General features: G+C 46.7%; 2 protein-coding genes across 5 annotated transcripts; both read left to right on the top strand.

Moving 5' to 3' along the window:
• The first annotated feature begins 9,248 nt into the window (after window positions 1-9,248).
• On the top strand, window positions 9,249-26,964 carry ddhd1b (DDHD domain containing 1b). The gene is made up of 13 exons (XM_023843169.2): window positions 9,249-10,710; window positions 12,055-12,231; window positions 17,230-17,358; window positions 17,698-17,845; window positions 18,403-18,512; window positions 18,686-18,792; window positions 20,760-21,016; window positions 21,292-21,367; window positions 21,810-21,959; window positions 22,065-22,129; window positions 22,671-22,843; window positions 23,782-23,955; window positions 24,146-26,964. The coding sequence occupies exons 1-13, from the start codon at window positions 9,918-9,920 to the stop codon at window positions 24,328-24,330; spliced, it is 2,544 nt and encodes an 847-aa protein (XP_023698937.2). The 5' UTR covers window positions 9,249-9,917; the 3' UTR covers window positions 24,331-26,964.
• Window positions 26,965-42,026: 15,062 nt separating this feature from the next.
• Window positions 42,027-88,319, top strand: LOC111859963 (syntaxin-binding protein 6). Of its 4 annotated transcripts, none has more exons than XM_023843174.2 (7): window positions 42,027-42,239; window positions 47,875-48,061; window positions 73,208-73,338; window positions 73,809-73,974; window positions 76,738-76,836; window positions 80,844-81,001; window positions 84,658-88,319. In XM_023843174.2, the coding sequence occupies exons 2-7, from the start codon at window positions 47,908-47,910 to the stop codon at window positions 84,676-84,678; spliced, it is 729 nt and encodes a 242-aa protein (XP_023698942.1). In that variant the 5' UTR covers window positions 42,027-42,239; window positions 47,875-47,907; the 3' UTR covers window positions 84,679-88,319. The 4 variants fall into 4 exon arrangements, with proteins under 4 accessions (XP_023698942.1, XP_023698943.1, XP_023698940.1 ...); XM_023843175.2 differs by lacking the exon at window positions 42,027-42,239 and adding an exon at window positions 42,270-42,520 and having other exon boundaries at window positions 76,741-76,836; XM_023843172.2 differs by lacking the exon at window positions 42,027-42,239 and adding an exon at window positions 42,270-42,520.
• Window positions 88,320-112,684: the final 24,365 nt, after the last annotated feature.

Here is a 112,684-nt window from a genome sequence, read left to right as displayed (position 1 = left end):
CCTCTAAAGCGACTCCTGCACGGTGGGAGTGAGAATAACCCTCTAAAGCGACTCCTGCACGGTGGGAGTGAGAATGACTCTCTAAAGCGACTCCTGCACGGTGGGAGTGAGAATAACCCTCTAAAGTGACTACTGCATGGTGGAGGTGAGAATAACCCTCTAAAGCGACTCCTGCACGGTGGGAGTGAGAATGACTCTCTAAAGCGACTCCTGCACGGTGGGGGTGAGAATAACCCTCTAAAGCGACTCCTGCACGGTGGGAGTGAGAATGACTCTCTAAAGCGACTCCTGCACGATGGGAGTGAGAATAACCCTCTAAAGCGACTCCTGCACGGTGGGAGTGAGAATAACCATCTAAAGCGACTCCTGCACGGTGGGACTGGGAATGACTCTCTAAAGCGACTCCTGCATGGTGGGAGTGAGAATAACCCTCTAAAGCGACTCCTGCACGGTGGGAGTGAGAATGACTCTCTAAAGCGACTCCTGCACGGTGGGACTGGGAATGACTCTCTAAAGCGACTCCTGCACGGTAGGAGTGAGAATAACCCTCTAAAGCGACTCCTGCACGGTGGGAGTGAGAATAACCCTCTAAAGCGACTCCTGCACGGTGGGAGTGAGAATAACCCTCTAAAGCGACTCCTGCACGGAGGGACTGGGAATGACTCTCTAAAGCGACTCCTGCATGGTGGGGCCCAGAATAGCCCTTCTGCAGGAAGTGACTCGCAGCTGGAACGTGGGCTGAAGGACGGGGGCCTGGATTCCTCATCTGCCCTACAGCTCTGCGGCCTGCCACTTCCCCACACTTCAAACGCAGCAGAAATAACAGCCTGGATCCAGCAGGGACCTGGCAGGGACCAGCCGCTGTTCCACGCTCCACCCTCCTCTCTCTCTCTCTTTCCCTCCTTCCCCCCTACCCCCCTACTTTCCACCTCAGTCTCCTCAAGCTTCTGGAGAGAGGGGAGCCGCACTGGGTCTCCTTGTGCCGAACAGGCTCATGCCGTTCTGGTACCGGGCTGTTCCTCGCTCGCCCCACCGGGGGCCCCTGTGCACCTCCTGACCCCCATCCCCCCCCATACCCAGTGAGATCTGATTGTTGACGATCACCTTAAAAGCACTTAGATTGACGAGCGTGGCGTGCCAGAAGCATCGACAGGAAACGAGGCTGTTTCTCTTGCTTCTTGTGAGGCACAAAGACCTTCATTCAAATTAGGGCAAAGCCCCAACCCGCTAAGAAGGGGTGTAATTCATGTCGCATCAAGAGACTCTATGTTTGGTCATTATTTATACACCCCTCTAAAACATCCTGTGGAAAGGTTATCGTGGGAAGAGCTCTACAGGCTCCCCAATGAGTGCTTTGCACCTAACCGTTGAGATCTTTCAGTGCCTCTGGAGGTTGAGGTTGGTAAAAAATCTCCACCATCTCCCACACGAACATTACCTGCTGCTGATGCGATTTACAACAAAAGTGAATGGCAAGGGAGGTAAACATCACCGCAAACTATTTGTCTGAAATTAATACCTGAAAATACAACCCCCGAAATAGCAGTGCCGTGTAGACCTGCTGTGTCATCGTGTGTTACTCAACACGCTTCCCATGCTGGAGTTCAACGACTCACCATAATTAGGAGCAGACAGATCAGACACCTCTTTACGAGAGGCTCGGTAATAACTCCCTGAAAGTCTCCTTCCAAAGAACGAGTCATTCTTCAGAGTCATCTTTCCTAGCCTCAAATTTAGCAGTCATTCTTTAGTCAGCTTTCATAGTGATTCTTCACAGTAATCAATGCAGCCATTGTTCCTCATTGAAAATGATGATACTCTACAGAATCATCATTGTCTGATTTATTCCTGGTGGAATCCTTTGCCCCTTAGAATGATCTCAGTTGCTTTTTTCTTGAATTATTTCAGCTACTAAAACTGTAACAAGTAAAATCTAAATATAACATGCTTGTTTTGGTTCAGTGCGTAGCCTTGTGTGACTGCTGCTTTACCAGGCCTTGAAGTTGGTGTGTCCATTTGTCTGCTTGTCCATTCGTCTTACAGGCAAAGGACATTTCCTGACCCACATCTAGTAGAGTTCCAGGCTCCATAGATTAGACTCTGAGATATTTGTTGGGCACCACTGTAGTTGTAAACCTGTCCTGTCATGGTCAAAACACAGAATCTTCAAGGACAGTGCATTCATCACCAGTTGACAGTGTGTTCTGGCGTTATCCCTTATTTGTCCACTTGGGGCAGAGTTTACAGCCCCAGCTGTGGCTACATTTACACCACGATGGAAAGCCAAGGCCTCATGAGGGATTACCAGGGTTTTGCACACCATATTTGGCGCCAGGATGAGGGGTGTGTGTTACTGCCAGGATGTGGACCTTCTTAAGATCTGGGGCCAATACTATGGCAGAGGGCCCTAGGACCCAGACCAGCAGGTGGCCTTCCAGTGCACTTGTGGGAGTTTTACTCACAATGATTGGTTCTGGGAGATAACCAATCAGATTAGAGAGGAGGTGGGTCCAAGTAACTAGGGGAGGCAGACCAAGCAATCAAACCAATCACTGTTCCTTCTGCCCTCAGAACTCCCACAAGCTTCCAGTGCTCAAAAGCTTTCAGCATATGAATCCTATTTATGTTTGTTTACAATTTACTACCAGCCTCAGAGGCATAACATGTAGTTTTTTTGTCCTTGCATACGATGACCTGGAAGTATCTGGTCTAGACATCAAGGGTCTTGTTGATTTAACATCCCCATTTTTTACACTAATAATGATAAAGCCAGATCAGCTGCTTATATGTGCTTCCTGCATCTAGCCCTGACAACCTTTTAAGTTGCTGGGAATAACAGTCTGCTAAATTAATAAATGTAAATATTCCCTGCCACTGGTGGTCTTATCGTGGCTTTTCTGAAAACTGGAGGCAGAAATGGGGAAAACTGCGAATGCAGCTGCACACAGTGTTCGTTTTCCAGTTCTGGAATGATTACTTCACTGATCGTTAGCTCAGTCAATTATCTGCTGACATTCATTCCCATGGGACCCCCCCCCCTTCCCCCCTGATAAATGGATTCCACTCCAAAACATCTCCCTGTGATAAGATGCCAAACATTTTGATGGCGAAACACTGCAGAGTGAAACATTTGAAAGTGAGCGTACCAGTTTGCATTCTAGAAGTTATGAAAAGTGTACTCAAACTTTAGAAAAATTCACACTGGTGTCTTGGTAGTTGTGTCGTACCAATGCCTGAAACAGACAATAAAACGAACATCAGGAAAAACGCGTTTGATTGGCTGTTAGTGTTCAGCCTGAATTGTACGGATATGATGTAGCATGCAGTGGGACACTTGAGAATCACCCTAAACGCATCGAGTAGCACCTGGAATACCTCTGTCCCGGTATCTGTGAAGCTCCTTGATGACGATGTCTTCCCGCCGCTTCTCCCGATGACATCATGTCTGACATCATTCCTGATGACACATTTCGGAAGGTTAATGCTATAGAGCTTACTGAGGGCACAGCAACAATTAATCACTTTGCAGGGGCTCTGGGGTCTCTCACTGCCAATCGAGCATATGATACACATCTCCGATATCTTTGCAGGACGGTCACATAAATTGTTTCTGGAAATAGTGGTATAAGTAAATAAAATATAAATCTATGATTAAATGCAACCACACGGCCGCTCCTCTCCTCTGAAGTTTGAGTGCTGCTAACAACCTACGCATCCCAAAGATTTCATATGGTTCAGAGTTTAACGTCACACATATGTTGTTCCTACTTATTTTTCCTATTTCTGGGTTTTAACTTTAATGTGCTGTAAAAAAACTGTCGTGGCGTGCCAAATTGTGGTTCTAATACGAAAAAAATCTTTCCTACAGCCTGTATGTGGCTGAACCCCATGGTATGTGCTGCCCTCTTGTGGTGATCCGTGGTCGTAATAAAGCTGTTTGTCCTTTATTCCGAGAACTTTCAGAAATTTGTTTTACAATCACGTTTAAAAAAGCACGCGGGCCAAACAGCTTTCATAAAGGTTTCTCAGACCACTACAAAAGCATGAGAATTTTTTTGGTCAGGATCCGGAGTTGTATTTTTTTTAATACATTGGGTTTATAAAAAGAACACTGAAAATGTCCAGGGCAAATCTTCACCGCCCAGCATGCTTTGCATTTGGTCCTGCTTAATATATTCATGTCGTACACACAGCTGGATCTCCCAGCATTCCTGGTGCAGCGTTAAGCCACAAACACAAACTGTCTTCCATATCTGCCTTCAAAAGACTTCAAACGACAGAATCACCTTCACATCTGCAGCCAGAAATTTTACATTTTTCTGTCAGTGTCTGTAAAATTGTCTCCATCCGCCTCAGATAAGCCATGACAGTTAACTTTCCTCTGTCCAGAATAACCCAGAAAGATGTCATGGTAAAACTGCATTTTGACCAGAAGGGTTACATTGATGTTAAGTACACTAATTTGTGGTACATAATAGAGATTCTTTGTGTATAAAACATCTTCATAAAAGCCAGTTCAGCCATTAACCATTTTGATTTTTGTTCCTCTTCCTTGTTCTTGATTGATATCCCCTCCCAAACATTAAATAGTGCTCTCAATGTTACCTAAAAACATCCCAAAGTATTTAAAAGTTCTGCAATTCCCCTGCGGTCCTTTTGAAGAAGAAAAGCACATTTCTGTAGCAGAACTCCCTGAAGAAGAGTGATACTGCCACAGCTATAACTACAGACGTATCCCTGCTGCTCTCATAGCAGCTGGGCAAAGATGCCGTGTTTTGACTACATCTTACAAACACGGATACATCATCACCATAAACACTGAATTTCAGAAGCCTCGTGCTGCCAACAGACACCCCTGTCAAAGGAGCATAGAAAAGTTCAAAGACAAGGAAACACAAGTGTGTGACAGCAGCCTTTGATGGATAGTCCTTTAGACAGCAATGGGGAACCCAGATTCCCATTTTCTTTCAATATACTCTAAATATTTTCTTTGTGCAGCAGCTGGATGTGTCTGTGAGCAGGACAATGCCAAAAGTCTTTTATAACATCAACAGATGTTATGTTAAAGATATAAGACGTTGTTTCTAGATCTGAAAAGACAAGACCAGGCTTATCTGTAGACAACACGCACTACAGCATGTTTAAAACTTTATGCTGTTTATTAAACACTGACCATTTCGAAACAGCTTTTTTGTGTTCCCACTATATAGGCAAAAGTATGAGGACATCCTATTGGTTAGAGGAATTGGCTAATTAAGCCACACCCATTGTCGACACGTGTATAATTAAGCACATAGCCATGTAATCTCCAGTGACAAACACTGGTAGTAGGATATGTCGTTGTACAGAAGAGGTTAGTGACTTTCCACTTGGTTCCATCATATGTTACCATCTTCCCAACAAGTCAGTTTGCCAAATTTCTGCCCTGCTAGAGCTGCCCTGGTCAATAGCATGTGACGTGATTGTGAGGCGGAAACGTCAGGGAGCAAATTCTGCTGTGGAGTGGAGGTCATACAAACTCACAGAGAGTGACCTGATCACCCAACATCAACACCCAACCTGAATGGTTGCAAATCCCACCAGAAATGTTCAACACCTAATGAAAAGCCATCCCAGAAGAGCAGAGGCTGTTATAGTAACAATGGGCAGGCTGGTGTCCACATGCCTTTGACCATATTCCGCTACGGTACACATTATGTTCTAACCATGGAATATTTTTTTCCCATTAGTTTGAATTATATTAAGCAACTTTAGTAAAACATATCAAAAGACATTTCAAAAAATGTTTTCTTAGAAATGATAAATTCTCCTATAATAAAATTAGTATTTCCTTAATAAATCAATATATTTCTACACCTGGAATGCCTAAAAGCCCTGCCTAAATTTATCCTTCAATTATCCAATCAAATCCATGTCATTGTCACTGTCATTGAAGCTTATCTCTTTTTCAAGCTTTTTCCATAGAACATAGCAGAAGAATCCTGTTTCTGTTATTCATACAAAAGTACAAAAAAATCACTGTAAAGTTTTCCAAATAAATAAATAGTTGCAATAAAATTATTGATGCCACTATCCATAAAAATCCCAATGGGAAATACATCACTGCTGATCCATTGTGTTCCATTGCAGAGTGTTGGCAACATTCACGTTTTCTCAATTTACTGTAAAAATATGTTAGATAAAGTTGATTTGTGAACAACAATGTCTATTTAACTTACCAAATATGTAGCAAAAAAATCCTCACGTACAGAAATCTGTTTAGTGGTGCAATTTTTGAGGCATACTGATGTATCTTTTGTCTGAGGGAGACCTCAGGAAAGAGAGTCAATGAGGGAAATACAGATGTCATGTGACTTAAAAGCACCACATAATTGGCTACCTTAAGGTTTCTCCTTTTAATCCCAACAGTTCAATATGTGGTAGTTTTTTTTAATGAAGAATAGAAGTGAAATATGCCGCCATACAGCAACACCACACCACAGAGGGATATAGTTTTCAATGCTTAGATGACTGATCAGTGCATCTTATACAAGCACCTAACATCATATACATGCAAATCCAGTTTCTTAAAAGATCAGACACAATGTCTATCTTAAGATGAAACATTTACTACTGTTAAATAAATGAGAATTTTATGTGCAAGGTGTGTGCGATTTGTGTGTGCTGTCCTTCACCTTCTAGTTTAACTAGAACAAGCATTAGGAAGCAAGTTAATCTCTGGGCTGTGACTGGCATCCCACTCACCATGGGCTTTGAGCTTATTTTATGACGTCACTAGCTTTCACAGGTGGCGTGGTAGTTCAGTGGCATCTCTCATGCCTACAGAGCTGGGGGTTTCAATCCCATCTTCACTCTCTGTGTTGAGCTTTCATGTTTATAACAGGTGTGTAAGTGCCCTGCAATGGGCTAGGAACCCACCCAGGGTCCAGGGTATGTCCCAACCTTGTGCTGCTTAGACTGGGCTCCAAGCCTTCTGACCAGGATCAGCTGTTATCAAATGGATGCATGGACTTGTATTTACCCTTTGGGTGGGGCTCTGCAGGTTAGGATGCGCTTGTGCTCAGAAGGTTGCTAGTTCAAATCCTGTGGCTGCAAGAGTGCAGCCTCTGTTGTGCCTCTGATCAAGGCCCTTAACGCTCTGCTCCATGGGTGCATCAGGCTGGCTGTACTCTGCGCCCCCCCCCCCCCCCCCAACTTGCTCTTACCTGTATGTGTTTCATGAACAGCAAAATGGGATAAGCGATAACAGAACTTCCCAACAGTGTATCTATTAAGGTATTATATTATTAATTGTCATAGAACTGCTGCACTAAAATGTTATGTATCTTCAGAAGTACACTGCGTTTTTGTTTTTGGACATTACTTCTAAAGATGATGAGGCAGACCTGCTATAGATACTAAACCCTTATTTGTAAGCCATTAGGTTGCAGTATTATTGTCATTCGTTGCCTGACAGTAACACAATTTTGGCTCCAGAGTAAAACACAAACACACCTGCAGCGACTTTACTCTTTACCAGATAGAATCCATTTATTCCCCCCTTTATCTAATAGGAAAACAAAATAATTTTGATATACACTGTTCTAAAAAACCTTATATTGTACTAAGCGGCTAGAAAACTCAGGATTATTTTCTTTTGGGAAAGTCAAATTTAAAGCGAGATTAAGTGTATAGAATTTGAGATTATGTCTGGAAGTACTAAGGACTTTGTTAATATATTTATTAAACGCTGTTTCCATCTATCAGTTTACAGTATCCACTTACTATCTACAGCAGGGAGCACGTTCACCATGACGCCAGTCCAACGCCTCCGGGTATTTGCCTGGCGAGGTTCTGAAACACCGACCAAGTGTTGGTTTTCATGTAAACATCTTATTTTAATGAGTTGTAAACATAAGTAAACATTCGGCACGTTATTTTGAGGGTAGAATAGCGATTTTAATTTATTAAGGTATTATATTATTAATTGTCATAGAACTGCTGCACTAAAATGTTATGTTTTTGTTTTTGGACATTACTTCTAAAGATGATGAGGCAGACCTGCTATAGATACTAAACCTTTACTTGTATTATATGTAGAAAGACTTTACATAGACTTTACATAGAGCACATAAGCCCGCAGTACAGAAGGAGAAGCATCCGCTTCATCGGCCGCGCGTCTCTTAAATCGTAATTTCATATATATCTTTAAAATGATATTCGTTTTCTTTACTGTAGTGGGAATCCGGGGCGAATGCTTATTGTTTCATCTTTGTAAGCAGCAACCTTTCCTGGTGCTTGGTTTATACAGCCTTATCAGCTGAGGCTTAGAAACAGGCGAGCCTAGGTTTAACAGAAATAATCGCAATAAAGAAAAGAGACTGAAAAGTATTAGACAAACAGAAAAATACGATAATCAGAACTTACCAAAAGAACTAAACTTTATTTGCTTAAGACTTCTAATACAAATGGGAGTAGAAATCTACCTCACCGAACATGCCTTACATATATACCAACGAACACAGCGAAATTCCATATAATAATAAAAGAAACAGGTTGCAAATAATAAATTTATATATATATATATATATATATATATATATATATATATAAAGATTATTTGAGCCAGGGCTATTCTAGTTTTTCCCTCATTCATACACCCTCCTAGCTGAACAGATTTTAAACCGCAGCGTTACAACCAGTAGGAGGCGCTGTGACTGGACTGCAGCACCTGCCAGGATATACAGCCCAGCAAACAGTGGCTGATAACTAACTGCAAAGTCTCAAAATACTGAGAGTTATTTTATGTTTGTACTCAATATAGGTATGCTGTATAGGTAGGAGTTGTTGCAAATCAGTCCATTTTAAAAACCGCTCTTTTCGACTGGGTTGTTAAAATCGCTTTATATCCTATTTGGGATCAACTAAACAACTATAGATTTGAAGCAATAGCAACATCACAGATAAACATGTTATTATCGATGTAAAATTGTAAAGATCGGTGTGGAAGACTGGCGTGGCTATAATAAAGGAAAGAGAAGGATGTCCAAGGTCAATGACTTAAGGGTCATCGTTTATATATATCTCTGTGTGTGTGTGTGTGTGTGTGTGTGTGTGGTACTACAGATAACACGAATATGAGAGAAACATGCATTACGATGAGTAAAATACTCGGACAAACAGCTTCGATAGCAGTGTTTTTAAGGGGAAGGAAGTAGCCCTTTTGCAAAGTGAAGCAGTTGGAGTGATTGTGGGTAATTTACATTTGTTGAATACAGAGGAAAAAGGCCGGCACATAGTGTGGGCCAGCACTGAAACTAAAGCTGTCTTGGTCTAAATTTAAAACCGGAGACAGACTAGTCTCCCTTATGGTCTGCATATCTCTTCTGAAGTTGCATTTGACAGTAATTGCTAGCAGTGGAATTGTAATTTGGTAGCACATTATTTAAAATCATGGCTTTGCACTGATCGAGTAGATTGTTCAAATGGGAGCATGTGATGTATATTTGCACGTCTCCGCAGTTTAGCTGGTTTTCAAAGGCAGGTATTCTTCCCGTGACGTTCCCGTCGCTCGCTCCCGTTCATTCCTGCCGACTCAGAACCACGTGACCAAAACGCGGAAGCGCCACGAGCGGCGGAGCTTCGCTTCGGAGCGACTCTCGGCCGGCCGTCCCCTCCTTCTCCGCGGCCGTTGGAAACCGGGCTCCTGCCGGCGAGTGACAGCCAGGAGGAAAGCGAGCGATACGACAAGCGGCGCGGGGAGCTACATGTCCCTCTAGGGGGGCCGGAGAGCGGCGCTGCTTGGCGGCATTGATGGTGGTGCGCGGACACTGGGAATGGGGCTCGCCGTCCGCGTACAGGAGCGGCAGCGTTACGGGTAGTTAACGTTAACTAACCACCGTGTCCGTGCGATACAGTCGGCGGCTGTGCGTGTGACGATGAGCAGTTACAGGGACGGGGCTGCCGAGTTCAGCCCGACGCGGAGCCCGGAGGATGCTTCGGACGCCACCAGCGGCTGGGACATGGGCAGCGACGCCTTTGAGTGCTGTTTCGAAGAGCCCGTGGGCGAGGCGATGCACCGCGGCATGAGAGCGCCGCAGCCCGGGCTGGACAGACACCTGCCGCTGCTGCACGACCGCCACGGGGCAGAACAGGACGGCATGGTGCTGGGCCTAGTGGGGGAGGATTATCCCGGCTGTCACGCTCACCACGGGCCGGACTCCGCCTGCCTGGAGCGCGCTGGCGACCGGGACTACAGTGAAAGCGACGGCAACGTCGCCCCGAGGAAGAGGAACCGCTCGACCAGTTGTCGGCACCGGTACGAAGTGGTCAGCGAGCTGGGAGCGGAAGAGGTCCGCTGGTTCTACAAGGAGGACCGCCGAACCTGGAAGCCGTTTGTCGGGTACGACTCGCTGAAGATCGAGCTCATGTACCGCAAATTCTGCGAGCTGAACCCAGGCAGGTCAAGCAAGGGGCCGTGCCCGGCGGATGCGGAGGATGAGGAGAATCCGCGAAAAGAGGCGGCGGCCGCGCCGTCCGAGGGGGTCAATGACGTGGCGACGAGACCGGCGGAGTCGGGGATCATCAGGGGGCTTGACGGCCGGAGGGCCGTCGAGAGATGCGATTCGGCGGACGGGGCGGCCGGCATCGATGTGGACCCGGTGTGTGTCCGGGGAGGTCTTTACGAGGTCGATGTCAAAGACCGGGAGTGCTACCCCGTCTACTGGAACCGTAAGCCATTCTATATAATATCACCGCACGCCCCCTCCCCTTATCTCAGGTGACTATTTTTCGATTCATGAAATATTACAAGCTTGGCGATTTCGGGGTGATTGATCAGTCGGGCAGTACATTGACTAGCTGTTAAAATTGTATAACTTAGAGAATAAGTAACTAGCAGTGTCTGTCCTACTCCTACTCGGGTAACTACACGGTGTAGGGACCACAGCGTTATTTTATACAATTATAACTTCCCTCCTAGACGCAAACATAATCGGTGTTTGCATTGCATTTATTTAGCAGCAGCTTTCAGAATCTTTTTTTTTATTCCGGCGCGGTGCCTTTAAATGCCTTTCCCCATGCAGTTTGTAGGTAAATGCATGGATGCCATTCAGATAACTAGAATATTCGTAGGTGGGGCCTCCCTCCCCCAGCATAATTTGGTATTTTGTTTTGCCGGTCGTTTGGCCGACTACACAGGATTACATGTGTAACACTGTAATCGTTACGCATGGATGAAAACTGTGGTAGGTAAACGAAACAGTCTTTTAAATTGCACACGCCGATGCTATCGGAGGGTTTGTAAAGCGATACCGTCGGCCAAACGGTCTTGCGGGCGACATGCTGCTTCTTGACCTTGATCACGGCTCCCCATTCGGAACATAATAGCATAATCAGATTCTACGGATTTCACCACGAAAAGGCGCGTGTACTGGCTGTTATCAGCGCTGGAAGAGCCGGATCATGTGCTGCGTTCAGCAGCAAGTGATTCGAAGCGCCAAAATTACCGATGCATCTTTTTTTTTTTTTTTTTTTTTTTTAAAACCCCCCATCCCCCCCCCCCCCCACACACACACACACACTGCGATGGTACACACGGGGACACTTTTAAGTCCTCATTAAACATTGCTGCTACCGGCATCTTTGGTGTTGCAGGACGAAACAGGCTGGAAAACGGAATATATAAGATTGATCAAACATTTTATTACTTGATCCGCTCCCAGAGTTATTCTGCGACAGTCTATTTCCCCGTCTGCGCTTCTAAGTCACATTTAATCATGCGATTAACGAAAAAGGACTTAAAAGGATTACCGTTACCATGGCGAGGGACGTCATGTAGTCCAAAGTACTTTTTTTTTTTTTAGCATCTTTGCCAGAATTTTTTTATTTATTATTATTTTTTTTGAAAATTGAAGTTCTGATCATACAGAAATCGAGTTGTTCATTCTTAACTAATTCAATATTTTTCAATCATATAAATGCAGTTAATATGACAGTTAGGTTTATTTCTAATTCAATCGACATGAAATGTGTTTTCACTGCTTGCTGAATGCCTCGTGTGGTGTGACCGTGCAGAACAGGACCGCATCCCGGTGATGAGGGGGCAGTGGTTCACCGATGGCACGTGGCTGCCCCTAGAGGAGGAGGAGAGTGACCTCATCGAACTGGAGCACTTGGCGCGGTTCCGTGGGCAACAGATGCAAGATGCCTTCGACACTGACACTGTCTCTACGACGGTGGACAGCAAGGACGGTGAGAGGCGTGCTGGGGACCTGAGGGAGAAAAGAGGAAATGGAGAGAGTGGTCACATGGACCTGTGTCACATGACCGAGGTCGAGGTTCACCAGGGCCGTCCTGGAATGTTGCTAATGAATAGAAATGGACTGTTGTCCCAGCTCCATGATGGGATTATCCAGATTGTCATTGGATTGGTCATACTTATAATGAGATTTTGTTTCTTTTAAAGGTAGAGTATGCGATTTTAATCCGATACACTTTGTCAAATTCAGCAAATCTCTCCCCATAGTCTGCTAGTTGTCCGTTCTGTGTGTGCACTTAAAAAAAAAAAAAAAAAAACGTGTTTCTGATCTGTACACGGGGGACAAAAAAACCAAAGTGGCCACACAACATTATTCCAGACAGTCAGCAACAGGGGGTGTTCATGTTCACACACAGGACGGGGGGAGCGGGAAGGAGAAGGAAGGGTGCTTTCGTAGGGATGCCTGAAGCCTACTTTTAAGTTCTTGATGTCAAAAAAAAAAAGACAAAGCAGGTTTAATTTCACTGTCCTTCCCCAATATCCACCTTTTAATCGATCGCTTATGCAGTTCAGGGCTGTAGGGGGCAGAACAAGGCGGGAGAATCCCCATCGTCACAGAGCACATGCATACAGTTACATGATGTGAAAGACCTGTGGCAACCTATGCAATGCAGGGAGTGGGGGTTAGGAATTGAACCCTCAACCCTGTGGGTCACCTCTGCACACTATTATCATTATTTACTGAAAACTAGTAGTCAGGGACAGTGTTGGGGAAATTACTCACAAAAGTAATCCATTAAAGGCAGCGATGGAAAGTTCAGGTCCACAAAGTAAAAATCTAGACCAAGATTTTGTTTCAACCAACCAGTTCAGTATAAAAAGTCATAGTCACAAAGTACTCGGTTGGCTTGGTTGAAACAAAACCTTGGTCTGGATTTGTACTTTCTGATCCTTGGGAATGTTCATGTGCATCTCAAAGGTGCTTAGGGCACTGTATAGCTTACGCTGCGTTTCCCTAGTGCGTTTTGCATGGGAAGCTGGAGTGGGTGGCGGGTTGTGATCTCCGGTTTGGCCGGGGGCTACCCCTATCGCGGCTGCTGCCCTTGGCGCCGACGAAGCAGACTGATGCATCACACTTGGGTGTGAATTTCCTTCCCACGCGCTGTGAGCGGGGCGAGTGCCGGGACTCCCGTTTCCTCTGCGGAGCCCGATGCCAAGCTCCGGTGTTGCTATGCGGCGTGATGCTGAAAACCTGAAACATTAGACGGCAGCTCCCAGCTGTCCTGCCTCACTAGTGCCGTCATAGGATTTAAACATGGAAGGTCTGAATCACAGAAGTGAGATCACGTTCAAGGACTCTGTATGGGCTAGACTGCCAGGCTCTGACAGTCTGTCCTGCTTAGACAGCATCACAAGTTTAGCCGCTGACCCTAAGCGTGGGCGGCATGGTGACGCAGTGGTTAGTGGTGTTGCCTCACACTTCTGGGACCAGGTTTCCAGTCTTCACCCCAGCTCTATGTGTGCGGAGTCACATGTTCTCCCCGTGTCATCATGGGGTTTCCTCTGAATGCTTCAGTTCCTCCCCCCCCCCCTTTCTGGGGCAGAATACTGCTTTGAAAGGGAGTCTGTGGAGGCCCTAAGAAAAAAGCTGATTTTAGATTATTAATGCATGATGTGACTGTGCTTCTAGCATGAGGTTGCATTGTGGTACGGAGCTGCGCCCAGGGCTGTGGGCGTCGCTAATGCATTCATTTGCATTAATATGCACTCGTGGTAAAATGCCACAAATGGGACACGGTTTATAGTTCACACAAGCGTGTGAGTTGCTTTTTATCTGAGAGGGAAATGTGGATGAAACAGTTGGTCTTTGTGTCTGTTTCTGCTTTATATGTTCTTTAAAAGTAGGTACCGTGTTGGGGGATGTTTGGCCAACTGTTGGCAGTAAACGGAAGTTTCCAGATCTGCCCTAATAGGCCCATTCACAGGCCTGTCGCATTGTGAGAAACACAAACTCCCATTTCCGTGTTTCATTTTTGTCTCTGCTGGCATTACTGCTCTGGAACGGTCAGGAGTGCCCCCCCGCCCCCCCACTTCACATCAAAAACGCTGGGGGAGATGAACCTGAGGTGTCGTGCCACGCATGTACCTGGGCAGAGTGGAGTATTAGCAGAGAAGCACGTGTGTAAGCTGATACTCGCTGCCCTATTACACGGTGTGCGTGTAGCGTTTTTCTGACAGACCTGGTAATGTAATATAGGGAAGAGCTCAGCCGTCTGCAGCTGCGATAGCGCTTGCGGGGAAGCAGGCCTTCATCGCCTCTGTAATTACAGATGTATCCAGTGTGAGATACACCTCATCTTTGTAATTAGAGTTGCATTCAGCACTAGTGACCTTATTCCTTTGTAATTAGAGTTTTACTTAGCATGAGCGCGACCTTATTTCTTGGTAATTATTGTTGTCTTTAGCATGTAAGTGACCTTATTCCTCTGTAATTAGCGTTTTGCGTTTAGATTGAGGCCACATCCACTTGTAATTACGCTTTGATTGCGTTTGCGGGGGGCTACCTGCAAGCCGCCCGCTGTGAGGTGTCTCCCACCATCCCGGCTCTGTGGGGGCCTCCCCGCTCACCTCCGTTGGTTCCTATTACTGCTGAGACGGATGTGACTGTAAATGGCCGCCACGCTGCTGCGTGAGGGAGGACCCTGCCCGACCTGGGCGATCCGCCAGACCAGTACCGCGGGGTCGCAGTGTGGTACAGGCTGACGTCAGAAGACCTTCGGAGTTGAGCGTCGCGGGGTAGCGGCGATCGGGGTCCGCTGACTGAGATGGGCATCCTCCACGCGTGCCGTCAAACGGCATGACGGCGGCGGCCTTTGGTGTGTCCGGTGGTGGCGCGTGTTCACCATGACATTCACTCTCTCCTGGTCTCTGCCAGCCTTCTCCTCGCTGCTTCCCTTCTACCTCCCCTTTCTGTTCAAACGGAGGAGGTATCAGCCAATCGCTAGCGCTGCTGGCATCTGCCGAAGGCTCTGCCAAGGTACTGTATCCTGACATTCATATTCCTGCCCCGCTAGATGTACCCCCCCCTCCTGCCCCTGGTCCCAGGCATGCTGCCCCCTCTGGTCAGGCCGTAGATCCCACCCTCCTACTGTACCCCACCCTCTTCGGTGGTATGTCCCTGTCGAGCTGCCTGGCCTGGCTGCCTCCATCCCCCCTACGGACACCCCATTTCGGCTGTGCTGGAGGCGGCCCATGTGACTGTAGTGGGGTAGTTAGCCGGCTTCACCTGTGCTGGGGCATCAGAGTCGGCACGCACGGAGGGTTTCATGCAGGTGCCCCACACCCCCGTCCCGGTGGCCTCCACAGTCCTTCAGCTCTTGCCGAGTACTTAAGCTCTTGATTTGTCACGCTAATCTGGCCCGCTTTAGCCTCTCTGATGATGCTGGCAGTTTGACAAGAGCTGCATGCACAGAGGACGGCCGCGCGGCCTGGCACTCCGACCCCTGTCATCCCCTGCCCCCTTCCCCCCCCCAACTCTGTGCCCGTGTGAGTAATCCGCTCCTTAGAGCATAGAGTAAAATCTCTCCTTTATCTCGCATCACTCCATAATACGACAACGAACCGGAATGCTCAATAGTATCTACAAACTAGAACGAATTTCGATCCCTGATGAGGGCCACGTCCATCATAAAGGAGAGAGACCACAACACGTAGGCTTTCTGGTGCTTTGTGGCCCAGAGAGCGAGGCGTGATGAATGAGAATCATCGTTTGTGACTGACACGCAGTTACAAATGTCAGCTCTCGGCTCTGCGATTCAGCATGGCTTCCCTCGCTGGGAAGCCAGTCGGCTCCGTGTCAAAGTGGCGCCAAAACTCTAAGGCTGTCTGTTGACAGTATTTATCAACTATTAATGCTCCCTGGGTGCATTATTCACAAGCTGAGCATGCAGTAATTATTCTTGGATGACAATAAGTACAGTAATTTTCAGACAGGGATGAAAAATCATGACACTTGTGCTGTATATTTCCCAGCCTCTCGTGCAGCTCCCGCTTTCCCCGGCTGCCTCTCCCAACCGTCTCATAATCTCAAGCGGCAGCCTGATTTGTGCAGCTAGTCAGAGCTTGTGGAGACTGACGGACTATTAAACCAACAGATTAAAAGCTTTGTGTCTTATCTGGACCCCAAAATCCTGTCCTGTGATCTATTGATTATTATTATTATTATTATTTTTTTTTTTTACTATGTTTGGTCAGTAAAGTATGTTTTTTTTTAATCCATGTCCAGAGTGGAACAGGTTTCTTTGATAGCTGGTAGAGTCAATATTACGCCATTATTTGAACATGAAACATTGCTTACTTGTATTTCTTAAATTCTCCAGAAATTCTCAGTATTATATCCACCATATCATGAAATCTTTCTCTTTCATGCAGCAGTACTGAAATCACACTTATGACCGTATCTCTCATTTTGCACTAGATTTAATGTGCTGTAATAGTGCTGCGGTGTTCCTGCCGGCCATTTGCCAGCCTAAGGTATTTTTATTCCCTACGCTGCCCACTGTACCCCCCCGTTAATTAATGGTGGGCCTTTCAGAACAAACCTCTCTACAGCAGTAAGCTTTGGGCTGGGGTCTAACTTCACGAGGATTAGCGTGTCCTCATTCTATCATAGAGATGAGGCCGCAGCCATTAGACTCCTCTGCGTATTTGGGCAGAAGTTAATAGATATTAGGGAGACTGTGCTGTACGTAAGATCATCACTCTCACTCGCCTTGGAGCCATGGGCTCTGTCGAGGCTCTGCCTCATGTGACACTCTGATCTGTGTTAAAAACGGTTGGTGAATAATAAAAACCTGCAGAGACTGTTCTGCATTTGACAGGAAGGGTATGGCTCAGCGTGAAACCAGCGGGCTTTTCAGTCTAATCGACCCGTGTGTTTACGGGTCAGGGTCAGTCGTCCCCTAACGCGTCCCCTCCCCCCCCATGTGCAGCAATCCACAGCCTCAAGCTGAGCCGTTCCCATGTCGACTGGCACAGCGTGGATGAGGTCTACCTGTACAGCGACGCCACCACCTCCAAGATCGCTCGCACCGTCACGCAGAAGCTGGGCTTCTCCAAAGGTCTGTTTATCCATCTGTTTCTCTCTCACCTAGGCTCGCTTGTTTACCTTGCTTGTTAGCCCCGCCCCCTGTTTGGAGTGCCCCGCCCCCTTTTTGGAGTGCCACGCCCCTCATTCAGGCCTGCCCCTCTGACTCCTAACTCTCGTTTACCCCATTCTTCCCTACCTCCACTCCTCTTCCATATGTGTCACCGAGTTAGTGTCCCTAGCAATTTTGTCCCGTCTCCCTATGCTACCCTCCTGTGACGGTGTGGACATGACTGTGCTAATGAGCACCAGCCGTGTCCCCTGGGTGCCCCTGGGTCCCCCTCGCCTCACGCACCTGTCTCTGCACCCACAGTGTCCAGCAGCGGGACGCGCCTGCACCGGGGCTACGTGGAAGAGTCGTCCTTGGAGGACAGGCCCCCCCAGACCACGCACCTCGTCTTCGTTGTCCACGGCATCGGCCAGAAGATGGACCAGTTACGCATCATTAAAAACACCGGCATGTGAGTTGGCATGTGTGACTCCGCCCACCCGGCTCCTGTCACACTGGGCCGGCCGTGTCGTGGGAATGTTCACGGCTGTCAGTCACATGAGTAATGGGTACAGTCTCAGTGGTGAATCAGAATTGGCCGTTGAAATTCAGGACACATAAATAGTTCCTGGTAGTAGCATACCAATACCAATTTTTTATATATGCGTATATGTGCAGTGTGTGTATGTCATATAATATAATATAATATAATATAATACACGTAACCTTTTGATGGGCTGGCGTCCCCTTCAGGGTTTACCCCCTGACTTGTGTCCTTTGCTGCCTGGGATCCGCTCCAGCTCTCACACCACCACCTCGACCAGGATTAGTGGTTAGATGGATTAAATAAATTCACATTTTTTGTCAGATGGTAATGAATGGGCAAACAATTTCGTAATGCGCGTAAGCTGGAATGCGATGTGATCTGCAGGGCGGACCCTATCGGTGCATGATTAATCATCAAAGTGTGTGCGTGTGTGTGTGTGTGTGTGTGTGTGTGTGTGTGTGTGCGGTCATGTCCACATTCAGGATGAGGGATGCAGCCAGAAAGATGGAGGAGAAGCACTTTTCAGAGCGGGCCCCTGAGCACGTGGAGTTCCTCCCTGTGGAGTGGAGGTCCAAGCTGTCCTTGGATGGAGGTACGCTGGTGCAGCTCAGTGGAGCCGCTAGAGTGTGTGTTTACCACACAGACAATGTTCACACGGCCTCTGACCTGATCAGGACGGTGTGCAGGTCGGTCCGGCCTCTGCCCGCAGTTCTCATTTGTGTGGTGTAAACAGACATGCATAAGGGCTTGCTGTCACCTTTCCAGACACCGTGGACTCCATAACACCGGACAAGGTGCGTGGGCTGAGGGATATGCTGAACAGCAGTGCTATGGACATCATGTACTACACCAGTCCTCTGTACAGAGACGAGGTGAGGACCACATGCTCTTTCATATCTGCCGCTGTCACTTTCATGTGATTCCTAATCCCAGGCAAAAGCTGTGCATGTCAATCAAGAGGAATCCATCCTCATTGGATGAGCAGCAGCCTATCAGTCGCATGCACTGCTGTCACATTGCACATGGAGGCAGGAGATGAACAAGAGATTAATGTGCCCTGATTATTCCAGACTAATCTGTTAGGGTGTCGGATTAAAGCTGTTTCCCAATCGCAGAAGCTGCCCCCCAGAGGCCACTTTCAGGAAAAAAAAAAATGGATTGATTTTAATGTAGTATGTGTCAAGGAAGGCTGCATTTTGGATTTAATCCTAAAAATAGGTTAGGAAATGCTTGCAGCCTGTCACACAATGGAGTTTCTCAGTCAGGTCATGCGACTGTTTATGGCAAAGTGGAGCAAAAGATAGATGGGTGAAAACAGGCATTCTGGGGAGAAAGAAACAGGAGTATCAGTGTTGAGTTTGGGGTGATTTATGCAGCTTCCCCATAACCGCAGTGTGTATTCTGTTACCAGAAGCTTTTCTGCATCTTGAAGCAGTTTCTCTAAAGGGCCGCTTGGGATCACCATTCAGCAGGCAGGCTATAGCTCTGTGCACTAGTCTGGCCCCCATCCTGAGGGTTTTGCATTTGTTACATATCCCCATTCATCTTATTCTTTTAACCAAAGTAAGGACCAGTAGAGGAAAGGGTTATAATTTATGTCAGCTCCTTGGGATTTGAACCCATGACCTTTGTGTTGTTAGCACAGTGTGCTACTCGTTGAGCTATAGGCGCTGCTAGCTTTGCCTAGCATTCATGTTACTACCCCCAAGCGCTAGCTCTGAGCCCCTGACTTGTTTCGGCCTGCGGCGGCAAGCGGAGCAGTCACTATCGTGACCTGGCTCTGCACAAAGAGCTGAAATAGCAGGCTGAAAGAGTGCTTAGAGAACCACTGCATCTCAAACCAGCACCCCACTCCTCAGACTTTGTGTGTTTATAACCATTAATGGCTTAAAAATATCTGTTGTTGCTGCTGTGGAGGATGAGGATGACGATGAAGACGATTACTTTGTTGTTACTGTTAGGGGAGGCACTTTGGCTCTGTAAGTAGTTTCACATGTCCAAGGTTGGAGGTTTGAATTCTTGTCTCCTCATGTTGCTTAAGTTACATCCCACAGTCTACAAACATACTGTTACGTGAATTGATTTCCCTGTAGTGTGTGTGCCCTGTGATGGACTGGCATCCTGTCTATAGTCTCTGTCGGTCTGTCTCTGTCGGTCTGTCTCTGTCGGTCTGTCTCTGTCGGTCTGTCTCTGTCGGTCTGTCTCTGTCGGTCTGTCTCTGTCGGTCTGTCTCTGTCGGTCTGTCTCTGTCGGTCTGTCTCTGTCGGTCTGTCTCTGTCTGTGCGTGCCTGCGGAATTTATTTAAACATGCTTGATTAAAGTGCTCCTCAAGGCTGTCGATATAAAGCCCAAACCTCAACCCTTCATAACCGACTGTGCTGCCTGTTTACATGCTGAGGTGTTCCTTACTGCTGGAGCATCAAACGGGATGTACAACGACCTTTGTGTGATGTAGATACATATGCTTCAGATGCAAGGACCATATTCACTGCGTTATTTCAGTTTGTCAGTTTTGGTTAGTTAACAGTTGTTTAATCCATTAACTCAGCTGGGTATTGGAGATGATTAAGTACCTTTTGAAGAGGGCTGCAGAGCAGTCTTGAAGCAGCAGCATTTGGGTTAAAAGTCTGTCTTTAATCCCTGAGCCACCTGCTGACTCACCTTGACCTACTGACAGTGTTTACAGTCCCCAGCTGATTAGGTGATGTCACCTGTGTTTACTGTAAAGCCATACATGCTTAAAGTGATGTTACTGTGTGTGTTCAGAGACATGTTGTGTGTATGTTTGTGATCAGCACATGATCATCCTAGTTATTTGCCATTTCACCCCCACTTGTAGATCACCAAGGGTCTGACCCAGGAACTGAACAGACTGTACACACTCTTCTGCTCACGGAACCCAGAGTTTGAGGAGAAGGGGAAGGTCTCCATCGTGTCCCACTCCTTGGGCTGCGTCATCACCTTCGACATCATGACGGGGTGGGACCCCATGCGCTTCTACCTGCAGGAGGCGCTGGAAGCCGTGGAGACGGACGCCAGCAAGGCTGGCTTCAAGGAGCGTGACCTTCTGGAGCAGCTGTACCTGACGCGCCTGCGGTACGGAACCCCCATGTCACGTCGGAGACACTGGGATTTCCCGAATGCTGGTGATGCCCCCCATGTAACCCCCTAGGCATTCTACAACTGTTACCCCCTCCCAACATTCCAGCTCTTCATCCAGTATTCAGTACACAGGACCCGGCAGTGTAAATGTGCATTTACCATTGCCCTGCTAAGTCCAGTAGCTTCATTTCTCTTTGCCTGTCCCCCATGGTCTCCTTTGACTGCAAGCTGCCCCCATTTTTCATCAGTTTCTTTCCCCCCCCCCAAAGGCTACGAGAATTAGAAGATCAGCTGGATAGTCTGCACCCCTCTACCACCCTCGCTTCCCCAGCCTTGAAGTTCAAGGTGAGTTTGTCTAACTGCGTCAGTTTTTGACTGACATTGCCCAGAACATTCTTCAAAAATGTCTGTATATAAATCACTAAATGGCCTCTTGCCCCAACTTATCTCGCTGACCTTTTAGGACCACATGTCACATCAAGGGCACTTAGATCTGCTGATCTGATCATGCGTTTGCGGTTATAGCTTCAAAACTGTGGAATGAGCTGCCTCTGCATATTTGTCTGACCCCACGATTATCTACTTTTAAAGCCCATCTTAAAACACACTTTAATTCCTTGGCATTAACTCTGTATAGGAGCTGTTTTGTGTCTGTTGTTTATACAGTCCATGGGTTTATGTTATTTTGATTGTGCAGCACTTTTTGCCTCCTCCCCCTCCTGGGATACTCCTGTGCTCCCGCTTCCTTTACCTGACCTGGCTCATGGCTGTCTGTCTGGGGATTTAGGTGGAGAACTTCTTCTGCATGGGTTCTCCCCTTGCCGTGTTCCTGGCACTGAGAGGCATCCGGCCAGGAAACAGCGGCACGCAGGATCACATCCTGCCCAAATCCATCTGCCAGCGCCTGTTCAACATCTTCCACCCCACGGACCCAGTGGTGAGCTTCTCATATTCCGTCCGTCTGCCCACCCGTCCGTCTGTCCCCGTCTGCCTTCCTGCTGAGCGGTCACCAAGCACTGACTCTGCTTCCTCTGTCTCTCAGGCCTACAGGCTGGAGCCCCTCATCCTGAAGCATTACAGCAACATTGCACCTGTCCAAATACACTGGCAAGTACCCGGCCAGCTGCCTGTGTCAACACAGGTCTCCCACATGACCGTGGTCACATGACCACCCTCATTGAGGCGCTGAGACACAAACCCTGTGCTGGCAGTGAGCAGGTTTTTTAAAGCTGCTTTTACGTTCTGTATGAGAAGCTGGATAATTTCCCTGGTGCGTTCCTCATACGGTTACCCGTGGTGGAATTCTCATTTAACTTCGACACTTAATGTTTGCTAATTGTCTGGCACTGTACCTGGCATCAGAGTAGTGAGTTTCAATGGGGGGGGGGGTGTCGACTACACTCTGGGCTCCTTTTTATGGGTTCGACTGTGAAAAAATGGTGATGATGTTTCCATGATGGCAGTACAGTCTGACGCCAGCATTTGGTTTGCTGTCAATGTTTACGTGACTTGTGCAGTTGGATGGGGAATTATGTAATTCCATAAGTGGGGACGTTTGGAAAGGAGGCAGTTGTCCATTGTAGTGGGTTTGAATATAGTGCTTGATGCAGATTATGAAATGCATGCTGACAAGCCCTTTAAATCGAAGGTACAACACCACAAGCCCCACGCCGTACGACCAGATCCGGCCAACCCTGATAAACCCAGCGAAGGAGGCCACGTCGGACACGGAGAGCAATCCCAGCCCCAGCACGTCTCCCGTGATGACCCGCCGGCACTACGGGGAGTCCATCACCAACCTGGGCAAGGCCAGCATCCTGGGTACGAGCCAACACTGCCGTTCCATTCCTGCCACAGTCCCTGGGAATCGAGTTACTTTACGCGTAGATGAAAAGACGGTATTGTGTAAATGGAAATGAAGCCTGAATTATTACACTCAAAGGCTGACTGAGGCACCTTTTGGATATAATGACCCTGAAGCGCTAGTGACATGATTTAGTATGTAAGGGTGAAATTATGGCGATGGTGACCTTCTTCCGAACATCAGCCTTTTGTCATCAGAGAATGCTAGTCCACTTGAGTGCACTGATCCCAGATCAGTAATTTGGGCCACCGTATTCCAGGGGGATCAATGAAAGCTCTTCCTGCCTCTGGTATCCCGCTCACCTTGACCTACTGATAACATTTCTAGTCCACAGTCGCCCTGAGATCAGCGAATACAGGAGCTGTGCCTATTTCTGTATGTCTGATCAATGTACAGATCACTTTCCAGCTGCCAGAGATGCTATAGTACTGACATGTCTGCTGCGTCTGACTGATATCTATAATCAGCTTGGTCACTAGTGAGAAGCTTTACTTGTATTTATTTAGCAGGTGATTGGTGACATACAGATGAGCTTCATAGAGCAGCGTCAGTCGGTGTCCTTGGAGCAAGGGCACAACAGTGAAATCGCTCTGCCAGTTATGGGATTTGAACCAGCGACCTTACGGGCTTGGGAGTCCTAACCCGCAGATCACACGCTTCCCTGAAAACCTTCACGTCACTGGCTAGGTTACCATGCCTGAGCTCACAGAGTGTCGACCACGATCAGCACCGCGGTTTCCTGTGTTACACTGATTGTCTTGTTTGCGTTTGAGCTATTTCGGCGATCGGCAGATGTGAGGGTACTTTTATTTTCTGTCTGTCTGCGAGCGAACTGCCTCCTTGAGGCGACACCGGTGACGTGTCGACACCCTGACGCCCTGCCGTACCCCCACAGGCGCGGCCAGCATCGGCAAGGGCATCGGGGGTATCCTCTTCTCGCGCTTCTCGCGCTCTTCCAGCCAAGCGTCTGGTGCTGAGGGCATGGCCGCCGAAGGTGAGGGCCAGTGTGCAGAGGGATCAGGCTCTATGTCACCCTCTACCTCCACCTCCACCGTCATGGACACGTCATGTGAGTATGGCTGTGAACTGCCTTACCCATTCCCTGCGTCTGTTAGCCTGGGGCGGAGCAGTAGGAGGGCTTGTATTTGTGGTAGTCTGGGGGGTGTTTCTCCCCAGTGACAGGTGCTGATATTTTAGTGTCCTAAATGGAGTTCCGAGGTGTTTTCTCCCCACGTCAGAGCTCTGTCTCCATCCCACAGTGGAGCTGGAACGCCGCATCGACTTCGAGCTGCGTGAGGGCCTCGTGGAGAGCCGCTATTGGTCGGCGGTGACGTCGCACACAGGCTATTGGTGCTCGCACGATGTGGCCCTGTTCCTGTTGACGTTCATGTACCAGCAAGAGGACCTGGCCGAGATCAGCGCACAGAGCCCCGTGTCCGTGTGACATGTAGCATGCAGTGTAGCCGCCACGCCCCTCCAAACATACATGAACACACGCACATAAACACGCGCACGCATGCGCACACACACGTCCTTCTACTCTCTGGAATTGCACAAACAAGAGTGTATGGTGTGAGTACTGATACACGCTTGCAGTGAAGGATTATCCTGTGCCATCGAGCAGACCCCACAGTCTCGACTCGTGCTGACTGCCGGGACCATCCCGGGGTGTCTAGGTTGCGGAGAGGTGTCTGTCTGTCACGCGCAGCCCTCCCCCCACGGATCTGCGGTCACCTGCGGGTCTCCGGGCCCCGGCCTCGTCAGGTACGACCCCGAGTTCTGACTTCCTGTTCGATCTCCGTTGCCCATAATAATTTTTTAATGACTGGTATGCGGTGCAGTATGATTGCTGAATACGGTGAAACAGTAAGGCAAATATCTATGCCATGGAGAGGAAAATATCATGTTACATTGTTTTTATTTCCCACTAATGGCAGTTCTGCATCATTTTTCTTTGGTATAATTTTTTAAAAATAGCTTTACTGGGTTAATAAGACGACTATTGCAGTTTTTTTTTCGTTCGGTTAGGATTTTCTAAATTTATCCTTTTTAAAATTTTCTTTTGCACAGTTCTTTTATTTTTTGTTTACTGGATCCTGAGTAAATGTTTACAATGTTCCCCATTCATATCTAGCATTTGTGGCAGGTTTTCATCTACATCGCATTAATTCTGTGTATTTACCATAGTTATTGTTGTTACCTTTGCAATATGCCATTCCAGCATGTGGCCAAACCATTTTCCCAATATTTTATTGGTCGCCTTATATTACAGAGCGGAACAGCTTCATTAGCGAGTTAATAGTCGAAGTGGGAGGGGCCTGAATCCGTAAACCGCGAGAGACCTGGCTAGTTTACAAAGATTCATTAAACCATTTCTTGCTGAAGCAAAATTAATAATACTACTTACTACGTATTGAATTGGGATAAAAAAAAAATGTGGATATATATTTTTGAAATTTTGCAGAAACTAATATTTATTGCAGCACATTAGACAATATGGAGGTGACGACTGCCGGATTGTTATATTCTTTGCTTCCAGCAGGTGTCACTGTTCACTCCGAGCTTTGTAGCCGCAGCCAATGTTTGTGTGAATAGCTGTTTTAACATCCCGTGACAATGACATACAGTGCACCACGTTAGACCAGTGCCACATCCCATGGATCGATGCAGGACTTTGTGCAGAGGACTCATCTAGCAGGTTCACGTGGAGCTCTGATGGGGCTCTTCTCCTCCAATATGTGTACGTGCTGGGGAAGATACTCGCAAAAGTAATCCATTACAGACCAGAAAGTACAAATCCAGACCAAGGTTTTGTTTCAACCAACCAGTTTATTATAAAGAGTCACATTCGAGGAATACTCAACTGGTTGGTTGAAACAAAACCTTGGTCTGGATTTGTACTTCCTGGACCTGAACTCTCCACCGCCGCTGTAATGGATTACTTTGTGAGTTTCTTTCCCAACACTGCGACAGCTGACTGACAGAGATGAGCAGAGCGGTGCCGAGATTTCCTCTTAACATTTGTCTGATTCTAGTAAGTTGCTTTTTGTCAGTCATCGGCTGCTGTATCCTTATGCATTCCCCACCAAATAGTTTCAAATGTCCTTGTGCTTTAGCTGCAGTAGAGTGCAAAGCCCTCAATGTCATGATAAGCTTTAACTCCTAGCTTCCAGCGAACATGCACAGATGCCTTAGGGAACGTTTTGAAACCTGTTCTGTGGCCGTGTTGTTCACCAATGGCCCATGTCAGAGCTGGGCGGCGGTGGCGGGGGGGGGGGTTAAACGATTGTCCCTACATTTCAAATCTTTTTATTACCTAGAACATTCACCAGAGCATATACTTAAGGTAGTGTGGGTGAGATAATCTGAATGAGGCGGTTCCCAGGGTGTAGGGACAGGCAAAGTAATTAAGTCTCTAAGTAGTTGTTTTTTTCCTGAACGGCCACTAGAGGGCAGACTCTGTACGACTCCCTTCTGTAAAACCCTGTCAAGCAGCCAGCCTTGGGTTACTGCATTCTGACACTGTGTTCATTTACTAGCATTAACATTTCACAGTCCTAACACTATGTATGTTGTATTGGCAATTTAGCTTCTTTAGTACATTGCACAAATGGGATTTAGCTCGCTCAAAAGTGCCATAAAACCTTATAATTAGGTTTTTTCTTTTTCAGGGTGTCACACTTTGTTTCGACTACATGTCTTTTTTTTGTATACATTTGTCAATTTTGGATGTGGGCAATATGTCGTATTTATTGTATATGGAAACCTAGCTGACCAAATGATGCATAGGCTCATGAGTCTGGGGGGAGAAACTCAGAGCTATGCATGGAAGGACACAGGCACCATTACTAAACATGAAGGTTTAACTGGATTATAATGCCATTAGTCACTCCTCGAGTTTCCCATAGAGCTTCTTTCCCATCTGAGTGATGTTAGAGTAAATCTCCTTTAGATTTAGTGTTTTTCGACTGTTAACGGACACATTTGTTTTCTTTTCTGTTAACCAAAAATCTGTTAACTTGTCTGACATGTGCTGTGGTGCTCTACTTTAATAAACCATTTTATCCATTAAAGTAAAGCTTTGGCGTGAGATCATTTATTTATACATTTATTTTGTTTTTCCATTCTTGCAGTAGCCGGAAGCCCAGAATCACACTGCGATCCTCAAAATGGTGATTAGGTGACCTTTGTCGAGGGAGCCTTCTTCCACACAATGCGTTTAATAATTCTTCTAGAGAAATTACCACTAAATCAATTAGCATCCTAATTGTTTATTCCCATTGATAATTGTCAGTCTTGTACCCTGTAGATGATGTGGCAACAAATTAATGATTTGCTATAATGTATAAAAATGGTCTAATTAGGGAAATTGGATAGAGATGTGTGTGTCAGGCAGTGGAGAGGAAACTCACTGAATGCCTGTAAATCATGGAAACCATTTGGTCACAATGTAATAATAATAATTTGTTTAGCGTGAGCACTATAAGTCCAATGCCCTGAGGTCATCACAGGATATACGCAGAATATCTTTCCAAGCGTTGCTTGTATTGCTGGAGCTCTGTGAGACCAAGCTTCCCCTCATCTACTGCTGTCTCAGTGTTTCCATTAAGCAGCATTTTAGTAACTTTCCATACAAACATGTTGGCTACATGCAACCGATCCTGAAATGGTCTAACCTGTTAGATTAGGTGTTTTTCTGACCACAGAATTTCCTGTGAGCAGAAATTCTCTTTGTGCTGGGACTCCTAATCATCTCTCAGTACGATGTGAGGCTCTCTGGGGCCTCGCGACAGACTGTGTGTTTAGGGCTGTGGCCTGTGCTTTCTGGGTTGGGGTGGGGATTAGTTGAATATGTGGTCTTTCAGAATAGATTAAAGCATATTGGCAACATTCACCTCAACTATCATTTTGCTGTTTATTCCTGATCTTCCACCTCAAACCTTCCCCTTTCCGTTTTTCAGTCTATTTGTAATCTTTCCACAAAAAAAAAAAATCTACATTACCATCTGTCTGTCTTCCATAACTGCATGTTCAGTCAGCCTGGAGACTGTCGCAGGAGGCAAGGGGCAGAAGGCTGGGGACGCCTTGGATGTGATGCCAGTCCATCACAGAGCAGACTCTCGCATGCTATGGGCAATTTAGAGACACTGGAATACCCAGAGGAACATTATCTGTCAGTACGACGTGTACCAGTATCTAATCTTATCTTTGAAATGCACACTGGCATTTGACAGTTATTCAATAACCGTGAGGAATTTTCAAGCAGTTTTCAATGTCAGCTGTACCGTGTCCATGCTGCAAAAGCAAAGGATACTGGGAAATGCAGTTTTCTGCCACATTTGCTATCAATGCCGGACTCCACAGCTTTCTGTATATTAAACGGTGGCCTTTGGCATTTACCCTGATGTTTTGTTTGGCTCTCAGGCTGCCCTTGTGCCAGCTGTGCAGCAGACGCTTTTGAAGATGCCAAGATCCTTCATTTTTGTTTGAGAATCATCCGCCTGGTACTTATCGCCATCCTGCTGAAACCGGATCAGTTTGACTCTAAGTGAAGTCATCAGGGTGACTGATTTCTCAGCTCCCGCGGTTCTGCCGGAGCGGAATAGGCCTTTTCACCCAAATGCATTGCAGCTGATTAAAAGCCTGTACAACTTAATGAAGCTGTTAGGGGATACAGCAGAGTGGGTTCAATGCAAACCAGATGTGCTGCCTATACCCCCTCCCCCCCTCCACTGCTTGGCCTGCAGGGGGCGCTCATTCATTCTCATGCTGGGCTAAGCATGCTAGTGGGGCGTGTCAGCTTCTTCTCCCCCGAAACACGCACACAGCAGGGTGTAAACTAGCCTCCGCTTGGCTGGGGTGACCTCAAAAGCCGCCCACTGCGAGTGACTTTGGCTCCGCCCCTTTTTAGCAGATTGTAGTGTGACAGCTTTGTTTGGGATGAGGGAAATAAAGGGCCTTTTACCGCCTGAGAAATCTGCCATTTCATTTGCTGGAAAGACGTTTATAAAGAAGAGAGAATATTCTGCCTTGTTTTGTAGACAAATGAGCAAATTGCCCAGCAGTGGAATTCCGGTTCGCCCTTTTGTGTCTCATTTCCTGTACATTTATTGTAGAAAGAATGACTGAGCAGCTGAGTGTTGTTTGCATGCGTGCGCTATTTCCACATAGATTAGGGCTGAAACAAGCCCCTTGTCCTGTTCTCTTGTACCCCTGTGCCGCAAACATGTCCACAAAAGAGCAGGTTTGCCTCTCCCCCTCATAGAAGTCTGTGCTTTGACAGAGAGACAAACCCCGTTGTGTACAGTAGCTCTGATTGACTGGTTACCTGTTAAATCCCTCTACAGAGGTTATACATGTCGATTTTGATTGGTCTGCTCTCCTATCCTTCTGTTCAGTTTTAACCTTGCAGGGGACTTTTCTCATAATGAAGGAAAAGGCTTTGAAACCCAGGGTGGGTGGGATTGACTTCCAGTGCTGTTTCCTTTAGGTATAACTCAGTAAATTAACCAATGGGACTTGGGTTAAGTTCTAGGGTTCTCCTTGCTTTCTCTACATGCCTTCAAGGCTGTTGATTTAATCCAACCTACCCGGGGAACTGCTCCCTCTTATGGCTGTCTATAGATATGAATGCACTGTCCCCATGTGAAGAAACACCATTCTGTCTGACAAAATAATGCCACTTGGTAATGTCATTTGTGGGAACTTGGTGTTGATGAGCCACTTCTGAAGTTTTGAGGTTTTACTTTGGCAGAACATAGAGGTGATGGAATCTCCAAGGAGCCTGTCTACGAGTCACCGTGCTGATTTTTTAAAAAATATTATTTCTTGGTCTTGGCAGATTTAATCAGTTTAATTTCCTTATTTTATTTTTGTTTATTCATTAATTAATGTGGACGTTTAACATTTTTGGGTGTCCAATCATTCCTGTCCAGTGGGAATTTAAACTTCCATGTCTGGTTTTATCCAGTTTGCGATTCATCTGTTTCCATCTCTCCAGTCCAAGTTTATATCCTTCACAGATGTTTCCAGTCTGCAGCTTCATCTGTGACCTCTGTAGTATAAATACTGGAAGGAGACCATCACTCCAGCCCCACCCTGGACAAATCCCACCTCCATCCTCTTCATACTGGATAGGAGGTTAGGATTAGACAGGCTTGTTTCAAATAACATCTGCAGTTCTCTATTACAAAACATTCGGTGTCTCTCCTTTAGTCTTAAGTAGGTCACCAGTCCCGCCTATTAATGAAGGTTACATTCCTCACCTCCTGAGGAAGAACAGAACATGAAAAATGTTTGTAAGGTCTGACACTCTGAGTCATGCATCCATCTCAGATTAGACCTTGAGTCTTTAGGCCCAGAGCGAAGCTATGAACTTGAGACATCTACTATATCTCCTGCTATTTGAAGTCCACATTTTATCACCCTCTTTAAAATACCTGGAAAATGTATTCCATATGTCACGTTGTGCGGTTCTGCTCAGCCATTTGCTGTCGGCAGCGTTGTGTGGTGGGCTAAGAGGAATGTGGCTCTCGTGGAGGCCGGCTACATGTTGGGGGTCCTGCTTTGCTCATCACACAACGTTTGTGGCCTTGAAGATGTACCTTTGATAATAAGATGGTACCAAGGCTGCGAAAAATGGACCATTTGTGCCCGGAGCTTATCTCCATATTTCTCTAATAGTCTTGACAATAATATTGATCAAAAGCTGAAGATTTCCCCAGCTGGGATGGAAAAACCGATCAGGGTCCGACCGGCTCGGAATAAACTCCAGCGTAAGGCGTCTTCCCATGATGCACTTGGTGCTCTGTGCCGGAGCCTCTGCAGTCATTTTTCTACCCCTGTTTACTGTATCGATTGCCCTCGGTGGACTGTGTCCCTGCCTGAGTACTATGAGATGAAGCACGAGCGAGGCTGGGTGGGGGGGTTTCCACTCTCTTCAGCTGTATATGTATTGGGGGGTTGACTAGGTGTGCCTTAAAAAGAATGTTTAAAAGTCACTGTCTTCACATGATCTGATCTGTGCCGCCTGTCATTCTGGTGCTGCGTCTCAGAATTCTGGTTTCTTACTCTGAGGATACAGCTGTCACTGTAAAATCTTGTCCCTGTTCATCCTTAAAGGATTTAAACTTCATGTCAGTATATTCATAGACTCACAGAATCTGATAAATTTAAATGGCAGCCAATCAGTCCTTCCTGTCACTTTTGTGGGTGTATCAGCCAGTCAGTGCCTTCCTGTCACTCTTGTGGGCATGTCAGCCAATCAGTGCCTTCCTGTCACTCTTGTAGGTGTATCAGCCAGTCAGTGCCTTCCTGTCACTCTTGTGGGCGTGTCAGCCAATCAATGCCTTCCTGTCTCTCTTGTGGGTGTGTCAACCAATCAGTGCCTTCCTGTCACTTTTGTGGGCATGTCAGGTAAGTAGCCAGAGGTGCAGCCCTCTCTGCAAGTATGTGGCTCTGAAAGGTGATTTTGTGTCATAAAATACATCCAGCCACTAATCCTCGCCCTTAATGACTCCGTCACTATTTAATTGTTTTCACCATCCAAGGATCCATTTCACTGACCGACCTGAAGATATTATGGCAAAGTCTGGATTTATAGCAATGTAGTAAAAATAAACTGCTGATTCCCCCATATGCGAGATTAAATGGTTCAAAAGGTTTATATGTATCAAATTGTGTACCGTATATATGCCGTAAAATATTCAGCCTGAAGGGATACTTTGCCATTTTCAGAATGAAATGGTACTTTTAGGGGTAATTATGCAGTACAGCATGAAGGTTGTTTATCTGTCACTGTAGATAAGGATCGCTTAGAATTATACTATACAGTATCCTGTGCGGATTGCCATTTTTACACAGTTTAATGTACAGAATATTTTCACTGTGGTGTTTTACATGTGATGCATAAAATACCAGACAGACTCCTGTTTCCTGCAGAGCAATGGATCACCTGCTTGCCTGCCTTCTTATACCAATTTAATTTGTCTGACTCACAGGGCAGTTTAATGCAACACAGTATTTCCATCAGCAAGCTGCCCCGCTGGGCTCCTTCGAGCCGTTGGTTCTGAGTGGGACATAATTTTGTGACCTGAAATAAATTGTGACTAGGCGCTCTGATTTATGTTTAAAAGAAGCTATCAATTTAGCCAGCTCCCTGGAAAGTGTGTGTTTTTTTGTGTGTTTCTACCTGGCTATTCAACATTGCTATAAATCAGATTCCGCAGGGCATCTCCAAGGACTCTAGGCACCTCTGTGTCAGCTGCGTGCACTTGGGGACGACTGTTTGGGTCATTTGCAAACAACTGGACAGAATTGCCTAAGAGCATGAAATGCACCAAGCAAACAGAAGCTAGTAGCGCTCAGGTAATGGCGGAATGATTGCTGCTGTACCCAGCGACCCTAAACACTGAATCTTCTCGCAGGACCACTTTCAGAAGCTCAGAAGAAACTGAAAACAAAATGTCTTTTTTTCACAGCTAAGTGATGCCAGTTGGTAATTCATTCTGAGACACCGAGAGTGAAAAAAATAAGGAAAACAATGGGATTATCTTTATGGCAGAAAACTAAACATCAGTTAATAGAATGGCACCTTGAGAAGACAGTGACAGGAATAACAACTAAGAATGCTGGAGTTCTTTAAAAGGCTTTACTCCACCTTCCTAGGTCTCTCAAAAGTCTAAGATCCTAATCCCCCCTCCCTGGGTGAAGCCTCCCTGCTCATACGCAGGGGGGGGGGGCATGCCCGGCTTTGCACACCCACTCTGAGATCCTTCACGACGAGGATGATCAGGCGGTTTCGTCACCTGTACGCTATCTGTTCTGTGCATCTGTCTATTTCTATACCCACCTGAAATTCCAGCTGCCCCCCCCGAGTTAGTATTTCTGCATCTGGGTCATTCATTTGAGTTATCATACATAACCAGGAGCATAACCGTGTTACTACAGCGCCTGCATGAATATAACCTGCAGCTAATGCGATGGCTTTTTAGCTGCAGGAATCTTCGCACCTGTCTGTGTTTTTCCTGGACGGTGGCCCGTGTGTGTAAAGGTCTGGATCGTTCCCCCAGCTGTGCGGTCTGTTCCTTCAGCCAGCTTCCCATGCTCACGGATTCTCCCTCAGGCATCTCTGCTCTCCCATATCCTGCCAACGCCACCCTGACCTTCGCTTGGATTTGATGTACTGGGATGATTTACACACCTGCTTTAGGCTTTTGCCTGTGGATTTACTTTATCAAGTGCAAACACCTTTTTATTCCAGTCCTCTGTTAATTATACTTTCTTTGTGCCATAAAAATAGCAGAAACTGTGTTTCGGGGACCTTAGCTGTTTATCTACAATCTCATGGAAAAATGTGAGGGACATTATGTGTTGCGGAATGTCAGTTGCAGAGCTAGACATCTCCACATATAAAACAGATGTTTTTCCCCTGAGGCTGTCTGAAAACACACTGGTACGCCTGTAGAGGGTGGCATTTAGGTCTTGGTGTGCTCTAGGTGCCGTGACTGTCAGATGGAAGTAGCACGCAGCCACCGGCTTTTGCAGGGGAGTTCTGCGGCGCGCGTGAAGTTAGCTATTCCTGAAAAGATCACTGGCCTCCTGCCCCCGCCCCCACATGAGCAGCCTCTGTGTATAATCTGTGCTTTACCTGATGTCCTAGAGAAATCCTGTAACCCTGTGGTCACCAACATGAGGCCGCAGACCGGCAGAGATGGGTTACGTGCGGTGCTGGTGGCTCCTTCACAAAGGGGTTTACGGAGCCCAGATCCGACTGATGTAGCCCTTTAATGAGGTTACCCAACAGGCTGAGTGTCTTTGTCATCACACTCAGAACCTGCCAGCAGGAACAGCCATTTAAAATCTGCTGATAAATTATGGAAAGCCTTGCTAGGTTACTCTACGGAAACCTTGGCCATAGATGCCTGAGATTTACTGCGTACCTTAATCTGTGTCCTGGGTTTGATGGTGGTTAGACCCTTCCAGGTGGTGGAGCGAGGTGGGGGGGGACAAAAGCTGCTCAGTGCTTCAGCATGTGGCTGTGAGGCTTCGCAAAGTCCCCATGAATTCTGCATGCGTTTCGGATGGGTGCTTCTGTGTCCTGCTTGTTTACCATGTCATATGTTTGGCAGCGGATGTGCGGCTTCAGAGAAGACCCTTAAACAGGACCCTCTAATCATCAGAAAGCCAATGACCTCCTTATCTTCATTCACCTGGTCCACCTCTCTTGTTCCCCTCAGGGGGATCCCACAACTGGGGGGGGGGGGGGAGGGGCAGGAGGGTACAGGGACTAAATAAAGAAAACAGTAAGTTTCACATTCAGCTTTATAGGTTTTGTTGATTGGATTACATTTTTAAAATTCATTGTTTGAAGCTATGGTTTTTAAATGGGTAACTGAATTATAAAATGCTTCAATGTGTAGACCTTAAGCTGAATATCTGGCAATAAGACCCTTATTGGCAGAGATTGGTTGCTAAAGGTTTCTAAACTACCGCCGAATCATTGTTGAACATGTAGGGTGTTTCATGGGAATTAAAATGCAAAGTGGCATTTAAAACGATTGAATTTGTATTGCATTTAAAATAATAATTTTTTTCTGCATTAGTAAAATGCATAACTGCCAAATGTGCTTCATTTAAACACTGCAGGATAATTGCAAATATAAAACAAAATAGTCATGCATGGTTGGCTTTATAACTGGTGCAAGAAATAATTGTATTGGAGCAGCACTGTAAAGGTGCACATTTTTGTTATATAGAAGCCATTGTGAAAACATCTGCTTACATTTTTCTGTGACAATGTGATGAAAACAAGTGGAAATCCTGGCCGATGGCAGTTGGGGTCTTCAGTGGTAGCTGACAAAGACCAGGATTTGTTTCCATCCGAGCTGGAAAGGCCATTGTTGGCGCAGAAGCTCCTGCAGGGAACTACTTGTGCTTTCTTGCGGAAACTTGGATGACTGACCCCATCTCCGGATGGTCCAGTGTCTGCATCTGTGATGATGGCGTTATGAAAATCAGGACCTGATTGTGTGGTTTTCCTGTTGCAGATATTGACTCCCCAGAGCAAAGATAACAATTGCTCTTTACAGATATTTCCAATCCATTCAATGTTTCTCATGCAGTGAAATCATACTACAAATAAACAAATAAAATACAAATAAAATCTTGGTTTTAAAATTTTGTATTTCATCCTGTTGCCCAAACAGGAACACAAAAACAGAGCAAATTTTTATAAAATAAAAAACAACAAAAAAAAAAACTTTGTATTGATAATGTAGTCATTTTGGTGCAATTATGTATAAATAGTACCTTAACCATAAATGGCTTGAAAAGTATAATTTTTTTATCAAGTTATCCCGAAACATAAATAACAATGTTATGTTATTTTTAGCTTCAGTGTAACCAATCTAAAACATGTGTAAATGCAAATAGTGTAGCATGCAATATTTGGTAATGCTTTACATTAACTGCACCTTCATAATGCATTTATATTACATTCATAAAATGTTCAGTACACCTTCATAATGTATTCATTAAGTATTCAGAAATCATTAATAAACATCATGCATGTATGCCTTACCATCCTGACATCCTAACATTATAATTGTACAATCATGTAATGTTTGTTATTAATGTATATTAAAGCTGTTAAGGGATGTTAGGATGTTAAGGTGTACTTGCATGCTGCTTATGAATGTTCTATGAATGCATTATGAAGGTGCACTGAATGTTCTATGAATGCATTATGAAGGTGCATTTAATATAAAGCATTTTTTATATTTACCATGTAAAACCTGCAAGCGACTATGTAAAATGAAGGTCAATAAAGTCATGACTTGGAGCTATGGTCACGTTAGAGCTGAATGTTTCAGAGAGAAGGAGGTGCTGCTGATGACCTGGCCTGAAGGACCGCGGTTCTGACAGGGCACTGTGCAGGTCATGTGACAGGAAGAGCTCTCTCTAGCTGACAGGTGTCACCATGTCAGTCTGCTGTGTCTGTCTTGGGGTTGGGAAGTATTTTCTGTTAAGATCAATAGAGTTGCAAATATTCTGTGAAACGTGTAAGAATTTACAAAGAACAGTTATATTTATAAGATACTGAAAACATTGCTTTTATTTTAATTATTCTCAAAAGGCACGGAATGTCAGAAATGTATGGGGTGTATTTTTTTTATTGATTTTGTTTTCATACCGACAAAGGATTCTGTGTTCTCCCATCTCAGGAATTTAGGGCAGAGCAATCTTACTCAACAGGACAGTACATAAACTGAGGGGAGTGTCCTGATTAGTGGATTATTTTTGAAGCAGCGGTCTGTATTTCAGATATGGGTTATACCAGTTTCATCCTGCAGAGGGCGATGTGGAGCTACCTTTACAGTCCAGGTACAGAAGTGGTATTAGGAGTCATTCTGTGAAAAACCATTGAGAGTGTGTGTCAGTGAGTGCGGCAGCATGGTGAATTCCGTTGGCTTGTTCCCTCTTCCAAACCACCTCTAGCCTTAATCACATTTAAGAAGGGGTGCAGGACCTCTTGGTCCAGGCCTTGAAACTTCTCCCAGTTGATGGCAAATTAATGGGAAAGTAAAACAGACTGAGGTCAGAGTGCTCAGCCTCAAAGCTATCGAGCAAAGCCAGGAGTTTGTCTTGGGTCCAGCTCACAGATTATCTTCAAGCTGCACCAGACTTCCGTCCATACGTTCTTCGACGGACCTAAAACTGAGTTCTGATCTTTTTCCAGCAAAAACAAACTTCCAGGCCTGGAAGAAGAGCTTCCTTCCGGGTGCTGAGTCCCCGTCACTTCATCCGTCAGTGTGAGCAGAGGTATCGATGGCGTCTGTTGGAACACCTCTCCGGAAAACGTGCTGAAACCAGGCCAGACGGAGTGGGTGGGTGGCCACTTACTTATATTTTTTTTTAGATCACTGACTAGCAAGCTAATCTCTCACATGAATAATGAGACTCATCCTGGAGGGATATGGGCTGTGTTTCCATCCCGCTGAGTTTTGTTTCCTCTGTCTGATCATCTCTGTCCTTTCATGGAGGGCTGGACACGCCCCCCGTCCATTGTTCCGCTACACCTGGAGGGACGCCAGCGCCGCCTGTTAATTAAAGCCGCTGCAGCAGAGTCATTTCCCGCGTCTCCTTTCCCAATTTCTCCCGCTGCACTTTCTCCCGGGTACCTCGTCTCTTCAGCGCTCTCTCCACCCGGCACCTTAAATGTCAGCTCTGTTAAGGCAGCACAAACTCCCAGAATCCCACACAGAGACAGAGATCAGGGAATGGTGACAAAAACAGAACTATGGTTATTCAAGCTGTGAGTCACTTACATACAAATATCACATCCAGCATCTGTGACTGACATCCATCTATCTATCTATCTATCTATCTATCTATCTATCTATCTATCTATCTATCTATCTATCTATCTATCTATCTATGTCTGTCTGTCTGTCTGTCTGTCTGTCTGTCTGTCTGTCTGTCTGTCTGTCTGTCTGTCTGTCTGTCTGTCTGTCTGTCTGTCTGTCTGTCTAATCACCTGTACTTTGCCAAAGCATGCAGATTAACAGCACGGACTGGTTTGAATGGTTACTTACACTGGTTTCCCTGCAGTGGTCATTCTCCTGGACAGCTTCAGTAAAATGCAGAGCTGCATGCAAAAGCTTTGACTCTGCAATCGCTATAGGGCTTAATTCGCATGTAGAGATCCCCCACCACCATTCAAGTAAATATATAAATTACACCTCAACCTGTGTTTGGACCAAACTTACTGCTGGTACAACAGCTCTCTTTTTCTCCTGTAGCGACTCCCCCTCAGGTGCCAGACCTGAAGAGCCCTGTGACTCTTGAAACACCCCCCCCCCCCCATCTCATTAATGAGGCAGCACTGGCCTCAGATCAGCCCTCTGCTGAATTCTTAAGCAGATATTATGAATTTCTAGGCGATTCAGTAATAATTAGTGTAGCTATATGCCCAGGAACCAGTATTATTATCAGGACTGTAAGCTTCATTAATTCATATCGAAGAATGATTGAATATATTGAGAATTAATTTCTGCATAATTAATGAGTCACAGGTGGGATGGCGGACATGATTTCGCAAACACCGCAGCACGGAGAGGTCCGAGTCCCCAGCCACCGCCCGCCGGGATTCACGTCACCCTCATGTCGCCTTTCCCCATGTCCCTCCACTCACGCCCAAAGAAAAAGCTGCCTTCCTCAGTAACCATGGTTTCTTGGCCATATTCTGGGGCATTTTACTCCAGAAAACCAGAAGCAAAGAGATAAGCAGAGAGCGACCCCGACTCCTGCCAACGTGATCCTCCCCACCCACAGCCATAAAATCCTCCTCCGTTACACTAAAAGTCTGCTGCTGACTGTTCTAAATGCACATCACTCATTACTCTTATCTTAAATATATTTCTAGCATAACAAAATTCTATCTTTTAGGATATTTTATTTGTGTACAGTGTAGTTTTTAATCTTGTTTGCACTAGATTTGCTGTTTTATCACCTTTGTACCTTGTCTGTCTGGCATTATATGTATGTTCATCTTTGCATCATGTTCTTGCTGCAGAATTTCCTCGAGATCAATGGTCAACTTTAATCTTAAATTTAAGATCAGCAATTGGATATTCATTCTGAAATAATAGGGGATAATCATGTTAATCAATCAATTAAAACATTTAACATAGTACTTAGTTGTTAGATAATCAACAAAATCCTCAAAATGCAGTTTTTTGTCATTAGTGGAGTTTATGCCAAAACCTGTGGCTTCTTCTGTAGCGTTACATGGAACAAAAATATTTATAAATTTCACATAAAGCAGTAAAGAACCACTTGACTTGTGCGTTGTGACCTTGCGCTGGTCCTGCATCTTCAGGGAGGACTTCTGATGGCTTAGTGTGTGACTCCCAGGTTTCTCAACCACGAGTCTGACAGGGAATCCAAAAAGACTCAAAATTGGGGTGAAAATGGTGGTGAGTGGACTCCCCAAGGAAACAGGTGTTATAATTTCCCTGTGGGTAAGTCAGGCTCGACATTGTTTATAAGAGTGAACTCATTTTTTCTTGCAACATTGCACGTTCTTTCTTTTTATTTATTTATTTCTTTGTTTCCAGTCGAGATATGAGATGGAATCCAGAGATTCCACTCCCTCCTGTGGCTCCAGTTGAATTAAACCTGAAAATGGAATTGGATCCTTTGGGAGACTTTGCTATTGATCTGCTACATTAGCAAGATCTGAAGCTTATCTGATAGCAGAATAACAAAGGTTTGTGCCAGAGGACATCTGTTTCTGTGTGTGTGTGTGGTCTTGTATGTATGTGTGTGTGTGTGTGTGTGTATGTATGTCTGTGTATGTATGTGTGTGTGTGTATGTATGTCTGTGTATGTATGTGTGTCTGTGTGTATGTATGTGTGTGTGTGTGTGTGTGTGCACGTGTGTGTGTGTGTGTAATGGGAGGCCTTCAAATCTGAACAGGGTCTGCAAAAAGGCACAGATGGTCTTTGCTAAATGTTGTACAGCCTAACAGGTGATAAAATTCCATTAATGCCATCACTTCTACTTCTTGCAGTTGTGTGTGTGTGTGTATGTGTGTCGGGGGGGTTCTGAGGAGAAACAAAACGGCATTGTCTGAGAAAGCTTAGCTATGTTGCAAATAACTGCAGTAATAACTATAGTATTATTATGAAATTGGATACAAGAATCCCCATTGTCCTAAAACAGCGGATTTTTTACAAAACAACGGCTTCGCTCCCCTTCCAGTCTGCCGGAAATTAAGTGCCTTAAGATTAATCCCGCTGTGCTTTAAATCACATTTTTAAACTATCCAAGTAAATCTGACGACTGTGGGCTGTTAAGTGGTTGTGCAATTATGGTAGACTGTGACAACGCATAAAATTCAGCCATGTAAATAATTCCTAAGAAACTTTTCATGACGTTAAATCCGCATATAATTCACTGCATACCCTAAATAATAACAGATGTTCCTTTCGTTATGCCACTTATGCAATACGTACTGTTTTGATTATACGCAGACCAGTTCATATCATAAATCGGCATTCGTTTATATATTTAACTGTCGTTTCATTTTCCAGCAGTTAAATTCGAACCGTCTTTAAGGTTTCATGCAGTATTTTCTGCAGTCATGTCTACAGAATAATATATTTTATTAATACTTAATAAAATTAGACTTTATTCACAATTTGAATAAAAAGCACCATATATTGCTTTCCACTAAATGCATGTAAATTACCCGGTTCATGGCCTTTCCTACATATCCTCAGGTCTACAGTCTCACGGTTCTAATCATTCCGTTCTCCCAAGGTTGTTCATATGCACATTTGAAATGAGCCGTAAAATTGGTCAATACATATTTGATTCAGACATTTATTATTTAGAGTCTAGTCTTAATGGTTTTTTAATCATTGGTGTCCTTGGGCCACGCATATCGGGATGAGAGGTAAATTAAATTGTCTTCAGTCGCGGAAACGCTTCTGACAGCTAAAGCTCCCTGTCATCGCGCTGGATAGACGGCACAGTTGTGGGACTGGAAATCCACTTTAGACACGGGGGTGCCAGCCAGATTGAAGGATGTATCGCGACAATAAAACCTACCTTCACAACAGATTTAGGGTCAGTGAAGTTCATAGTAATTTACATGACAGATATATCACTGCACTCCGGAACAAATGAGAGACCGGTTTGGGTTACTCTGGGGATGAAATCCAATCCGCCTTTTTAAAGTCGGAGATTAATCGTTATGAAATGCACATGCGATTTTATTCAAGTAGTTTTGTCAATACTGAAGGGTATAGCTATATGACTTGTTTTCTTACTGAGATTCATTTGTTTCACGTTGAAACACTTCTCTGCTTTCTGAAGCCCAAACATTTGCAAGACATTTACTTCATTGGGCTGTTACGCTCCAAGAAAGACTTGCCTGATATTGAAGTGAACTTGCCAAAGATTTATCTCTATAGTCAATAATTTACACCATCTACAAACTAAACAAAGGTTTAAAAAATATACAAGAATGAAAGTCCACGTTGTTAAATCTGACCAAAGTGATTTAAAAAAAACATATTATTTAACCCACGCAGAGCACAGAATTAGACGTGTCACACTAGTCAGGATTTTCCCCTCTCTTATCCATCGTATTACAGCACATAAAACCGCAAGGTGAGTGACGTGTCCTGGATCACGGAAGCTCCGGAGAGACCCGAGGAATCCCGTCTAAGTGTTCAAAGGGGCGCCCAGCAGGAAAATGAACTCTTTTTGTTTCACGAAGAAATCACAAACAGAGGGAGGGAGTGTTTCGCTGAAGTTCTAAAAGGACCCTGGAGTACAGGTTTAAAGGCTGGCAAGTTCTGAAGCGTTTTTGCCAATTCCTCAATAGCTGCAGATTTTATAACCACGCGGAAAGTATAATAACTGAACATATATGTTGTCAAATTTCTGGACAAGAAAAAAATGATTAAGCTGTCCGGGTGACAATAACAGTACATCTATGTCGTAATGCGATTTTCAGATACTCTTATGATTGATTGCATTGAGATGGTGTAATTATATGTATGTAATTTAATATAGATTAATAAACGCAGATCCTGAAGTTACCTGCAGTATGACGCATTAGTCCCAGCTATATGTCATGACCACATCCTAGACTGCGTGTCCTCACGTACGTAACGACGCTCATACTTCTGGATGCCGCAGTGGCAGATGTGACCAGACAGACACTTTCTGCATCAGTTTAAAATTTCTGTTGTGCTGTCAGGGGGGTGAACATCTACTAATACCCATGTGTCAGTTAAAATGTCAGTCATCTGGTGTGCAGGATAAAGCAAAGACGAAAACGTCACAGTTGGTGTATATTAAGAAGCGCAACCTCAGATTTAATTCTGGTTTTTAAGGTATCGACCTCGTAGTAGGCTACGTATCTATAAAATGTAGCAAACCATTTAAAAGGTGTTGGGAAATGAACTTAAATAATGACAGTAATTTAGACTTCTGGGCATACGGATAAATGACAGCTTACATTTTCACATGTAACTTCGTGGCTTTGCCAGTTACATTCGGGAAAACATATCTGCGGCTATTCAGAAGCGCATGATTACACTTAAAGTGTCGCGAGAAACACTCGCGGATTTAAACTTAATGAAAGATTAGATAGAGAACAAACTTGACACAGGAAGTTTCGATCAACAGCTTCGCGAATGTAGGTTTTAATTACCCTTTTATATCTGGCAATGAAAAAGGGCTCAAGTAGACTCCAATAATCCTCAAACTATTGTTTGATTGAGACTGTGAGCTGGAAAGGGAGACCGACGGGAGACCAATGAGAAAGGAGAGGCGTAAGTGGCCCTTAACGCACGTCACCCGCTAGTCTTTAGTACAGAGTCCTCTCCGGCGACACGGGAGTGGGGAAGTTTGCGTGGAGCTACTGTTAAAAATACAGGCGGAAGCGGTGGGGGGGGGGAGCACCTTGCATGCGAAAGCGAAATGATCCGCGGCAGATGACACGATCACTTCGGCGCACACACGTTGGTGGGCTTCACGGAGCCAGTACAGCCGTCGAGATCCAGACCCTTTTCCACGTGGAAGTGCACCAGTACAGTCGGGAGAGTGTCAAGCGGTAAGCTCCGCGTCCTTTAACGCCTCCACACTTCTATGCAAGTTGTTAACGCTCTGATGCTCCGATCGGACGTGTTCCCGTAAGGTACCTGTGCAGATTTTGGTTGCGGGGAAATAATTGCCCGGCAGGTCTGCGCCAACCTTCGGACAGTAAGCTGAAAATGTTTTTCAGCTGGAGGCTTATTGAGCCTGGCAAAGATGTCAACATGGATTGCCATCCGCACCACGATCGCCTTATTTTTAGCCCCACAGATCCTCCGTTCGTTTTACCCGCGGAATTAATCATGCCCGGAATAATTAATAGTTAATCGTGCTTTTTAACTTGGTTATTCGCGTTCAATTGCGATTAAATGTAATGTTTGCCGTTGTGCAGACTGCTACATGGTCTGCGCAGACTGTCCGACCATATCAACACAGTAACACCCCAAGGTCCCACGATTCAGCATTGGAGTATCTGACAGTCAGTTCAAAGTAATTATTCTTTCACACGTCTTTCATTTTTGTTTCCTGTTGATTGAGTGCTCCTGGTTCGGCTTACGGTAGGGAAGACTGTACGGTGAAACTAGTTTTTCCACTGCACTCATTCTAAGACTTGCACACGCCAGCTTCTGTACGCACTGCACAGTGTTTGCATGTAGAGAGTAGGAAAATGTTGCAGTCTTTAGGTTGGCAAGTTTATAAATGTAGTCATCGTGGAGACGGTCCGTCGACATGTGCTGCTTTACTTACACGAACAATCTTGCCACTCCGTCTATGTCCCTTAATTTTGGTTTAATGCTGTGGCTTTGGCGGGCATAACACTTAATTTTGGCTTTTAACAGCAGCGCAAATGGTCGTTTTCATAATAATCTACTGTATAATACCGATCGTAGTAGGTGAGTCATGTTTCTACGGAACAAATGATACCAGAATTAATAATAGGGGTAATGATAAACTGCATATTACGCCCACCTGTTATTGGCATATTTTGAAAACCGATGACGTAACTGCATAAGCGAATGCTCCGTGAAATAGTACACTTCACATGTACACGCTTAAGTTGTGCGGGTGTGTATAATGCTTAAAGGGATTTCTGACAACGGCTGGTAGGTATTGCAACACCCCAAAAGTCTCAAAGAGTAGTATATACATCAGAAGTTGCCAGTTTTATAAGACTTAACGCAACCCACACACGCCGCATTACCTCACGTTTTATATAAACCCCCTTGAGGTTTGATTGCGAGTCTCTGTGACCTTTTAACTTGTTTCACATTGCCTACATTTTAACTCCGGCTACTCCATAAGCTGAAAGGTTAGTGCTCTGAAAACTTGCAGTGGAGGGCGTGTGCACTGGGCTCCTGGATGTTTGGGTGTGTGTGTGTGGCCTCCCATTTCCACTGTGCAGATGGTGACACTGGCATGTGCTTCCTTGTAGGCCGTCATACTTGTCCGCCAGTTTCAGGGCAGTGTTGCATTTTGTATTGGCCATTTTTTGTGTACTGTTGAGTTAATAAAATCCAATTGTTCTTTGAATGTGTTTTGGTTTGAGGGGATGTTCCCCAGGGTACTTTTAGGCTCTTAAGTCTAATTTGGAAACTAAAGCTGTGTGAATAGGCATGTTTAATGGTGTGGGTAGATGGCTGTGACTGGCTAGCTTTCCAGCAGTGTCTTGTTGCTGTGCTGTGACGACATTTGTCATTTTCCAAGAATTCATACTTCTGAGTCACATTTGAAATGCACTGGTATTTCTCTGTCTTACTGCATTTTTGGTAAGTGCCCTTGGATTCCTATCGTGGTGATTGTGAAATGATCGCATGGCGTTTGCATTGGGCTTGGTCAGGTGTGCATGAAGTTCAGGTGCCTCGTGTTTAAAAAAAGTCTCTTTGATAAATCTGAGTAAGTCAGTGACAGAGCCATATCCACAGACCCTAAGATACAGTTGAGCATAATGGTTTTCAGAAACCCAGCCCTATAAAGATGTCCGACTCTCTGTATGACCCTGTAAAAATGAAATATGTTTTATTCTCTTCTCAAGTGTACAGGCTACTCGTGTCCTTGCACAGATACAGTATTTGGCCAATACTGAACTGTAATGTCCAGCGTATGGGGTATTATGGTCTAGCATGTTTAAGAGGTAATGAAGTGAACTGTAAGGGTAGTTTTATTTGCATTCAGTCCCCTGGGGCTGGAATGGTTTAATATTTGTCAGTAGAGTTTGTGAGCCTGTTTGGGTCTGATACCCTTTCCAGGTTTGTGTTCCTGTTGATAATGAGATTATTCTAAGAATTAAACTGGAACACGGTCTACATGTTTGGCAAATATGTTGACATGTTTGTGTCTGGAACAAGGGCCAGGCTGAGAGCTGGGGGGTAAAATAATTTGGATAAAGCCTGGTATTTTTTTTTGTTTGGGTGGGGGGCTGTTAGAATTCTTTGCGTTTCTCATTAGAGCCGGGGGGTTGTTACTTGAGGCTGAAATGGCCCACTGGAGCTTCCAGTTTGACATGGTTGTATATATGGGCTTAAAACCCACAAGCTTCTGTGGCTATCAGGTATTGGCTCCCCTGTGACGCTGTGTAATGGAGAATGGAGTACGGCAGTCGATATTTCACAGCTTTTATGTTTTCTTATAGACTGTAAATTATGTTCTTTCACGCCGTGAACTTTAATGACATGAAATCCTTCTTTAGCTTCACTCTACCTTGATTTTTGCTAAACTACCCTTTGTAGATGTTTTCTCAGTCATTCATAACAGCAGCTACATGGTTTAATGGGAGGAGGTGTCTTCCTGGTGGTAGATAGTGTTATTACACTCGGTGAAAGCCCCCTTTGGGGAAAGGTGTGTTGCTGATTAGTCGGGTAACTTTATGTTGTACGCCACTTTGGTAAACAGCTCTTCCGAACGTAAGTGCTCCTTTTAGAAGCTACGGTTTGTCTGTCTGATATCAAGTTCACTTGGGCCGAAATTGACCATAATAGCTGAAGCTACTAGCTTTTGTGGAAGCATGTCATCTGAACCTGGGAATGAGTGTATTTTTGTCCTTGGTTTGCCTTGCTCATGTGTCCTGAATAGCACCAGGTGGGAGGTGTCCTTCATGAAGGAACATTGATGCCTTTTTAAGATGGTGGTGTTTGTTCGTTCAGTCAGACAATCTCAGGCCATTCAGCAGAGCGGTCGTGGACTGGCCAGTTCTGCTGATGGTCCTGGCCTGTGATGAATGACTCATGGACCATCTTCCTGGAGGACATGGTGTTTCTTGCCAAGAGAACCATGTGTCCTTAATGGCTTTATGATTGAGGCCCTGGCCCATTATGTCCCACTGCCTCCAGTAGGATGAAATGCGGGGGAGAAGCCTGTATTTTAGACCCACCCCAGCTCAATTGCTGTTAAGGTGTATCTCTTGTTGCATTACCATGTAAGATCAGCTCTTCTGCAATTCTGTGTGACTGGTATGGTGTGCCGTCACTGGTAGTAATATGAATTTAACTGGTAGAGACTCTACGAAGATTTTCTTTTATCCTGTAATTTGTGGAAAGCTGGTTCTTGCTTCCCCAAGAAGGAAAAACATCATATTGTGAAGAAAATCAATCAAAAGCCCTCTGTTTCTTAGAAGATATAAGGTTGAGAAAGCAAACGACCAAAGAAGTGAGGCTTGCACTCCGCTGTCTGCATTTAACCTGCAGATATTTGCATAGCCCCCAAGTACTTTTCTCTGCCCCCAAACCAACAAGCAATTAAACAGTCCAACAGCTGAAGGCTGCATTAATAATAATAATAATAATAATAATAATAATAATAATGATGATATTTGATATGGGCGGCTGGAGCTGAATAATGATGAAGGCAGGTCTTTGACACACCTTAGTCAAAATTGAAGCCAAACATAATTACTGCACATTAGGCATTAATGGGGGGAGGAGAATTAGAATTCTTGGTGATCAGTGATCATTGTTGACACACCGCCCCAAAAGGCAAGACACAGACTCTGGTTCTGTATATGGTGAGCTTGGAGCTCTGTTTGCAGAGTGTGGTGCTCACTAGAGCAGGCCCTAATGTCTCGGGGGGCTTTCGGCAGGAGCAGCCAGCGTGTGGCCCGGGCTGGGGGCTCCAGGAATGTAAGGCGTCTCCAAGCCCCCGGGCGCAGATGAATGCCAAAGCCCAGCAGGCCGATGGGGAGTTTAGCATAGCTTGCAGGAGGTGGGGCAGCGTGGAGGGACTGCAGAGACCCTTAGATGTCTCAACAGCGGTTGGGTTCCTTCAAAGGCGTAGGGCTTGTCTTCCTGGTTTGATTAGGGGTCTGGAATGTGCACGGTTCACCAGCGCTCGGGTCAAATGCTGAAGTCCCAGAGCGTTGTGATCCGTTGAGACTCATGAAGGTCCAAAATGAGCATACAAGCCTGTAATTAGAGCTAATCCTACATTCTTCTGCGTTACAGCTTCAACTGTTATTGTAGTTATTTTTTGGTTGGATTTTGTTAGGTAATCAGTTTTCTGTTCTAAATTTAAGTTTCTCTGCTCCATCAGATATAAGATTTTGGAAGGATGGAGGTTTCTGATCAAAGGTACCATGGGGCTGTGGGTTTCTGGAGAGTAGTGTGTAGGAAGGCCTAGCTTGTGTCTCCTGAAAGTATTTATTCTTCAGTGCTACCTGCTTTGGGTAAAAGGATGACTGTACGGGGAGCTGCAGAGGGTATGTTGATAGGCTCTTGAGTGACTGGCTTGAATTGGCAGGACTTGAATACAGATTCCACAGTAGCAAGTCTGCAGCTTTATGGCGGTTACTGTCCTGTCTGTCCTTCTGAGCTCTGACTTCTGACAGTTATAAAATTTTTAAAGGCTTAAAGAAGCACCTAGTTAAGTTCTGAGGCACTGTTTTGGGATATTGGAAGTAACCAGTTGCTCATGGGAATTTTACTTGCACATAAATGTTCTGAGGGCAGAAGGGAAAATGATTGTAGAGGAGGTGGATCCAAGCATCTAGATGTGGTGGGACCAAGACATCTGATTAGTTGGTCCCACCTCCTCTAATCTGATTGGTTATCTTTCAGAACCAATAATTTTTCCTTCTGCCCTCAGAACATTTATGTGCAAGTAAAACTCCCATGAGCTAAGCACTTGTACCTAAGTAAAACCCTGTTTATCCCGAGAAGTAGTTGGTGCTGCTATGTTGTGATTTATTTGGGTCTTGTGGTTATGTGTCAATCTGAGCTGTTTGGCGTGACGTATGTAGGAGACAAGTTCTCCTTGCCTTCTTAGGCCCAACACAGATGGGAATCTTAATGTAATGTGACTCATAGCCGTGCCCACGGGGCTGATTAAGCGGATCCTGAACCGGGTCCATCTGAACGCTCTGTTTCTCTTTACTCTCCGTCCCAGCGAGAGCCAACCAGCCCCGCGGCCAGAGACACCATGAGCGCCAAGTCTGCCATCGGCAAGGAGGTCTTCACCCCGCGGGATGAGAAGATGCTGGCAGCCGTGCAGGTCAGGAGGAGGAACAAGAAGAAGATCCCCTTCCTGGCCACTGGAGGACAGGGCGACTACATGACCTACATCTGCCTGTCAGGTCAGTCCCCCCCCTCCACCCCCTGCTGATCAGAGACTCATGGCTACAGGGTGAATGGAGAATGAACCTGAAAAAAATCACTGTATATGAAACAAAAACTAGCAGGTATTGCTAAAAATAACAAACAATGTTTTTTCTTATTTCCTGTATCTCTGGATTTTTTTCTGTCCTCGGGTTCTGAAATGATATTTATGAATAACTGTAATCTATAATGTATTTTCGTAATACTTTTTGACATCTTGTGTCAGCCAGTCAGAACAACATCTTCTGGTCTCGTTTTAAAGTCTTAGACGGTCGTGGTGTTTTTAGGTGGCTGTTATGTTTCGCTGCTATTTGCCTCTTGACAGTGTGTGTCACACTGTTTTATACAGTCATTCACTGAAACAAAGCTGCTAAGCTTTGGCTCAGAGTATCGGTACTCTCTGCCAGCTCCCAGCTCGCGTTTCTCCTTTGTTTTCCTCTCGCCGAGCGGCAGAGCGGCCGCCAATCACAGCTCGCCAGCCCGAACGTGTCACCAGCCGCTACATCTGCAAGGTGACCCCGGTGCTCCTCGACTACCAGATAGACCTTGTGTCCTCGACTGGCCCTGCACTGTTGACAGAAGGGGTAAAAGCCTCACGTTGAGTGATTCCTACCTAAATTAAAATGGGTTCAACAAAGAGCTTAGCGCCATTTGGTACGCACGCCCGCACGGCTGTTATTAACCGAACTCGCTCGTAACCGATAGGATAAATATTCAAGCCTCAAAGTGCGGAAGAACGTTTCACGTGAAGGAGAAGCTGGGATTTTATAGGGACTGCTGAGCTGAAGTTGTGAGGTGCTCCTGGACCGTTCCCCGCCATTCCCCTACCTTGCTCCGTAGGTCTGCATGGTGATGTTTCATTTTTGAAATGGAAATGAGTTCCTGGGAAAGTCTGTTTGAAAGACTCATGTCTCATCAAGAATGCTCACAGGACCAATCACGATACCAGTTATAATTAATCACCGAAGGAACTCCATTTTCTGTTATGTATTTATTTTAAAATGATAATTGCTTTGTCTGTCTTCAATCAAGATAGAGTCCTGGAAGACAAACGTGCCTCAGAGTTGGATTGGGGGAAGGGCTGCATGGCATGCGACTGAGGCTGGGGGCCTCAACAGAAAAGCTAGAGAAGAGGCTTTATGTAGATGCTAAAGCTAAAGAGGCTTTTGTTATTTTATAAGTGGCGCTCTTGGTCTGTTGCTGAATTGCTCTGCATTTTACATTATGTTTTTTGTTGTTGTGCCCCCCCCTGTGAAAGAAGCCACCTTTTGCAGAGTTGACAGATCTGCTGCATTGGATGTTTTGGTTTGTGTTCTGCCGCCGTAAGTGCAGCGTGCTGTGGGCAGGCTTGCCCATTGGCTGAGAGGTCTCTGACACATTCTGGGACTGCTGACCAGCCAATGGGGCGTGAGCAATGTGAGTGATGCCAGCGACAATCCATTGGCCTCTGGTATGTAGCACATAATGCAATTAGTTGATGGCCTCCGTCTCCCCCCCCCCCCCTTATACCGTTACCAGGCAGATGCCAGTTGGCGCATCATCGATACCATGTGCTGTGTTTCATTGCTGCTCTTTCTGCTGTGTTTTTCCTGTTTGTGTTGGTCATTAATTGGGGAAAAAAAAATCTCTTCCAAAACTACATGGTAGGAGGCTAGATGGCCTTCCCTGAGTTGGCGGGACGCCCACATTGCGTTGTCAGGCACTGTCAGCACAGGCTATAGCCGTTGGGCTAAATCCCTGTTTACGCGCCGTCGCTGTGGATTATCTGGACCAGAAAGGTCTTAGAACAGAGGGAGGCTTTTGAGCTCTTCCTCCATGGACACCTATGATGCATCCAGATGTTTCTGGCTGCCCTGGCAGGCGTGCCGCGATCTGTAGTCCACGCCGTGTGTGCGTGTCATGTGGGAACTTCACCGGCGGCTCTGGCGGAGGGCGAGACCCGTGTTTACCGTAGGTCGCCAGGAGACGGCCTTGCATGTCTGATTTACTGCGCCGGTGCCTGCTGGAATGTCCTGGCTGTGCTCGCCTCGTGTCTCCCACCTGCCCCGGGGTCGCTTGGGGAGGAGCTGTGGTGGTAATGGCCCCGCCGAGCATAACCAAGCTGCGCCGTGATTGATTTCGTTTAGGGCGGCGTGCAGCGCTGACTGATGGGCGCTGCGGAGCAGGACAGGTGTAATGCGAGTCGTCTGGCAGCCGCGCCGGCCCTGCGAGACGCTTGACCGTGACCGCTACTCTGCGCCATGTCTTCTCGGCATTCGGGCTCCTCTGAAACGGGATGCATCTCCTACAAATGGATGCTTTTGTTTTGATCTGTGCTTTGGATCTCTCTCCTGTGGTAGAGGCATTTTGCAACCATCATTTGCACCCGGGTCCAGTGAAGATCACCAGGCACACAGACGCCCTTTCCCTCTAACGATGCACCTCAATGCGACACCCCCCTCCGTTTTATAATCGCCCAATAGAAGAGGCCCCTGTAACATCGAAGTGCGACCATTTGATTTAACCGACAATTCATGTTTGAACGGCTGCCAGTTGCATGAGGGGAAAGTGGAATGAATCGTGTGTGTGTGTGTGTGTGTGTGTGTGTGTGTGTGTGTGTGTGTGTGTGCGCGATGGAGCGTGGTGATCTGTGTGCGGATTGGTTCAGAGGATCCTGTCACCCACCCTTATGTCACATGCAGGACAATCCCACTATTGTCAGCCATCACCATTCTGTGCATCTGAATGGTGGTAATGGTCTACTTATGACTATTAGTAGTGCTGCAATAATTCATGAAGGTCTTTTTTCTCCAGCAGCATTGAGGATTTTAAATTTTTTTTCTCTGGCTCTTAAGCTGTAGCCTTGTAACCTAATGCCATATCTGAGAATTGTTCGTCACCCTGCATAGGCAATGCTCCCATTGTCTGCGGGTAACTGGTTTGTGGCTTTGTGAGCCGGGGAATTGTGACCGATGGGTTTGTGCGTGGTGAGTGAAGCAGTGCTGTGGTCTTACCTTGTGCTGTTGTCATAGCCTTCCAAGGTGCTGCCCTGTCAGCCCAGGTTGCATACGTGCGGGGGCTTCTACACGGGGGGGGGGGGGGGGGGTGTATCCTCCTGAGAATATTCTGACACATTGCCTTGTCCTGTCTACTCTGCTGGCGGTTTGCAGGTATCAAACGTGTCAGCATTGCCGACGAGTGGGGAAATCATGTTTCCTCTCTCTACTGATGTCTGAGGAACAGGGAGCGACTGTAAACGGTATTCCCATGGTGAATTAGTGCCACCTAAGGATGTCTGCATTGCAAAGATACATACAGTAGTGTATTAAAAGCTGAGCTTGAAATACCGGCGCCTTTTCTGTGGAAGTAAACTACCGTTGTGGCGTTTTTGTATAAATATATTCTGCATCCTTAATCTGCACTGAGCACAGCGCTTCCTCTGAGGGGGTCCGGGCCCCCTTCCAACTGTTGTCCATTGTGAGTCAACAGTTGGTTTATCCTAGTAACACCCTGGCAGCGAGGTGGGTGGGGCTGGTCCTGCTGCCGAGTTCCGTTCTGAGGGAATATTTGGGGTTCCGTCCGGCAATACGTGCAGCCTGTCTGTCTTCCGGCGCACATATGGCTGGTCTGTATGCGCAGACCCCCGAGGGCGGAGGCCTGCGACGTGCTGATTTGCTGCGCAGCGGTGAGCTGACACCGCTGCTGTTGCGTGAATAAGACATCTGCCTCCGGTCGTGGAGGTTCTCCGTCTGCCTGCCTCTCGTCCCTCCGTCCCTGGTTGCTTGGGGGGGGGTTTCAGCAGTAGGTCTGCTGCCCTTCACTCTCCTTCAGGGTGTTTTAAATTTTTTTAATTACCCCATTTGATCTGGGTAACTTCTTGTATGAGTGACTTTTCAGTCGGGGTTTGGGGGAATGGGGGGGGGGGCTGTCATATCTGCTTCTGGTTGCTCTTCTTAAACCACCACCAGTTTGGTTGCAGCATTGGTGTTTCTCTTTGAAATCCGAAGCACCATCAGGCCATTATTGTTTTCCTCGCCCCCCGCCGGTGAGCTGTCCCCCCCCCTGCAAGGCCCCCTGGGCTGAGAGATGCTGGGAGGAAGCTTAGCCAGCAGCGTACCTCTGCGGGGCCCTCCGCAGTCTGGCAGCAGTGAGGGATCATTGCAGTATGGGGTGGGGGGGGGCATCTGCTGAATTATTACTATGGGGGGGGAGTCAGGCTTAATGCCCACCTAAGCCTTTACTTACTCTGCGCCTCCCGCCTGCCTGCAGCAGGCTCCGCCTTCCCCTCTGAACTCGTCTATTTGTTTTTCTTCCCCTGTCACCGCAGGGAAGCCATTCTGGTCTTCCGGTCAGTTCCGAAATGCCACTGAGGAGACAAGCCAGGAGTTTTTGAACACCCTGTATTTTACCATTTATTTTCTAATTGAACTTTTTAGCACTGTGCTCATTGTGAAGTCCCTGTCGGGGTATATTTAAAAAGGAAGGGAGAGGAAGGGAAGTGAAAGCATGGCCTGTAGAATCACCTGACCTTAACCACGTTGGAATAGTGACCAAGGCCACGCGGCCTGCTGGTGTAGATCATGCGGCGCTTATGCTGCAGCAGCGATGGAATGAACTTCCAGAAAAAAACACCTTTAATGAGGAATTAATATAATCCTTAGAATACATTCTGCTGTAAACTGTTTTGTGGTTGTCTGTTTGTATTACATTGGCTATTTGTCATATGTTTAATATTAGTCCTTAATTGCTGTTCCGTATCTCGTTCCTTTGTATGCAGCATGATTAAGCTGCAATAAAATGTTAGAAGCTCCTGGTGTTCGGACGCCTTTGACTGCTTCTCATGTCATGACGTGCTCTTTTCTTTAAAAAAAATAAATAATAATTGCTTATTGAAGCTGGTTACCTGAGCAGCCAGGCTTCCTTGCAGGTACCCGGAGGGGGGGGGGCGGGAGAAGAGTGAGTCTTCATCATTAGATGACGCTTCTAGCCCTGGAACTCCGTGTGTGTGAGAGAGTGAGCTAGTCACGTATCTGCCCCAACCAGCAAGCACTTATGGTCCTTAGCCGCTGTCAGTGACGTTTCCAGGGGGCGTCATTGTGCTTCAGTGCCCTGCTAGTGGTGAGTATCCACACCTCCGCTATGATTGCAGGTGCCGATCAGCACGCTCTGTTCATGCTGCTTGGTCAGCAGGTGTAAATTCCTCCTGGCCTGTGGGGGGAGCTGTTTCCCTGCATTGTGTAGATTCTGGGTGTATAGGGCATCCCGTTGCAGGCATCAGGTAGACCGTTGGCCACCATGGGTTAAGGTTGGGGGGGGGACCAGCAGGGGTGCCGTATAGGAGGGGAAAGTTTAGGATGATTCCTAGGTTCCCTAACTGACAGAAGTCCTAAAAATATTCAACATAACTGTATTCATCTGGGTTGACGGACCAAAAAAATACGCTTTCATGGGGCCCAAAATCTGCAGAGGCACCCCTGGGGCCAGCATTCATCCAGAGGGCCCACCTGAACAGCCAATGATATGTTTTGAATAGGTGAGTGACAGGGAATGGGCCACTCCAGGGGCCAATCAGATCTCAGCTGGGGTTAATACACCTGTGGCCCCACCCCTTTATACACCCCTATCCAGGGACGACATGGGAAGGTGGTTCTCAGCCCCCCCATTGTCTGGTAGCTTTTCACAGCCCCCCCCCCAGGGAGGACTGACCTTTCCGCCTCCTGGATTTCAAGTAAACCAAGCGTCTTCTGCTGATGGGTGAAATCTTTCAGATTTTTGGATTCTGATGCGAGTTGCGTTCTGCTGTTTATGGTGTGTGGGCTCTTTTTGGCAGGACCTGCTCGCCCCCCCCACCCCCCCCCCCCCCCCGGGTGAGAGTGGAATCTCCTTGCATTGTTGGGTTATAAACCTGCCAGTCTCTGTGGTACAGGCCGTCTCTGAGGAGTCTGTGCTGTTCTGATGATGTTCCGGTGGCTGCACCAGAGAGAAGAATAGACCCCTGTGTGGAGCTGGTGACAAATGACTCTCGGAAGGTGCTTTGCATTGTATTGCTACTTGGCACAAGCCTTAAAGGAACCACAGACGCCTGGTATCAAAAGGAAGGTAATTAATTCTTGTGTGAGTGTGTGCGCCTGATGCAGATGGAACGCAAGATGTTGGCAGGGCCTAGATATTTACTTGTTTAAACACAATTTCCTGCCTTCCATAGTAGAGTGAAGCAGCGATTTCCGGCAGTAGCCGTGGGATTGACATGCCGCGGGCACCCCGCACATGGGACAGCCTGGGCCGAGATTAACCAGCAGCGTGTCCCCTTCCTGACAGAAAAGGCCAATCATAAAATGCCCTGGGTTTCCTTTCAGTTTTCAGCTGATGGGGAAACACTAACTTGTTCTCCTGGAGCCACTTATGGGCGGTTCCTCAACCCCGCTTGAGGAGTGACTGTGACAGAGGAATTTAATATCCCTCAAACATGAAGATCGGTTTTTATCTAGGGCTTGTCAGCCTCCGAGTATCTCCCCGCCTTTCCGATCCATGCAGATGTGTCCGCCTTGTTCCAGTCTGAGGAGAGAGGCTCTTATTAGCCTGAAACAGTCTAAAATCACAATAACAGGGTGTGTAAAAATATCCCAGAACCCTTCCCTGATTCACCATAACTGTTTACTACTTCTGGCATCAGTGAACCATTGAGGCAAAAAATGGTTATGCTACTCTTTTGGTGCTAAACAGATCTCAGCGACGTCAAGCGCCTAATATTGAAGGCTTTGGCAAGATGTGCGTTCTTTTTATGATTATTTTATTATTTTTGGGCCTTTTTACTGCATATCCAGTAATCAACCCCGGCGGTGAGACTGAAATTGTCACTCAGACTTGAAGTCCTCCAAGCGCTAAAGGCATTCAGCCAACGACGTCCTTCCCTACGGGCTTGGAGGGAAATGGTTCCCGTTCCCATGGAAACTTATGTCTTTAAGCCAAAAAAAAAAAGGATCCCATAGGGGCGCTTGCTGTGCGAGGCAGAGCTGGCAAAGCTGCGGGGCCACGGGGCCACGGCACGTCCCGGGAGCCCCCTGGGTGGCTGTGGCTTTGCTGATTGGTGGCAGTGGAGGGGGGGGGGGGCTCCATGGTCAGGTGTGAGCCTGGACCAGCTCTGTCGCACCCCCCGGACCCAGAGACAGTCAGCTAACGTTAATGTCACTGTTTGGGTGCAGAAATGGAATGAGACTCTTAGTGCGAACTTCACAGATACATAGTAAGGAAATACACTGCAGGAGGATGGAGGGACACTGGGGTTTGCAGTGTTCGTGCTGAAATGGCACATGAACCTTTATATGAAGTTCACCTTACACACAGCTTGGAGGAAGAGGGGGTTTGCCAGTCTGGTGGCTCAGCCTGCCTTTAAACTCGCTCTGGACTTCTGGAGTGATACTCAGGTGTGTCTGTCTCCTGTCTGTCTGCCTTTCTGTCTCTCTCTCTCTGTCAGCCTGTCTCTCACTGTCTCTCTGTGTGTCTGAGTCCATCCTGTCGGAATGAGAGCCTGCTAAAGATCAGGCTGTGTGTGCAGTTTTCCCTGACCTCTCGTCCCCGCTCCACACCAGACTGCTCTGGGCAGCAGCTGCTCTGTGGGGTTATTCCTGCATCTTCTGGGGTGTGGTCCGTAAGGGGATGCCTCCAGAACTGATGCCCCTCTGGATACGTGTGTGAGTGGGATCCCCAGCCACCCGAATGGCACTGGTGTCAGTGTCTCTTGACCCAGCTCTCCGCAGCCCTGTCACTGGTGCAAATGGGCACTTTACTGGCTTAGGTGTGTGTCTAAGAGGGACTTGCAAGGAGATGTAGCCGAGAGGAGACGTTTGGGATCTCGCATGTGAATTTGTGTCCATTTTCCCAGGAAAGTATTACAAATGGCTCCTATGTCATTTTGTATAATAGCTTTTGTATAATAGCTTTCTGAATTATTTAGGTCTTTGGGCACGGTTTTGAGACTGACAACCCGAGCTATTGATCTACAGTATTGCAGTTAATTATTCTCATTTCAGTATAGAAACTAATAATATTCCATGAAATTGAAAGATATTATTTCTTAACTCCTGATCCTGTTTGTTTAAATCAATTCGGCTTTGACAGGCACTGCGTTACCTGCGTGGCTGCGCCTCTTTCTGACAAAGTGTCACCATCTCTGCAGTTAGAGACGTGCTGTGTTTGCCTTCCCCAGACGGTGGGGCACTTAGATGTGCTTGGTGACGCCGCAAAGAGCAGAAGCGCGGCACCACACTCAAAACTCCCTCTCGTCATCCATCCCCAATACTCTCTAAAAGTCTTCATTGCTCGCTGAGCGCATTACATCTGTCATCAATAAGCGTGTTTCCCAAGCCGCGAATTAATCATAATGCGCTGAGATCTTTCTCGTGTTGTCCTCTACTACAGCTGCTGACCTCTGAGCTGGGGCTCGCGGGCCTATGAGGAAGCCCGACGGTCACATGGTGAAAACACCTCTCCTTTTATTTATTTTGTTATTTTAACTTGTGCGCACACAAATATCATGGTGACTCAGTGGGTAGCACTCTTACCTCACACCTCCGGGACTGGATGGCTTTGAAGTCTGGTCCTGCTCTGTGTGCAGAGCTTGTATGCCCGTATATGGGTTATATAATTCTACATGTGTGGGGTATAAGTACCCATATATGGTTTATATTGTATATATGCCTATATATGGGTTATACTGTGTATACATTTGTATATGGGGTGTATATATACCTATATATGGGGTGTGTATGCACATATGGGTTGTACTGTGTATATACTTGTATATGGAGTGTATATATACCCCTATATAGGTTATGCTGTATATAAACCTATATATAAGGTTTTAATATATACTATACAGCTATATATCGGTTACACTATGCATACCTATATATGGGTTACATATATACACCTTATACTAGCCATATATACACACACACACCCCTATATATTCCACATTCCTCCTGTTCATTGAGGAAACCTTTGCCTGCGAGACCTTTCATCTCTCACCGCCGCTCCTGCAGGAAGCCACAGTCTGTCTTGCGAGTTCTTGTAGACACCCTCAGCCATTCTCTCGAACCCTGCCAGAATAATGGAATTGTGTGTATATATTTTTTCTTTTTTTTGTTAAATCGATTCCTGTCAGCATATTTCAGTAGAAGCTTCATGATTATGGTGGCTAGTTGTTTCTGTGATATTCCAGTACCGACAAATGCCTGTCTGTGAGCGATCGATGGTGGATCAGTGCTGCTCCTGCTTATCTGTTGCTGGGATGGACAATATAGTTACAGTTACCGTGCCGACAGCCTGCTGTCACCCATGGGGTCACATCGGCAGTGTGACGGTGATCACTGATCCTGATAGGACCCAATCAGGGACTGCAGCTGCTTCACTTGTACCATGCATGGATAAAGAGCAGAACTTGTATTAATTTAGTTCCTGGTTTTTACATAGATGAGAATAAGTCACGTTCAAGGGTGTTACAGCTAGGCTTCTCGTGGGATTAGAACATGAAACCTACTGCTTACGCCCATGTCAGAGTGGCCCCTGCTGAAGGCAGAAATGAAAATGTTTCCTTTAATCTCTGATGCTCAATCACTGTTTCCATTATTGAAGCAGGTTCCTATACTGCAGCCCATAATTTTCCATCCATCCATCCATCCATTTTCTGAAACCGCTTAAGCCCAGCTGGGGTCGCGGGGGGGACCGGAGCCTATCCCAGGAACAATGGGCGCAGGCAGGAACCAACCCTGGGCAGTCGCCACCACACCGCAGGGCACACACACTCACAACTATAGGGTCAATTTAGACTCGCCAATCAGCCTACCCTGCACGCTTTTGGGCCGTGGGAGGAAACCGGAGTCCCCGGCAAAAACCCAGGTGAACACAGATAGGACCTGGGACCAAACCCAGGACCTTCTTGCTGTGAGGCAGTAGTGCTAACCACTGCACCACCGTGCTAACCACTGCACCACCGTGCTAACCACTGCACCACCGTGCTAACCACTGCACCACCGTGCCACCCTGTTCTCTGGTGTTATAGAAAAGTACAAGGGGCTTCAGTATCTCTTTTACACTATGGGTCCAGCTTTCCTAACTTCAGCATGGTGGCACCTGGCTTCCAGACATTTGCCCAGTCTCACCCCGAAGCTGCTACTCTCAAGTGTTCTGTAATGGGAGGGGGCACCCTTTCTGGGAGTGGTAGAGTCGGATTGTTGGTGTAGGGCAGAAGATCAGCTGCGGGCTAAAAGCCAGTTGATGAATGACTTGGAGAGCAGGAGGGGAAGTCCAGGGAAGATGAAACGGGCTCCCTGTTCTTGCTCAGGCTCCTGGGTGGTGCTGGGGGGCGGTAGCTTTGTGCTCCGGCTTGGGGAGGGACTGTAGGTGCATGTGAAGGAGCTTTATGGCTTTGCCTTGTAGGGGAGTGTGGCTGGGAAGACGGAGACGTTTTTAGGATCTGTTTCAAATATCTGAGACTGAGGTTTAATTGCAGAGGTTCGAAGGACAGAGGTTTCAATTAGCTGTGCTGTGAATTCAGGTTCAGAAGCTCTTGAAGTTGGCTTTCTGTAGCCTAAATATGACGTGGGTACTTTGCCAAACGGTGTGTAAATAATCGCTTGTAAAGTTGACATGTAAAGGGACTTTGGGCTGGCCTTCTCGTGCCTTATGGGAATCATGTAACCAGAGCAGCTTAATTTTGGAACAAAGGTTTGGATCAAAACAAGCGAGGTCCACTGTGGCCCATCTTGTGTTACTTGGAAGCTATGGCTTGCTGACTGGAGGCCTTCCAAACTGTCATTGCACCCAGATGAAATTAGGCGTGTCAGCAAACAGACGACAAAGGCTCTTCTGCCTCCTCCAGCTGCTGACCGGTCTGGTGCCAACACCTGCCAGCCGGGCCGATAACCCCCCCCCCCCCCCCCCCCCCCAGTGACCCGTAACAGTCGTGCTCTTATCTCCCTGCTGCTGACCACGGTCTTCTGACTGGTTTGCTGATGCGCTTTATGGGAAACCTGATACTGCCGGCGAGATACAAAGTACAGAGAAAATCTTTTTTTCATAAGTATCCCCAGGACAGAACTCCTGATGAGTTAGCGGGAAAAATGGCCTCTCCTCAGAGCACTAAGCTGGCCAAGTAAAGCTCTCCCCGCCAGGCAGGACAGCTAATGTTGTGCCGCTGGATTTATGCGGAATATAGAGACTCTTTGCTAATTGGCTTTGCTCCCCCACATGCCTGCCACTACTCTGAATGTCAGTGGTACTTCTGCTTCCCTTTTCAGCCAATCATCTTCTCCCTTCCTCTGGGTCTTCACTTGCTTCATTTTGCCTTACTTTTGCTTTCATTGAACTTGTATCGATATCTGCTTGAAACCCAAAACCTGGTTGAATATTACAGGACATTGGCACGGCTCTTCATCTGTATTCGGTCATGCAGTATCTTCCCCAGGTGGGGGTACAGTAGCAGAGTACATATATCTGTTGGGTGCCAGGTCTTTGCGATGTGCCTGAGAATGAACAGGCAGATGCATAATCAGTACGTGATACCACCTTCAGATCTCAAACCTCTGCTCTTCTCACAGTGAAAACATGGCAGGCCGAATGTGTTGAAAACTATTATATATATATATATATATATATATATATATATATATATATATATATATATATATATATATATATATGTCTTGTATGCAAAAATCCTTTATCTTTTAAACACATTTTATTGTGTTGTCATTCTATTGACTCCCTTAGGCAAAAGTACAATTTTACTGATTTTTTTTTGAAAAGGAGGTCTTTAGTAAAGTGAAGCCAGAGGCTTTTTAAGACTTTTGATAAAAAGCTAATCTTAAGCATGTAAAAGTCAACATAACTAACTCTCCTGGTGTGGGTCTGTCGGTCTGCGTCGGAACGGGCGATTTTCTGCATCGGATGTCCTGTTTTGCATTGGACTGTAGAGTCTGCCCTGTAAGGGACTGTGCAGCCTCCATGTTTTAGAAGATGCACTTTTAAGTGGCGCCCGCAGGCTGCCTGGCGTGTCGGAATTACGTTGCTGGCAGCCAGTGAGGAGGAATGGTAGGTGCAGGTTCGTTGGTAAGTCTGGGCTCCTCGTTCTGGTTCTGCCAGTTGCCGCCCCAGGAACTTGAGAGCTCAGCTGAATTAATGAATTGTGCGAATGTGAATAAGTTTAAGTTCCCTGTCTGGTACTGCTGATGGTTTGGAGAGCTCTGGACACACGCCTGCTAGCATTTTTGAATCGGAGTCTCTGTACGAAAGGAGAGCGGTTGAAGTGTTCCAGGGCTGTGGGTCTGGAAATGTCAGCTAGTTTTAATTAGAGACTTGTTTTCAGGTGCAGCAATGCGGTGTTGAGATCCTGCAGGCCCTTGTCATTCTACAGCTGGTGGCGGCATCTCCAGCCTTCACAGACTCTGTCGGTTGCTAGTCTTTGTGCTGCTTCTCTGTCTCCTTTTTTCAGTGTAGTTATTCAGGCAGTAAGTTACCTCAGCCTACATTCTCTGGTGTGTTTCGAGTGTCTTTGGAAGAGTTTGAAAAGCAGCTTTTCTCGACGGTATTTACAGCATCCTTCTTGAAAAGGGAACGGGGGCGGGGGGGGGGGGGGGGGGGATGAGTTACGTTCCGAACGGCCCTTCATAACTTGAAATTTTCACAAGTCGTTATTCAACATCATTTTAATAGTATACGCAAGTACAAAGAACTAGGATGCTGGGAGTTCGCACGCTACGCTGCTGCGCGGCGGGAATAGGGGCCAGAAGTCGTACCAGGCGGAATTGCCGCACAGAAAAATAAATTGATGTTGCGTACAGGAAACGGGAGCCCAACAAACACAATTTGGACTTAAAGTTGTCTTCGTTTGTATGTCTGAAGGTTTGTAAGTTGAAAGTTCGTAAGTAGAGGAGCGTCTGTATTTCTCAATCCAGTCCTCAGGGACCCATAGTCAGTCCATGTTTTTGCTCCCTCCCAACTCCCTGGAAAGGAGCAAAAACATGGACTGTCTGTGGGTCCCTGTGGACTGGATTGGGAAACACTGCTTTAGGGTTAAACCAGAGTCTGCGGCGTGCCGGTGAACTTTCTGATCTTTGTTTAAATACAGGATGATCATGTGACCGCTGACGCACAGTGAAGCTGCCGTCTGCCTGCAGATGGCCTGCCGTCTCTGTCCTTGGTATCAGAGGACACACAGACGCCTCTCGGGTCCTTCAAACAAGTGTCTTACCTCTGTTTTTGGCGAACGAAATGCAGATGGTCAGCCAAGCATGACACGCTGGACCCTTTGCCTCGTCCTGATGGTGGGCAGGCAAGGGAGGGGTCTTTGCGCTGAGAGCAGACTGGCTGGTCACTGGGATTGCTTCCATGGAAACGCTGCTGGGCGTGGCCTCCTGGGCTGCCTGCGACACGTAGGCTGTTATCCTTTTTGGGATAGTAGGCAGGGAGAGCCTTGAGCAAACAGTCTAGCGTCAACATGAAGGTCATTCAGAAAAAGGTATCACACAGCACGCTGGTGTTTTTTCATGAATGTATTTCTGAAGCCTCCAGAAATGCAGAGAAGGTTATAAAATATAGTCATGAAAATATTTAGGTGTGAAACCCACCTTTTCACAATTCAAAATCCTTATTAAACATTTAGCCATTCATTTTCCAGGCTGTTGATCATACAGTATGATAGCCCCCCCCCCAAAACATTGTATGTTGGTTTTTATTTGGCTGCCCAAATATAATAGGGCCCTTTAACAAAGGTTGGAAAACAATGGCCCCTCTCACGGCCTGATGAGAACATGAAAGGGAGTCTTGGAAGGCAGTCAGACAGGCGTTTCTCTGTGCGTGGCCTGCGAGGCCGGAAGCGGTGTGGCCCCGTGCCTCGTACGGTGAGGGGGCGGGGCCACGCTCGGTGCCCCGGGCCCCCGGTTCCTGGCACGCAGCCTCCCCTCACCCAGACTCCGTGCCCACATTCTGGCCAGCGCTAGGGAACACTGACTCGCTCTGTTGCCCGAATGCGTTCAGAAGGGCCACAAACTGGCAGCTGTTATACAGTACGTGCATAAAGGTTATGCTGGATTAACGGTGAGCTGTAGGGGGAGGGAAAATGCCAGGGGTGGGGTGGGGGCGTCAAATAACTTGAATGACATGTGAGCTGGGTGTCTGGTGGGAAGGCCAGGTGATGTCATTTCCTGTTGCAGTGTAGCTTTGCTGGTGAGGGTGATGCCATCTTGAGAATTCTGCCGGTTAAGTGTGTCAACGCTGGTCTGCTCTCTTCCTGACAGCCCTCGACACCAAAAGCTCTCTGTCCTCGTCTCCCCGGGTCTCTTCCAGCTTATTTCTACACAAAAATGTATAACTTTGCGAAAAAAAACAAAAACCCTGAAGCGATGCTATGGTGGACACAGACTGACTGCTGGTTCTTCCAAAAATGACGTGAGCTGGTGGCAGTTTTATTTGGCATGTGGTACCAGTGTGTAAGCGCAGTAACTGGATGTGGTACCAGTGTGTAAGCGCAGTAACTGGATGTGGTACCAGTGTGTAAGCGCAGTAACTGGGGAAACTCCCCCGAATCGCCTCAGATTCATCTATCATTTCTGTCGAGAAATGTCTTCTTTCACAAAATTAAAGGATATTTCTTTCTCTTTTTTTTTGCCAACCCATTGTTTGTTGTTACTTATTTCAAATTTAAAGCCAAGATTTCAACAGATCAGCTAAAGATATTTGTCAATTTCACCCTCAGTTTTGTCAAAGAAGCCTACAAAAAACGCCCTAAACTCCCAAAATACTGAAACTCCCAGTTTTTCAGGAGATTTGTAGTGATCCCACAATCATCCACTGTGAAATGAAAGTGAGGTCCCCACGCATCGGGCCAGGGGCTACACAACAGTCATATATCTCAAACTATTAAAGATAATTACCTGGAATTATTGTCATTATTTTGTATGAAAATGGAACATTCTGACCTTTTAAACCTAACCTGGGCCAATTTAAATTTTTTACTTGCTCTTCCTATTAATATTGTCAGAGTGACACTGTAATTATGCATTAAGTTGAAATTAATAGCAAAGACTGTCACTGCTTCCCACCTCAGTATAACAGAGAATGGCCTTGTCCAAGTCTGGGTGTGATACACTATGGTCCTTTGTAATTGGGCTGGTCCCTCTGATCCCATCAGAAGAGTTGCTGTAAATTGTAGTAAATTGTTTGAACTGTTGTAGGCAGTAAAACGTTCCAAATAAAGTCTGTGTCCCAGAAGCACACAAGAAAGTATTCATAGGAGGCAGCAGTGAAATAATCCCATTTACCATCTGGTAAATTGGTTTGGAAAAGCAGCCGGCTGTTTTTTTCCCAGTCGTGCCTTCATTTGAAATGTTCATCATGTCTGAAGCAATTTAACAAACCTTTCGCTGCAGAAATAGATGTTGGTTCATGTATTAATCTCACACGTTTGGGATGACGGCTTGCATTAGTAGTTTAGATGGATAAACTTCTGTGGTTGGGGTGGCACGATGGTGTAGTGGTTGGCACTGTTGCCTCACAAATGTATGACTTGCGCCAGGGTTCCGTGTGTGTGGAATTTGCATATTCATGTTGTGGGGCTTGCTCTGGGAATTCCTGATTCCCCACAAGGTCTAAAAACATGCTGAGGTTAATCAGAGTTATCAAACTGCTCTAGGTGTGTGTGTCTGTACCCTGTGATGGGTTGACAGCCCATCCTGGGTTGTTTCCTGCCTTTGCGTCCATAGGCTTTGCACCACCCGTGACCCTGAATAGGACAAGTGGTTACTGAAGTTGGATGGATGGAACTTGCAAGATTAAAAGTGCAGATCTGCGAGGAAAAATTTAAAGGAAACCTCTACAAAATGCTGCTTGAACTATTTTAACCTTCTACACCCCCCATGTCACATGGCCATATGGTCACATAGGGTGGTATGTGGTTTTGTTTTCCTACAAAGTTGTGACTTGAGTTCTGTCCCTACACTCCCCATGTGACATGGTCATGTGGTCACATGGTCCTGTCTTACAGCCAAGTGGACATTCCTGCAGCGTACTTGTGAGGTCTATTCGGGTATTTTTCTGGAATGCTTCTGCAATGTTCTCAGTTGATGGTTATCTTACACATGACAAGTGAGAAGAGCCTAGTACTTTCATCTAGCCCTGTCCCGGTTAGTTTCAGCGACAGCGGCAGGGAAACTTTCCACACGCCTGAATCATCGGGGCCCTCATGAGTCCCCCTGGGTGTTCGAGGCGTTCGTGAACTCCGTGCTCCTCAGCCGTGGGGCTTGCCATCGTCCCCTCGACACGCCTGACAGGGTGTATCGATGTCGTCCTGGATTCCCGACGCACTTTTACAGAGATCTTGACTGTCGGAAAAGCGTGTTTTTGAGCCTGCTTTGTGATCCAGGGTGCCCTCCTTGTCCTCACGTCTCCTGGTTCAAACACGCACGCCCCGCGAAATCGTAGCAGTATCGCCGCGAGCTGGTCCATTGTTTTCAGCAGGTACGTAGCCAGCCCGATTAATCCTGTCTGCAGACGGGTCATTAGCTTTATCAGAAAAGCCTGCTTTCCCTTATCATTTTAGGGCTGTTTCTCTAAAACACCTATTTTAGCTCTCAAAGAGCCTCCTTTTCCACCATTTTGGAGAAAAGAGATGACTTTGATACACCGTGCAATAAACAAAAAACAAAAATGACAAACTTAAGGACCACTTTTTTTTTTACTGGCAGATTTTGAAAGCATTTGACGGCAGCTTCGATTTTGTCCAGGGTAGCTCCTCTGTCTTTATGAGGGTACCAGCTGTATCTCTTTGTGCCTTGAACAGCATTTAATAACTAGTCCTTAACAACAGCAGGACCCTTCGCTGTAACGGGCTGAAATAATCACGTCTGCCACTGCTTCTGGGGAGGGAATCGTCCTTTTTAACATTTCTTGCTATTGGCATTTGGATGGCTGTGGGAGCTTTAGCACACTGCTGCCAGTTCTTGCTTTATTTTCTTTGGATGCATGCTCCATGTGGCAGGTTAACATTATCATTCTGCTGTTTAATTACCTGTTAAACACTGTGCTTAAGTGTAGTCTTTAAAAATAAGGGGTAGCAATTGGAAGATAAATTGCTCTGCTTGCATGAAATGCGTTGACTAAATTTAAATAACAGGCGAACGGCATAATTCTGCTTGGTTGGCGTTGCCCTATGCAGTGGCGAGTTGCCCTATGCAGTGGCGAGTTGCCCTTTGCAGTGGCCCTTCCCAGGACGGGCGAGAACTCTTCTGTTCCGCAGGCTTTTCGCGTATCTGCTGCCTGAGCTTCAGGAGGCTCACACTTCATTTTCGTAATTTTTTGGCAGTCGGTTTCTTGTTCCGGAAGGCTTGTTAACGACTCAGTCAGCCTGGAGTAAAACTCTCGTTATGCCAGGTTCTGAATTTCCTTCGAGACCGAGTGTGTGTGGAACCCGCTTCATAAATGACTCCGATGAAGTCGAGGCGAATCCCGCAAGCAGGGCAGCAGTGGTGCTGGAATGCTGAGGACTCATTCTGCCCTACGGCTGAAACTTTTAATAATTTCCGGTGCCGCCCTGCTGTCAGAAGCAATGCTCTTCAGCGACCCGCTCTTGGGGCCCCTGTCTGTCTCAGCGCGACTTTGATCTGCGGGCAGAGCCGCCATCTTGGTGAACGGGAGCGTGCGTGCGCTGTGTCCCCTCGACTTTTCTCGTGCGTCTTTTCCCCAGTGTTGTCCAGTTCGCACGCCGGTGTCCATCTCGGCGTGGAGGTGGCAGTCGCGATGGTGGTAGTGTTCGGGGGGGGGGGGGGCTGTCGAGGCTCCCTGTGTCTGTGAATCCAGGTGCTGCGTCAGTGTGGGGGAGCTTGTTTTTCAGGGACGCCTGACTCAGAAACCCCAGTGACGTGGCTTCGGGGGTGTTGTAAAGTTCCAGACCGACAGGAGGTTTTATTCCTCCCCCCGTTCCGGACCTTTCTGGATGTGCTGCGGCTCTATTTCTGAAGCGTGTGCATTTCTTTTCCCCACAAAGTTGTGGGTTGAGTTCTGTGCCCATTATAAAATCTGCCCCCTCATCTTGGTATGTGTTGCACCTCACTGACCCCTGCCAGCGGCTGGTTTTCTGGCCGGTCTGGCCCCACACCGCCCTCTCTCGGGGCCCAACACCGCCCCTCTCTCGGGGCCCCACACCGCCCTCTCTCGGGGCCCTGCTATAAGCCCCCGGGTTCCGCCCTGCGTGGTGATGTGTCACGCAGCTGGTGGCTGGTCACGTCTGTTTCAGTCTCACCCCCCAGCCTCTAGCTTCGCCATAATAGACTTGTTCCCGTTTACTTTGTTCTTTCAGAAAGAAATTAATAACTGTAGGTAGCTCAGTGCTAAATAAATATTTTATAAAGTAATCTGGCTAGTTGAAGGCCTTGTGGCACCGCCTTGTTTTCCCCTGCGGGGGCAGCGGTGTGTAACTCGCCACATGTTAGACCTGCATCAATGCTTTTCAAACGGTGTTATGCCTGGGGGCTGTTATTTTTAAAATTTTAATCTGCTAAAATTAATTCTTCTTGCAGAGTGTACTTTAGTTCTTTACCGGGAACACTGTGGCGTATCTGGGACTAATTTTAATTTTTTTGCTACTCCTGAAATGGTTTTTATGATTTTTTTTAAAACGGTGGAGTTTGTTTGTCACACTTTAAAAAAGATGTTTGCGCCAATTGAAATTTGACAGGCCCATTAAATTATATTTTTCAGCTCAGCTAGAATGTCTGCATTATTAAGTCTGAGTGCTCCTGTGATGCACATTTAAGATAATGGCTTTCAGTTTAAATGGAACTGAATTCTAACATCAATTCATTGCCCCCCGCCCCCCCCCACCCCACCTGTAATTTGATTTGAGGTGATATTGCTCACTGTTACACCACTACTACAGAGGTGGAAAGTTAAGATCCAGGAAGTACAAATCCAGACCAAGGTTTTGCGTCGACCAACCAGTTGAGTACTCTCTGAATGCAACTCTTTATACTCAACTGGTTGGTTGAAACAAAATCTTGGTTTGGATTTGTACTTTCTGGATCTGAACTGTCCGCTGCTGCCTACTATCCTGTCACCGTCGTGATGAAAGGTAGTGCTCATACTGGGAGACACAGGATGTCTACTTTTTTTGCTGAAGGTGCTCATTAATCATCTCCTGAGGTCCCATTCTCCTGCTGTGGGATCTGTACTGAGTCCCCCCCCCCCCCCCCCCCCCCCAAAACCTTTTATATCTCAATGGCTCCGTTTCTATAGGAAATAGTACAACGTACCATTCCAGGTAGTATTGGGGAACAAGCAAAATGCTATTGACTCCAATAATAAACCAACCTATATTTCTGCCAGTTGACGTCTGTAGGCATCGTCCGCGCCAAGGCCCCACTGCTTATTTAGCGTCAGCAGCCAGTTGCCATGCAGTGGGTTTGAAGTGCACTGCGCGTTCTGCTTTGAGACGCTGCATGTGGATAAATCACATGGGTGGATTGCTGTTCAATGTGCCTTAAAAACAAAAGGACTGCTTAGCTCTCCAGGTGTCACAAGTCATTGTGGGGTATTTTTTTTTTCCTGGGGGGCTGTTTTATGTGTCAATGAGTCATCCTCTGTAGAAAATACCCCGTGAATAACATCAGCGTCCTACAGCCATAATAACTGGCTCGCAAGAGCAGTGCCGGTCCAACTATCTTTGACAACACGGGGGACAACATGCCGGATTCTTTATTTCTCTATTTGATCCCGTCGGCATGAGTCTTTAAACCTATGGGAGTTCTTGAAGACGGTGGGAGGAGCCACAGATTTGGCAGGAATGGAGGCGGCAGACTTTCGTTGATTAAGCGAGAGGAACATTCAAAGTGGCACATTTTGGATTTCCCATGTTTTTCTCGCACCCCTGTGGAGAGGAGAAGCTCTGCTCGCAGCCTCGGGCGTGACCCAGTGCCCAGGCCGCCTAGCGGATGGTGACACGCCTGTCAGTCGGGGCTGTTTCTTTCTGCGAGCCAATGACTCGCTCGCATCATATATCCGCCATGTGCTCTTCTCCAATTGGGCTCTTCCTCTCTCTTTAGGCCCATTTTGGCAACCTTGCCGCTGTCAAGGCTTGAGGACTTTGCTATCTCTGGTTTCAGTCCCATTCGTCCTGCATATGGAGGAAATTACCAGAACGATCCCGAGTTACACTAGTGGTGTGTAATGGAGAACCTTAATCGGGGAAGAAGCTCTCCTGATGCAGAACACGTTTATTTGACGGGTGGGCTTAGAGATTAGCAGCCATTTTGATAGGATGCTGGTCAACCTGAAGATCAGGAAAAAAGCAGAGACTCTACAGTTACCGCTTCTTTGCTGAAGATGGAGGTTGCCGGCCTTGATTTGTAATTTTCCTGGGTTTGTAGCCCCGACTTTATCCCGCCGGAGAGTCTTCAGTTTTTTGGGCACCCGGTGGCAATACAGGCTGTGAAGATCGAAATAATACAACAGTCTTACTAGGTTTGGTTTTAATTAGAATAATTGTTTTGGAGATTTGTTTGCGAATTTTGTTGCCATGTTACGTACTGTCATGTAAACTTAGTGGAGTCCGAGCCAGCTTCTTCAGACCATCAAACATCTGCTTATGTCAATGCCCTGTGGAATCGCCATTCTGTCACTGCACACGCAAAAAGCTAATTTCCTTCTGTATGACAAAGATTCATTGGATAAGTATCTCCAGTCAGAAGCCTGTGGTAGCCAAGCATTTTGTGTCTTTGTTAGGTCCCTATCAGGGCCTGTATATGCTGATGCAATTCAAGTGTCTCCTTCCCAGATGCGGCTCAATCAGAGCCCCTGACCATCTTGGGTCGTACAGCTTGTTATACCGCATGCATGTGGCCTGCAAAAGCTATAATATTTTTTTAAGCAATAAATAGACTTTACAAATATTTATGAAGTATCTGAGTGCGTGGTTTGAATACCAGTAAATGTACTATGTGCACGTCGTAAATTCTGATACTAACCATTGCATCTTCATGTCCAAAAATCCCTAAATGCATGTGTCTATGGTGCTAAATAAGTATATATCCACCTGTACAAAGTCTTATCATGGAGGGCAGTCTGTCATAATTATTAGCCCCCTATGAGAAATGGGACATTTATGTTCCGTTTTATCATTTTACAAACTTTACAAAGCAAAAAATTCATCAGTGTAAAAACCTCCAATTGGTACGTTTTTAATTTAACAAACAGCTTCCATATTTCGGTATAACAACTTTATTGAAAATTGGGGTGGTCAAAATGATTAGCCCCATGTGATCTGCTCAGAAAGCATAGTAGTAAAATTAAATGTTCTGGTGTGGAACCACACCTGAAGCCCATATGATGTGATTGGCTCGATCAGTTAGCACTACACTCTAACAAATGGACTGAAATAAGCAGAGCTAGTGGTACTTAAAGGCAAGATCGAGAGGAATCATGCTTACATTCTTTGTAATTTCATCATGCCAAAAACCAAAGAAATAAGTACAGACCTCAGAGAAAAGATAGTGGATGCTCATCTTAAGGGGAACGGCTATTCGGCCAATTGCAAGCCTTTCACTGTGTCCAGAACAGCTGTACGTTGCATCATTGCAAAATACAAAGTGACCCATTCTGTCAGGCGTGGTTGCAAGCGCAATATTTCAAAGACTTTGGAGAGGAAAATAATCAGAGATGCCAACAAGAACCCAAGAATCAATGCAAAGGCCATTGTCAACGAACTGGCCTCTTCTGGACTTAAAAACAACTGTTGAGCGCTCTATATCATGAGAAGCTTTGAGGTCATCAGCCAAGGAAAACTCCACTGCTCACATGTGGCATATCAAAGCTAGAATAAAGTTTGCCCAGGACCATTTGAAACATGGGGATGAACTTTGGAAGTCTCTCCTTTTGGTCTGGTGAGATAAAACTGAAGCTGCTTGGGCACGTAGACACGCCTTTTTTGGCATTGGAAGGGAGAGGCCTTCAACCCTAAAAACAAAGTTCCCAAGGTTAACCATGGTAGTGGGAGCATCATGCTGGGTTTTGCTGCTTCCTGAACAAGGTTTCCTGTCCTTGTATGTGGCATAATGAAAAAAGATGATTATGTTGACATTTTAAAGAACAATTTGAAGAAATCTGCTGCTAGTCTGGCTGTGGGTTGTCACTGGGTCTTTCAGCAAGATAATGACCCAAAGTACACATCACGGGTAGTCCAGTACCTTTTAAGGAACGCCGCAATCAAGGTCCTGGAGTGGCTGTGTCAAAGCCCAGATCGCAATCCTATTGGGAATCTTTGGTGAAAGCTCAAAGTTAAGGTCCACTCTCAAAAACAGTCTAATTTTGCATGAGCTTGAGCAGTTTACCATGGAGAAATGGTCTTCGATCATTCAGGATCTGTGCAAACCTTGTGAGAAACTACAGTAAGAACTTGCTATTGTCACGCCAGACGGGGAGGCGAACAAGGAAGCAGGCGAACAGCAGCCAGGAGTTAGGGAAACGAGGTTTATTACGGGAGGGACGGACATCTAACGAAACACTACAATGACTAATCTGGGGAAGACGGACTCAGACGAGGACTAAATACACAAGACAAGCTAGACTTAACAGGACACAGGCAATCACAATTAGGGCTGAACACGAGGTAACGAGGTGGGCGTGGCACACATCGGGAGCGGACGGAGCGGGGCGTGACAGCTATCAGTTGTGAGTCAGAAGGGCTACCCTATTGGATATAAAATGTCAGAGGGCCAATTTTGGCCATGGTTTTTTTTTTTTGTGTGTTCCTTGTTTCGATTAAGTACACCGATAACATATTTCCGTCAAACTTCTTGGAAATTGTCTTTGTCCTTTTGGAAGCAATTCTCATAAGCATACTAAATAATAATAATAAAAATACTAATCATTTTTCAAAATAAGTTTCGTTCAATTTCGGACGGGGGTTAATGATTATGACCTTAACGGTAAGGATAAGGCAGACTTCAGCTGCAGGAGGTTTTTGGATGATCTGGCTGTGAAGAAATTCACCCTGGAATGTGTGCTGTTCCTTATCAGCAGAGAGGAGGCGCTGACATCAGCCTTGGGTGGAGGGGAGCGCCGTTTGCGCCGGGGGGCAGCAGCTAGAGGAGAGGAAGGCGTCCATGCCGCACCCTCGGAGGCTCTGCGGGGGCTTTCCCATGTTTTGGAGAAACTGTGAAAGGGTGAAACTGGCTGGTATCCTAATGAAAGGCAGTGCTTCTCCTAGAACTATGCAAATGTGTAAAGAGCAAAGAGTTTTATCGTAATTTTAGTCCCCAAACATTTTGCAGTAGAAGGTGGGCAATATGTTGTTTTTCTGCATGTGTGAGTCCCAGTGGATTTTAGTTTGTGTGTGTGTGTGCGCGTATGTCTTTTTGAATGGAATGCACAAAGTGTAGACTGGGAAGAGGTTTCTTCTGTCCCTCAGAAGCACGGTCTGGCACAGGATTCCACAGTCCATCCCTGCAAACCCAACAGAACATTTCCCTTGTACCCAGAGGTTGTCGGCCAGTTTGGTAACAAACTGGTAACATAGTATTACATTTATTGGGGTCCACAAAAGTTAACTCTCTGCTGAAATCACAAGAGCGATGGAAAAATGAGAGTGCTTCAGCTGGTGGGAGCACGGAGTGACCTACTCAGGCCTCTAGGTGTGAAAATACAGGGAGAGAGGGAGGTCTGTTGTGCTGGGGATGACTCAGTACAGATGGCAGGGTGGGGAAGTAGAGGTTTGGCTTGGGGGGGGGGAACGCAGCAGAATGATGGAAGTAGCCGCACTGCATGTGTATTCCCGGGGTGAATGCTCGGGTGATTATCGGTGACACCTGCTGATGATTTCCAGAGCAGTAGATATCAAAGTCGCCCTCCTTTTTTGGCGTTTGGGGTAGATTCCTCCTACAGTTCAGACTTCTGGTCTAGTGACACAAAGGATTCGTGGGAAACTGTGGATGAGAAGCAGGAGCAGAGATGGGGAGACCCTTTCTAAATGGAAATAAGATACAGGAAAAACAACTTGCATCGATCATTAACTAATCTGAAGGTGTATTCCCTGGTTCACTTTACACATTACGGTTAGAAAAACTGCGGCGGTATACAGTGCATTAATCTTTACAAGTGGTTGAGGAGGATACTGTGATGAGTCCAAGGTTGCACCAGGTTCTCAACTGCAAAATTGGTGGTTAATGTTTAACATTAACCCCTGAATGTCTGCTGATATGGTGGCTGTGTCACCAACATCTTCACACAAGCCATATACAGACTGCCGTGCTTATAGCAAAGTGAAGCAGCTGTATGCTAAAGTGAGTCTGTAGGACTTATCTGTAGCTGCTCCAGGCTCAGTAGGATTACTGAAAGGCCTATTAAGCCACAGATACATTAGTCAGGTCAAACGATGCAGGTCCTGTCACCTCTGAAGTATGTAAATTTATGTTAAAGCATGAGCATCCAGAAGATGGTAGAAATCAATACCTTGGAGAGGCTAAATTATAGCACACGGGCTAAAATTAATCTGATTAATTACATGGGCTTGGGTGATGTTCCAAGCGTTAATATGCTCTGTAGGAATCCCTTTGTGCTGCCAGGCCCAGTTCAGTGTTATTTTTACTTTTTTGAATGAGTAGATAGGTGATCTCCAGTGTTCCGGCTGAATGCTGCCCCAAGGGAGATCATGAGTTACTGTTGCCAAGGGTGAAGTCATCTGTTGTCGAACCTCCTGTTTCCTGATGCGTCTGTGAGAGTGGAGGAAGCTGGCTTTTCCTGTAAATTCTCATTTTTACCTTCAAGAATGTGCTCTCAAAAATATTACAGGATCAGAGTATGCCTCTCCCGGACAAGCCCTTATCCATTTTCACACTCGCACAGGTCCTGTATTTGATCTCATTTGAATTACCGCCCGAATTGTCAACTTTCAGCCTGGTACTGAGGAATGTGATATATTGTCATAGTAAAAAATAATAATCTTCTGCTGCCTGCAGCTCTTATCCAAGTGGCGTGCTGATGTAACACGTCTCTCTGGCTGTAATTGGATGTCTGTCATATGCCAGCCTTTTTTGATTCGTATAAAATCATGACTTCCTGCAATGTTACTTTTTACCTTGACCCACCACCCTTGTTCTCCCTAGTTACAAACAAGAAGCCCCCACAGCTGTCCATCACCAAGGTGAAGCAGTTTGAAGGCTCCTCCTCGTTCGCTAGGAGGTCTCAGTGGAGCATGGACCAGCTTCGTAAGGTCAACGGCATCGACCCTAATCGAGTGAGTGCTTTGGATTGGATGAGGGTTAAGGGTAAATCTGAAAGTAGGTCTTTTTGGGTCGGAGAAGCATGTATTGGCATTCTAGATGGAAGGGAGTGACACTTTGAAAAATGAAATCAAAGTGTTTTCTAAGAGCGTTGCAATAATCCCATTAGATTTTTGATGTAGTAATGGTGGTGTAGGGTTATTAAACACATTTACGACCTTGGCTTCCCACATTGTTATTCTTCTGTGGAATCTATGTCTGAACTACTAGACTTATCTGCTATTTGTTTTTAATGTTTTTCCCCCTTGGTTTTCATCTGCAACACTCAATAGGCTCATTTCTCTGTATAACTGAGCTCCTGTGGTTCCAAAATTAAATCCGTAGGCGATGCCTACCAGACGTGTCATAACATCCGACCGAGTGCCGTGTTGGTTTTTTTTGGACTCCTGATGTGTGGCTATCCTCTGCACCCCCTGTTCCCCAGGACTGTCCAGAGTTTGACTTGGAGTTTGACAACGCCTCCGACCAGTGGGTGGCAGGCTCTGCAGGGGAGAAGTGCATGTTTGTCCAGGTCTTGCACCACACCTGCCAGCGGCACAGCGGGGAGCGCAAACCAGAGTTTGTCAACTGCCAGTCCAAGCTGCTCGGAGGTATGACAATAAGGCATTTACGCTACCCCTGCCCTGGGCATGCTGGAGGCTTTCATTCTGTAGAATCCGGGGCTGCTTTCTCAGTGAACTCCAGGGGAATAATTGCCAGTGACCTGAAGGTAAGCTAGTTCTGTGTTCTGTCTTATCTGGATGCTGGATCTGACAGTAAACCAGTCCAACCAGATCAAGAGCATGTACTAGGCCAGATCAGGACATAACATCATTTCTATGCTTAATCGATTTGTGGGTCAGTTTCACTTCACTACTGTTGCTGACGTACGCTCGACAACTAAAAAAGTATATGCAGCGCTTGTTTTTGTGTTGTAGTTAATTGCGAAAGCTTTTCCTACTTCTGTCTGGTCGTCTTCATGGCTCAGGGCCAGGCACGATGAGGTTGCACGTTTAGAGCACAGGCCCATGTAAATGTCAACAATACAGTGCTGTTACATGTTGATGTTTCTTGGAAGGCGCCATTCAGAAGATGGATTCCAGGAATTTGAAAGACCAGTCCTTGGAGTACTAACGCCTTTAGCTGAGGATTAATACACTCATGGGCAAATAAATTTGGGAGGGGCGATGCTTGCGAATGAGACGTCATTCAATGGAACAGATGCATTAATGCCGACCACATTTCATGCACTGAACGCAAGTATCTGTTTGCTTTGCTTATTTAAGCTGCCATTTATTTAAACTTGAGTGCCTTTGAGTCATTTTTAATCAGGGATTGATCCATTAGGCTGAAGTTCCTGACCACAGCTGACAGGCTGTGAACGTTCCTCCTGGATGAATTGTGGCCTGAGGTCAATGACTATATTTGCTGCTTCCGCGGAAGATGGAGTGTGCTGTAGTCTGGCTATTGACTCTTATTTAGGCTATTATTGGTGCATATTGAAGAAGGTGAGGCCTCGTCTATTAGGCCATTCAGAAAATGAATCTATAGTGTTGAATAGCTGTGACTGGGCCATCCTGAAAGGGGGGGGGGGGGAGGGGGGAATCCTAGCGGCTCCTCAATCTTCCTGCCCCTCCCAGTTTAAGTCTCACACCAGTGCAAAACAATGATGATGTGGCTGCTCGGGTGTGGGACAATAACTGTGTGGGGTGCATCTTCAGCACTCCGCTACGTCACATGGCCTTTTTGTGTGCTAGTACATGTAACTGGGTTTAGTATTAACCAGAGCCCTGACTTCTCAGCTGAGTGTTTAAGTGTCGCTGAGATTCTATCCTGTACTGTAGAAATGTGTTTAATAAACGGCTGAGTTCTTCCATGGAATGCCGGAAGCTGTATGTACAGTATGCCTTATTTGGTACCTTGGTGACTAGCCTAATCTCTGATACGCAGTAATAAAGTTCCTCTGTTCCGGCATAAGGCGTATATGGCGTTACTTTGGTTTTGTTCGGGAAATTCCACCAGAATTGGCGTAATCACACGACATTGGGAGCAGAGCGATAAGATGTGAAGTTTGTACTCTCACGTTTTGGTCGGACACAATCTCAGAGCTCATGCCTGTCAGTAGGGCGGTGTGTTAAGGCTCCATTCCATGTCAATCTTTGTGGGTTATTTTTGTGTCTTCAGGGAGAATCACTTTGCATTTTGGGGATCGAGTTCGGTATTAACGTTTGGAGTGTCACCTTAAATAATGGTCCTGTGCAGAGTGAAGCTGTATATGTGGACCATACAATTTTATTTTCCTTTTTTTAAAAAAAAAAAAAGCATGTTTTTGTTGTTTGCGGGGATCTGTGCATGTATCTGCTCTGCGATGGACTGTGGTGGCATCTGGGGTTAATCACAGCTGCCTGGAATGGGCTGCATATATATTTGTAGAGCCCTGCTTCCTCATACTGTAGCTGCCTTCTTTTGGACTCCAACTTAGTCATGGGTGTTTAATAACTGGTGGGTAATGATGATGGTAACAGGCTGTTTTTAGTACTGCTGATTTTATTGACCCTTTAATATAGGCATCTGGGCAGTGGTAATGTTACCATGAAAGATCAGCCATACAGTTTGGCTGTATGGAGAATATAAATCAAACTGATAATTGTCATTGCTGCACATGGAACTTGCTCTTCCCTGAGTGGTATTAAGACTTTTAAATCCCAGCACTGAGTCTGTTTTTGGTAACTGCCAATCCAGAGATATTGGAACATGTGTAAGTCACTTCAGATTAGCTATGCTAAGGATCCTATATGCAGTTGTGCACTGTACAGTGATGTTTCACAGGGCTCTGGATTGTGATATTGTCGCTGGGAGACGCTGTGAATGACAACCTGGCATTTTTGACCCCTAAAATGGAGAGGAGGGCAGCTGGCAGCTAATGCAGATGTCTAGTCAATGCCACATAAACAAGGAGAATTTGTACATCCCACTCCTTTCGGTTCCGTTGTCACCGTGGTGACCGTAGTGATAGGATCTTTGCTGTGTGGCGCCTCAGACGTTTCTGCGCTGCCATTGTAAAGGTGAAATCGCTCTTAAACGTGCTGCTTATTTCCATTCATAAATTCCATCTACTAACTTTCCTAACTGCATCCGAAGGCGTAATATAAGTAGGCACTGCCTTTTCCCTCTTTCTCATGGCCAAACATGTGTTTTAAAAAATAATGCCATTTAAAACCATTTAAAGATGTCGCCCCCACACGTTGCCTGACCTGCGCTGGCTGACCCGCTTCTGGCCCCCCTAACCCCCCATACATAATGCCTCAGGGATATACGTCGTGGCCTCCCGCCCGGAACTGAGACCTTGTCTTTCTTGTCGTCCTTTGCCCCAGAAGCATGCTCAGTAAATTCAGTCATGTTGCGTTGCAAGATGTTTTTGCATGGAATGAGGAATACCAAGGTATCAAGCCAGAAACGGCCTCCCAGAAAAGGTAAGGGTCCTTCTGTGACCTGGACAGGTATTCTGCTAATGACTCCTGGAACTGCTCAAACGGCTATACTGATACGCTGCAAAGTGGCACCCAATAGCAAATCATATTAAAGTCAGAGTTACAAGCTGCTCGGATCTGTTTCTCACTGTTGGGGCTTGTGGAGTGATGAATGGGGAATATCTGTGTAGGGAGAGCTTACACCATAAAAAAAAACATTTTATGAATACAGAGTGACTCTCTTGCCTTATTTTCTTAAACACAGCTGTTTAACACATGATACATACACATCTGGCTTTTATAATAGGCTCGAGTGTAATCTACCAGCCATCAATTGTGTAGCCTTAGGAATGTCAGGTCTTAAATTAGTATTTGAATGTTGCCTGTCGCTGCAACAGCTTTAACCTCAGATGCATATTTTAGTGATTTCACGCCGACCATAACACCATTGGCCAGAGTAGGTTGTGATGTCGTAACAGGGAGTGTTAATTGCTTGCTTAGGCAATTGCTGCGATAAAATGGGGATTGTCTCATATCCGTGGTATTCATATCTCTGTTTGACTTGGGGATGATGTATAACTAGTCAATCCTTTTGTAAACTTCCCTTCCTGGTTTGTATAACCTGTTTGGACGCGCTGCTATCGGCCTGCTTTGGCTCTGCCTGCTAGTAGGAGACCCAGCGTGTTATTCAGCTGCTCATGAATAACTGTGGTGGGGGGGGGGTCACAGCGCGGGGTCAGCCAGCATGCAGTGCCCCTGGAGCTGGGGGTTAAGGGCCTTGCTCAGGAGCTCAACACCGTCATCACTGTGCTGGTCCCAGGATTCAAACCGGCGACCTTCTGATCACAGGCAGTCTGCTGATCCACACACCAACCCCATAGTGTTTCTCAACCCGGTCCTCTGCCGCCCCCCCTCCCCCCCCCCCCCCCCAAGTTTTTGCTGCCTTCCAGCTCCCAGTGGTCCTCTGCGTTATTCATTGGCGGGGAGCTGGCATGGAACAGGAACTTGGGCTGTCTGAGGGTCCCCGAGGGTTGGCTTGAGAAACATTGGTTTAATGCCTTAATATCTTCCATAAAAGTAATAGTTTGCCTATCATGAAGCTTCCAGTGGCACCGCAGGTAGGTCTGTTATGAGGAAGGTACCACATCAGGGTCAAGGTTCCGGTTCCGGTTCCGGTTAATGACCTCAGATTCAGCCTCTGCTGTGGGTCAGTTAAAGCGAGTGTCTCAATCTCCCATTTAAGGACTCTGTTCACAAAACAAAGCCTGTTCAGTTGAAGGGTGCTTGACAAAGGGCACTATTTACGCATCACTCCATGATGTTTATAGCCCATAAGAGAACAGAGGATCTGCTACGTCTGACAGAAAAGCTTGTGAGTGATGTTGCAGGAAATGGAGACATTAAAGTCGACTGTATGTTAGCACCACGGCTGCCGCTAGGCCAAATTTTAATTTAATTGTTTAATTTTTTTCTGGAATGTTCCGTGTTACTCAGTGTAAAAGTTCTGCGACTTATGAATGCTCAGGCTCACCAGGTTCTGAGGTCAAGTGGGAAAGGGAAAGAGATTTGGTGGTTAAATGTCAATATCACCCTTAAGATTAGTGAATTTCCGATGAAGAATACAGAACTGGGCAAGGGGGGGGATCCATGCAGGCCCACGAAATGCCACACAGACACGAGGACAAAGGTCTTCTTGGGACAGACGTGAATACCTACATTTACATGAGAAATGGAGTGCCGGTCTCAGACGACGTCCAGGCCTTGATCAGAATGCCGATTCCTGTGTCCGGCTTGGAAAATGAAGCATTGTTCTGTGGAAAAGGTCACGATTCCTTAGGACACTTCTTGGCAGCATCTTGTTGGGCGGCGTGACATTTGAGCTGCTCTCTCAGCATCCCACTGCTCTCCCAGATCCCGAGGCGACCCAAGGATCCTCGCCGAGCAGTCGCTCGCTTGGCGTACATGTCTGCTCAACCCCCGTCCCATTGGCTGAGGGGCCAGTGCACGCCAGTGCGCGCCAGTGCGCGCCAGTGCACGCCAGTGCGCCGTCCGGGCGCCGCTGGAGTCTCTGTCTGTATGGGGCGCCATGTTCAGCACAGGCACAGCGATGATGCGAAACTTAATGTCGGTTTTTCAGACGAGAGAGAACAAAATGGCTAATTGCAGGGGTAACAAAAGCATCGGCTTTTATTCTTCAGAGGGCATTAACATTCTTATGAGGTTGAATATTGAGTTTCTGAATGTAAAATACATACTTTTAGTGGTGAGGTTCTTCTAGGACGCCCCTTCGGAGTGTTAAGCATGAAGTTCCCTGTCCTCAGCCAGCCTTCTGAGTGGATTATTAAGCCATTCTAAAAGGCTGCCAGGACCCTAATGGCTTGTCCCCTTTCTCTTTGTTTTATTCCTGTACTTTAACACCTTTACAAAAGGGCTTCACTTTTATCTGAATGCCTGATTATTATGGTAATTGCTCATGCGTGGCCCCGGTGTGCCTCTAGAGGCTCGGCCGCTTCAGGCCGTCCGTCACTCCGGGGCCCTGCTCCGCCCTCGCCGCTGCCTTCTGCGGCCGGCCAATCGGAGCAGCTCTGCCGGAGCTTAATCTAGTCGGCTGGCCGGTGCTCGGAGGGCCAGACCGTGACCCGGCAGCCTTGGTGTGCATGTCCCTCTGTACGACTCTACTTAACGTGAACCTTCTGACCTACTTGCCGAAATGGTTTCCTGCCAATGAATCACACGAAAACCTATCTGGAAAATATGTGGGCTTGTGGGAGAAGCAGAGATACATGTGGATGTGGCTGCAGGGCTATTTTCCATAGCCCTCCAGAAAAGGTTCCTTTCTCACTGAAACGAGCCCGACGTCCCGGGCCAGTCACCACTGTGATGCTTGATGGTTTCTAACACAGGAAGTAATCAGTGCTGGAAAAACAGGTTAAGATGCATTTTTGGAAATGTCACTGCATACATGCTGTTTTCTGGTTGGAATATTTGGGAATCCTTAGACGGACCGGAGCCCGCATCGGCGTCCCTGCCAGCCCCCTCCCCCCCCCCCCACGTGCAGTGAGAAGCCGGCTTTGTTCCTGCGGGTGGCCCTGCCCATGCTCTAGCCTTTTGTGTGTTGTTTCGTCGTTGATCAGACGCCCCCCTCCAGTGAAGAGCTGGGTCCTGTCTCCGCTGCCCAGAACCGGAATGGCGCTATTGTCCCTGGTGACACACAGTGGGCAGCAGGGTGTGACAGGGTGTAACAGGGTGTAACAGGGTGGGGCTGGGTGTGACAGGGTGGGGCTGGGTGGGGCTGGCTGGCGGTAGAATGGGGTGGGGCTGTGGGGATGGATCGCCATGCTTTGCCCGGATGATGTACCTGTCATCGGTGTATCTGTATATCTGAGTACTTATCGATGTGTACATGCATGTGTGCAAATATGCACCCTGACGGAGCAACCCAGGTGTGGTGAGTCTGATCTCCTCTCCACTGTGCGTTTGTGCCAGAGGCTTATCTGCCTCTTATGCGTTTCTTGCCACATTTATCTGGGTGACAGTGATGCCCCATTCTGTCTGAGAAACCCGGTGTTCTGCTGAATTGTTTGGCCCTGGCAGAGGAGAGGACAGTATTGAGGGACTGCTGCACACGTGGCGTGTTCACACATCGGGGGTCCTGAACGCCCTGCCTCTTGATTGGAGGGTCTTGCTTCAATCAGCAATCTTGTTTTGCTTGCCTCTGCTCTCCATGTTTTTTTAAATTTGATCATATTATATAAGCTCCTCTGTTGTCGTCATGATGTGTTTTGTCTTTTCAATTTGTTTTATTTTCCATTTTTATTTATTTCTCTATATTCAGTGCTAGTGTAAACCATTTAAAGCATGTGATTTCAGCATTTTGAAGTGCAAAATGATTATAATACATAAATCATGATTTCCTGTTCGGAAACCCTCAATACTAGAGTCACTCAGTTTGAAATGCCACCTCTAACATCCATAGCCGCTCACCGCCGCCGCCCTTGTGTCATCCCCAGGTAACAGCATCCTGCACTCGGCCGCCGACAGCGTGACCAGTGCGGTACAAAAGGCCAGCCAGGCCCTGAACGAGCGCAGCGATCGGCTGAACCGGGCCGAGGAGAAGACCGGCGAGCTCATGAACAGCGCGCAGCAATTTGCAGACACAGCGCACAAGGTGGGTGGGGCATGACGGGTAATTACGGGTTTAGGTGTGATGAGGGTGCTGCCTTTTCAACCCGCGATGTGTAGGAGGAAGGCAGGGGTGTAACTGTTAGAGCAGATTCGCCCACAAACGCTTAAGTGGGTAACGGTTGTTCCCTTTGTGGTCGCGTCGGTCTGCAGATGTGCTCTGACCCACCGTGTAGCTGCGGTCCTGCATGCCCTGTCACTCATCCCTCTGCGTACCAGTCGAGTGCGTGCAGAAGTAACCATGTCAGTTTGTCCTGCGGGGTTCAGCCCTGCAGACGCAGCCTGGGTAGGATCTGCATTATTGATTTGGCTGGTGCTGCACCTGGTGTGTTTGGGGGGTTTGCAGGGGGGGGCAGGGGGCTATTGACTTTGCAGCCTCTAGGGCAGGGGTGCCCAAAGTGGGGCCCGCGGGCCAAAGTTGGCCCGCCGTACTATTTAGATTGGCCCGCCAATGAATATCTAAAATTTTAAATTATACTGTACTAAAATTTGTTTCAAAAATTCTTAAAGCAAGAATCCCAATGTAGCTATCAGTGCGTTTACTTTTTAGTGTACGTTGGCCTAACTAATATACAGTCGAACCCGGTTATGTCGCCGGACTAGGGGGTTCCCAAAAAGCGTCGAGATAACCGATGATCGAGATAACCGAAAACCAATATGGCGGCAATATACTGTATTAAGATATGCTTGAAATGTATTTATGTGCGTTAATAAATTAGAATGTACATGCACGGGTTTTTGGCGTTGCCGTGATTGTTTGATGACGCGATCGGCATGCTATAAAAATGCACATACATGTCGGCTAACAACAAAAGGCATATGTGCACCAACTAAAAGCGGAGATTTACCAGTATACAATAAAAACCACAGTCGATTCTCGATACAAACCTTTAATTATATTATCCAACACTGCAAACACAAAGATCGCTCACAAAATCACAAAAAAACCTGCGGGGTGTAATTCGTTGTTACAAAAAGCAAATCTGCAGTGTCAAAATTACATTCACAAGTCATTTCGCTCTGACAGCTCTGAAATGTATCGTACACGCAGTTAATATGGTTTCTTTACAAAGTCTAAAATGCTTAGTTGCTTTTTGCCTTTAACAGTCTGCTTGAAAACAAATGCTTCGATATTATTTATGCTGTCTAAAACAGTCCATCCCCTACAAAAGAACCATACTGTCAAATTTTTTGTAGCATTTCTATCACCTCACCGGCAGAGGGAATTGGTTCCAAATCTTCGTCCGCATCTTCTTCATCTTCGTTGTCATTGCCGCATGCAGATATGCTTGGCTTTGATTTTGATGGGGATTTACCTAGATCGCGTTTCACCTGCATTGTTCAGCGAATTACCATGCGAATGCGATTTGAATACGCGCTGTTTAGCACTTGTGATACATTTTAAAAAGCCGGCGATTAGTTACGGGGATCGAGATAACCGATGTTAAGTGGCGATTTTGGCCCTCTTTCGTGCTCGAGATATTAGGGTTCGGCGACATAAAAGAATCGACATAACCGATGAGAAATGCTATTGCAATAAGGGAATTTGGCGGTTCCACTTTAAAAACGTCGACTTAATAGGGTTGGCGAGTTAGCTGAGGTAGAGATAAGTGGGTTCGACTGTATATTATACAGTCCTCACTCATGGTGCTTTGATTACATTTGAAATATCTAAGACTAAAATTGAAATACAAGCAACTATAAGGGTAATGTAGAGTATATCTGTGCACATATGTACATTTCCACACTTCATAAATAGTCATATTTTAACAATTTACAAAAAGTCCCATGAGTCTTTGCTTATATTGTTGCTACTGTTGTTGTGTTGCTGTTGGACATGCACTCTTTGACATTTTGCACTACATGTGATTACAAAAGTTTAGACGTGCTCTAAATGCCTATATATGACTTATTTGTCATATTTTGTTTAATGTTATTTACACAGAAAGGAAGGTTAGATAACTGTTTGATAAATAAAAGTAGCCTACTTTACTTTACTATTAGTGTTTGTATTTTGTGTAAAATATTACATTTGGCCCGCAGTCCTCCGATAGATTTTCATTTTGGCCCACTAAGGGAAAATGTTCTAGGGGGCGCCAGTCACTGTCCTGTCAGTTTGTCAGACAGCCCTGAGGCCCGTTTCTCTCATCCCTACCTGCTTCTCTGAGTGCACTCTGGCGACACTAAATGCTTTATGACATCCGCTTCATTTGTTTCTCACTTTTCCCGTAAGAAGGGTAGTCGCTTAACCCTGCGAAGGGGGCAAGTGTGCATGGTCCAGCTCAGTGTCGCTGTGGTCATGCAGCTCTGAGGTCCTGGCTGATGCTGGTCCTGCTGTCCGAAGCTTCTCGTGTCAGGCCTTGTCTGATAAACACATGAATGAATGAGTAATGAATCACGGTGTTTGTGCTTTGATTAAGTCTCCTGCGTATATGCTGGCCTCTTGTCGGCCACAAATAAATTCCCCACAAGGTGAAAATGAGGGATTGCGTTCCGGTGCGCTGGGATCTTCACCTTCCGACAGCTCATTACTCTGCCATCTTATACAAGCTATTGAACTGCTAATTCAACTACATGCTTAATTACTGTAATTTCTGGTAGTGATTTTAAACACCTTAGTGAAAGCTACTTTTTGTACAAGTCTGCCTTACTGTGTTTATAAATAGCACAATTACTGCACTTTTGTCTTTTGTCGTCTAAGAGCCACCTAAGGTTTGACGTCCTTGTTTTAATAACTTCATTTTGGTGACGCCCATGTGAATTTTTTTATCTTTGCTGGATAAATGTATCACTTTTTTGTGAGAATTTGATGTATAGCTTCCTTCTCACGCAATGTTCTTGTACTTAGCTACAAGATTTATACAGATGAAATAAAATATTAGTTAAGTAGAGAAAGTGTATTTCCTAAATGTAACGTGAATTATTTAAGCAGTTGTTAAAACCTGTGTGTTTGCAGTGAGTACTTTAATCACTGTTTGCAGTAGAATTACTATGTAAAAACCTTATCAGCCATTCAGAGTGGGAGTGGATCAATGTACGGTTCCTGATGTACTGCTGATTCCCGATCCTCATTTATAGCAGGTGTCACTAAATCCACAGTCATAGACTTGGCTTGTGCAGGATTTTTGTGTTTTGCTGCCCCCTGGTGTTGCAGAATAGTATTGTAGAAGCCTTGGGGATTTTCTAGGATTGTTTGGCACCATTTACCCCCTGAACAGAGTTAATGGTTGATAGTGGGAATTGTGGTGAGGGCTTGATTCCAGTTCTGTGTTAGGGGGATTTACACCCCCTATGTGTGTGTGTGTGTCCTCGCATACTCAAAACACATTTTTGTGAATCTTGGATTCGTTTATATTGTTGTCTGAGTGAATGTTGTAGTTCTACTTTAATTAATGTTGGCAAAAATGAATTTGCAATGTCAAGTAGTGTGTTAGTTGAAATGTTTTTTTCCACCTTTAAATTAAACCATAAATGTGCCTGCGTTGACTTTCGTAATATTTTGGCACCCTGCTTAAATGAGGTAAAGATCTATGAATGACCTACTAACCTGTCAATGACATGTACATCCTCTAAAGAACTTCCTGGTGTTATGAATGACACATGCAATGTCCTCTGAGTGACCTGTTGTCTTTCCTCCTACAGCTTGCCATGAAGCACAAATAGCCAAACCGCCAAGGGATCTGCCTGGATGTGAGAAGTGCTGATCCTCTGGGACACCTTTCTAACTGTATTAATATTCTAACATCTTATTTCTTGTATGCCACTATCACTAATGAGTTTTACCTGCACACCTTGACATTGAGTGAACCTCTGATCTGGAGCTCCGCTAGCCAGCTACCTGTCCGTGGGCCATTTAGCATGCAGTTTGCACCGCATACTTCCCTATCATCTGCCGCCCACTCGCTAGGCTACGCAAAAACCTTTTACCCGCCAGCCCCTATTTTCGGTTTCGACAGCGCCCCCTGAAGGCCGACATTGTTATGACACAGTAGTACATTTCATTATGCCCAGAAGCACTGCGAGTTGCTTGTAAAATTGTAACAGATTGTAGGCAGCCTCTGTCCTCTAAGACTTCAGAATGTGAAATCAGACCTTCAGACATTCCATTTTCCCACGATATATAAAATACCCCCAGTACTACCTTATGAAGCTGCTGCAATAGCTTAAAAGCTAAACTGAGTTTTGCTCTATGAAGAATGATACGTGTTCATATAAAAGTGTTTACAAATTGTAAGAACCCCCCCCCCCCCCCCGCTATATTCCCTTTATGCCCCCCTCCCTCCTGCACTATATTATGGTTTAGTGTCCAGGATTTGTTTAATCTTCACTTTATTGATTTAAATGATAACATGAGTACAGATAGTAATGATCCAATGTACAGTATCTATCACTGCAAATGACTAAAGTTTTTATAAACATTCCAGAAAGTAAAACAGATAATGAAGGAACCCCTCCCCCCCCCCCCCCCTTTGTTTAAAGTAACCTAACGTGGATATTCTATGGGGTCTTATAACAATAATTAAATTTCATTTAGAAGTCTAATTTTCTTCCCTCCCCCAAGTGATCAAGTATGAAATAACCTCATTACTCTATATGAAGATTTCTTGTATAATTAATCTTTCCATCACCATGTTTTAATCACCGGAATTTTAGGTCCAATTAAATTTAGCATCAGAGTCCATTGTACTTTTTATGTAAATGCATGTTTGAAGGATGAGTTGAAGGCACCTTTAATATTACAATAGCAGTCGTATCATGTTTGTCTGCTTTGTGTATATAATGTTTATTTTCCTACAGATTTCTGCTAATTCCCTAAGTAACCTGGTTGTTGCCATAATGAGGTGGTTAGGGGTGGATCTTAGCTGCATCAGGAGAAGTGGTGATGGGGTCAGAGTTTGGTCTGTGCTGTGGTGACACTGATACAGAATGTCAGGTTACCCAGGAGGACAGATGAGGAGGCCTGTCTGAGTTGGTTACGTGAGTAGAAATGTGGACGTTTGGAGGCTCGTTACAACCTGGATGGTCTCCATAGCGATTATTAGCTCTAAGACCAAAAGAAGGTGATGTGGCTGACAATGACCTGCCGCTGCTGTAGGCGGCGGTTACTGCGGCAAGGTCTTGGTCCTCACTGTGGTACAAGCTTATTCTGTGCCCAAATATGCCCATACAACTCGGTTCAGTGCTTTAAGGCGATTAAAGAGACGGTATGGATTCCTGAGTTATGAATATGTTGAATTAAGGACAAGAGGATGTTGTTTACTGGATGGCATGTTTAAGAAGCCAAAAAAATATCTCATTTTATTTCCTACCTTTCTAGTAACTTCTTCTCACTGAGCACACATGGTGTTCTCTGCTTCACAGAGTTTGGCTAGGCTTGTCTGACCACTGCGACCATGCAGTTTGGCTAGGCTTATCTGACCACTGCGACCATGCAGTTTGGCTATGCTTACCTGACCACTGCGACCATGCAGTTTGGCTAGGCTTATCTGACCACTGCGACCATGCAGTTTGGCTATGCTTACCTGACCACTGCGACCATGCAGTTTGGCTAGGCTTATCTGACCACTGCGACCGTGCAGTTTGGCTAGGCTTATCTGACCACTGCGACCATGCAGTTTGGCTAGGCTTATCTGACCACTGCGACCATGCACTGGGCTATGTGTCTAAAGTGTCCATGCGCAAACAATAGGCATTTCCTCAGGACCACCTGCAATGCCAGAGCTGAGCTGCAGGAGGCAGAATTGGGAGAGACGCTGTTAAACATCAGGGCATCCTCAGTGTAATGTGCTGATTTTAATATTTTTGTTCGTTGAAAAGACATCCACACCAAAGGATTTAGTAATTGAGCAATTACATTTGTGGTCAAAGTTGCATTGTTGACTGTAAGCTTTCTGTTTTTTGTTAGTGTGTAAATGTGGTATAGGAGCTGTTCTAGAGTTGTGTGTACAATATTCAGCCAATGCATTAAACCATTTTATCGAATATGCTTATTCTTTGTTCCTTGTTTTTATAATCTGTGATGTGTGGATAGACAAACATTTAAAGTGCAATGATTCATTATCTGTGCCTTTTTCCTGAAATCCTGAACTAAGAACCTGCTGTATGTCAACACGCCGCTTATGTAATGTAAACTGTATTCCACGTTTGAATTATCCAGGGTAACGCTGTCTTTGGAGCGGTGAATTGTGTATTTTTAAAAAGTGTGATGTATCGTCTCTGCTATTTGTACAATAATATCAGTTTAGGCAATGCAGTCATGTTGGAAAGCCGTTGAATTGCTAAAACAACAAAACAAATACAAGTTACAGCCTTTTTGGATGGGAAATGGAAACCAAACACACCTTACTGGACATAACTCTCGTTCATCGTTATTTTTAAATAGTAATAATAGCTAGTGCTCATGTTCTGTAGTCCTGTGGTATAATGTTTGGGAATTTTCCAGGATTCGTAAACATCCACGTGGCAGTGGGGGGGAATTAAATATTTGCTCAAGTAAATTAAATTAAATTAATTCAAGTAATTTAATTTTAACCGTGTGTAACCCAGAAAACGTGTTTCGTGCGCTCCTCCAAATAACGCTGTCTGTTTTTTTTATTTTTTGATTAAATAGTTACCAGTTATTACAACACTGAGCAACGCATCGGACAAAATGAAAAGACATGGGTCTTGTAGTTCGAGCTTTCAGCACCTAAAGCTTGCTTGCGTTCCCCGTGGGAGTTCTATATAGTCTTACATTGTAGCGGAAGGTACTCTGTATTGTAACACTGTGGGGATAAATACTGATGAAGGGCACCGCTAGATGGCGCCCAGACACAGCTTGCCAGTGCCATTCGCAATCAGACAAGTAGTATTCAGTCCAGTGTTATGTTATCGCAGTTTTTTTGTTTAGGGGATTTTTTTAATTATTAATAATACTTTTAAAAGCACTAACGGATTTAATCAATGAACTCTGTAATATATGTGTTCCATTAAATCATCCTTATCACACCTACTGATTTAATGCCAGACAAACCTGGCCCTGTGTTACTGTCCCAAGGCTGATTTCAGTTCAGTCTGTCTGACATCTAAATTTTAAGCTTCGTCATCCTAACATGGCAGGAGCGATTTAATGTCCCTTTTATGGAAAAATCATAATGTCATCAAAGAATCATGATGAGATTAAGATTTGCATGTCAATTCGGTTGAAGTCTAAAATCTGTAACTAAAAAGGATGGGATTATGTGAGAGAATGTCCCTATAAAGATATTAAGGTCAGCTTTTGATCCTTATATTGTTTGTGTAACTAATAAAATGTTGGACTTGAATGACTGTGATTATGTCTCGTTTGTGGTCCAGATGGTTTCCTGCATTGTTGATTTTATTCGTATTCCTGTCCTACAACACACACGTCGGGTCTGTGGGATTTCCCACGCCCCAAAGAGGCTGCCCCACCCCCGCCCCAAAGAGGCTGCCCCCCCCCAGACCTTGCCCGGCTCGCTGCCCACCCCCCAGCACCAAATCGGCAGCCTTACTTGTGCTGTCTCACAGCATAGTGTCTGTGGAAAATGCCACCCCCCCCTTGACCTCTGCTCATATCTCGTGACCCGGTCGGAATTAGGGTGGATGTTCCTGACCTTATTACCCATGTTATTTTTGGATTTAAATTAACCGTGGTATGGATTCCTTAGCAGTGTAAGGTTCCCAGTTTTCTTTTTAGCCTTTCGAGCCGCTGCTCCAGATCTGCTTTTCCTAAATGTTCATAATCAACAGACATAAGGTCTAATTAGGGGAGTCTGTAACTTATTTATCGCTTAAATATTGAGTTTATTTTAGTGCCGCAGTTTCATATGTAGGTTAGTGTTCTACTTGGCAACCTTAAAGCTTGGCATATATGTTAATTTTAACATCTATTTATTAAGGCAAATCTAATTACAGGAAGCAAATTGTATTCGGGGAGGTTTTGGGAATTTGTAGCATCGTTGAAATGGGGGCATTTGTCGCTGCTCCTGGGACCTGGGCTCTGTGCATGCCTTCATGTAAGGTAACTGGCTTGGAATTATTCTTAACGCTGCAGTCAATCAGTGTTAGTAAATGCAATCAAGGTTTGCAGAAATGCATTATATTAACAGTGATTTATTGGCATGTATCAACTGAATCTAAGTCTTTTCTTGAGAGAGGAAGTACACTCTGAGAAATGTGTTTATGGGTAATGGTTTATATATACGAATTGGGTAACTAAATGCATTTTAAAAGTAATTTTAGATATGTCTGAAAAATACACGCTCACATGAGTGTGTTTGACCGCTAGAGGGAGCCAGACTTCATGGACAATATTCTGTTATAGCGCAGTTTCGTTTCACAAACTAAATTGAACCACAACGCCTTTTTCGGTAGTGCAATATTTCGATTGTATCAATTAATCTTTAATGAGGCAATTTGTGAAAATCTTTTAATGATTTATAAAACCAGCACTTCAGACAGTATATTAAAATATATTAACAATGGCTTTTATCCCTGTTTCCTTATCTGAAAGGGGCTTTATTTTACTTGTGTACGGTGTGAGAGTAGTTTCTCACTGTCTGCTTAATGCATGTGGACTGTATCCTAACCTATGAGCAACTGTGGTTTGAACTAAATTAAGCCTTTGAGTTGTTAATTGACCAAAACTATTTATATCTAATAAGGATTGATCAACGAATTGTGGTACTGTGGTTCCATCATTAGATTCTCTACAATCTGTCTTGCGTCATTTCTCTCTCTCTCTCTCTCTCTCTCTCTCTCTCAAACACCGACAAGACAGTAACCGGGACAATCGAACAAAAGACTAATTAGGTTACTTCAGGGCTCTCTACGTGTACACACCCTTGTAATAAAACTCAATTGACCAGAATACGTGTATGGCTCTAATAGATGCATAATAGCCGCAGCAGTATCTCGGTCCGTTAAGCAGAGCTTAAGGAGCCAGTCACAGGAGGGAGGATGTATTCTGGGCAGAACCAATTTTTTTTTACCCAGCTGAAATTTTGATGAAGGAAAATTGATAGGCGTGTTCTTCCTCAGTGTAACCGTCAGACTCCATACAAACTGTGAGCAATGTATGGAATGCTCTCCTTTATCATTCAGCACCCCCCCCCCCCCTCCCACCCCGCTTCACTAAAGAGAAACAACTGCAAGAGCAGCACTTACAGGTGACAGGGCGAAAAGCTTTACTCCTGCATGTTTCATTATTTATGCTCCGGTTCGATTTGTGTTCTGTTTGACCCGAGACGATTGAAGAAGTGTGAATGCGTTTCAGTGTTTAGTGTAGCTGATGGTGGTGTCAGAGTACACAGCTTCTGGTCTCGGGTGTACGGTGACCTTGGGGGAGACGGCTTTCACCATAATGGTTTGAAGCTGTCTTTATTTGTTATGTTTGTGTTAAATCGTTTATAAGGCACTAACTAGCAGAAAAGTTCTTTTCAAATGATCCATAGAATTCAAAGGAAGTTTGTTTCTGTGGCGTGGCATGATAAAAATGATATGATAAAATGTTACCATTTTTAATCAACTTCCAAAGCCGTTCTTCCTGACCATTGACTGGTCTTTTAGAAAAATGTGTATGTACCAGACACAAAATTATTTAATTGCAATTTTACCAAGAGTTGAAATCCCCACTTGAGAGATTTGTGGGCCCCTTCTAATCCAAACTACACACTCTCTTGTAATTATCATTCCTTTATGGTACCGTCCTCTTCCCGAAACCTCATTCAATACAGACATTCCCTGTAACAGCATGTGAAAATGGCAGCCAGGGTCTTCCAGTGGCAGATGAACCATCCCTGAATTTGTACCTTTAACTTGATGGATGTGATGGGGGGGGGGGGGGGTCAAAGCCTTGGGGCTTTCTGCTGTGGTCATTTCTTCTCAGTCATGAAAGGGGTCTCTGGTTATCCGACAGCCCCCAGGGCACCCAAGTGTGATGCTGATGGTGAGCTGAAGAACACCTGTGGAGCCCAACACGGGCCCCCCACACCTGGTTTCTGGTGCTCTGTCTCACCCTGAACACGAGGTCGCCCTGAACACCGGGTCACTGGTCTCTGCTGCCACGTCTCACCCTGAACACGAGTCACTGGTTTCTGGTGCACTGTCTCAACACCCAGTCACTTGACTCTGATGCACAGTCTCAACCATGGACACCCAGTCACTGGACTCTGATGCACAGTCTCAACCATGGACATCCAGTCACTGGACTCTGATGCACTGTCTTACCCTGAACACTGGGTCACTGTATTCTGATACACTGTCTCCCATTGTATTACTGATCTGAGGTGTGGTTAAATACTGCCTTGTGCTCTCTGTTGTTTAACTTTTAAACGTCAGGCTATTTTCACCACCCAGCTGAGGAGGTCATGTAACATTCATTTATCAAATTCCAGTGATTCTTGTGTTATTTTTCTCGGTGCTATTGATTCCTGTAGTGCTATTATTACTCACCATGATAAATTCAACAATCAGTCTGAGACAAAAAAAATCAGCTTATGTTCACATTCATTCCCATTACTATATAGCAATGTAAACCCTACTACCACACTTTATATTGGTTACAATCCCAGCCTCTTTGACCCCAAAAGCTTTGGATGCCAGTACAGTTTACTCAGCGTGTCACTTTAATTAGGTCATCTTCTCATGGAAAATATTACTAAAATATTCATGAAGCATAATTCGCTATGGGTGAACTGGGCTGAACTGATTGGCGGTGAGAAAAATCAGTGCTCCTCTTTCTGTCAGAAGCTGTGGGATGTGGCGTGATTTTTAACATGTCAATATTATGACATATAAATTACTCTCTGCTCGAAGTATGTTTCATACAGTAATTGAACTTCCTGTTTTTAAATACATTTATCTCATTAAAGTGGCACACTCACTTAATACCTCTTAAACTCCAATTAGCAAGTGGTTGGCTTTGTTGCTTTATTTAATAAGTCGTTACGGACATAAACCTTTACAGAAGGTCTGCAGTTTTACAAATGCGGCAAATTTACGGCAAGCTCGGTGTGCCTACGTTTCAATTACCACGCTGGTCTTGGGTCAGTAATAAAAAATTTTCTTATAAGGTGGTACATTATCCTGAAGCTCCTGAAGGTGTCGGAAACGAGCTGTGATTGGAGCTGCTTCTCACTCGCCTGGGTCTTACAGGACAGATGTGAGAGGTGGTCCTGCATAAGGGCAGAGCTCAGGCAGAGGCTCTGCCACATTATTCTGACTCCCCCTTTCCACACGGATCCCCCACTGAGTCGGACCAACAGCGCCGCCAGTGGGAACCGAAATCCTGAAATGATATTCCTCAAAAGTTTTTTGAAGATCAAATTTCAAGGCCGCGGAGTGCGCCGCCTTGCCACAGATAGGTAGGCTGACGGGGTGGGGGAGGATTGGAGACTGCAGGAGCTCGCCAGCTGTGCTCTGGGTCGGGACCCTATTGGTCTGATGTCACGGAGGGGGCGGGAGTAGGCAGCACTACAGGTAGATGATAGGGATTTCAGTCTGTCATCTCTGCAGAGCAGAAGAGGTGGTGATCGGGCGTCACTGCAGAGAGGAAGTGGTGTGCATTAAATCGATAATACAAGGAGGGAGGGAACTGAGACAGGTCATTATTTTAAGAAAGGAGTTGTCTGTGTTCTGTCCTCATGGAGAAGGGCGTGGCCTGTGTTCTGTCGTCATTCCAAAGGAGGCGTGGTCTCAAAAGAGGGCGTGGCTTCACTTGGCCATCATTGGAGACACAACCTGCCTTTGGCTGTGGCCACGATGAGTGCCTGGAACAGTACAAAGGGAAATGGACCCTCGGAGAGTGCAAATGAGTCAGAGGTGGTTATGTGGGGTGGTTATGTTGTGAATGAGATCACACCCCCGTGCCTATGGGCGGATGCCAGTGTATTCCACACCCCCAGGCACAGAAGGGCTGTCTGAATCGATGCAGAGCAGCATACTGTGACGAAAGAGGACAATTATCTTGTCGATTCAGGGAACCTCTTCACCCGCTACGTTTGCCTTAGCTGTGCCTTCGATAAAACGGCAGCGAGGTTACTGCATGCACAGGGAGTTTCTGCAGAGATCGGAAGCCCGTACCGGAGAGCTGGGTTGCGGTGTCGTCGCCGCATCAATATTGCATGACTGTGATTGATCTGCACTGTTTAGCATTCAGAGTCCAGGCTGCAGCGGCGAAATCGACGCAGGAGATTTATTTCTCGACTGCTAAACAAGGTGTTTCAGCAAGACGTGCAGGCCGTGACATTGCAGGTCTGAGGCGTCGATTAAAGTGCATCCATCACGCTGATCCCCCCTGGTCTGCCGTCGAGTTTCAGTGATACACCAGCCTACAGTGACACCCCAAGTGCTACGGTGCTCATGAAATAGCTCCTCCCCTTTTATTGTATCTATTAAATAGGTGGTAAAACATCTTGGATATATCCAGGTTAATTACAGGAATTTCGGGTCTGGTGTCTGACTGCGACAGCACAACATTTCACTCTCTACTTTTGGGCTGAGGTGTGGGAGTGCAGCTGCACATTGGGCCAGCAGGGGGCGATGCGGCGCAGTCCGATGCAGGCTGCGCGCTTATACCTGGCTGTACCTGAAATCAGACAGAGCAGCTACGGAAGTGATGGGCGGAAGATGTATAGCTATGGAAGGGGGTCTATTTAAAAAAAAAAAACATGATTAATAGGAGAATAAAGAGTTGTATATTCTGGCTGAGGGTTTCATACTGAGGTAGGGTGACTGATTAATAACACACAAACAGAAGAAGGCCGCAGTGAGTGAATTCCATGCATGACACCTTCATAACACCTTCACGGTACATAGATTCCACAGAGCCATTTTTCTGGGCTGTCCTGGAGTTCAAAACTACTCCCTCGTTTCATATTTGTTGATACCGCGCACCCAGCACCCCCCCGACATTAACTAGTAAATTTGTACTGTGTAATGTAGGTTTCTGAGGAAAGCCAAACCTCTCTTTCTGTCAGCGGGGACTCTGTACATCTCTGAAAATATTTCCAAAATACACTAAATAGTAATAAAAATAGAACTTAGAGGTAAAGCACCTGAATAAAGAGCAGGTTGTCTAGGAGAACAGATCACCTTGCTAAAGGTCGTGGTTTTATGCTTCAAAAAATGATGATACAAAAGTGGAGAGCTGAGAGAGCAAGATGGAGACACCTCAGGCCCCCGTAACACAGTCTGGGACAGGATTAGGGCCAGTGGAAAAATGGGGCACCACCGCGTGTTGGGCAGGTATGGCATGGGAGCTCGGTGCGAGCCGCGTGCCGCCGGCCTGGGGCTGTGTCTCACGGCCGCTTCCCGCGTCTCCCGAGACCAGAGGGCTGCATTCGGTGGGCTCCGATCAGGCTAAAATAGCAGTAGCCGTGTGTTTAGGCAGCGGGCTGGGAGAGAGCAGCATATTTATAGAAACACAGGCAGTGTCTCAGCCCGGCTCCGCAATGCAGCCTGATATAAACCATCTGAAAGCAGCCGGGAATGCCAATATCCCAGGCTGGGGCATGATGCAGCTCATCAGCGCCCCCTACAGGTTAGCCCGTACCCCGCTCTCCACTGGAATCCGAAATCCCCTGCTCATCGGCTGTTGTTTCCTGTGCCTCTCCCATCTGTCCAGCTGCTGCCTCGGTGCATTCTGGGTATGCACTATGTGTGTGTATGTGCCAGTCTTTCCACTGTGTATGGGCAAGCATCACCGTGTGTCATCACTGGATGTGTCACTGGGCTTTCCCCATATTGACTGCCTTATGCTGCGGGGCTCGCACGCCGACATCACATCAAATCCCTTTAATGGGGGTTCAATGAGATTCAAACCTGTGACCCCCCCCCAGCCACATAGTGACCATGGGCCACTCTCGGGCCTTTTTGTAAAGTGATGCATAACACCAGCGAGCAGTGGGTCCCACACCGGGCTGCCACCCTCCATTACTGACAGGCGACAGCCAACCGTCGCCCCCTCCAGACACAGACAAGACGCCACCTCTGAGATAACATCTGCTGGGCAAGAGGGATAAGAAGGAGGCCTGCCTGTGCGGAGGGGACGGCGCATTTCCTGCATCTTTAAAGAGCCGCGTCCTCTCGCCTTTTAGGGCTTTTAGTCGTCTCCGGTGTCCCAGTTTCCAGGCTGGGGGAGGGACACGATCCGCCCCTGCTCCATTACCTGGAACATGTCACTCTGTGCCGCCTTCAGAAGCCAGTGAAAACTGGACCATTGAGCTGAGTGTTTTGTGGGCATTAAATCAGTGATCCTTGCTCGGTATTTGCCGGATAAGTGGCTGATGGGAATTTATAAGGATGTCAGAAGGCCCTTGTTCCACACGTCATGCTCCATTACCCATAATGCACGGGGTTTGTGTGTGCATACTTGGATTTCTGTGTGTGTCTGCGTGTGGCTGGTTGTCTTATGTCACAGCCAGCCTCTGTTTCTGTGTCTGTGTGTGTCTGCCTGCTGTAGGAGTGATATCTCATTGCTAGTGAGCGTGCGTACCCCTGTGTATGTGCGTGACACTGAATACGAATGAAGGGGGCTCACGGGAAGGCCTTGCAACGAGCACTGCTGCACCTGTGTGTGTGTTAGTTAATTCAGTTCCGTGGCAGGTGAATTCCCCACTCAGTTTTAACATTTTAACTGGGCTCTGTGATCCATGCCTGCGCTCTGGGTTACAGCATGAAAAGGGCGTGGGAGAGATAGGTAGCGGGCATGTTCGGAGGCCTTTCTGGGTGCATTTAGCGGTCGTTAGCGCCAGGGACTGACAGCTGTGCCTCTGGATCCGCTGCCTTCTCCCATCTGTCCTTTACTCTCCCCCATCGCTGCGTTCGGGGCTGAGTGTACCGGAGAATCGGGGTGTGACGCCGGCTTGGCAGGCTGGCCGGACTCCTGTCCGCTGGGCTGTGATTAACAAGATATGTGTGTGTAATGTTGCTGCATTACTTCCTAGCTTAAGCTAAGGGGCTGATTCAGCTAGCTGACATATACACGGGTCATATTGTATTGTGGGCAGGATGATTTATTTTTTAAAGCATGGTTTGCTGATTAGGGGTTTACTACTGATGCCAGAGAGATTGTACAGTGTGTTTTTATTTAAATATTCCAAACCTTTTTTACATGAAATCCATTTCTTATAATTTATGGTCAATGTTTAATTAGCACACAGATGGGTGTTACTTTGAACAACGTGGAAATGAAGTGTTTTACTGTGCTGGGCCCTGAGTCTTTGTTCGCTGGCTGTAATTCGCCTCTTGAGGCAGTTTACCTGGGGCCTCTGCTTGTGACTGGCAGTAGCTGGAGTCCGGAAGGTTCCGTGCTGGGCGGATTCCCAGCTCTGTCATATCTCTTATGGCGGCACCCGCACCAAGGCATCCACATTGTGGGGGGACGTGACTCCGTGTGGTAAGAGCCTGAGTTTACACGTTTCTGAGTGTAAGCTTCAGTGCATGAACACATGTGCACGCTTGTGCACAGGCTGCAGGAGCTCAACAGCACCCCCTGTTTCACGCCGTTAAGCAGGCATGGCGAATTCACGGCCGGTACATGGTAGCGATTACCAGTCTGCCGCATTCTGATTTTTTACTTAAGAAGGCGAAGCATCCAGAGCTGCATGAAGCCCGTCACTCAGGTTCTATATGCAGTCAATGTCAGGTGCCTTTCTCATGGAGCCAGCAGATATTTGCTCGCTGTAACCTGTGTCCGCTGTCCTGTGATTGGTCTGTTGTTGTAACAGGAGAGGAAGGGCTTGGAACGAGCCTGCAGTAATAATGGGGGGGGGGGGGTTAGGGGGGTGAAGGAATGTATCTGCAGTAATAATAAGGGAGATGGCTTGGAATATATCTGCAGTAGTAATAATTGTTGGGGGGGGGGGGGGCTTGGAGTGTGTTTGCAGTCATAATAAAGGGAGGAGCTAGAAATGTGTCCAGTAATAAGGGGAGGGGCATGGAATGTGTCCACTGACAGTAAGGGGAGGGGCTTGAGTATGTCTGCAGTGGGGGACTACGAGAATGACTGCAATAATACCAAGGAGAGGAGCTGGGGGAGTCGGGGTGTTCTACAGTAATCTGAGGGGTGGGGCTTAAAGGGGTTGCTATAGTGACAGTGAGGAAAGGGGCTCTGTAATCTTTCCATCTGCATTACAGTCAGTAACAAAAGTGCCTGCAACTGTACCCATCCTGTAGTACCGTAAGCATATGTTTATATGTATCTATGTCATTTTTGTGGATTTTTAAAATGAATAATTGTTGACATGTCTGTTCCAGGCCGGCGCTGTGGCTAAGGACCAGGGCAGGTATCCCAAACTGCTCTCTTGTTAATATCTCACACCACACAGCAGTGTCTCTCAAATCCCCTTTATGGGGGTTCAGTGAGATTCAAATATTCCAGCTCCACTGGTATAAACAGCAAACCCAAACCTATTGGGTATATTCCAGCTCCACTGGTATAAACAGCAAACCCAAACCAATTGGGTATATTCCAGCTCCACTGGTATAAACAACAACCCCAAACCTATGGCGTATATTCCAGCTCCACTGGTATAAACAGAAAACCCAAACTTATGGGGTATATTCCAGCTCCACTGGTATAAATGGCAAACCCAAACTGATGGGGTATATTACAGTTTCACTGGTATAAATGGCAAACCAGCTCCAAAATGCATGCAGTCCCTATACACTCTGAAAAAGCACATTATGCATCAGTTTCAAAAATGCTGTCAGTCTCCAGATATTAGAACTACAGCTGTACTTCCTATTGCCAGATGTTTATATGGGAATTGCATGCAAACTGCAGTTTGTGAGGCCATCTGTTCTGTGTTTAAACCTAGACGATAAGAAAAATAAAAATGAATCTAGCAACAGATCATCTGGCAAAGTGAGTTAAATGGGTTACAGTCTGCAGGTGCTTTTCAGTACTGAGTGGTATTCAGAAGAGAAGCCCGTCTGTGCGAGTGTGTCTCTCAGCAACGGGCCGAATGAGACGGGCGTCTTCAGGACTGACTCACCTCCCTGTTCGCTGTGAGGGGAACCTGACTCTCCAGTGGTGTGCCTGTATCCCAAGCCAGATGCCAACAGCTGATACACATGAAACACGCTCTGAAAAACACTGAGAAGCACTGCTGCAATTACGATAGATGGCTTCCCTTGCCCTCCAGAAATCTTTATCTGCATCTTCCCATTATAAAGTGAATGTTGGATTTGATCAGCAGATGATGTGCGATGGTATTGCAGCTCTTTCGGCAGCTTGGTTTCTCACGTCTATAAACAAACTCCCCTCCTTATTCCTTCGCACTGATTTTGCTGCTCATATCTCTCTCATCCCACCTGAAAGTTACAAAGCAGACAAAAGCAAACATAACACCTACATAGAAAATAACATCTGAAAGCATTGCATTCAAAACACGTGAAATGAATAAGACATGACGGCTTTATTACACATGAATAAATAATTATAAAGTTTGTCATTAATGTATATTACAGCGACGACCTTAACCCTTACCCAGCCCTAACCTTAACTATAAGTAACCAAACAAAATATTTTGATTTTTAGTTTTTTGATTGCATTCACAGATCTTTGTGGGGACCTGAAAAATGGTCTCCACAACGTCAAAAAACCCTGTTAGTGTAGTACAAGCTAAAACCCTGGGTTCCTTTAAATCAGAGCTAGATAAGATTTTAATAATTCTGAGCTATTAGTTAAGTTCTCCCCAAACGAGCTTGATGGGCCGAATGGCCTCCTCTCGTTTGTAAATTTCTTATGTTCTTATGTTCTTATGGGGAGTTCCTGGTATGCAGAGGTCAGTACCTACCAAAAGTGATCTAAGGAAGGCCAACCAGTGAATCAGCGATGGGGTCATGGGTGACCAAGGCTCATTGAAGCGTGTGAGGAGTGAAAGCTAGTCTGTCTGGTCCAGTCCCACAGGAGAGCTACTGTAGCACATACTGCTGATAGAGTTAATGCTGGCTATGATAGAAAGGTGCCAGGATATACACTGGATCGCAGCTTGCTGCATATGGGGTTGCGTAGCCACAGACCAGTCAATGTGCCCATGCGGACCCCTGTCTACTACTGAAAGTGCCTACAATGGGCATGTGAGTGGAGGAAGCAATGGAGGAAGGTGGCCTGGTCTGATGAGTTAAGCTGTCTGTTACATTTTGTGGCTGGGTGTATGTGTGTTTTTTAATTGGAGATGGGACGATACCAGGATGCACTATATGAAGAAGACGAGTTGATGTGATGCTCTGGAAGATGTTCTCCTGAGAAAGCTTGGGTCCTGCCATTCATACACACCCGTGGCCAAAATTGTAGAAACGCTTTCAATTTTTAGAGATTGCAGAACTTTATTCAACTGTTGCTCCAGTTACTTATTTAATTGTCCAATGTATGATTTTGCAAATATCAATCCGTTCAAGCATCTGTAGGATGTGCTGGAAAACAAGTCTGATCCATAGAGGCCCAACCTGGTAACTTAGAGGATGTAGCTCTTTAGCCTGTTTGAAAATAGCATAAGCAGTCGGGCCTTCCTGAAATAATCTGCTTGAAACATCCAAACAATTTGCACAAACATGCCCCATGAAAGACATACTAACCTGGGTTTTCTTCCTGTTTCCTGGAGCTGCAGGTTATTAGGTGGTCAAGTGGTCCATCAAAATGGTGGGTATGTACTGAATGCTGTGAATCATGTGTATACCCGGCATACGTGCTGAAATCCATGGGTGAAAACTGATGAAGATCACAGACACCTTATTGAAAGAGCAGGGTAACAAGAAGAATCTACTGCAAGCATCATGGGGCCAGATACCACAGGACAGCTTCAGAAATTCAGAGGTCTTGTGGAGGCCATGGCAAAAGAGGTCAGAGCTGTTTCTGTGGCATGAATGCGACCAATGCAGGCTGCTGGTTTTAATGCTACAGCTGCTTTGTGTGTGTGTGTCTATATGTCTATCTGTCTGTCTGTCTGTATTTGTTCTTCTGCAAACTGTCATTTTTATTTTTATTTCAGTTAATGAGAACTTCTTTAACCATTTTCGTTTTCTGTGTTATCTGCCTCACCTATGGGTCACTTTGGACAAAAGTCTCTGCTAAGTAAATAAATAAAAATGATTTATTCTGGGTTAAAACAGAAAATGATTGACAGGGGTAACCAAATACCACTGACTGTGGATTTTGGAGCTTAAGAATCACTAGTATATGTCTGCAGAACAATTCTGAGAGAAATGGGGTGTCGAAGCTGTCGTGCATCATGGGAGTTACAGCTGCCATGGGCCTGAGAAGCAGGCCTTTTCTCTAGAGATCAGAGGGTGCTGTGGGCCTGAGAAGCAGGCCTTTTCCTTGGAGATCAGAGGGTGCTGTGGGTCTGTGAAGCAGGCCTTTTCCCTAGAGATCAGAGGGTGCTGTGGGTCTGTGAAGCAGGCCTTTTCCCTGGAGATCAGAGGGTGCTGTTCACCTGTGTAGCAGTCCTTTCCCCTGGAGATCAGAGGGTGCTGTGGGTCTGTGTAGCAGGCCTTTTCCCTGGAGATCAGAGGGTGCTGTGGACCTGTGTAGCAGTCCTTTCCCCTGGAGATCAGAGGGTGCTGTGGGTCTGTGTAGCAGGCCTTTTCCTTGGAGATCAGAGGGTGCTGTGGGTCTGTGAAGCAGGCCTTTTCCCTGGAGATCAGAGGGTGCTGTGGGCCTGAGAAGCAGGCCTTTTCTCTAGAGATCAGAGGGTGCTGTGGGCCTGTGAAGCAGGCCTTTTCTCTAGAGATCAGAGGGTGCTGTGGGTCTGTGAAGCAGGCCTTTTCTCTAGAGATCAGAGGGTGCTGTGGGTCTGTGAAGCAGGCCTTTTCCCTGGAGATCAGAGGGTGCTGTGGGTCTGTGAAGCAGGCCTTTTCCCTGGAGATCAGAGGGTGCTGTGGGCCTGAGAAGCAGGCCTTTTCCTTGGAGATCAGAGGGTGCTGTGGGTCTGTGAAGCAGGCCTTTTCCTTGGAGATCAGAGGGTGCTGTGGGTCTGTGAAGCAGGCCTTTTCCCTGGAGATCAGAGGGTGCTGTGGGCCTGTGAAGCAGGCCTTTCCCCTGGAGATCAGAGGGTGCTGTGGGCCTGAGAAGCAGGCCTTTCCCCTGGAGATCAAAGGGTGCTGTGGGCCTGAGAAGCAGGCCTTTTCCCTGGAGGTCACAGGGTGCTATGAAGTAATTCTGCTTCAGAGAGACACCCCTCCATGATACCTTTACATCCTGCACTCTGCCCAGTGGCTGAATAATGCCGGTATGGGGGGAGCGAGGAGGCACCTGGGATCCGTTCCTCCCCGTTTTATCACCTTGCTGCCCCATCACCTAGTTTACTCCCTCCTCTCTCCATCACATAGACAGTAATCCTGCCCCAGATAGATTATGTGAATTCAGCCGAGGTTACAAGGTCACCAGATCCAGCGGACGGGACCATCACCTCGTCCGTCTACATGCCCTTGCGAGGGACTTTCAGGTGAATAACAATAAGACTTAACCCCCTTTCATGTTAATATCTCTGTGGACATTTAATCAAGACTCCAGTGGAGTGGTGCTGTTGATCCCGCCTATCTCTTACTGCGGCTTCCGGCTCAAAAAGATGTTTATGTTTGCAGTCCTGTGGACGGTCCTGGAGACGGTGCTGCAGACAGTGCTGCCTTGTACTCCGGGAGTGCTGACTGTGGGCTGGCCTCCTCGCTCCAGACCCAGCAGGGAGTCTCTGAGGAACTCCTCTTCCGCTGAGGCTCTGCTGACATGATATTTCTCCCTGTTTTTGCAAGCCATAGTGAAGCGGCCTGGAATTCGATCCACGTAGAAAGAGAAGCGGGGGAGTGATGATGGTGACCTCGTGCATGGGGGGGGGGGGGGCATGGGAGGCGGGGCATGTCCACTTAAACTCCGGACCGGTCTGCACCACAATGGCCGACTGAGTCACTGAGATCCAAACGTGAATCTTAGCCCTGCAGTGGAGAGAGTAGGGTGACCAGATAATCCATGTCAGGGAGACACTTTGAGCTACTTCGGGTTTTACAAACTACTTTCAAATTGAGAGGCTCCTGTGCTCGGCTAAATAGTCCAGCTCTTCTTGTGCTTTGACTGGTTTGCTTCCTTGACTGAAAAACTCATCCAGCTGTTTCACATTAGCATTAGTGACACGTGCATGATTATAGGAGACTGACCAATCAGCACGCAGCAAGAGCTCAGTGCTCAAGTGAAATCCAGGTCCTTTTAATTGAAATGGTAATTTCAAATTCCTGTCCTAACTCAGAGTGTCCTCCCTCACACGGATTATCTAATGTGAAACAGCTGGATGAGTCTTTCAGTCAAGGAAACAAACCAGTCAAAGCACAAGAGCTGAACTCTTTAGCCGAGCACAGGAGCCTCTCAATTTGAAAGTATTTTGTAAAACCCGAAGTAGCTCAAAGTGTCTCCCTGACATGGATTATCTGGTCACCCTCGACTGAGTTCTTTTTGCTTTCACATTGTGAGTTCATTTGAAAGAGGACTCAGCATGTGATGCATCTACGGCAAGTCTAGAGGGCTAAAATACAGTGGCAGAACGTGTCCTGCGTTCACAACACGGACTTGAAGCAAACCGAACTGTGATCACCTCCCGAGACAGTCTCTGTTCGGCTCTGCGTTCGTTATGAGGGCTGAAAGGCACCAAGTATGACAACACGCTTAAGCTCCAGTTACACACATGTGCCCAGTTAAAAAGCACAGCCGATATGCATAAATTCACTCCTCAAAAAAAAAATAAAGTTCCACAACTAAGTTTAACACGATCAGAGTGACTGCGTAAGGTCTCCTACTTAGGCATATTTAATAAATTAATCAGTTCAAATTGCCTGGTACCTCTAATCTAATTAGGGTCACAGTGATGTTAAATTACTTAGCTTTGTGTTTTATATTTATTTATCAGAGACTTCATTCCCATGCAATTAGTCAGACTCTGACATCAACTGAACCTCTGAGCGCTTTTCTTCTTCAGGGCTGCCTGCAGCACCGCCCCCCTTCCCCCCAGGCCCCCCCCGCCCCCGGGACGTATGGCCTATACACACACTCATCCACAGCCAGGCATTATGGTTAATTTAGAAATGGCAATTAGCCTGACTGCATGTCTACAGGTGGACATGGGGGGGGGGGGGGGGGGGCATGGGAAGGAGATACAGAGTCCACACAGACAGAGTGAAAGTTAGGTTTGTACCCCCAACCTCTGAAAAGGGGGGGGGGGCGACAATGCTAATCACTCAGCTTTTTTTTTATATAACATTGATTATTTTATTTTTATATAACATTGATTATTGATTCTTCCATATACCCTGTTGCACTCCAGCATCCTTTAGGTGCTTCAGTCACTCACTGTATCTGGCTGAGAGCGCTTGTGAGAACCCAGCACCCTGCACCCACCACCCTGCACCCACCACGACGCCACCTAGGGTCATATGACCGTGCCAGTAATCTGACCTTGACCACACACGGTCGTGGTGAAAATGAAAAGTGGTGTTTCTTCAAACAAAGCCAGATTAAGGGGCGTTGGGGGGTTGCAGGTGCCAGGTTCCACTGCAGTGCCCCGATCGGCACGGGTCGGCCGATTGGCTGACGTGGGCGGAGAGGGCGTGGCTCAATGCTGTGCGGGAGCTCGCAGGGTAAGATCCAGGCATTAGCGATGGACGGCTAAGCCTCTGCCAAATGAATGCAGTGCCGAGGAAACCTGCAGGCACACGAACCGGGAGAGATCCTGCGAGGGGGGAGGGCATTAAGCTGGACAGGAATCCCGCCCTGCTCACTCAATTTCCGCCGGCGCTGTTAGGGTCAGAGCGAGTGTGGAGTGGGCGGAGGGGCGGGTTAGGCAGAGTGTCACCTTGGACGCTCAGCCCCGTTATGACATCTGGGGTTGAGTCATAATGAGAGTGTAGCTGTGCATCAATGGCTCTCTCTAGTATTATGTTTTACACTTGCATAACAGTGCATCCATAATACACAGCCATAGTAAACACCCTACATGCTGTTTTTGGTGTTCACTTCCTGGTTGGACAGTTCCGGCGTAGATACACGCCAATGGGAATCCCCTGAGGTGTGACCTCCTGAAGTGTGGGTCCGGCGGGGTGGTCTCAGCATCCAGGCTCCCCCTGACCCTGTAATGGATGATGAACATTCCTGCCTGCCTATCGTCATAATCATTTGGTTGAAGCCCCGCCCTCCCTAGCCAGCTCAGCGAATTGCTGGGCACACGGCACAATCGGATGTGAAAAATTTCTGGCATCGCGGGTAAGCGGCTCAGCGTGGTCGGCGGCCGTCTTCCGGAGCCCACCTGCGCCGCACCCCCATTCCCAAACTGCTCACTTCTCATTTCATGCTCATTCACCAAAGTGTTTGGTTGTCACACGCTAAATTTTCTTCACCTTTGGAGGGAGGGGCTGTTCCAGTCCCTAGACGGAATTGGGAGAGGAGGACAGAGCAGGTGGCAGTGTGTGGGGCTTCTGTCAATGAGGGGGTGGGCGGAGCCAGAGCATGTGGTAGGGGGGAGGGGTTTCCCAGCTGTCTCAGGTCCTGGACGAACAGGGATGCACATTTACCCAGCGCTTTCATTAGAAAGCTGAAGAGAAAGATATTTCTGGGGTCTGGGGTGGGGGAGGGGGGCGAGGTGGGGAGGGTTACTCATAAAGGCAAATGACATGCAGTCGTTAGTCTTGTGTTGCTCACACACTGTCACATCAGTCACCCATTGAGGGTTCCCCATTCGTCCCCTTCTGACGGTTGCTTGTAGAGCCAAGAAATCTGGTGTTACTTTTAAAGCCGGACCTTTATGAAGCTGTACATTGCCTTGCATTAACGAACCAGGTAGCACATATGCTATGGATGGGATGGAATATTTCCCACAATTCCATGCTGTTTAATATTTCTCTATATATCCCCCCCCCCCCCCAAAATGCTTAGCAGAGGGTTACCTTCATAGCTAGCATTATTGCTATGCAGTATTAGCGGCAGTGCGTGTGTGTTTGTGTGTGCAGGTGTGTGCGCGTGTCTGTCTGTGTGACTTTACTGTGGTGCTGAAGCCCCCTTTGTTCTGGCTTGGTACACAGGTGTGTTGCTGCCAGGGAGCGCACTGGGGACAGTGTGGCCTCAGGCTCAGCACATTCCCTCCCTGTCCACACTCCATCCTAATGCATCTCCTGGGGCGCTGAGTCTGCGTCGGTGCCCTGCTTTGTGTTTGTAGGCCATAATAATGTGTAATTCAGCCCTAATCTCTCTGCCTTCTGATTGGATTGCTATAGAAGTCACTCCAAAGTCACAATGGCTAAGCACAATGCTGCTGCACGGGGGTGCGTTTGGGCTTAATGCCTCTGTATCATGCAGCCTAAGCCTCTGTCAGCCCTAATTCTAAAAGGAACAAAATCCTGAGGTTTAATCCCAGCTTTTAATGCAGAGCAGAGAACAGTCTGACCATCGTCTGTTTTTCTTTTTTCTACCCTCCGTCATAAAATACCTGGTTATCTTCGGCCTGCCCCTGAATGTGTGGAGTCTCATGGGTGCAATCAGCTCCTGTCCTCAAATGAACAATGTAATTGGCAGTCTTTATAAAGCACAGACCAGTTGGCAGGGGGCTTTTCTAATGTGTTCTGGTCAGACTGGCCAGTGGTCTGCATTAAGCATAAACAACCTGCTCGTGGTCTATATTAAGCACAAAGAAGCTGGCCGAGGCTCTTTACCTAGAACAAGCAGACTGGCTGCGCGTCTGAACTAATAACAATCAGCCTGGGCATTGATCCTTACTAAGAGCAACTTGGCTGTTCAGTGGTCTTTACCAAGAACAATCTGGTCGGTCAGTACTAAGTTACTAAGACCAAACAGGCTGGATAATGGTCTTTATTAAGCACATACAGACAGGCCAGTGGTCATTATTAAGCACAAAAGGATTGGCTGGTGGTCTTTATTAAGCATAAAGTGATTGGCTGGTGGTCTTTATTAAGCACAGACTAGCCGGTGGTCTTCACCTAAGCATAAAAAGACTGATGTGTGAATATTCTGTTCCTTCCTAGTTGATGATTTTGCAGCACCCACGGTTCTCATTAGACCCATTCCCGTCATGGAGGTAGGGGCATTAATGCGTTTGGCACACTGCCTTTTTAATCTTTACATTTTCCGGGGCGAGGCAGAACAAGCTTGTCGCACAGTCGTACACCAGCTATCGATTTCTATTTATTCTCAATCAGTCAGAAGGTGTCTGGGGCAACACAGATGCGGGCGGAATACAGACTGCCTGATGGCTTCATCCAGCTCTGCCATGCTGTGTCAGTGTATGTGTGTTAGTCTGTGTGTGTGTGTGTGTGTGTGTGTGTGCATGCATGGGGCTTTGTGTACGTGTGTGAGACCCTGCATATTTATGTGTATGTGAACCTGCGTGTATGTGTGAGCCTGTGTGCATGTGTGTGTGTGTGTGTGTGTGTAAGCGGGTATACCTTACCTCAGGGTTTCTCAACCCGGTCCTCGGGGACCACCAGACGGTCCATGTTTTTGCTCTCTCCCAATTCCCTGCCAATTGGGAGAGAGAAAAAACGTGGACCGTCTGGTGGTCCCCGAGGACTGGGTTGAGAAACCTTGCCTTACCTTATGGGGACACAATGTCCCCACAACGTGATGAATGCCAGTTTTTTTCCCTTATGGGTGAAAACTCAATTTAAAAAAAAACTGTGACTGCAATGAAAAAACTAAAAAGATATGTTTACCCGACATGTGTGCACGTGTGTGTGTGTGTGTGTGTGTGTGTGTGTGTGTGCACATGTGTCTGGGGCCTGTTCTCTTTCTCTTTGCTTCTCATTCTTCATGCTGCTGCTCTGGGATTAAAGACATCAAATCAGTGGCACATTATGTCATTTTAAATCAGAGCTTGCTTTTAAAATTACTGCGATGCAGCATATGTGCTAATTTATGTTTGAGCCGGTTTTAAATCCCACCTCACGGTGCTCTAGGGCTGCAGTGATTCATGGCTGGACGCTCATATTGCGTGTCTGATGACCAGTCCCGCGCGCTGCCGGATTTACGCCGTTCAGGTTCCGAGGAATTTCATAAATCCAGCGTCCCCGATCTTCCGCTGATTCTTGTCTGAATGTGGCTTGCTGTTTGCAGGAGTGAGGCCCACACGCACGGGCGCCTGTCGCTTTACAGCTAAAGCACACAGTCACGGTCCCTCGTTTTTGACAGGAAGGGACACAAAGGAGCGACAGACACGCCCAGGCTGCTCACACTCCGCATACACGCAGCCCCGCGGTGTGGCGCGTTTGGCCCGCGACGCCGCACTCTGCCGGAGCCTCTGCTGCCCGCACAGCCTGGGCACTCGCTCGCTCTTAATTAAACCCCTGAGAAATGCCCAGTGTGCCGCGGAGCTGTCATTGCCCTCTTACTCACAGGATGCGCGCACACCTTCCTCCCCCCAGTGGCAACTATCCATCTATTTTAAGGTCTTTTTTCCCTGGGATCAGCAGTTACGCTTGCATGTTTCACCAGACGGATGCAGATGAGGCAGGATTATGCACATACATAACTCGTAGTGCACCGAGATGTACGTTCACAATTGGAAAATAATTATTGACCGTTGTTCCCACTGCGGCAGATTATGGAAGGCGGAGTGATTTCTTTGTTTTTGCTTGTCCACTGAAGTTGAGTTAATTGTTGGGGGGGGCCCTGCTTCAGGGGATCTGTGGGTGGGTGGAAGGGGACATGCCTGATGCGAGGGGTTGTGTGGCCCCTCCTAGGGTTTGTTCACCAGCACTGCAGCCAGACAGTGCAGGATCCATATTTATCCAGGAGCTTCTTACATTTCCTCACACAAAGCGGTTTTTTTTTTGTTTGTTTTTTCGCTTGTGCAGCCGGAAGGCGGCTTCGCTCCGTCCTGCCGAGCCTCTCGGCCTCGCCGGTAAGACAATGCTGAAGGACGCTCTGGTGTTTTTTTTTTCCCGACGAACCGGCACAGCTATTGTTACAGGAAGCCTGGATCCAGGACCCAGGAGGCTGTTTGATAGCTCCGGTCCCTCAGATTTGTGCCTATGGAGGGGGGAGGGGTGGAAGTGTGTGTGTGTGTGTGTGTGTGGGGGGGGGGTGTTAGCTGTGACATTAATCTTGTCCAATTAAATGGCAACTATGCCTTGGCCCGTAGCGTGAAGCTTTAGATCAACTTCAAGCCTTTATCTGCGGCCTTGTGTCTGACTCCAAACGGCAGCACATCCTAATTAGACACCTGCCCCCTTCAGCCCCATCATTCCTCGGGTGCCCCGTCGCACACCAGCAGGGCGGGGGGGGGACTCCTCTCACATCGCCTTGGTGACCGGCAGTGGCCCAGTTGCACGCGTTGAGGAGGAACCCCCCTGGATGTGACGCACAAGCTGCGAGATCCCCCACCTCCTGACCCCGAGATACAGGAAGGTCTCTCTGCTCCTTCTTCATTTCCAGGGGCACTGCCTCATTTTCCAGGCAGTGGGGGAAAGCATTGGGCAATCAGAGGAGTTCACTTAATGTTAAATATGGTTTGCATGACCTGTAGCCCTGAATGTATGATGTCAGGCGTGATTTATGGCGCTGACAACCTTGCCAGTCACAACAACGGTGACTATTATGGAAAAATCTACAGCATGGCCACCGTTTCATATCTTTCATGCTTTTATACCTTGTTCCATTCTAATCTGATTATTCTCCTGTATTCGGGCTGACTGAGGACAGCTGGAGGTGGATTTCTTAGGTCCTGCTGCATGTTTATGATCCAGCTGCATCTTTCATTTTATTTTCCTTGACTTTGTCTTGGACAGGTGCTGGTGACCTTATGGCGCCCCCTCCTGGGCTGGTGATTCTTACCGAGGAAGGCGACTGCTGCCTTATTGCCCTCACTTCTTGGACACCGCACCCCCCTGTCCCAAGGGACGGTGAGGACAGGTGTGTGACAGGCGTGCGCCGGTGTCACAGGCGCGGCCAAGGTCGGAGCTGTGATCCCCACGTCAGCGCTGACCTTGGCTGACGAGGAGGTTGGGTCAGACGCGGCAGGAATGAAACAAGCAGCTGAACTGAGCTTAATAGCGACGCAGAGCTGTTATCCTCACAGGCTGCACAGTAAAGGGAGCGTGGGGGCTTCTGGGGCTCATTTTATGGCCGTGAGTGTGCAGACCGCCTCTACAGACCACAAAACACATACAGCCAGGCCGTCAGACCTTCGAGTTATGATAATGTTCCTACGGTTACCTCCAATTGGTCTTAATATCACTACAAAAATCATATTTTCTCAACATTAAATGCTTGAAGCCGAGGTCTTATCAGTCTTTGGTCTATTAAGCAAAAATGCAAAGATTGATTGGCCAGGAGAGTGATTTGAATAACAGTTCACTTAAAACTGGTGGGGTGCGTCTTTAACTGGTTTAATGGGATTTAATGTTTAATGATACGTATGTGTGGATGATGCCTGTCTGTCATGATAGACTAATTCTGTCACCCCGGGGAAAAGCATGCAGCTCTGACAGAGCGAGGCTCCTTCGCCCTTCTCTGCATATGGATGAAGAGGGAATAATTACATGGAGATTCAAGTAGCTCGCCTGGCTGCTGGAGTTTAGCCCATATGCTGCTGAATTATCTTGAAGCAGCATGTTTGAACTAGACCTGAGGGAGGGGAGGGGCTGAAGTTTAATGAGGGACAGAGGGGAGGGGCTGATATTTAGTGAGGTACAGAGGGGAGGGGCTGATATTTAGTGAGGTTCAGCGGGAAGGACCTGAGGTTTAGTGAGGTTCAGAGGGGAGGGGCTGAGGTTTAGTGAGGTACAGAGGGGAGGGGCTGATATTTAGTGAGGTACAAAGGTGAGAGGTTAAGGTTTAGTGAGGTTCAGCGGGAAGGACCTGAGGTTTAGTGAGGTACAGAGGGGAGGGGCTGATATTTAGTGAGGTACAAAGGTGAGAGGTTAAGGTTTAGTGAGGTTCAGCGGGAAGGACCTGAGGTTTAGTGAGGTACAGAGGGGAGGGGCTGATATTTAGTGAGGTACAAAGGTGAGAGGTTAAGGTTTAGTGAGGTTCAGCGGGAAGGACCTGAGGTTTAGTGAGGGACAGAGGGGAGGAACTGAGGTTTAGTGAGGTTCAGAGGGGAGGGGCTGAGGTTTAGTGAGGTACAGAGGGGAGGGGCTGAAGTTTAATGCGGTACAGAGGGGAGGGGCTGAAGTTTAGTGAGGTACAGAGGGGAGGGGCTGAAGCTTAGTGAGGTACAGAGGGGAGGGGCTGAAGCTTAGTGAGGTACAGAGGGGAGGAGCTGAGGTTTAATGAGGTACAGAGGGGAGGGGCTGAAGTTTAGTGAGGTACAGAGGGGAGGGGCTGAGGTTTAATGCGGTACAGAGGGGAGGGGCTGAGGTTTAATGCGGTACAGAGGGGAGGGGCTGAGGTTTAATGCGGTACAGAGGGGAGGGGCTGAAGCTTAGTGAGGTACAGACGGGAGGGGCTGAAGTTTAATGCGGTACAGAGGGGAGGAGCTGAGGTTTAATGAGGTACAGAGGGGAGGGGCTGGGGTTTAGTGAGGTACAGAGGGGAGGGTCTCAGGTTTAGTGAGGTTTCTTCTGAGCTGCTCTCCAAGCTGCTCTAATGGAAAAGCTCAGTAGATGTGATGGGTTATGTGAGCTTCTTGCTGTACAGCATTGTGCTCCCCTCGTCTAGTACAACCTTCATGGCAGTTTTAACTTGACAAAAAGTCTGAGATGCAGCTGTGCAGCTTATGCTTTGCAGGGGCATCAGTTAAAGTGAGACAGACACCTTAATGTCCCCCCTGAAGTTCGGGAGCCACCATGGCAGCTGCTGCTCCGCTCTTCATAACAGCCTGCTGGCTTCAGAAACACAGCACCTCCAGACTTTAGTAGCCTTTGCTCTGCACTTGACGCATAACCCCCCCCCCCCCCAGCCCCTCCCATGCTGCAGAGGAGCTAGGGGGCTGCGGTGCATCGATTCAGCCGGGCGGTGTTCCTGAAATAGCACTGTCCGGCCTGGAGGTGTGCTGAAGCCCCATAGGGCCAGCTGCACTGAGCCGGATCGGGGGCGGGGCGATGGGCGGGGCAGTGGGCGGTGCTTTGGGAGTGAGAGCGGTGCCACATGGGTCCCGCAGAGACCATGCTCCGTACCCGCAGTCCTAATCACCTGCACCTCTTCGGTCAAGAGTAAGAGTTTTTAGCTTAGTAGGTAAAGCAGAGCTTACAGCAGGTACCGTATTAACACTCTTACTGCTTTACTTTTTAAAATGCTCTGCTATGTATGTTACCCAGTTCAAAAATGCTCTGCCAAAGCAGATTTTCTTCCGGGGACTTGAACTCATGTCATTCTGGCTGTAAGCGTCAGTCCCTGCAGCTCCCCCAGCTGCCTGAAGGCCCGTCGGCGCAGCCCCGATCTGACCCGGTGAGCCAGGGCCGCCGTGAGCTCCGGCCCCCGTGGGTCAGCTGACTGTGGCCCCCGGCCCTCCCCACAGCTTCACCTTGAAACGACGGTGAAAGTGGAAGCCGCCACAAATCCCATAATCCACGTATTTCTGCCAAGAGATGATTAAAGTTCAAGCCAGAATAATGTGCTTATTGTGGTAAATAATGCAGACCCAAAACGCCCCCACAAGCTCAGGAATGCAGAGGAATATAATGATGGCAAAAGCACAAGCATCAGCTGGCTGAGCAGAAAATGGGGGGGGGGGGACAACAACATGGATGCCGTGATGAGGAATCAGGTGACGGCGAGGGGGGTGTTGCCCGGGAAACCGATGAGTGCTGACCCACTGCCCATTTCCATCCTTTCCCTGGCTATCGTTTTACACACTGTAAGAGAATTTGGGGGGGGGGGGGGGGTCATTTGGAAGTCCGATTCGGCTTATACGCATGTGTCGGAATCGTCCTTGAACCTTGGCCCCACTCTAGCCTCCCCCCGCCCCCGTGGGAGTGGGATTCATTTCCCATTTTGTGATTTTCAGCCGAATGCTCTCTCTGCCTTTCCAGCACCTGTTTCTCCGTCTTTGTGGGGAGGAATCTTGTCGGGGGGGAGGTGTCTCAATACGAAGATGTCTCCTTTTTACATGATTTCACATGCACTATGAAAGAAAAACACACACGAAGACCAGCAGTCGCCGCCTGTTATGAGTCGGAGGAGCCTGGCTGGCAGGCTAGCGGGGTGACACATTACTCATTCTCTGCTGTGCCTCCCTTCTTCTGCCGTTCCCTCATCTGATGTCGTCCGTCTGCTAACGAAGCATCTGTGTGTCTGAAGGCAGCCTTCCAAAATGGCTGCCGGTCCAGATGGGCAAGCGTCTTGACGCCGGTGAGCGCCCCGCCAAGGTCGAGGAAGGGCGAGAGTTCCGTCTTGGGCCGTTCCCAGCTGCTCCTGAGGTGCGCGCTGTGGGCCGGCCGCCTCTCTGCCTACTCTCAGCCCATAATAAGGCCGCTGCTACTGCAGGCCGCGCTGCTCGGTGCCGACGCGTCAGCAGAAATTAGCACGCTTCATATTTCATGAAGCTATCTGCCCGCCATAAATCCAAGCTGGGAAGAGAAAAGTATCGTTTGCATTGTTGATTTTTACTTTTTTAGTGGCTGAAAAACAGGCTTAACATACTTACACACCCCCCCAGACAGGAAAGAAGGATGACAGAGCAGGGGGGCTGCACCAGTCTCCATTTGAGTGGTGCATCCCTGCTGCCACATGCCACCC

This window comes from Paramormyrops kingsleyae, chromosome 19 (assembly GCF_048594095.1).
Source record: "Paramormyrops kingsleyae isolate MSU_618 chromosome 19, PKINGS_0.4, whole genome shotgun sequence".
Lineage (NCBI taxonomy): Eukaryota > Metazoa > Chordata > Actinopteri > Osteoglossiformes > Mormyridae > Paramormyrops > Paramormyrops kingsleyae.
Note: the sequence above shows the minus strand (reverse complement) of the source record. Positions and strands in the feature narration are given on the sequence as shown.

What these genes read in the sequence shown, in the direction of transcription:
- ddhd1b (XM_023843169.2), top strand. Translation starts at nt 9,918, where the DNA reads ATGAGCAGTTACAGGGACGGGGCTGCCGAGTTCAGCCCGACGCGGAGC. An exon ending in GACGGTGGACAGCAAGGACG is followed by an intron (nt 12,232 to 17,229) that starts GTGAGAGGCGTG and finishes CCCCATGTGCAG; the next exon opens with CAATCCACAGCCTCAAGCTG. An exon ending in CCCCAGCCTTGAAGTTCAAG is followed by an intron (nt 21,368 to 21,809) that starts GTGAGTTTGTCT and finishes CTGGGGATTTAG; the next exon opens with GTGGAGAACTTCTTCTGCAT.
- LOC111859963 (XM_023843174.2), top strand. Translation starts at nt 47,908, where the DNA reads ATGAGCGCCAAGTCTGCCATCGGCAAGGAGGTCTTCACCCCGCGGGAT. An exon ending in ACGGCATCGACCCTAATCGA is followed by an intron (nt 73,339 to 73,808) that starts GTGAGTGCTTTG and finishes CCTGTTCCCCAG; the next exon opens with GACTGTCCAGAGTTTGACTT. An exon ending in TTGCAGACACAGCGCACAAG is followed by an intron (nt 81,002 to 84,657) that starts GTGGGTGGGGCA and finishes TTCCTCCTACAG; the next exon opens with CTTGCCATGAAGCACAAATA.